Genomic DNA, 144,179 nt, shown 5'->3' with positions numbered 1-144,179 from the left:
TAGTGACCAGTCATTCCGCTGTTTGGTCGATTTGCATATTAGCCTTTTATTATATAGGATAAAGCAGATGAAAGGATGTAAAAAGATATGTCATGCTAACACTATCAAGAGAAATATAGAATGGCGAGTTTAACATAAGAAAAAGTACATGTATATGTAAATATCAGGAATAAAAGGATTATTTTATGGTAGTAGAGTTAATTCATCAAGAAGATATAAAAAATTTAATGCTTCTGCACTTAATAACAGAGCTTCAAAATACATGAAGCATTTACAAATAAACATTTACAAGTGAAAAGAGAAAGCAGCCCATAGAGACAGTTGAAAATGTCTCAATATTTTATAAAACAAGTCGACGGAAAATCAGTAAAGATACGAAGGATTTTCACTTCACCATCAATTCACGTTACCTATTTGACATTTATATAACATTCTTCCCAACAACATCAGTATACACACATTTCATAAGTAAACATAAAACATTTCTAAGACCATATTCTGGTCCATAAAGCAAGTCTGATTAATAGAAGTATATTTTCTGACTATAATGAAATTTAAATAGTAATTAATAATGGAAAAATAGAAATCCCCCAATAGTTAGAAATAGTTAAATAGCACACTTATAAATCATACATGGTTCAAAGGAAAACAGAATCACAGTGAAACATGGCATATCGAAACTTGAGGATGGAGCTAAAGCAGTAACCAGAGATAAACTGAGCATAACCCATGTTAGATAAGAAGGAAAGTATCAAATAATGACTTCAACTTTCACCTTAAGACAATTAGAAAGGCCAAGCAAATTAAATCTATAATAAGCAGGGAAAAGAAAATAATACATAGCAGAAAGCACTGGGGGTAAAAACACACAGATAAATGTTAGAGAAACTGACAAACTTTTTCTAAGTGGTGGTACCATTTTATATTCCCATCAGCAGTGTTCTAGAGTTCCAGTTGTACACCAACATGTGACATGGTTAGTCGTCTAAATAGTAGTCATTCTAGCAGCTATTTAGTGTTAACTCATTGTGGTTTTAATTTGAATTTTCTAATGACTGATATGGAGTATCTTTTCATGTACTATTTTCCATCTTTACATCATCTATGAACTGTCTGTTGAAATCTTTTGCCTGTATTTAGAATTGGCTTGTTTATTGAGTTGAAGTGTTCTTTATGTATTTCATATATAAGTTCTTTTGTCAAATGCATGTTTAGCAAATATTTTCTCCCAGTCCTTGGTTTACTTTTCTTTTTACCTTTGTTAATTGTGTCTTCTAAGAGTAAAACTTGTAAGTTTTGATGAAGTTGAATTTATCCTTTAAGATCCACTGCTTTTTTATGTCCTACTGAAATATCTTTGTTGAATCCAAGCTCTTCTATGTTTTCTTCTAGATATTTGATATTTAGTTCTTGTATTTGAAGTCTGTCATTCATTTGGAGTTAATTTTCACATAGGTATGGAGTTAATTTTCATATAGGTATAGATATGAAATATTTTCTTCCAGTTTGTCAGTGTCATTTAAGCGTGTTTATAATGTGTCTTTTTTTTGTCATAAAAGATGTTATTTTTAAAAATTGTGTGCAATCAAATTTATCAATCTCTTCTTTTATCTGGACTTTGATTCATATTTAGAATTCTTTTCTCTGCACCTAGGTTAAAGAGGAATGTAGTCCCCCCTCCCCCACATTGATTTGAGAGAGTGGAAGGGAGGAGGCAAGGAGAGAAAGGAGAGAGAGAGAGAGAGAGAGAGAGAGAGAGAGAGAGAGAGAGAGAGAGAGAGAGAGAGAGAGAAGAAAGAAAGAAAGAAAGAAAGAAAGAAAGAAAGAAAGAAAGAAAGAAAGAAAGAAAGAACCATCCATGTGTCACATCCATAGGTCACATCCACACATGCCCTGACCTGGGGTGGGGATGAGACCTGCGACCCAGCATGTGCCCTTAACTGGGAATCAAGCCCATGACCCTCTGATGTGCAGGCCAATGCTCAAGAGGAATGTACTTTAAATTTAAAAGTTTAAAAGTAAAGATGAATAAAACATTTTAAAATGATGTCTTTTTTTTTAGTACCTGTATGGTTTGATATTGCTGTTCCATTTAAACCTTATTTTTGTATGTGGGGTGAGGAATGGACCAAAGTTCTAATTTTTTCTTTCAAATGATTAACCAATTGTTCTGGCATCATTTTTAAAAATTCCATCTTTGAACTAGTGATTTGAGATGTCACATTTATCATATACTAGAGGTCCACATTACTTGGCCTCTATTTTTATTTTATTTCACTGGCCTCCCTATTATTATGCCAATACCACACATGATGTCGATTTATGTTAACATATGATTTTACACATCTCGTATATGTTCAGATTTAATCTTCTTTCCACCAACCTACAGGAGTATCTTCACAAAGTTTATATTTCCTCCTGGATTATTATTAAAAAACGTATATCCAACATTTAACATTTTACCTGCTCCCTCCCTTTCTATTCCAAGTGAGCTAACTCATTTCTTCTTGGAGATACTAAATAATAGTAATCCTATAACTTCATTACTTTATAGTAACATCACTTACCACAGAAGGAATACTTCTCCAGGTGAGGTGCCTTGTCAGGGTTTGTCTCCTGGATACTGTTCTCTTCTCAACATCATTGCAAACCTCTCAGTGGTTCAGCTTACACCCAGCAAGGGTTCTAAGCACGTGACATTCAGGACTGGTGTTTTAGAATGGTAACTTCCACCAACTGTTGTTTTTTGGGGAGTGTAGATGTAGAGTCTGAAAATCTGGAGACTTCATGACTTTTGTTCAATGACTTATTCATTGATAGGTGATGCAATTGTTTCTTCATTTGTTAACAAGCAAAAGGGAGTGGTCAATTCAGCCATATGGTAAGCAGCAGAGAAAATCTAGGATGTGGTGCTTTTTTTCTGCAATATTGGTTGGCCTCACAAGTGTCGTGGAAGAAATGGAGGCTGTTTAGATTAAGGTGTTAGGTATTTTCTAACTTGTTCAGTGTCTAAGAATCCATGTAGTACATTCTATTTGAAATTCAATGCCAGGTATCTAAATAGATTACCTCATAAGCTATATCAATTTTTTTTGGAAGCAGGGGATATAAAATAACCCAGCAAATAATTACACATGTATTTTATGGCACCTGGGAGTAGGTATATATTCCCTTATCTGACATCATCAGTGCAAGGAGTAGCATGGTAGCAGGACAAGGAAAAAAGTCTTCCAAGATAAAATTAAATGAACCAAGAAAGGTGAAATCTAGCAAATCAATTATTCTAACACTACAAAGTCAAGCACACCTAAAGGTTAATATCACTATAAAAATATCTCTTATAAAAATTGCTCTAAATTTTGAATTCACTGAAAAAGAATTAGTCAAAATGTTAAGTGATAAGTATATTATTTTCTGTGCCACCACAGTGGTAGAGAACAGATTTTCAAATGGTTGAGAATGGTATACAGATGAGTAAAAACACGTGAATTGAATGTCAGGTGTGCAGACTTGCTACTTTAGGACTAGACTTGTCATTTGATAATTAAAGTGTCAGCAAAATCAAGAAGGTTTTTAAGGCTTGGGTAATGAAATTATTACCCGAGAGTTATTGATTCTCCATGTCAATGGTGTCTTGAAATAACATGTTCCTTTGTCACATAGATTTTATATAATACCATGTTAATATTTACACTACCTGGGTCCTAAACTACTTCAGGATCAAACCTGTAGAAGAGAGAGAACAAATACTATAGGAAATGTTATATTACCTTGTCAAAAACAGGGCTGGGGAGAACTCCCAAGATTCTAGCATCATGGATCTTTTGGTATGCCCTTTTCTCATCCACTTGCTAGTACTATTACTTCTGGCTCATCTTCTATATCAATATCTTCATCCTTCAAATTTTTGTGAGCTATCAGCACCAGTTTTCAGTTGTCTGATGGATATCTGCACTTGTGTACAAAACAAACACCTCTGATTTCACTAAGGCAAGTTCCAGTGTCTGGACTGGCATGTAGAAATTGCGTCTCCCACCTAACAACATGTAAGAAGCTGAACAAACTTTAAAATCAACGACTCCTTTTAGATCCATAGGGAAAGCAAGGGAAAATGGATGTCTCCAAAACTGAACAGACAGACAAGCGAATACAGAGAATCACAACTTACCGGAGCAGAAACCTCTGAGGGAACCAGAGCTGCGGTAGGAAACCTCAGCGGTCATGGATGCATTGCTTCAGGTTCAGGGTGGACAAGTTTAAGAATTTCAGGGGCCCCACCCATGGAAGTAGGAGGTCCTCACGCCTTCATGAGTTGGGAGAAAAATCCCCTCAAGTGTCCTGCAGAAGTGGGGGGAAGTCACCATTTTGGAATATGGCCAAGCATTCTGTTCTTATCATGGTGTGACCTCAGGTGAAACTATTTAATTAGAGCCTAAGCTGCTGGGGTTTTTACTAGAGCCTACCTGACCTGGGAAGGGGACATTAACCAGTTCCAGCTGCTCTGACCTCCTGCAGAGAAATACCCACCTTCAGACCCTTCTAGCTTTCCACGTGAGAAAAAGGAAATTCTCAACTTCAACCCACTGTAGCCATCCTTCCCCACCTAAGGGCAGGGGGAACTGAGAAACATTGGTGAAGTTCATGGTCAGGAACAGACTTACTAAAATACAGAATCATCCTATCTATGGTAATAAAAGGGTAATATGCAAATTAACTGTCACCCCATCATAAAGATGGCGGTGCCCATAGCCACAAGATGGCAGTGCCCAGTCCTCTCAGCCCAGCTGGAGTCCCCCAGTCCCGGGAGGTTGGAGGGGGGTGGCCACTGAGAGCAGGCAGTGTGAGCTGCCTGGTGGAATGCTTGCTTTGTTGCCATGGCGACAAGGTAAGCGTTCCACCCCAGCTGCAGAGGGCCTCTGGGCAGCAGGCATGGAACAACAGGGACGGGGGGCGGCCGCTGAGAGCGGGCAGCGTGAGCAGCCTGGCAGAATGCTTGCAGCAAAGAGGCAAGCGTTCCACGCCCAGCCGCGGATGGGCCTCTGGCCAGGCCAGGGCGCCGATGGGTCTCTGAGCCACGGGCGTGGAGCGGCCAGGCCCCGCAGAGAGCTACTGGGCAGCGGGCGTGGAGCGGCCAGGCCCCGCAGAGAGCTACTGGCACACGGATTCACGGGCAGGGCTACTAGTGGGTTTATAAAATGCTTCCCATCCCCCTGCACCCTACCTATTTAAAGACCTATTTACAGAAGTTCCTTAACCCAGTACACCATGTCTGGGGACTAAGAAAAAATTACAAGGTGTACAAAAAGGTAAAAAACCACAATTTTAAGAGACAAGCAACACAACCAAACTCAGACATAGAAGGCATGCATGTTGGAATGATCAGACTGGGAATTTAAAACAACTGATAATTTCTTCAATTTAATATCAGGTATCAAGTCACAAATCTGGGAAGTTCAGAGAGCACCAAGCAGAATAAATGCCCAAACTTTCACTGAAGCATATATATTCTATTTAAATTTTTTAAAAATAAAAATCTTGAAAAAAGCCAGGGGGTAAAAAACTATGACATCCAACTTCTCAGAAACCATGTAAGCAAGAAGAGAGTGGAATTAAATATTTAAGTGTTGTGAGGGGGAAAAAAAGACTAGCAATGTAGAAATCTTTACCCTGTAAAATTGTCCTTCAAAAGTGAATGAAAAATAAAGACTCTTTTGTGGTTTTCAACTTGATGTGTAAGGCAGAGAATGGTGAGAGACAATGCTAGTGAGATGGTCAAAATTAAAGGGGGCTAAGTAAGTCATTCAAAAATTAACTTAACCCTATAGTCAATAGTGGTAGCCAGTACTTATTAAATGCGTATCATTTTCTGAGCATTGTGGTATTTTTTAATGTACACAATCTTAGGTAAATCCCAACAATAACCCAAGTAAGGAAATTGGGACCCAGATAAACTGAGCAATTTCTTAACTGTAATGCTATACTGCAATGGGGAGTCATTAAAATATTTTAAGCAATTAAATGATGTTGCTGTGTATATATTGTTTGCCTTCTATTACTGGCTCCTTAATGGGCTCAAGGAATATTAAAGCTAAAATGGACCTTAGAGATAATCTGGCTCAACCACTTCAATTCACAAAATTAGGAACTGAAGCTCAGGCACATTAATTAACCTGGTCAGGCCATACAGATTTGGTAGTAGAGTAAGATTAGCATCTCATTCTCCAAACTTATTCTACATCTTCCTGTAGTACTCCTTCCATTGATAGTCTCTTGATTTTTAAAAATCATCAATTCAAGCCAATAGCAATGACTGTAATCCTAACCCTAATAACATCTCCTTCTTCCCTTCCTTTTCCACATTTATCATAACTAACATGTAGTCTAAGACAGAAAAGAAGCAGACATTGGTTTTCCATTAAGTGGAATTAAAATACCTGTTATTCATTGAGGCTCCCTTAGTCATTTCAAAGAGAATTACTTTCATCCTATTAGAGCTTTTAGACCAAGCATGTAAAACTCAAAGGCTAACACAGGCCAAATAAACAAGTATTAAGTTTATGTGGGCCACAAAAAAACAAAAGCTTCAATTTTGGTTTATTTCAATAAGAGACATGCTGAATACAAAGGGCTGAAATAAATGAGTAATCATTAATAAGTATTCATTGTGGATTGCATGCAGCGCATGGACTGCAAGTTTGATATGCTTGTTTCAGACTAAACTCATAAAATTTTACTCTTCCAACAGACCCCTTGAAAACTGTTGAGAAGTTATCTCTGTTATTATTGCTATCTTCCTTCCTACTTCTCTGGTTATTCTGGTTATAGACCAAGACTCAGCTGCAAGCACTCAGGTGGACATATGTCTAAGACTGGCCAATGATATTATCCCCTGAGCCGAGACATCACAATTCATCTGACCATGAAATGTGTTCAAAGATAAATGCCTCCATTACCATCCAAGAAATCACTCCACCACCTATTTTATTAATTTCTTTAAAATTGTGTTTCTGTCACTTGCAACTGAAAGTATAATGTTTTAACCAATACATTTAAAAATTATTTTTCCTTTGGATGGATACTCCTAATGATTAAGTGTAGATTTACAGAGGTGGGCTGTCTGGCCTTAAAGAATTGGAATTTGGATGATCCCTTCATGATCACACTGTTAGGAGTGGAATTATAATTAGAGCCTAGGCCTTGTAATTGGAAAAGTAACAAATTAAATGAGCTTTTGGAGCTGAAAGAAGAAATAAAACTCACCTATTCTAATTCTCAACCTAATACTTAAATACTCCTGATAATATCTCTAACAAATATCCAATTAATGTTTCATGATTATTATAACACACTGTTTTTCATAGTGATGAGTATAACAAATGTAATTTAATTCTAAGTGTGCTAAATAGCAATAATATCTGATGCCCAACATGTGTTATGTCTATAAAGTTTTGGATCTGGTTTCTTAGGAGGCTAATAAAGTTCAGAATCTTCAAAGATGTCCCATATTTTTGGCTGGATGGCTAACTACCAAATTGCTCATGTACAAATAATTAACATCTATAATAATATTGATAATAATAATACTTATATAATATTAATTTCTTAGGATAGTTTTGAAATATTGACATATACCCCAGACTTCTTTGACATATACAAATATATAGATCTTTGGTTTAAGAAAATATAAAAATTTATTAAGAACCCTCAGACCTCCTAGATTAAATAAAACAATGTGGGTGGCATATGATAATCACTGTAGAACAATTGTTCCTTTAAATCTAAAAAATCTGTTTTCATGCATTAGAGGAAATACCATATCTAAGGCTGAAGTTTCACACCACACAAAATGCCTTTCAATATCACAAACTAGTTAGGTCTCTGGAGCTGTGTCAATGAGCAAGTCATTTAGTGCATACCTAGTACCATGGGAGAAACACTGAGGCATGCTATTCTATTAGATTAAATAATTCTTATCAATACAAATTCAAACAATGTATATATAAAACAAAGAAGACAGTGTTACATGGGGTAACTAATTTACAGATCATAATACCTTGACTCCCCTGTCACTATCGCTTTTTTCCAACCTTTATATGACAGAGTTCTTTTAAAGAATCCATCGCTAAAATAGCTAATATGTAATGTGTCCTTATAATAGTATATACCAGGTAATGTTCTAAGCACTTTAAATTGTATGTTTGTGGCAAACTACTGATTCTCCCTAACAGTTATTCTCTTATTTCTTTTAAGGTAATACACTTGATTTTTTGGCTAGACACATGAAAACACAGAATGAGAATTTCATGTCTAAGTTCTAATCAATGGGATTAATGAGGACTTCAATGAAAACATAGTACAATTTTTGGTCTTGCCTTGAAAAGGAAAGGGTCTTTATGTTGGCTGAAATGCTGATCTATTTATGAGCCATCTATAAATAATGTATAGAATGATGGAACAAAAAAGATCAATGGATCCTAGATCTATAACCATTTCAGGATGTAAAGTCATCACATCAGCCTGGAATTTTCAGTGAGGAAGAAATAAGTTTCTATCATGGTAAGATTTCAAAATTTGGGGTTTCTCTTACATATAATTTTACATATATCCTATGAACCTGTAAAATAGAGTGTGGTTCTATAAAATTATAGATCCTCTCTAAAGAAAAGTGCATATCCATCTGAATTTTGCTTAAATTTTAAGGTGGTCCTGGATGAGCTGAAGTCTATCCATCCACACTTGAATTCCTGGTATAATGATGACTTTCCCATTAATAAAATGTTTCTTAAAAAATTAATCCTGACCACTCTTAACTTTCCATCTGATAGTTGATACTGGAATAGACAGGTTATTGAAAACAGTTAGATATATATAAATGTTTATATATGCATATATATACATATATATGTATATATATATATAGATATATATATATATATATACACACACACTAATAAAAGAGAAACATGCAAATTGACCATACCTCTGCTACACTCAAAAGCCAGGCCCACCAGCCAATCAGGAGCAAGTATGCAAATTAACACAACAAATATAGCTGCAGCCATGGAGCTGGAGCGAGCAGGAGGCTTGGGTTGCCCCCAGTGATGGAGGAAGCCAAGCATACCACCCGCCTTGGCCAGCCCTGGCCTCGGCTCAAGGCTATAAAGTTTCAATTATAGAAGATAAATAAATCCCAGATACCTGCTTCCAGCCGGCCCTGGCCCCTGCTCAAGAAGGCGCTGAAAAAAAAAAAAAAAAGAAAAACAGGAGGGGCTGGGAGCTTGGGTCACCGGGGGGCGTGGCCAGCCTGCAAACAGCCATCAGCCAGGCTGGCCAGGCACCCCAGCAAGGACCCCCACCCTGAAGGGGGTGTGGCCAGCCTGAAAACAACCCTCAGTCCCTCACCTAGGCTGGCCACACTCCCATGGGGTGAGGGTCCCCGCTGGGGGGGGGGTTGGCCAGCCTTCAAACAGCCCTCAGTCCCTCACCCAGGCTGGCCATACCCCTATAGGGTGAGAGTCCCCACTGAGGGGCTTGGCCAGCCTGAAAACAGCCATCAGCCCCTCACCCCAGCAGGGACCCCCACCCTGAAGAGGGTGTGGCCAGCTTGTAAACAGTCCTCAGCTGCTCACCCAGGCTGGCCACACCCCCCCCCCCCCCCAGCGGGGACCCTCACTCCATGGGGGCATGGCTGGCCTGCAAACCACCACAGGCCCCTTGCCCAGGCTGCCCCATGCTCCAAGGGAACCCCCACCCTGATCTGGGACAACCTTCAGGGCAAACCAGCAGGCCCCCACCCATGCACCAGGCCTCTATCTATACTAATAAAAGGGTAATATGGTAATTTAGACTGGGAGACCTTTCAGGAGACCTTCTGGATGTTCTTCTGGACAAACCATGGTGGCAGGCCAAGGTAGAGGTAGTTAGAGGCCAAAAGGGGAGGGCAGTTGTGGGTGATCAGGCTGGTGGGGGGGGGGGTTCAGGGCCATTGGGGGTAAGCACACCAGCAGGGGGGCCAGTTGGAGGCAAGCAGGCCAGTGGGGAGGGAAGGTGGGGGCAAGCAGGCCAGCAGGGGGGGCAGTTGGGGGCAAGCACACTGGCATGGGGGGCAGTTGGGGGTGATCAGGCTGCCGGGGGGGCATTTGGGGGCGAGCAGGCCGTCAGGCACAGTGGTTAGGGGCAATCAGGCAGGCAGGCAGGGGAGCGGTTAGGAGCCAGTAGTCTCGGATTGGAGAGGAATGTCCGACTGCCAGTTTAGGCCTTATCCCTGTAAACCAGCAGTAGGACATCCTTTGAGAGGCCCCAGATTGGATAGGGTGCAGGCCGGGATGAGGGACACCATTAATTTCACTTATTTATTTGAAAACAGTGTAAGTTTTACACACAACAAAGTTATATATATACATATGTATATCTATCTATCTATATATATAGATAGATAGATAGATATACATATATATATATATATATATATATATATATATATATAGCTTTGTTGTGTGTAAAACTTACACTGTTTTCAAATAAATAAGTGAAATTAATGGTTAGTGATAGTGCCAAGAAATAGTTTTTAGAGTACTTTAGTACCCACCCCTAAAAAATCTCCAAGAACACCCAAGCCAACACCAAATATTAATTTATAGAGTCAATTGACATTTTACAACTTTGTGTAATACCAAAAAAAATCCCTTTTAGAAACTGATTACTATTTTTGTTTATTTATATTATATAACTAGAGGCCCGGTGCACGAAATTCATGCACTCGGGAGGGTGTCCCTCAACCCAGCCTGCGCCCTCTCCAATCTGGGACCCCTTGGGGGATGTCCGACTGCAGGTTTAGGCCCGATCCCTGTTGGACATCCCTCTCACAATCTGGCTCCTAACTGCTCGCTCCTAACTGCTCGCTCCTAACCACTGGCTCCTAACCGCTCGCCTGCCTGCCTGATTGCCCCCTAACTGCTCCCTTGCTGGCCTGATTGACAACTAACTGCTCCTCTGCCAGCCTGATTGCCCCCAACTACCCTCCCCTGCTGGCCTGATCACCCCCAAGGCTTTTATTAGTATAGATATGACCCTTCACAGAAAATTTGACTAACCCTGCTTTACAATAAGGGCTTGACAATTGAATCATTGGGACCAGACACCAAGATTTCATTTCTTTGAATAGTGGAGGGAATAATTATCTTGTCTTTAAGTTGCCCTGAAATTAAAATGAGATAATGACTTAGAAAAGTATAAAAATACCATATAAAGACAACTGTCTTTTTCATGTACTGAAAAGACAATAAAGTGGTAAAATGAAAAACACTATTTTTATTCTCCCCCTTCCTTCCCTTATAGCCTTTATTTAAACTTTGAAATTTATAAAAATTTCACTCCAATTTTCATTTGCTTACATTCAATATTATTTTGTATTGGTTTCAGTTTTTATATTAGTTACAGAATAGTGGTTAGACAATCATATACTTTACAAAGTGTTCCCCGATATTTCCAGTACCCACCTGGCATCATACTATCATTACAACACTATTGACTGTATTCCCTATTTAAGTGACAATGGGTTTACAGGTTACTTCCAGTCTTTCTTTTGTGTTGTTCGCCTTTCCTTTTCTTTCTCACTTCTTCACTCATTTTCCTTATATAGTATCTCAATTGGCCCTCAAAGCTCAGCGAAGGCACTGGGACACGCCGGTTAGCACTGGGAGCTTCTCTGAATCACGTCAGTCAGTCCGGTACCCTGCAGTGCGGCACCCCTCCACTGAGGTGGCACCGCCCCTCAACCCCCGCCTCAGGGCTGCGGGTCCTTGCCCCTCTGTCTTGGGGCCACTGCAGAACTTCTCTCTCTGCAGGCGAGGCAGATCCCTGCCCACCCTCCCCCCACCCTCCCCCCACCCTCCCCACCCCCTGCCCCAGCCTGAGCGCCCTCTGGTGCACCCCCCCTCGCCAGGTTTTTGTCTTTGATCTATGGCGTTGGTGACAGCACACTCCTAGCAAGCCTGGTACCCAGAGGGGCACAGGGTCAGTTCTTTGCCCAGAATGCTAGAGGTTGCAGTCGCATTTGCAGATGTCGCCCAGAGCCTGCTGGCGAAGGCAGCACCTGTGTGGGTGTCCTCATAGAGGGATGGCGAGGCGCTGCTCGGCACCCCTTGGAACGCCCGCCTCCTGGCCAGGCTCTTTGCCAAAGCTGTGGCACTGGCCCTGGAGCCGCCCCTCAGGCAGCCCCGCAGTCGGGCCTCATGCCTCTTCTTCCACATTCGGCCTTCATCCACCCCTATCTCCTGCAGTGCTTGGGCTCTAGGCCCGAAAGAAAAGAACCAAGACCAAGGACGAAGCCCAAAGGAAGTGATTCTTGAACCCCCACATCCCATTCTCTGGATTTCCTCCCGCACCTCCTCTCTGTGTCACATCTTGAATGGGCAGCCTGTGGCCCAGCCACATGGCCACTGGGCAGCCTGGTAATCAGTCTCTGCGAAGCTGTGAATCTGGGGCCAGAGGCCCTGTCTGGGTCTCAGCAACCCCATGCCTACGATGTTCCTGGGGCCCCACTGGAGTGGCTAGGTGGCCCAGCCATGCCTCCCCTGGGCAGCGATGTTCCCAGAACCCCAAGGGAGTGGCTAGGCGGGCCGGCCATGCCTCCCCGGGGCAGCGATGTCCCCAGAGCCCCTCCCCTGGGCTGCGATGTTCCCGGGGCCCCACGGGAGTGGCTAAGCAGGCCGAGCTGCTCCTCCCCAGGGCGGTGATGTTCCCAGGGCCCACAGGCGTGGCTAGGCAGGCCGCTGCCCCTCCCGGGGCCTGAGATGGATCTGGACCTGCGGGTGGCGTCTGGTGCTGCCAAACCTGCCTCCTAGGGCCCCGATGGACTGGTACCTTGCCAGCGGTGTCTGGCGCTGCCCAGATGGACCTGGACCCTCAGGGGTGGGCCATGGCGCTGCCTGCCTGCCTATGCAAATTTACCTGCCATCTTTGATGAGTTAATTTGCATACTCAGTCTGATTGGCTGGTGGGTGTGGCTTGGCATAGCGGAGTGATGGTTAATTTGCATGTTTCTCTTTTATTAGTGTAGATGTAAATGAAAACAGTGTGCATTCTATGGGCATGCAGATTTTAGATCACTTGGCCCATCTCTCTATCATAGTGCTGCTCCAAAGACCAAGCTTTGAAGGAATTCTGAGCTGCGGCTAGAAACGACCTGCTAAAACTCATCAAAGCAAAGGCAAGTAGGCAGGCAAAATATAAGTGCTTGGCAACACAGCTTAGACACATGGGAGTTTGCATTCCACTTTTCTTCCTTTTATTTCTGTTTCCCTACTGCAGAATATAAAGAAAGTAACAAAGCTCTGAGGGTGTAGGGGCAGAAAGTGAACTCAAACCTTCCCCATGATTAAGTCAGACAACACAGGCTGGATTAACAGAGCCTGTGGTCACATATCTGACTGCTTCAAAGATAAGTGGCTCTAGTCCTTTGATGTTCAGTAAGGCCCCCCACCTCTAAAATTCTATAATCCTTCCCTAAAACCAAAGATTAAAATCAAACCAATTGAAAGGACTCCAACCTAAGAGAGTGAGATGCTAAATTCAAAGTGAAAATTGACAAGAATAACATACTTTAAAATACTTAGCATTATTTTTTTAAAGTGTGCCCTTATAGTGAAGACTTATTTATATAAGGAATATTATAGATTATATATGTTTCATAATAAACTATTATATAATAAGAAATATACTACATCATGTATATAATACCTGAAAAAAAATTTATATATACATATACATATACAAATACACACGCATATTTAATCAATTAGGTTTGGGTTGCAAACTATGCATTAACACCTTAAATAGGGTATGAATTATATTATAAATTATTTAAAAAACAATAATCTGATAGCAATATATATGTGTGTGTCTATATATATATTTTATAGGATATGTACATATACTCTCATGTAAGTTAGAGATATTGCCATCAGTAATTACTTACAATCTATTCATATCCAAGACTTGATCTATTTAAGGCCTTTGTACATAGTTTGCAACTCAAACCTAATTGATTAAATGTGCATGTGTGTGTTTTTGTTTGTATATGTTTATCTATGCATATATGTAGAGCACGATTTCTTTTCTGGTATAATATATTGCATAATTATATATATACTAGAGGCCCGGTGCATGAAATTCATGCACAGGGGAGGGGGGTGTCCCTCAGCCCAGCCTGCACCCTCTCCAATCTGGGACCCCTCGAGGGATGTGCGACTGCCCGTTTAAGGCCGATCCCAGTGGGATCGGGCCTAAACAGAAAGTCAGACATCCCTCTCACAATGCAGGACTGGTGGCTCCCAACTGCTCGCCTGCCTGCCTTCTTGATTGCCCCTAACCACTTCTGCCTGCCAGCCTGATCACCCCTAACCACTCACCTGCCAGCCTGATTGATGCCTAACTGCCATCCCCTGCAGGCCTGGTCACCCCTAACTGCACTCCCCTGCAGGCCTGGTCCCCCACAACTACTCTCCCTTGCAGGCCTGGTCCCTCCCAACTGCCCTCCCCTGCTGGCCTGATCACCCACAACTGCCCTCCCTTGCAGGCCTGATCACCCACAACTGCCCTCTCCTGCTGGCCATCTTGTGGCGGCCATCTTGTGTCCACTTGGGGGCAGGATCTTTGACCAATGGGGGCAGCCATCGTATGTGTTGGAGTCATGGTCAATCTGCATATTACTCTTTCATTAGATAGGATAGAGGCCTGGTGTATGGGTGGGGATCAGCTGGTTTGCCCTGAAGGGTGTCCCGGATCAGGGTGGGGGTTCCCTTGGGGCGTGGGGCGGCCTGGGTGAGGGGTCTGTGGTGGTTTGCAGGCTGGCCACGCCCCCTGGCGACCCAAGCGGAGGCCCTGGTATCTGGGGTTTATTTATCTTCTATAATTGAAACTTTGTAGCTTGGAGTGGAGCCAAGCCTTCTGCTTGCTCCGTGGCGGCAGCCATTTTTGGGGGGATTTATGTATCTTCTATAATTGAAACTATGTAGCCTTAAGCAGAGGCCTGGGCCGGCCAGGGCTGTAGAAGCTTGGCTTCCTCCATCACCTCGGGCAACCCTAGCCTCCTGCTCTTTCCAGCTCTTTGGCTGCTGCCATTTCTGTTTGGATTTATGTATCTTCTATCATTGAAACTTTGTGGAGGCCTAGGCCGGCAAGGGCAGGCAGAAAGCTTGGCTTCCTCCATTGCCGGGGAAACCCAAGCCTCCCTCCTGCTCTCTGTGGCCGTAGCCATCTTGGTTGGGTTTATTTGCATATTCGCTCCTGATTGGCTGGTGGGCGTGGCTTGTGGGTGTAGCAGAGTGATGGTTAATTTGCATATTACTCTTTTATTATATAGTGTGTGTGTATATATATATGTAACATTATAGCCCTGACTGGGTGGTTCAGTTGATTGGAGAGTCATCCCATGCACCAAAAGTTTGGGGTTCAATCCCTAGTCAGGGCACATACCTGGGTTTCAGGTTTGATCCCCCATCAGGACATATATAGGAGATAACAGATAAATGTTTCTCTCACATATCTCTCTCTTTCTCTCTCCCTTCTTTTCTCTCTAAAATCAATAAAAACTATCCTCATGTGAGAATTAAAGAACAAAAAACATTATGTGTGTATAATGCTTTTATTCAGTTAAGTGTAAAACAAAAAATAAAGAAAATGCTACATATAGCATGAGTATACAAATTTGATCAACTAATCAAGAATATAAACATTCAGACATTAAAGTGAATTGTTGAATTATAATTAATGTTTCCATGAACAATTACAATAAGCAAATGAAATATATCCAACATTGATCTTTTTAAATAGCACTTAACATCAACATCCTTTCATTTGTAACAGACAGACTGCAATCAATGGTAACCATAAAGTACCTGTGTAATCCGTTTTACCACACCATGCCAGCCTGAAGTGATGCTGATGAAGCCTCTGCAGGGTCTGCCCACTGTATCTGGTATTGTAGACAATGCACAGGATAAGACTTTGACACTTGCTCATCAGGGTGAAAAGCATTATGATCTTAAGAACTCACAACATATTTCCTCTTAAGGAGTGAATTAAACTTTAGGAAAACATTTTGAAAAGTCACTTGGCCTGGTAATTGAGACACTGGAGACCTGACCTGACTAGACAGTAAATGGAAAATTGACAAAAAAGACAGTTAAATTGCCCTGTGTTAGAATTGAACAGAAATACAAGACTAGAGAATAAAAGGAGAAAAGTGAGGAGGAAAAGCCAAGGACCAAGTTGTAATGGCTAATTACTTTTGAAAACAAGCATATTTAATATTTTATTTGGTCTATTCATATTTGATTTCAAGTTATTTGTGTTACTTTAGAGTATCTGAGCAGCTTACATTCTCATACTCACAACTATTCTATCCATTGTCCATAACCTTAGCTTGTCAAATTATCTCTCTGCTTTGGTAGTGAGTTATTTTCCTTCACATTCCTCAAGGGATCCCTGGTGAGCTAGCTATACTGTCTGTCCAGAATGTCAGTTACTCTTAATTTTCCAGTATTAAGCAATATGAATTTTCAATCTGGGCTCCCAATTTATTTGTTCCCAATTTCAAAAATGGACCATGTATGATTCCTAGAGATTAATCTCAGAAAAGTTGAAAAAAAAAGTGTTTTTCTTGTTGATCATAACTCCCTTGTGGTAGTACTGGGCAGAGAAAGACTCAAGTTTAGCATTTTTATAAGTAACTAGAAGCCCAGTGCACAAAATTCATGTACAGAGGGGGGTTCCCTCAACTCAGCCTGCACCCTCTCCAATTGGGGACCCCTTGCGGGATGTCTGACTGCCAGACATCCCTCTCACAATCTGGGACCACTGGCTCCTAACTGCTCACCTGCCTGCCTGCCTGATTGCCCCTAACTACCTCTGCCTGCCAGCCTGATCACCCCTAACTGCCCTCTCCTGCAGGCCTGATGTTGCCCCCAACTGCCCTCCAATTTGGTTCTGATTGGTCGGTTCCTATGTCAGCATCAAAAGCTTTGCCTCCTAGGCAGCTATTGGCTCCCCACAGCACCCAGATTTGGTTCTCATTGGTCAGTTCCTATGCCAGTCAGTGTCAAAAGCTCTGCCTACTAGAAAGCCATTGGGTTTCCACAGCATCCACCTTTGGTTCTGATTGGTTGGTTCCTATGCCAGTCAGTGTCAAAAGCTCCGCCTCCTAGGCAGCTATTGGCTCCCCACAACACCCAGATTTGGTTCTCATTGGTCGGTTCCTATGCCAGTCAACGTCAAAAGCTCAGCCTCCTAAACAGCTATTGGCTCCCCATAGCACCCACCTTTGGTTCTGATTGGTCAGTTCCTATGCCAGTCAGCATCAAAAGCTCCGCCTCCTAGGCAGCCATTGGTTCCCCACAGCACCCACCTTTGGTTCTGATTGGTTGGTTCCTATGCCAGTCAGCATCTCCAGGCCTATCTCTAGGCCTGATCAAAGAGGCGTGGCTTAACAACAGAGAAAGAAAAGCCTGGCTGCTGGCTAAGATCAGAAAGAAAGAGGGATAGAAAGAGAGGTAAGTACACTGATCAATAGCTTCCACTGAGGCTGCAGATCAGACTCTGACTTACTTTCTGGTTCTCAGCCAGCTGGGCAGTCAGTGCTGGGTCGCCAGGCTGCAGCTGGGCAACCCAATGCTGACTTCTGGATGGTCTGCGTTTGGTCGCAGGCTCGGCCCCTTCCCAAGCCTAAAGCCTTTGCCTCCAATGGCCAGCTGGGAGTGACCTGGGTGCCAAGGCGGTTCCCGGGACCCAGGTATGTATGCAAATTCACCACCATCTTTGTTGGGTTAATTTGCATACTCACTCTGATTGGCTGTGGGCGTAGCAGAGGTACGGTCAATTTACATGTTTCTCTATTACTGGGTAAGATTACAATATGACAATGTGTCCCTAATCTGCTCCTTGAAAGAGCAGGCCAGAAGGGATGGAAAAGAGCTGGATCAGAAGACAAAATGAGGGTGATTGACTATAACTATGAGTGATAACAAAATCAAGGGAGTAAACAAAGATGAAAGTCATTTAGGGTAATGGCTCAGACAAGATTACTAAAACAGATAGAGGAACCTAAATAAACCATCAAAGAAAAAGTCAAAGCCAGAAGCAAAATTGGAAAATACGAATTAGAAAGCCTGAGAATGGACAGCAGGTAAATCCGTGATGGAACTGTTACAGGACAGAGACCAACCCAGAGTGGGTCTGCCTCAGGCTGGCCTGTAGCACGTGGGTTCTTGATTTCCTGTACGAAAGATTTTATGACATGAGTCCAGGTGATTTTGCGAGTATGTTTATTAAAGCTGGGGACAGCAAGACAAGGAAGGACTTAGGGTAGAAGAAGCAATAAGAGAGAGCCGAGGCAGTGCTCTGCTTTGGCTCTATAGAAATGTTATAGGAAAGAATGAGCCAAGGTGGGGCTGCTGTTAGCTCACTAGGAAGTCTGAGAAAATGTGGGCCTTGGAGGCAGGATCAGGAGGTAAGCCCAGGATGAGATGCTGTGCCTGCTGCTCCCTGGGTTGCAAGTCTAATGGGGACCCTTACAGTTTAGGAGGAAGTAAAAAAGTTCATGCCAGGGAAGGGACATGGGTATGCTCTAGAGCAGCCTTGGGCAAACTACGGCCCGCGGGCCGGATCCAGCTGTTCTATCCGGTTCTCTTGCCCTCCCCTCCACTCCTTTACTTTGAATTTATATTAGTTCACACAAACACTCCATCCATGCTTTTGTTCCAGCCCTCCAGTCCAGTTTAAGAACCCATTGTGGCCCTCGAGTCAAAAAGTTTGCCCACCCCTGCTCTAGAGTGAGCCTGCACTGAGTCTTTGTCCTGAGGGCCTTTTTTTTTTTTTTTTTTCTGCAGGTAAGAATCTTAGGGGAGGGTTTCAGCAGAATATTCAGCAGCTTCGCAGGTGTGTTTTTAATATGCTGATGCATTAAAATGAGGTATTGAGGAATTTGAGATTATTCTTTGGTCTGTTTTACTCTTTTACTTTTATCTTGAGTCTGTCTGGCTCTAATGGGGTTTTTGTTATTTGTTCCCCTGACTTCATCTATCCTTGGGTTTAGCTGGCACAAATGACATTAATTGGGTCTCTGTTCTCTATCTCCCCTACCAGAGTGATTTAAACTATGTATTCTCTGGTTAAGGAGCAGAGGTATAAACTACTTTCTCACCAGTGCTCTTGGTTAGGGAAGATAAAGTCTTGTGATTCACAAGCTGGCTGTAAGCTTTTCAAATTGTTTGGCCATGTTTAATTTTCTTGTCTCAGTGTCCCCATCCCACTTGCCCAGGAATTTTCCTAACTTCTTACTGCCTTGCCACAGAACAATTTATTGATCCTGGGAAAAGCTCAGAAAGACTGCTTTTTAAATGGTCCTCTAGTTGCAGAGTTCATAAAATGGAGGAAAGCATTAGAATTTTGCATTTCAATTTAACGTATTAAGTGAATATTTATAATGTATCAAACAAATATATCATCAAAAATTAATCTTTCTATCATTCAGTTGACAAAAATATATGAGGGATTTTCTATGTTTCATACTTTTATCTAGGCACTGTGGATATAGCTATGAATACTAGATCCTGAATCCCTGGAATTTATATGCTAAAAAAGAAAATGGAAACAAATGTAAAATATAACATCAAGTTGTTGATAAATGGTATGAGAAAAAATAGAGAGATAAACTTAAGAATTTAGGATTGTCAGATAGACATTCTGAAAAATGAACATTTGAGCAGAGAATAAAATAAAAAAAAAAGTAAACCAAGAAAATGTCTAGGACACAAGCATTTCAGTCAGAGGGAACAACCAGAGCCTGTCTTAAGCCCTTTTCTCATCCAGGTCCCAAATATCAGACATAATAAACCAAAAGGTAGCCTAAACAGAGATCAAAGAATAGATTTATTAACAGACAAGTTAACTCTCACATATCCCCAAAGGTAAGACTTCTGAAATAATGGATTAGAGAGTGTGCTTTTAAATTGATGTTATAGTGGGCCATCTCTCCCCTTGAATCTATAAAACTTGAGGCATATTGATGGGGGGTCAGGAATCTATGGCACAAGCTATGCCTCGTACCTGTTCATGCACCAAATTGCCTCACAATGGAAAGATCAAGAATAACAGGCCAACTTCTAATGGGGAAGTAGAGTAGTTAGGGGATGGGTCTTTGCCTGTTGGATGCTGTATTTATTGCATGAAAGCAATGCATATTAGAAAGGGCAAGAGAATGCGAGTACCCAGAGTGCTTTAGAGTGAATATAGTGCAGCTGTGATTGTGAATACAGAACAGCAACCGTAGAGGAAATATGGCCTATTGAGTGACAAATTCTCACCAGTCCAATTACTTGTTCTTACTGCTGCATGGAAAAGTGAGTAAGGGGAAAAGGTAAGGTAGTAAGTCAGAAATTCCCTTACAACATCTCCAGAGGAGCTAATGTGAGAATATAAATAAGTAAGTAGATAAACAAATAAGTAAATAAAGTTTCCTTTGATATTCTTCAGGGTTTTTCTTTTCTTTTTTCTTATACCAAAGATAACAGTAATACCTATGGTCAATGAGGGATATTTATAAGCCCATTGGGGAAAAAACTAGCAACAAACCATACTTGCTCTGCACTCACCTTCATCCCTAATCTCTACTATCCTAATTTCTCCTCCTAGGACAAGAATGAATCTAAAATGGATAAAGAAAGGGTATCAATTACATTTTATTCCAACTTAATTTCCATCTTAAATTTCCTTGTCATGTAGACCAGTGTTTCTACCCAGAGCATGTAGGATAGTGAGTGCTGTAGGTGGCATAAAAATATTCAAAATAACACAGTTTTTGCAATATAAAAAATTAATGTTTAAGTAATATTAATGCTTTCCTCTCAGTAAGGAAACTTAAGTCCAAAAAATGAAACACCCACTTATAGTTTAAAGAAATTCAAATAAGAAGTTTTTGAGTACTTATATATTAATATGCTCAATATCAACTTCAGAAGTTTCTTTCAAATAATATCTGGGTTTCTCTGAATAACTATGACTCCTTCAGCATCTTCAAAGTTATATTAATCCCATTTTAAGGCTCTCTTAAGTTCTACTTCTATAAAAAAAAGTCCAAAACATCTATCAGACTCAGAAAAATGTCACATAATCAGCTCTACATCTATACATGTTTTTTTCTCTCTAAAAGTGCAAAAGCAACATAATATTTTTTAAAATCATGCTAAGCAAATTTTGTTTTCATCAGTTAGAACTTACAGCTTAGATCGTCATACAAAAGACTATAGGATAACATCTAAATGGTATTTGGGGAGATGAGAATTAGAGGCAAAAATCATATGAAGAATCTCAAATGCTCTTGTATTCTGTCACAACTTAAAAATTTGCTGTGATGTCACATTTTGATACCAGGTCTCAATAAGGCTGCATTTTTACCACAGTATCTCTCTACATCCAGCCTAAATGTCTTCCAACAGTAATATTTTAGTTTCCTGGTCTAATCCCAAGAGGGTCTTGGGATTAATGAAACCTGGTTTCCTTTATAATACTTGCCTTCTGTAAACCCAACCTTTCTTATTTATTCTGCATTTCCAAAGAATCAGAATCAATATATAACCACTCTTGAGTTGCTGCCATCTTTTTTCCCCAGCATCCCCTGCAACCACCATCCTCCAATATACCAACATGCTGGAGAATAAAGGGAGGATCTATATAGGTTCTATCTAATGGAAAAACTAGAATTAAGAAAATATAAACAAAATGAAAACCTTTAATCTGCCAAGCAAGTGCCCATTAACCTCAAAGCACAAGTTTCTCAAGGTAAAGGCAGACTAACAAATGTGGCTTAGATATAAGTCAAATAGAGTCTTTTTATAATCCACCCATGTTTATACTAGTAGTCTTGTCGGAACACCCACCTATAGAAAGGACTTGACTTCATCAGCTGCAAATAATTCAGGCCTTTCACACGTACCAGCTATTCATTTAGAAGGATAGAAGAAGAGAGAGATAGAGAGCAATAGAGAACATACACATATGAGACAGAGGAGGCAGCCCAGCTGGTGTCGCTCAGTGGTTGAGCATCGACCTATGAACCAGGAGGTCACATTTCAATTCCCAGTCAGGGCACATGCCTGGGTTGCGGGTTAGGTCTCTTTCTATTTCTCTCTCCCTCTCCCTTACTCTCTGAAATAAAAATATCCTATATAATAAAAACCTAATATTCTAAGTGTCGGGTTGTCTGGTCAGCCATTCAACCAATCAAAGCATAATATGCTAATGATATGCTAAGGCTACTCAACTGCTCACTATGATGTGCACTGACCACCAGGGGGCAGACGCTGCAACCGATAGGACTGAGCGAGTTGGGCTGGACACACCCTGGAGCCCTCCCACAGTCCCTCCCCGGCTGGCCAACCTCCCATGTCCCTCCCCAGCCCTGATCGTGCACTAGTGGGGTCCCTTAGTCTGGCCTGTGCCCTCTCACAATCCGGGCTGAGGGACCCCTCTCCTCCCCGAGTGCATGAATTTCATGCCCTGGGCCTCTAGTATTTTTATAAAAGGGAAAAAAAAAGAGGAGGCAAAGAGAAAAGCGAAGACACACACACACATCCACACGGGATTTGGGTGAGAGACAGAAAGAGAAACAGAGAGAGATTGAGGTTACTGTTTTTAGAAGGCAGAATTAGAACCCTGACTAAGGATTCTTCCCACATGGAAGCAAGAAACAGGAAAGTCCTTCCACCAAGCTTCTTACTCATTAGGCAGAACAAGGAAAAAAAAATAGATATATTATCTAATACTTAGGCAAAATAACTAACAGCTGGTTGACCAATGTTGCTCATTACATGTCAGAGTCTCCCAAAGTAGATTAACTACTCATTCTTTCATAAGCAGGGGCAAGTGAAGATGGAAGCTGCCTTCTCAGTCTGATGCCAGGGCACAAGGTCTGCAGAAGTGCTCTCCTCTAAGAACTCACATGGGAATGTGGGAACGGGAAAAAGATACCATCTACCATACCCATCACTCATTATAATTCCAGGTGGATCACTGCCATGGATGAGAGTCTGAAGTTATGAGCAGAAAGAAGTAGAAATGTTGCAGAAATTTTTGCAGAGATGTGACATTTATAAGATGTTTTGAAAGTTAAGTAGGATTTTTATTAGGTAGTCAAGTTGAAAAGGGCATTCCAAGTAATAAGAGCAAAAATTTAGAGATATAAAATATACAGTTCATTTGGCAAACAGTGAGAATTCAGTCAGAAAAATCTCATGTTACTGGAATTGACACAGAGAGAGAAATAAAAAGATAGCAAGTGTATATGAGTGTGTGGGTGTGTGTGAAAAAGGCAATTTGTTCACATATTATGGTTCTTTGGAAATGTCACACTGTGGATCTAGATTTTAATCTTTAGCAATGAGAAACCAATAAAATATTTTTCAGTAGAAAAAATGACATAATATGATCAGCGATTCAGGAAAAGAATAATTCTAGTGGGCATTCGGAAGATGAGGATAGAAAGCGAAGACTGATCCAATCTCAATGGCCCAGGCAATTCATTCCTCGTCATTGGTGCAATGCTCCCCATTAGGTATGGGATATTGTAATCTTTGTACAGAGCAGAACCCTTATGACAACTTTGGGCCTCTGTTGCTCTTGGGAGTGCTCTGAATGAGGGCTTGACAACTCCAGATATGGCACTCGCAGGGATCAATGTTTTACATAATGATCCAAACAAAAGCAACAAGAAAGATTTAGACCAATGTTAACAAGGCTCAGAGATTTTTAGTGAAAACCATTTCCAATTAGTAAACTTGATCACCCTTATTCTTTATATCTAATGACTAACTACTAGATAGTTCTCAACCTGAAGTAGTATCACACCCTAAAAGTATTTAGTAATTTATGGTGGTGCTTTTAGTTAACAGGACTCAGGGATGCAAAACATTCCTGAAATATGTAGGACAGGCCCTTCATAATAACTACCATTATAAATATGCCACCCCAAATGCCAGTAGTTATCCTGTGAGAAACATTGTTACACCAATTATTTTCTAAAGTGTGTTCTGTCAAACTTTTCAGTCCTAGGAAATACTACTGAAACACAGAAATTAAACTGAAACGTGTGGTTTTCCTCTGAGTAGGATGCAAAGGTGGCTTCATTCCTGGGTCCTTGTCCAGGTAGATTCAAAGAATGAAGTTACGGACAAAGGGTGGTATAGGAAAGGTGGAAATTTATTGGGAAATAAGCACAGACTCCCACGTGGGGAGGGAGAGAGACCCACTAAGTCTCTCTTTCTAAGGTTCATAAAGATTGCGGTTCTTTGCGTCCTGATATTCCCTCTGATTGGTCACTATAGCAGCTTCAAGACTCAAACTCCCCTTTTTCTCCCCCTTTTGTGGTAGAATTCTCTATTCATGAAAAACTGTTCTCTTTCTCCCTTTTGTTTTTCTACTTCCTGTGGCTTTCCCCATATCTTCTGTGAATGAGTGTTTTCCTCTTCGTTTATTCCCTTTTGGCAGTTCCCAGCCTCCCAGCTTTGCAGCCCTCTCGCATGGACCCCCTTTATTTCTAGAACTCCCTAAGCCTGCCTATTTTACCCCTAAAAACTCCTTTCACTATGAAAAATAAACCAACAACTCATAAAACAATGTAACAGTGTTCTGTGATAAGCAAACTTGTTCAATTATGAATACCATACCTCTTCTTAGAGAGGAATTTAATACATTTGAAGTATTAAAAGCACTAAACAGTTCTATTTAACTTAGTGTAATCCAATGATTCTTAAATATATTTCTCTGTAACATCCCGTGGACCACTTTCAGAAACTGCCTTAGAAATACAGAATCATGTGTCAATCCCAGATTTTGCATTTCTAACTAGCTCTGAGAATAAGACTGTTGCTAGCAGTAAGAGTGAGATAGGGTATGTGGTGGTGAAACAGCTGCAGTCCATAAAAGCTACAAGAACTGTCAACAAGGAAGTAAGACCACCCCCCACTGGATTTATGACTTGAAACCTACAGAGACCAGCTATATCCAACATGGTGACTAATCTCACCTAAGAGTAACCCCCTAGCTCATTGTGATTCATTAGCATATTAATTGACACACCCTGAGCCCCTGTGGTGGGAAATGGAAATATAAGGACAAAAATGTCTGACAATGCTCCTCTGAGAAATCTTCACCCCTTTCCTGAATATTCCTCCCTCTTATTGAATCCCCTGGCCCTGATTAAATGAACCTCAATAAAGAAGCAAATTCTGCTAAAGAGGGGCTGCTCTGTCTGTGGAGTAACCCCTTCTCTGCCTCACTGCTTCACTAATAAACTCACTTTCACTTTAAATGCTATGTTGGCTCTTATTTGAATTTTTTCCTGCGTGAAGCCCAGAACCTAAAGGTCATGGACCTTTGGGTCCCCAGGCCCTTGGAACTCCTACAAAGAGGATCACACAGGAGAGGTTCAGAACAGGCCTCCCCCAACAGGCCACTTTGGTATTGTGAGAATAAACAAGTCATCTTTTCTGTCAAAGAACAGTTTAGACAGCCGCCATTTTGGACTGCATGACTTGGCAGCCGCCATGTTGGCCGCATGGCTTGCAGCTCCCCTGGGGACCACCATCTTGAAACAGCAAAGGCCAACCCCTCCCTTTGAAATAGCCAATCACGAAAGACTGTGCGCCTGAGCTTCAATCAAGAGCAAAGGACAGGTCACGTGTGTAAGGAATTATAAACCTGAGCAGCCTGCCTGCTCGGTGTGCACACACTTTGAGGCCATGTATGTGTACCCTTCTACATAGAAGTAAAGATGTTTGCCTTGCTGCCTGGCTCCGGAGTGGGTTTTGTGTTCTACAAGGACCCTGACTTGGGGGGCTCACCTTATTTCTAACAGTATGTGGACTAACTGAAGGCAATAAAGATACTACAGGCTCTTGAGAATCTTTGACTTATCTCTTGAAGCAATTAAATTAGGGGCCTTGCCTATAATAAAAGTTCTAATCAGAAATAACTTTTTTTGACCTATCTATATGTCAGAGAAAACTACGAATTACTGAACTTCTGCTCTTCTTATTGTCCTTCAATGACCTTCTTCACCTCTGAAGCCCCAAGACACTTCACCTCATCCTTGGCTCAGGATGTCACAAAATATCTCATTTTCCCCTTATCTCTGAACCTCTCATGAATGTGGGGTCTCTGACTCTCTCATATATATGGGTTTCCCATACATATGTATGTAATTAAATTTGGTTATTTTCTCTTGTTAATCTGTCTCATATAAATTTGATGATTAGGCCAGCAAAAAGAACCCTAAGGATAAAATTTCTTCTTTCTCCACAACACATTGAAAAGCAAGGAAGACTGTTGGTTCTCAATCTTGCTTGTGATTTTAATCAGTTGAAATATTTTTAAAAAATACATTATATATATCTGATACCCACCTCCAAAACTTGGTAAAGGTTATGCATTAACTTAAAAACAAAACAAACAAACAAACAAAAACCTCTCTAGGTGACATCAATATCCAGGCAAGTCAACTACCCCTACTTTAAACTCTTACTATCTTTTATTGAATGACTACCAACCTATCATGACAGACGCCAGTGACATTTGTTTATTTTAGTTTTTATTTACTTACTAGAGGCCTGGTGCATGAAATCCGTGCACAGGGGGGTCCCCTCAGCCCAGCCTGCACCCTCTCCAATCTGGGACATCCCTCTCACAATCCGGGACCACTGGCTCCTAACTGCTCACCTGCCTGCCTGCCTGATCACACCTATCTGCCCCCCCTGCCAGCCTAGTCACCCCCAACTATCCCTCCTGCCAGCCTGGTCACCCCTCACTGCCTCCCTCTGCCAGCCAGGTTGCCTCTCACTGCCACTCACCCCCCCCGCCAGTCTGGTCGCTCCCAACTGCCCCCTGTGGGCTTGGTAGCCCATGCAGCCTGCTGCTCAGTCGTTTGGTCGCCCCTCACTAACCCCCATGCCAGTCTGGTCGCCCAACGCAGCCTGCTGCTCAGTCGTTTGGTTGCCCCTCACTAACCCCCATGCCAGCCTGGTCACCCCACACAGCCTGCTGGTTGGTCGTTTGGTCGCCTCTCACTAAACCCCCTGCTGGCCATGCAGCCTTTTCGGTCGTCTGTTTGGTTGTTTCAAATGCAATGGTCGCTTAGCCTTTTATATATATATAGATTTTGAAACTGTCTGAGTTGGAATAAGTATAACTAACCAGCATGATAAGCAAAAAAAAAAAAAAAAAAAAAAAAAAAAGATTGAAATCCAGATTATAATATTTTCAGTTCCATTTTTAGATCTCAGAGCAACCTCAGGCTTATGTGTTTACAGTTTTATTTTTTCCCATTTGTGAAATGGCAACACAAGCAGAAATTGATTTATCGATTGATAATGATAATTTGAAAGAGAAACAGAGCTTATGTTCTGTGAAGAGCACTGCAAAAATCTCCAGGAAGAGATGTGTTTAGGCCTGCATTTAGAGAGAATACTGTAGTTAGAGAAACAGATGCAAGAAAGAGAAACTGAAGATGTAGAGAAGAGTTAGGAGATGTAGATAAGACATTATGAAACCATAAAGAGAAATAAAGCAGTGAACTCTCGATGAAGGAAATGAATTCAAGTAGATGTATTTCTCGGTTAGTCTTGCTTAGATGTTGTAGAGGAGAAAGAATCATTTTCCCTTTACCCTTCTAGGTTTCTGACTGGGACCACCTTGTAACAAAAAGACAGACTAACAGAAGAAAAACCAACATTTTGTAAGATGTATACCTCCTGTATATGAGAGAGAGATCCAGAAAAACTGACGAACTCTCTAAAATGGCCCAAGCTGGTAGGTAGGAAGTTAGACATGAGTGGGTGCGGTGGGGCCTGCCCTGGGGTCCTGGCAGGGGTAAGGCCAACACTGCCTTCAGGCCACCTCTCCCTGGTGGCCCGGCAGCTGGCAGACCACCAGGGAGCAGGTTCAGAATAAGCCGGTTCTTGGCCAGCTCAGAAAAAAACTGCAGGACCTCCATGTGACCTTACTAGGGCCCTGGACTAATAATAAATGTGCATTGTGGTTTTGATCCGCCCTCCCCACCATGGGTTTTTCTGTATGCATTATGGGTAAGGTCATGTACAGAAGAAATATAGTTATAGAACTCTTTCCATCACTCATCCATCCCTAAATGAAGATGAAAGTCCCTCATTTAATCCATATAACCCAGGAGTTTGGGGCCATCATCTCTCTCTACTGGCCTGCTCCTCGCTTGCAGTGTCTCTTCAAAAAATCGCACTATGCTTTACTTTCATTTTCATTGACCTTAAAACCTTTTCTGTGTTTTCGAGAAGAACCAAGGTCCCAGCCAGTAACCCCAATTGGTAACAAAGTCATCACCTTAAATACTATCTCCAACTAAAGATAAAAGAAGTTAGGAGGTGGGGAACCAGTTATGGGAAGTTACCAGAAAAGGCCAGGTAAATAAGGGTATGGTTGTTATGTTGATTTAAGGCCTATGGTCTCTACTCTTGTAGTTTCTAGAGATTGTAATCTCCCTCCTTCTGTTACAGAGTGGGATACATCCTTACAAATGAACATTTCCCTTATAAATGTAAATAATCCCTTTCAAAAAAGCGTAACTTCTACTCAAGTTTTCAAAGGTTTTCCTATGTTTGCATTTCTTAAAAAATAATCAGCTAAAGATAATTTTTATGCCAAAGAGGCATATTTTTGGGTGGCAAATTCTGCTCCCATTTAATGTTTATTAGTCTAAATGGGGAGAACGAGAGTGGGAAATTTTACAAATAGCACCCAGGTTTTTTGCTTGAGAAGCTAAAATACAGAAAGAGAAACCATTTAGGAGATACAGATTTTGAAATTTTATTTTAAGAAGAGGTACTAAAACTGTCACCAAACCCAAATAACTAAGTTTGTCTTCCTGTACACTCTGTCCAATAAATGCACAAGAAGGGATGTGCAGTAAAGAAAGGAATTCGTTTCTTAGAATTGGCCCACCGAGGTAGGTGCGCATGTGCTCTGAAAGACCTGACTCCCTGATGGCATGCAGGTTACAGGTCATGGAAGGCAAAATTACTAGACCCTGAGGGTTAGGGGTTCAGGGTCATGTTAGGGGCTGATTGGACAGAGGTAAGATAAAGGTGTTAGGTTTGATTGAACAATTGAATCAGTACCCCCTCTCCTGGGAATTGACCTTTAGACCACTTCACAATGGATATTCCACTTGCCTAGACCACATTCCACTTGCTAAGGCCATTATCTTTCCCCTCCGGACTTCCCAAAATCCAGACCTGCACAGAGAATTCTCCGCCAAAAGTCCTTTAAAAACCCTTGACTCTGGTCACTGGGGTGCTGGAGCCATCGGGGGCTCAGCCACCTGGTGTGTGGATGATCAAATAAATTCCTAATCCCTCACCATTCTGGCCCTCATGCATTCCTTCTTCAGCAACCTAACAAAAGGTAATAAATCAATTTCTCAGGTCTTGAGGACAACTCTGAGGTCAGCTCCCATATCCAGAACCAGTTTCAAGGGGGTCCACCTGCCTTGGAGCTCAGGAGTTGAAACAAAACTTAGTTTTGTTATCTTTAGCCTGCCAGGGGCTTAAATCTGGGGCCATAGTCAGAACTGGGCTATTGTCTTCTGCTGCCACAGGGGCATGATCATCAAGGGTGGGACCAAGGTCAGGTCAGTGAAGTGTGATAAGAGAGAAGGATAAAATGACTGTGTGGCAGGCAGTTAGGCAGACATGAGTAGAGTAAGGACAATGGGCAGGTACAGAAGTCACCAGAATGGAAAGTCCTAGGTGCCTAACAATGAACAATCAATTGCAAAGTAGGACCTCATCCCCAGGGTGATTATTTTTTCCCTGGCATGTCCCTGACAGTTCCTCCCTAGAGATAACATCTAAGCCTCAAATTGTATTTCAGCTCTAAGCCCAGATAAGCAACAAAACCAGTCCTGCCTGAAGTCAGGACCAGCTGCATGGAGTAATGACTCCCTGCCCTGGTGCCTGCCCATCAATCAGTGGATACCACACCCTGAAAGGACACACCTGGAAAACTGCTGAATATTCTATTGAGATCTTCCTCTGAGACCTCCACTAAAATCTCCACCCTTAAAATTCTTAGGACACAGCATGCTCTCCTGCCCCGCCCCTAGCACATCAGTGTCTTTCCTTTTCCCTACTCCCTCCCCTCCTCTACCCCAGACACATCACCATTAGCCTCCTCACTCCCAAGCTACAAGGGCCCTTCCTTTACTTCTGTGACTTGTTTCCTAAGCCCATTTTTTCTAGAAATTACTTCTTCTACCTCTGTGATTTATCAATTAACTGTTCTAATTATTTTTTCTACCTCTGTAATTTACCCAATAAATGTTCTCTTACAGTTTGAGTCTGGACTTTGAATTCTTTCCCAGCCAGAACCTAAGTACCGAGGTTGCTGATCTCAGGTTTGGTCTGACCCCACTGGTCAGACACCTGGTGCCATTCTCATTACCTAAAACAAATATTCACCTTTACTGGGCCTGTCTTGTTGTCTTTTTGCATCTACAATAACATACCTGCTAAACAAGCCTTTCTAATAACCTTTTTAATAACCTTTGTAATAAGCCTTTTTTTCTGGACCCCTCTAAGAACAACTAGGGCCCCAAAGCTGAGACTACAAATCCTGTCGTTGTTATTGTCATTGTGTTCATTGTTGACTGTTAACTATCCTGTACCCACCTATGTAAAAGAAGTATATGCCCCGGCCCGCGGGGCAGCAACGAGGGCACGCAGGAACCACCTAAGAGAATGAAACAAACAAGGAACGCGAAGAACGGAGGCAAGACAAGGTTCTGATCAAGCCTCGTTTTTTTATTCGAGTGTTGCGGTATATAAGCACTCAGGAGGGGAGGGGTAGGATAAGGAGTTGCCATGGGATGATTGGTTGGGGACTGGGTATCTGTCCTAGCTGATCGGTTATTCTGATATGGGGGGTTCTTCTGGCCCTTGGGCGCTCGGGCTTTCTTTGTCCTTGCTTTGTCCTTGCTCAATCAGGAAGTAGGGCTGACCAGGAAGTAAGACCAAATTCTTCTTTTATGGCCCCCGGCAAGTATATATCTATCATTTTACTTTTTATCCAAGCCCAAGGGTTCCTCTCCCCGCTCCCCTTTGCTGTCGCCTGGCTCCCTAATCTATCACCAGTGGATTTAATGTAACCCACTTATGCCTCCTGTTTTGATTGTAATGTATAAAATAATGTGCTAAACTGCCATTTTCCAGCTCATTTTCTCAATCCATTGAGGTTTTGCTTCCTGGCAATTGTCATCAGTTTGGCTCAAATAAACTCATAAAAATTCTTACAGGTTTGGACATTTCTTATGTTGAAAGGAGGAAAATAACAAAATCAGTCTGCAGGGAGATATCAAAGAATGAAAACTAAGAAAAACTCATTGTTTCAGTCACTAGGAATCTACTGCTAACTTGTGGGAGATGAGCTTCCTACCATAAAGGGAACTTCAGTCAGAGTAGAGAGTAGGAAAAAAGTGGGATTTTAACTATGAAATGAAGGCCAAAAAAAGCAATCCTGAAAAAACTCAAGAGAAGGTTTTTCCACGGAGGGAGGACTTGATGAGCTTCAGGGCAAAAAATGCAAAGTCTGGTGCAGGGTGTGACAGGGGGTGGGAGGTGGGGCATGGGAGGAGATACCAAAGAACAAAAGAGCAAGTTGTGAGAGAAATCAAAGAACAGGAAGAAGGGTAGAAAGTCTCCTTTCTATTGAAAGGGAGAAATTTTCCAGCTAAAGTAAAAGATCCCTTCATCTGTTAAGAGGAAGAAAGTGTGTAAAAAAACAGGTCTGGTGTATTCTTTGTAGAAAAGATGAAGGGGAATACTGAAAGTCCAGTTAAGTTCAACAAATTTAACTTTTATTTGACCAGAGGATCACAGGCCTATTTATTTTCCCCCTAGTGGTGTCACTCTGGGAATGGAATCTAGGGGAGAAATATTACTGATGAATTTCACTGGACTTCCTGCTTATTTTGAATATTAAAAAATGGGGAGAAAGTGTTATCAGTGCAAATGGAGTTCTTGGGGGTGCCATGAGGAAAATAATTCCCCAAGGCCCCAGAAGAGGATGGGGTTTCGTTGAAAGCTTTATTGATGATGCATAATTAAGGGGATTCCCCTCCAAGGTCCAGTCTCCATCCATCTTGCCATGGAAGAAGTCCTATTTTGTATTCAGTAGGGTCAAAATTAAGGCCACCACCCAGAAGTTCTGCTCCATATTAAAGTGCTGTCCAGTCCAGTATCCTGCTAGTTTAGTTTGTGTTCTGGCTACAATCCATTGCTGTGCTGCAGTATCCAGCCTCCCACCTGGAGTGTGGCTTGGCCACAGCCATCAGCCATGCAGCTTCTAGGGCCATGTTGTTATGGAGAGAGAACAGGTAAGCGCATTGGAGAGTGCAAGAGGGAACAGGCAAGAACAGAGAGGGAACTCTTTGGGGGATTTTAACTTTCCAAGATTTTGTGTTTTTTGCAATGGGGTCCATCCCCTAGCTAATCCATTGTTCCCCTGACTAGACTGTCAGGCAATCATCTTTCCTGTGTCACCCCAACTTCACTGCACATGTGCCATCTCCCCCTTTATTTATTCCCTTCCCCAGTGATCTGCAGGGAATGGACCCATAGTTCCCTGGGAAACATGAGGCTATAGCTTCCTTGTGAAGCTGCCCCGATGATCATGCTTATAATGTCTGACTTTCCCTTTGCTCTTTTTCTATTGTAGTAAAACCTCCATATTACAGACTAATTCGGGGGAAGGGTTGTCCGTTGAAGCCAAAAGTAGTTCTTCTGAAACCTTAAGTTAAAAAATTGACAAATTAGTTAGTTTACCTTTTACTTAGGTAACATGTTTGTGTAATGAAAAGTAAGTATGTATGAAAAGTTTAAGTCACAGAAAAGTTTTCTATATGTATTATAGTAATTTTAAGTTCATACTGAATATGTCCAGTCAATGCGTGCATTCACCAGGCACTGGGAAGAAGCAAATGCACACAGCAGGAGCAAGGCTTAGCACCTGTGGGAACACACGGGACACTCATTAAAACTAGTGCAGAAAGTCACACCACTAGACAACAGAACCAATAACCCGCTGAGATGCAGTGTGATCACGTACTAATCATTCACCAAACATTGTTTACCATTTGTGACTCTGGATTTCAATATGTAAACTATAGCTGTAGATATGTAATATTTATTTATGTTGGCAAAATGACTACAATGTTTTTTCCAACATATGGCCCACTCACTAAAATCTGTTAAAAATAACAATGAAGTAATAATTGTTAAAAACCCATTAATTTAATTATAAGCAAATCTTGTAAAATTAACAGATGTGTTAATTTTCACATATGGCAGACAGACCTGAAATTTTGTCCATTAAATCATTATGAGTTTATTTGAGTCTGTTAAATTGGGGTCTGCAAAAGCGAGGTTTACTGTATTAACATTAACTGATTAATTATGACAATAACAGAAGGACTTATAAAATTAATAAGAATGTTTTCTCTGTGTAGCAAGATATGAAAAAAGAATCTCAATATCAGTATCTTCAGCATCCCATCCCCTTTATGACCACAAAACAGATGACAAGCTCTATAAGCATTTGATTGGAAGCGGGCCATTAGTTCAGTAGCCACTCTAAAATTGGTATGAGTGTGAAAGCTCTTGCTATCTAAGGAGAAAAATAATCTGTCATCAGCTTGCCAGAAGAGAGATTTTTGACACCTCTTCAAATACAAAAAACACCACGACAGGTTCAGGTAATTTATTACCTGTCATAACAGATTCAGCCTCAAATTCTGGATATACCTTAGTCAGTGTCAATCTGATCTGCAGAAAGATAAGTGGTTCTCTTGAGTTTTATGGACAGGGAGGGAAAAAATTAGGAAAGGGGAAATGAACTATAAATATTGTAAGTCATTTCTCATTACTCCAGTATCTACTGTTAGAGCATGCTTGAATAGATGTTCAGAAAGTAGTGTGGCATTACAGTAAATTAACACACACACACACACACACACACACACACACACACACACACACATGCAGGGTAATTACAAAGCCCTCTATGACAGGTTTGGAGCATATCAATCTTTAAACTCTCAGAGACTATTTTGCACCACAACATGCAGGTTTTTCATCTCATGAGGGTTTACTTAAAATAAGATGAATGATTAAAGTTGATTTAATAGTAATTATCAAAAGTGTCCCTATCCTATCTAATAAAAGAGTAATATGCAAATTGACCATCACTCCAACACACAAGATGGCTGCCCCATGTGGACAAAGATGACCGCCCCCATGTGGACACAAGATGGCCACCACAAGATGGCCAGCAGGGGAGGGCAGTTGTGGGCAATCAGGCCAGCAGGGCAGGGCAGTTGAGAGGGACCAGGCCTGCAGGGGAGGGCAGTTGTGGGGGACCAGGCCTGCAGGGGAGGGCAGTTGGGGGGACCAGGCCTGCAGGGGAGAGCAATAGGGGGGGACCAGGCCTTCAGAGGAGGGCAGTTGGGGGGGACCAGGCCTTCAGAGGAGGGCAGTTGGGAGGGACCCGGCCTGCAGGGGAGAGCAGTTGGAGGAAACCAGGCCTGTAGGGGAGGGCAGTTGGAGGAAACCAGGCCTGCAGGGGAGGGCAGTTAGGGGTGACCGGCCAACAAGGGAGGGCAGTTGCAGGGGGGACCCAGCCTGCAGGGGAGAGCAGTTGGAGGAAACCAGGCCTGCAGGGGAGGGCAGTTAGGGGTGACCGGCCAACAGGGGAGGGCAGTTAGGGGTGACCAGGCTGCAGGGGAGGGCAGTTAGGGGTGACCAGGCCAGCAGGGGAGGGCAGTTAGGGGCAATCGGGCCAGCAGGTGAGCGGTTAGGCGTTGATCAGGCTGGCAGGTAAGTGGTTAGGGGCAATCAGTAGGCAGGAAGGCGAGTGGTTTGAAGCCAGCAGTCCTGAATTGTGAGAGGGATGTCTGACTGCCCGTTTAGGCCCGATCCCACCAGGATCGGATAAACGGGCAGTTGGACATCCCTTGTGGGGTCCCAGATTGAAGAGGGTGCAGGCTGGGCTGTGGGATACCCTGCCCCCCCCTCCCCCCCCGCCGTACATGAATTTCGTCACCGTGCCTCTAGTAGTGATTATAAAAATAATCATCACTTACTTTTTCCCACTTACTGAGAATCAGTTGTGTTCCTGTTACAAGTATCTAAACCTCCCCTTTTTAGTAGATGTGGCCTTTTTGAGGGAAGGGGACATCCTGAGATGAAGAAACTGTATATGGTTGACCCTTGAAAAACACGGGTTTGAACTGTACAGGTTCACTTATATGCACACTTTTTAAAATAAATACTGTAAATAGATTTTTTTCTTTGTGATTTTTCTTAATACCATTTTTTCTTCTCTAGTTTACTTTATTTTAATGTAATGAAAAAGGGGCCAAGCACTAATGACAAGCTCAACTGAGGGTGAGGGTGAAGGCACATGACAAGCCTTACAAGTTGGTGACCTGGAGACCAAAAGTAACCACACAGGTTGGTCTGAACATAAAAATTACTAAATAAGCAAGTTGTGGTGAGTAGTGACATCTTAGGCCTCCTATTCATTTCTTGATCAACGTTAGTCTTTACCTTTAGCGAGACCTGTTTTGTGCATCTAGTACAGCATACCTTTGAAATGTTAGAGTGATTTTCTTTTCCAGACCTCCCTAAGGCACAACTTCTGGCGCCAGAACACGAGACCACCAGAGCAGGAGATCACATAGCTCCTCATTGTTATCTTGTAGCCCACATACCATATCTATATACTGTAAATATTAACTATCCTGTACCCACCAGTGTGAAAGAAGTATGTGTGTCTCCATTTTACTTTTTGTCCAATCCTAGAGATTTCCCTGATTAGCTTTCTCCCCCATCCCTAATTTACCACCAATGGACTTCATGTAACCCCCTTTACATCTTCTCCTTTGACTCTAATGTATAAAATAAGCTGCAAAACTGCCATTCTCCGGAGCATTTTCTATCGAGATTCTACTTCTGGGCAAGTCCTCAAGTTTTTGGCTCAAATAAACTCTTCTAAAACTCTCCTATAGGCTGGACGTTCTTCAGTATATAATACATATAACAAAAAAATGTGTTAATCGACTGTTTACTATGTTATCAGCAAGGCTTATGCTCAACAGTAGTCAAATAATAGTTAAGTTTTGGGAAGTAAAAGTTATATGTGGATTTTTGACTGTGTAAGGGTCCATGCCCTTAACCCCTGTATTGCTTAAGGATCAACTGTAGAAAGAAGTAGAAGGCATTTGCCTGGCAGATCTTAGAAACTTTTCTTGACACATGGTCTCACCTAGATCAAGCCTAAATGAGAAATAGAAGGTTTCACAAAGATTTACTATGTTGAAATACCTAAATAATACCTCCAGAGTCCCCCGAATTCCTTCATCTTCCCATCATTATGGCAATCCATATAATACAAAGGATTAAGAGAAAAGATTTCTAATCCCAACTTTTCCAAGCCCCCCCACCCCCCTTATCTTTCCAAGTCTTATTCCATTACCAGAAATGTGGGCCCTGGGCTTTGAACAATAAAGTTACTAAATTTTATTTCTTTAAGGTGTTGATTCCTATGCAAGGGCAAGGGCTAAAAATATACCAGTGGTATTCTAAAGCAATTGTTAGAAAAATAGTTCTAAACTATTCAGATAAATTAGAGTTCTAATAGTAGTAATTACTCTCTCCCTGGAAGCACCATGGGAAATTTTGGAGGGCAGTTGGTCAATATTAATTCTGGATATGTTTCTTAAATATTCTTTAAAATGTATTTGGAAAATAAGGGGAAAACACAAATAGTGAAAATCTGTAATAAGCCCAATATTTAAATTTTAGTTCTATAAACAAGTCAAAGTCACTCTTATGTTTAGACTTCAAAACATCCTTGCTTAAAGGATGTATATGTTTTCTCAAAGATGCTTAACTTACTGATAGTATCTAATAGTCAATTTTAGTTCAAGCTGTTGCTACAATAAAAGCCTAAGGAGGCAGGTGAATGGGGCTGTTTGGTTCCTATAGCCAAGCAATCCCTTGGCCCTCTCTTACACAGAAACGTGTGTCAGAGCATCCATTTATCCGTTGCTTGGAGTCTGCTGGTCAGTCCTGGCATGAGATGTGTTATTCAGTGTGTAAGGACTTGGTAAATAGATTATTCAGACCCTACATACCCAGGGTTTTAGGACTGTATGTGGGCAAAGAAAAAGAGAGGAGTACACAGTAGGGTGGTCAGGGGTAGGAAAATAAACCATCTATACCACAATACCTGGCTAAACTTATAAGAAGTACAAAGGTGGGGGAAGTGGTAAGAACAGTGAATTAGAGTTAGAAATGTTGTATTCCAAAATAATAGCTACTTTAAAATACAGTCTCCTAAACTCTGTTAACTTGAGCAAGTCATTTTATCTTCTCAAATTTTAGTTGCTTTATATAAAAATGTTTAAAACTAGTATTTCTATCCCTACCTGGTTTGGCTCAGTTAATAGAGCCTTGGCCTGAAGACTGAAGGGTCCCAGGTTTAATTCCAGTCAAGGGCACATGCCCAGGTTGTGGGCTCAATCCCAAGAGGGGGGCGTGCAGGACATAACCAATCGATGGTTCTCTCTCATCATTGATATTTCTATCTCTCTCTCCCTCTCCCTTCCTCTCTAAAATTAATAAAAAATATATTTAAAAGAAAAAAATGGGTATTTCTTCATAGAGTTATTGTGACAATTTTATAAAATAACACTTATGAAAGCAATTTTAAAGTGTAAATTTATAATAAATACAAGGGATTTTTATTAACATTTTAAAATGAAAAGCAATGGCTTAGAATAAATTATATCCCATACGCTGGGCCACAATTTAACCCCAAACTAACTCTTTTTCTTATTCTAAAATATTTAACCTATGAACTTAACTATCATATTCAGATAATGGGAATATAAAAATTCCTAGAAAAATATAAGCATACCAAACACAGTAACTTATAAAAAGTAAAATGCATTGTGATCAAGTAAAGTTTATCTCAGGAATAAAAGGCTTAATCAAATTTTAAATATCAAATTTTATAATTTACCATACACACTGATTAAAAAAGAAAAAAACATACAATCATCTCAACAAATGTAAAATTAAATATTTAACAACATTCAACATCCATTCGTGACCACCCCCATCCCCCCAAAAAATCCCTTTCAAATAACTGGAAATAGAAGGAAACTTCTGACTTTTCAAGAATGAAGTATCCTGACTTCTCTCTGGATCTCCTGAATGAGAAACTGAAAATGGAGCCTGGGATTCTGTATTTTACTGTGGTTTGCTGGTGATTGTCTTGCTGTCATGGCTGAATTGTACAACACTGAACTAAAAAGTAGGGTTATTTATTTATTTTTTTGGTTTGAAAAGAGGCTTTTACTCCCTCTCTCTTCCCATCAAGTACCTCTTAAATATGTTTCTTATTACCCCAGGCTTTTAGCTGATGCTTTTATCCAATATATAAATGTTGACTTACATAGAATGTTTTCATATTAAGCACCAGTGAAAGTATAGGAACTAAGAAGAGGGTAATTTGTTGAGTCCTGGTATTCAATACTGCTCTATTTTTGATCACTCTAAAATTATACTCTGAACTGAAATCTAGAGGCTCACAAATTTGTTGAGAGTGGCAATGCAATAGTCACTGCAAATAGAATCAAATTGTTGCCAGACCAACATCTGGTAGTGAGCAGGGAGGTCTCTTCATGGATAGAAGTCACACTAATTTAATCATCATTAATGGTTTAGAGCAACTATTTTCAACCTTTTTCATGTCATGGCACACATAAACTAATTACTAAAATTCTGAGTCACACAGGATAATATATTTTTTGCCGGTCTGATAAAAAATAGGTACAGATTTGATTTAGTCACACCAATAGCTACTGTGTTGTTGGCTGTTGTAATTTTTAAATTTGACAATCTAAGGGAAAAGAAGGTAATGCCCCTGACTAAATAGTCAGGTATTGCATGTTTTAAAAATTCTTGTGGCACACTAGTTGAATATTGCTACTTTAAAGGAAATAATAAAAAGGGGTGGGAGAAAAATCTTACAGTAGCATGATCTCTGGAGTGATTCATAAGAAAACATACACAAAGAAGTTGCTCTCAGTTTATAAATAATAAAGACAGGCAATTTTTGAAGCCTTCATATCTTAAAGTCTTTCAAGTTTCTCCTATCAGTGGGAAATGAATTCAATTAGACAGCATTAAACAAGAATAAGGAAGACTGGATTCTGATAGTTGCTCTGCTCTTATTTGACTGAATGTAATTTTAGTTATTAAAAAATGTTTTTATTGATTTCAGAGAGAGGAAGAGGGAGGGAGAGAAATATCGATGAGAAAGTTTGATAGGCTGCCTCTTGCACGTCCCCTACTGGGGACTGAGCCACAACTGGGGCATGTGCCCTAACCAGGAATCCAACCAGTGACCTCCTGGTGCATGGGGTGATGCTCAACCAACTGAGCCACACCAGCTGGGCTAATCTTAGTTATTTTGTCCTTACTTTTCTGATCTATAAAATTAATGAATGAAATGAAATTATCTTTAAGTTTCTTTCCTGTTCCAGGAAAATGGGCAGTGAAAGAAGTATGTGAAACTGAGATTTGAGTGAATAAGAAATGTATCAGTAAGCTCTTGAAAGTTGAGAGTAAAATCTTAAGATAATATTTTAACCTCATTAGGCATAAACATTTCTCTAAGAAACAAGGGAATAGAAAGAGAAAGTGTAACCAAATTCAACTTTGGATCTTATGATAAAAACTAGAGGCCTGATGCACGAAATTCATGAAAGAGTAGACCTTCCTTCCCCCATCTGCTGGCACTGGTTTCCCTCTGGCAACCGGGACCTGGGCTTCTTTCTGGCACCCGGGACCCAGGCTTCCCTTGCAGCCCCTTCGTCCGGAAGGTTGTCCAGTCTAATTAGCATATTATGCTTTTATTATTATAGATAATACAAAGGTAATAATACCAACAATGTCACAGTAGTGATAATCTATTGTGACACTAAGAAAAATGCAATGTAATCTAAATCTGGAAAAGCTTGAAACACTTGAAGGAGGGGAAATTTTTTGTTGTCCACACTGCAGTCACTGCTTTTTTTTTCTTCTATATCTCTGTTGTTTCGCAAATTGGCCCCCATACACAAAAGGCAAGGAGAGACTGATAAAAGAGGCAGGCCACTCCAGATAGGCAGGTGGCAGGTTTAGTAAGGAAGGGGGTTTACATATGAGTCTTGTCTTGGGTGGTCAGCAGACAAGTAGAGCTGCTAACCCAGCACCAGAAACTTAAGTTTATACAGAGGTCTTAACTGTTTCAGCCATATACACAAGTCAGCCATATATACAATCCAGAGTTTAACAACACATTTCTCTCTTGAGGTTGCATCCTTGAAAATGGCTCCTACTGTGGGAACAGTGGGCAGAATGTACATTCTAAGGACAGGGGAGGTGGATCAGGATCCTCCAATTGCCCAGGTTTAGCTCCTGGGTCAACTAGGGGTCAGGTTTTTTGATGACCTCCTCCAAAATTCCCCAAGGAACCTCTCATGGTGTAGGGATGGGAAGGATTGATGCTCAGCAAGTTTAAACAAGAGACCTCCTTTCCTCTGTTGAATTGAAAGTTGTCCTCTGGAGTTATTTTTATTTTCTTTTTGTCACTTTTTTTTCCATATTTCTCTTCAACCTGGTAAACCTCTGAATGGTAAAATAATCAAAATCAAAGCCAGTTCCATAGCCTTATATTTTCTCAGATAGGTCTATAATCTAAGAAACTTGGGGGAACATTTTGGAAGGAGAATGTGGAAGAATATGTCTTGTTGACAGTGCAATTCAGGTAAGCAGAAGTTGGTAATTATTGCAATCCTAACCTGTTTTAGATTCCTCAAGCTCAAAGTCTCAGAATACAGACAGCATGAAAAGACTATCCACATATCAGCACATCATTACTTTTTATGGCTGAATAATATTCCGGTGTAGGGATATAACAGATTTTGTTTATCCATGCATTCATTGATAGTCATTTGGGTTGTTTCCACTTTGGTCTATTATGCATAATCTATATTAATAAAAGGGTAATATGCTAATTAGACCGGGAGACCTTCTGGACGTCTTTTTGGACAAAGTCATGGTGGCGGGGCCGAGGCAGAGGCGATTAGGGGTGATCAGGCCAGGAGGGGAGGGCAGTTGGGGGTGATCAGGCCAGCAAAGGGGGGGGGCAGTTGGGATCGGGCCTAAACTGGCAGTTGGACATCCCCCGAGGGGTCCCAGATTAGAGAGGATACAGGCCAAGCTGAGGGACAACCCCCCCACCCCCGTGCACGAATTTCATGCACCGGGCCACTAGTGCTATTATAAATGTTCATGTATATATTTCTGTGTAAACATATATTTTTGTTTCTCTTGGGTATATACCTAGGATTAAAATTGCTTGGTTTATGGTAACCCTATGTTTAATGAAAAACAAGCTAGTAACACAAGGCCACTTACTATATAATTTAACTCATTTAAAAGTACAAATAGAAAAATCTATAGACAGAAAGTGTATTAATGGTTGTGTGAGGCTGAGAGTAAAGGGGAGAGTATAGGGGAGTGATAGCTAAAAGGCATCTTTTTGAAGTGATGAAAATGTTCTAAAATGTTCTAAAATTGACCGTAATGCTGGTTGCACATATCTGTACATATATTAAAAACCAAAAAATTATTAAATTCACTTTAATTGCATGATATGTGAATTGAATCTCAATAAAACCATTCAAAATAATTGGGAAACACATTCTCATCAAACTAAAAAAAAAAAAGAAGAAGTATATAGGAGCCTTTTCTTCTACTCAGAACCATCAATCCATGCTTGACCCAGTTGTTTCTTCCAAGAAATCTTCCCTGATTCCCTAGGCTGGCATAAGTGAGGCTCCCTATTGCTGACCATTATTGTAGTTCCTTCCACTTGTATTGGATTTGAATGTATCTGTTACTAGGCTGTCTTCACATTAAATTATTATCTTTTTGGAAGATAAAGTAATATCATATTAGTAGTTAATTCCCTGGGGTCAAATACAGAGTCTGGAACATAATAGACAAAAAATAAATATGTTATATGGATGAATATTCCAAATTATTTTCCCCTACTGTAGAGTTATAGAGTTTTATTAAGAAAGCATATAAAAATATTTAATTTTAAAAGCCAATTCATTTAAAATGGCACTTGATTAGCAGCTCCAAACATGGCCTCTTAAACTTACCACTAAAGTACTTACTTATAAAGGACATAAGTAAAGATTGAATTCACACCATTATTTAAAAGGACACTGACAATTTAGGAGCTAAGAATTTCCACTAATTATAATACTGATGGAGCTTGTTAAAATGAACCAATACATAAACAAGCAAACATCAGTAAGTGCCCTGTTCATACATCATCTCTTGAAGTAGAAGAGTCCAATCCATGAAAGAAGTTAAAGAGATCATTTATCTCTGTCCAACTGACAGATCCAGGCTTTTGTTAAACAGGAAAATGGGCATCCGCCTTTCCAGGCAGCCATCCCTTGATGGAGGTTCTGCTTGATATGCAAGAATACCATTCCACACCCCACAGCTCCAAGTATAAAAAATATCCATAAAGATATAGCAATTCCAAAGATACATTAGGGGAATGTTGGCATTTATTTGTATCTGGTAGCCAAATATAACTGGGTCATTATGTGGAGAGTCTTATAGACATGATATTCCATCCAAATGAACTACATATTGCCCAGCCGGTGTTGTTCAGTGGTTGAGCTATGAACCAGGAGATCACAGCTCAATTATTCCTGGACAGGACACATGCTTGTGTTGCATGGCTTGATCCCCAATAGGAAGTATGCCAGAAGCAGCCAATCAACGATTCTCTCTCATCATTGATGTTTCCATCTTTCTCTCTCCCTTCCTCTCTGAAATCAATAAAAATATATTTAAGAAAAACAAAAAAAACTAAATACTGATGTCAAAATTTTGAAAAAGAATTATATGTTTTTATTTAACTAGTTTAAAGAGGAAACAATGGGGAAATTACATTGCAAAATTTCATAATAACCTTTACCAAAATTTTCTTAAAAGAACTACTAGCAAATGCTCATGATATTTCTTTTTTTCTCTATCCTACAAAGTTTTACAAAATTCTGATTTTTCCTATGAAAACAAAAATAATCTTCTAAGATTCCATATAAAATAAGTTATATGTGAAGAAAGAAATAAAAATAAGGATGGCCTCTCACTTCTCCATGAAGTCAAATGTCTGAAGTCAATGGATTTTCATCTTTATATTTTGATAGAGAAAGCTTCCTCTGCTAAGAATTTCTACAAGACAAAATATTGTTTGTATCAGTTACAATTCACAGTTATATCTTTGCATTAGTCTATTTCACATTAGAGATTTCTTCAGGTGTTGTGTGATCTTGGCTCACATTTCAATTTAAATTGCTAAAAAGCTTATTGAGTACGTTGGGGGCAGGTATAGATTGTAGGCTTAATAGAGAGGTCTCTGAAAAAGCTGTTTTGTTTGGAAACCACAGACTGTTTTCTAGCATTGGTTAGATTTCTCAGAGAAAACTGCCTATCTCTTCCCAGAAATAGGAAAGAAAAACAAACAGCTGTTAGAAATCTTGGAGTTAAACTGGAGATGAGGGTTGACTTTTGGGGACCACCTTTGAATATGTAGATGGGCTTCTTCCCAGTTCTTCTGTTTTCAGTGAAGTACTCCCACCTGCAGCTGTGCATTTCATCCTTTGGAGAAGGTGTGGGAAAGGTTCTCAGAGAGGAATGTATCTTCTGCACTTCTGCTGGCTTGGCAGTGGAGTGCTGAGGAGACAGACTGCAGTTAGAGATCTTGGAATTAAACTGCATCTTCAAAAGACTTTTCAGTAATCATACTGTTTTCAGTGTTTCCTCCACACCCACTTCCAGAGTTACATTGTGTTGTCAATTCCTGCACCTTGCAGATTTCCTTCAGTACACATTGCATAGCTTTGTTGATTTCCTTTTTTCCAGTTAAGGGCTGAGCTTGGTGAGGACTGCTACCTTTTCCATCATCCTTTGCATCGCATCTTCCCAACTCTGTTACTGTCTCTTCTTTCACTCATGTCTTGTGAATTTATTCATTTACAAATCCTCTTTATCATTTATTTGTACTTAATTTTATCAAGAAGTGAAATTTAAGTATGCTTCAGCCAAATCTATTGTTGTATTTATAATCCTATCTAATAAAGAGGGAATATGCTAAATGACCTTCATGCCATCACAAAGATGGTGGCACCCACAGCCAATAAGGAGGGAATATGCTAATTGACTGCCCCACCCTCAAAAAGGGCAGCACCCACAGCCAATAAGGAGGGGATATGCTAATTGACTGCCCCACCCTCTAAGACGGCGGTGCCCACAGCCACAATATGGCGGTGCCCAGTCCCCTCAGCCCCACTGGGGAGGCAGGCGTGTAGCAAGGCCGGACCTGTCCCCATGTGGACCCGGCCGTTCCAGCACCTGCCTCCAGAGTCCCCCAGTCCTCTCAGCCCCCCAGGTGCCCAGGGCTGGCCCAAGGTGCAGGCAAGCCTCAGATGGCAGCTGCCCAGCAGCCCAGGGCCGGCCCGAGGCACAGGTAACCAGGGCTGGCCAAGGCTTGTGCTGCTGGCAGTGGCAGCAGTGGCAGCCGCAGAGGTGTGATGGGGCGTCACCTTCCCGATTGCTGGGTCGCCTCCTGCTCCTGAGGGCTCCTGGACTGTGAGAGGGGGCAGGCTGGGCTGAGGGACACCCCCGCCCCCGCCCTGCTTCCAGTGCATGAATTTTCATGCACCGGGCCTCTAGTTATAATTAATCTTCTAGCTACTAAGATGAATTCTAGTTGGTCACAATGTGTTATTTTTAAAATTAATTTGCTAGTTTTGTTTGCTAAAATTTTATTGAGATTTTTGCACTATGTCCATAAGTGATATTTCCTTTTGGTTTTCCTTTCTCATACCATCTTGGTGTAGTTTTGAAATAAAGGGAACTGGAGTGTTTTTATTATCTACTAGAGGCCCAGTGCACAAAATTTGTGCACGGGGGTGTGTGTCCCTCAGCCCAGCCTGCACCCTCTCCAATCTAGGACCCCTCGAGGGATGTCCGACTGCCCGTTTAGGCCCGATCCTACCACAATCCAGGACTGCTGGCTCCCAACTGCTTGCCTGCCTGCCTTGCCTGCCTTCCTGATTGCTCCTAACTGCCCTCCCCTGCAGGCCTGGTCACCCCTAACTGCCCTCTCCTGCAGGCCTGGGTCCCCCGCAACTGCCCTTCCCTACAGGCCCAGTCACCCCCAACTTCCCTCCTCTGCCGGCCTGGTCACTCCTAACTGCTCTCTCCTGCAGGCTTGATCGCCCCCAACTGCCCTCCCTTGCAGGCCTGGTCCCTCCCAACTGCCCTCCCCTGCTGGCCATCTTGTGGCGGCCCTCTTGAGTCCACATGAAGGCAGCCATCCTGTGTGTTGGAGTGACAGTCAATTTGCATATTACTCTTTTATTAGATAGGATAAGGATTTAACATAGGCAATATGTGCTCCTGGGTGTTTTGACAAAACAGAACTGTGAAATCACCTGGGAATATTGCTTTTTTCAAAGACATAGATATTTTGTTACTAAATAATTACTTTAATTGTTTTAGAGTTTATTCAGATTTTTTATTTCTTACAAAGTCAGTTTTATTGTACTTACCCAAAAGGTGAAAGAATCTAAGCCTTTAAATTTTTAATCATAACTTTTTTGTAGAATTCTTATATGATTTTGTTTAATACCCTCTGCATCTACAGTTATGTTACCTTTATAAATTCATAATTTGTGCTTTCTCTTATTTTTACCAATCTCTTAAGAAATTTAACTATTTTATTAGTTCTTAAAAAAAGGTTCTCTTTATTGTTTAGTTGTCTTTAAAGTCACTACTTTATCTTATTTCTTTAGTTTTATGCTATTTGGCTTCCTGTTTTCCCTTGAACTAAACATTTAAATCACTAATTTTTAATAATATCTCTATTGAAATATACACATTCTGAACTATAAATTTCCTTCTAAGGAACACTTTTGTCTGCATATTCCAGGTTTTTTTACATAAAACTTGTACATACAACTCTAAAATATTGTAATGCCTGTTTTTATATTTTTTTATAATTTAATATTTATAAATATACTAGAGGCCTGGTGCATGAATTCATGCACAGGTGGGGTCCCTTGGCCTGGCCAGAGATCAGAGCAATCGGGTCTGGCTGGCTGGGGGAGGGACTGCAGGGGTTGGCCGGCTGCGGGAGGTTGGCTGTAGGAGTGCACTAATCACCAGTGGTAAGCTCCTGCATTAAATGTCTTCCCCCTGGTGGTCCGTGCATGTCATAGCTACTGGCCGGTCATCCGGTTGTCCAGTTGTAAAGGTCACTTAGGCTTTTATATATATAGATGGTGTGTGAATTCCCTTTTTGTTGTTGTTGTTAATCCTTACCTGAGGATATTTTTTCCATTGATTTTTAGAAAGAGTGGAAGTGTGGGGGAGAGACAACAGAGAGAAACATCAATGTGAGAGAGACACATCAAATGGTTACCTCCTACAGGAGCTCCAGCTGGGGCTGAGGATTGAGCCTGCAACTGAGGTAAGTGCCTTTGACCAGAATAAAACCCAAGACCCTTCAGTCCACAGTTTGGCTCACTCTATCCACTGAACCAAACTGATCAGAGCTATGGAGCTACATTTTTGGAAATCTAGTTTATTCATTCTTCTTGCAGCTCAATGCACTTCTTAAATTGAGGAATAATGTCGTCCTATAATTCATAAGACTTTTAGGCACTTGTAAGCGTTAGTCATCTTTGTGACTTCTCTGTGCTGATGGATATGTTAGTGCTATTCAACCTCTCCTTGATGAGTATCCTTTCCCATTGACAACTTTGTACAAAGGTTTCCATTTCAAAATCTGTCCTAGATGAGTGTTAAAACTTCATCTCCTGCATTAAGAACATCTCAGAATTATTATCCTCATATGTACTAAGTACATCAGATTGATAGATTACTCTACTGGTTTTTAATTCTCTACTGGGTTCTGGAACCAAGACTTTCTTCTCCTCCCTCCCTCCTTCCCTTCCTCCCTCCCTCCCTTCTTCCCTCCCTCCCTCCCTCCCTCCTTTTCTTCCTTCCTTCCTTCCTTCCTTCCTTCCTTCCTTCCTTCCTTCCTTCCTTCCTTCCTTCCTTCCTCCTTTTCTTTCTTTTTGTCTTCTACCAATTAATGTATTTTTAAATATACATATATATTTAAAATTTAAGTTTATTGTAAAGCATGCTGAGAATCTGCATCAGTTTTTTACTTCATGTTTCTACAACTACATATTATATTTATAATCTGGAGAGGAAAACAATCACATGAATCCCTAGGAGTCTCATAACAAAAAGCTTATACGTGACATTTTCTCATTTCTTCTTAATTTAGACACTAAAAGAAAATAATGTGGCTTTCATTACAAAAATAAGTCTGCTAACCCAGCTCTTGCTGGAAAGATTCTAAGCCACTAAAGAGCAGCAGAGACAAGGTAGACTGACTCTGCTGTAGGGCCTGGGCTGTCAAATCAAAGAAAAGCTCCCGTTTTCTGTCATCCTGATGCAGACTCGATATCCTTAGCTCACGCTTTGCACAGTATGTGCATTTAATCATTATAACGCCAGGAAGTGAAACTGAATCATACAGTTAAAAGTATATCTGAAAGCTGTCAGTGCTCTGCATATTCCTAGTTTGTAATAAACTATGTTTTCTTGACAGGGTGAAAGGGCGGAAGCATGTGGGGAAGACACGACTGAATTGATGTTGTGTATAATGTGGTACAGCTGGAAGTTTCTATGGAAAACTAGCAGATTTTCCCACAGTTTCTCTTTCCCCAGGACTGCTTCATAAACTATATTGATGTGGGGCATCTGGCTCATCCCAGCTTCTTCTATGCTAACAGAAAGCCTAAAAGTTCAGGCTGCATCAGAGTTGCCTTCCTATGGCATAAAGGATATGTTTTCTCAGTTTCAGTGCTTCTGATCATATGACATAAATATGACTTTGTGTATAGTAGCAATTTTCATCTGATGATATCAAAAGGCTTTGTAAATATCAGATCCTTTAGGAGTTCAAGTGGTCACAAAGAATGGGGAATTGTATGTGTGAGAATTCAGTTACAGCTACAGACTACTCAGAGGATCAGGGAAAAGTTTCTTACTCCCTTAGACTGTCTGATTCTCTATCATGTAAAATAGAAATAATACGATATAGAATCTAAGTAGCACAAAGATATACTTATTACTAAACTCAACTATGAATAAATTGAGATCATGTGAAATGAAAGGGAAGTTGATAATCCAAAATTTTATATAATTCTTTCATATTTATTGTCTGACATTTTTAAAGAGGTACTTCATATAAGGAACATAGATATTAAAGCTTATGTGGACAAATGAATGGAATTATTTTAGGTGAATTCAAATATATATATATATATATATATATATAAAATATATATATATATATATATATATATATATATATATATATATATGAATTCCACTTTTAAAAATTTACCTGTCCTTCTGAAGTCAAATAATGACATGAACTTCAGAAAAAAAGGTATATAAAATACAAAGTGAAATGGGTATGGGATTTTTGAGGAACTGAGGGCTAGAAGCCTCCTATTTTAAAGACATTATCTAAGTTTATTCTCATAGTAATTCTGTGAGCTGATTTTATTATCCCTATTTTTCAAAAAGAAAAACTGAGGATCAAAATTAGGTTAATGGGTGGTAGAGGGCAAAACTTTGGCCTTGAACAAAAGCCTATTGTTTTTTTCTTATGTGTTTGATTTTGCTTTGATCATGATCGACTCTAGATAAAGATTATATTATTAGTCAATCATTGGTTAAAGAGAGATGTTTGACAAAAATAACAGAGTTTATGTCTAAATGCTATGGGGACCAAGCTATATGCAATCTACTATTACAGAACTCTCAGGCTAAACCTTGCTAATCCCATTATAAATACAATATTTATAATGGGTTTAGGACTATGAGCCACTTTTATAGCACAAAGGTATTATAAAACTGTGCACAGTAATAAGAATTTTACATTTTATAATGATACAACTTCTAGAAAATGTTGGCCTAGTCCTTGAGGGTGACGAATTAAATTCCAATGGCAAAAGAGTTGGGTTTCAGTAATGAAGAAGCATTTTGTGTCTTTGTTTGTAATGGTCTTTCTATAAATCTTCTTTTATCTTATTTTCACCTAAAACAATTCTATTCATTCGTCCACATAAGCTTTAATATCAATACACCATGAGGTAATAGCATGCAGCCTTTAACTCACCTAAAAGTTCCCAAATCATATCAATTTTTTACATGCTGGTATAGAAGTCATATTTTCTCATTTCTTCTGCCCTGTCTCCTTCAATCATAATCAACTACTGGAAGTCTTAAATTCATATTGTCATCTCTGTGTTTTGCTGCTCCCTGTGCCTGAGCTATACTTTCTTCCCATTCTTTTGTTTATACCATTCTTCCGTCAAAATTTGTTTTAGGCATTATCTCTCCTCAGGCAACCTTTCCTGACAATCTAGTCTCCCCAAGTCCCTTCACAGATGATCTGGGTTATATGTCTTCACTGTGTTTCCATAATTTCTTTCACACAAATTCCAAAATATAGACCTCGTGAAAAGAACGGAGATAGTGTAACGACACTGGTGTGTTCAATCCCTGGATCCATCAGTTATCAGTTGCATATCCTTGGGTAAGTCATTTAACTTTTCTGAACCCCATTTTCTTTATCAGAATAACCATTTCATACAGGTTCATTGCAAAGATAAATGATATTATGAGAAAAACAGAGAGTAGGCATTTGTTCTAGATACCGTTCCTTTGGCCTCCTAGGCCCATTCTTTGCCTTCTTTACCCTGTTCTGGGCTCCAGGAGGCTTACTGAGAAGAACCTCAGTAAGGGGCTTCATCCACAGAAGTGCACAGACAGAAAGATCAGAGGACAGAGGAAAGTGAAGTCAGGGTCAGGGTATTTAGTCCCCAAATCCCTCTTTGCCGGTTAACCAGAGGTTGCCTGTATCCTTCTGCAAGATTCAGCTCCTGCCAGCTGGCTCAGTCAATACAGTGACCTTCTTTGTGTTCCATTAATCGTTTCCTTCCCTTGCCCTTCTTGCCTAGGATACTACATTATCCCTTGTTCATTTTCTTTAACCCTGCTCCCAAAATTGTAAATAGTTCTTTTATGAAACTCACCCTCAAAAAGTCAGCGTGAGTGTGTCAGCTGTTTCCTGCCAGGACCCTGACTGATACCACATTCAATATTATTAATGACATGCACTTCACAAGCTGTCCTGTAATTGTCTCTTGATTTCTCTGAATCCCTTGCCAGGATGTGAACTACTTTAGAGCAGAGACCACGGCTCATTTGTCACTGTTATTCTCTGTTGTCACACACATTGTTTGGAAAAATAAAAACACTCAATATTTGTTAATTGATTAAATGAAGAAACAAAGGAATATGTGTTATTCTGACTCCTTAAAAGTAGGATTGCCTTTTATTCTTCTGAATACAGTGCTTCACACTGGGTAATACAGGATGGGGCAAAAGTGAGTTTACAATTGAGTGTATACAAAACAGAGTTTATTCTTCTTTATTATTTATTTAGTATTGTATTATTTTTCATATGAACAACTGTAAACCTACATTTGCCCCACCTGTATAAATAAATGTTTGCTGTAATGAATGTGAAATTTTTCAGAAATATGATTAAAATTAATATTTTCAGTGCAAATTAATCTTGGGAACAGTCAACAGACCATCAGATTAAGTGCCATATAAAATTAACTTAAAGGGATAGGCAGGACTGTAAACTCTAAAGACGGCACAAAAGTTGGGATTAGGTAAAAATGTTTATAAGCCTATACTTAGTTCAGTAATCTATGCAACTACTTGAAAAAAAAGTGAATTGAGAAGGGAAGCATTCTATAGGTTATTTAGATAAACATGTTTTCAATCACTGTCTTATATAGAACATTCTGTATCCATTTGAAAAGATATCACTTGAAGCATAACCACTAGGTTCATTTTTTCTTTTCACCATAAGTGATAGGCTAATTATGTTAATTTAGTGGGGTGGGAATAATGTTAGGAATTACACTCTTTATTCTATTTATCACAGGGATCACGAGATATGCAGGAACAATAGGATCTGTTCAGAAAAAGACAATTGGTTTCAAATGGCCAATCTGAAATTGTGGGTTGTGATGGGAGCTCAGATTTGAAATGAAATAGTTTCAACGTTAAGACACAAGGAGATTGATTTTGTGAGTGTACTTTGTTATTTATAGTAAAACTATAAAAAAGCAACATTATTTTAACAATCTTTGGAAGTGGACCAGGCCAACATTATCACTTCCATTTTAGAACTGTGAAAGGTTAAAATCAGAGAGGTTAGGTGCTTGGCAAAATGTTACAGAACATGGCAGAACCAGAACTAATTTGAATTAATGTGTGACCCAGTGTTTTCCAGCTTACCAGGATGACTCTTCTAATCCAGAGTTGACCAGTTTTCTACCTGACTCTATCATAGACCCATTTTTTAAACCTTTTCTCTTTCTAAGAGTTCTATGTGTTTATTTCCCATTATAATAAATTTATTTATGTGGTTTTTTTACCCTTTTATGATAATAATAGATTATTTTTTATGAGACACTGGCTATGTTGTCTCTCAGCATCCCCTACAGTTCTGTCTTCCTACTTACCCATTTTTTTTAATGTGTCTAAACTTATACTCATTGTTCCTGCAATGCATATTTTGCCCTTTGTTAATGCTATTTAGATTATTAAGCGATAGTAAAACTAGCTCTGGGTGTAGTAGAATAGTGTACAATCAAGAAATGGACAGTCAAAAATGAATACCCTCTGGATAATTTATAGACAATCAACTGAAGCAAAGAAAATACAAGTCATTCAGCACTGTGGAAAGCCAATAGTCTATGAGAACCAATGTTGAAGGGCATTTAGTGTATGATTGAGGTAATCTATTGCAAAAGACCACCTTCAAACTAGAACTGGAGATGACTAAGATCATCAATCTATAGATCTAGAAGCTTATCAAAGATAAGGCAAGTACCCAAAGCTGACCTTCATAATAGTTATGAGATGAGAATATGGCAGAAGCAAAATATGATGTCAAGATCAGATAGAAATAGGATTAGTACAGCAGAGTGTAATAGCAAGTAAAATTGTATTAACATAGAAGATAACAATAAAATAGAGTATTTGTGAGATTTTGAATTATACAAACAGATACAACTTCTGCAATTTAATGGTAGTTTGACCTTAATTATTAACATCAGTCTTCTTGACTATAGGCAGTTATAATATATACCTTGTAGGCTTGTTTGATTACATTTTTAAAATTTTATGTGAAATGCCTAGATCAAAGTGGACATCCAATAAGTAATGTTGCATGAAAATGATTGTTGAATAAATCCTAGGTAGATACTGGTCCTCACCTTTTGCCTAGCTAAACCTCTATCAGAGTACTGGCAAAATGTGTCTCTTTCTTCCATCAGTCTCTTTTCATGGGGGCCTTCTCACTTTTAGCAGTCTATGCTGAGTTTACTGCTGGGTTCTGCTTTCCTGACTTAGTATCTGATACTATGTTCAAAATTAGGGCTAGTCTCATTCATACTTTTTCCTATCTTCCTCCAACTCTGCCTTTCCTGTCTCTAAAATGGTACAATCTGATCTTAAAAAATCATTATTAACCTAAGATGATATGACTTATTAAATCAGCATAGTATATATTTATGGGCACTCATTTTATTATTTATCTTTTTCTACATATTTAAAATTTTAGAACTTTAAAATACATTTCACAAAATAAGGAAAATGAATAGCAAATAGATCTATCCATTCCTCAATCCATCCATTTGCCATCTAATGAAGATATTTTTAAAGTGCCAGACACTATAACAGGTACTTGGTATTAAGTCACATTTTTGCCCTCAAAGGATTTGTCTGAAGGAAGCATCAGACAAAGTAATAGATTATTGCAATGTATTATGATTGCAATGACAAAGGTGAACTTAGGTTACAATGAGAGGATAAAAAAAAAAAAAAAAGAAGTCCCCCACCCATCCTTGGAGGAAACCTGTAAAAAGTAAAAGCTCTCTTGAGGCTATGACATCTGAGTTAATCTTTACAGTGTGACTAGATTGTGCAAGTGAATAAAAGAGGAAAACATTTTTAGAAAGACAAAGAGCATGTGCTAAACTCGGAATTGTAAGGAAGCATGACATCTTGGTGTAATGGCCGAAGTTCAGTATCTTAGAGAATCAGATTTTAATTAGAAGAAAAGGGTAAGTGAGAATGTCAGGTAGAGAAGAAGGGGCGAATTTGTAATAATGATAACTAGTTATATATAACTAATAAAATAGTTATTTCTTAGGTCTTAACACTGAGAAGGTCTAGAAGTAATGAGAACCCCGTAGCAATGAACACTATGAGCACCCAATGTCTGGTTTTTAATAATAATAGTTAACATTTATTGAGTACTTAATGTGTCAGAACTTGTATTAAGTGTTTAACATGTATTATAACATGTTAAAATGGATATTAAACACTCCAAAGAGCCTTATGTGACAAGGCTAAGAATACTCTGGCAGTAATATGTTAAATTATGGAACAAATCATAAGTATATGCTTAAAATGAAATTATTGAACAAATAATAAATATATCCTTATTATCCTTCCCCTATTTTTATTGCCATGGGGCCTAAGAACTAATAACTAGCGGACTTTGGATAAAAATTTAGGGTGTGTTTTCATACCTTCAAATCCAGGGGAAATTGAGGCTTGTGAATTACACAATTTTGTATCCCCCAGGTATCTAGCATAGGACCTTGAGCATGGTAGATGTTCAATATTTATTGAATAATGAATGAGTCTAAACTTAAACTGTAGAGAGTTGATAGCTACATATTTTTCCCTTCAACTCTACACATGCATACACATAAACACAATCATAATAATTATTACCCAACATATCATAATGTAACTTGGTTGATGTCTACTAATTAGCTGAATATTGGGCAAAGATGTATCAATTTTTACCTTCAAAAGAAACATACCAAATACAAAAAAACTATAGAAGTCATCATGATAGTTAAAATAAATATGCATATCAGTTATGATTAGAGGTTGTTAGGGCACCAAATCATTATTCTGGAAATTGATAAAGAACAAAAATTGAGCATTTACCCTTCCTTTTTTTGTATGTATGTCAGAAGAAAAGTTATTCTTTACAAAAAAATACAATTAATAAAAGCATGTAAAAGTACAAAGTTCACTATTATTGTACTTTTTTAATGAAACAATGGATGTAGGAAACAATTATCAGTAAATAATGAAACCATGAGGTAAAAATTTGTCATGGAACTATATAGTAGATAAGACAGTCTGAAATCACTTCAAACCACTGATCAACTTAAAAAACTACTAGTGCAAAACCATACAATGGGTTCCTCTGCTGTCTTTGAGAAAGTAGTGCACAGCAAGACTGTGAAGTAACTCTTATCAAAAACAATAACAAAATCGACCCTGAATTTAACCAACTCTCTAGATCTAATTCCTAATTATAGAAAATGCAAGATTGTTATTGAAAAACCTATGAGATGACAGAAAATATTGGATAAAGAAACATGTCTAGTGATACATAGGGATAAAATTAGGTAACCCTGAAAAGTGGGGAAATTCTACAGGACAAAATCCGGTTTCTTCTATATATAAATTGTATTTAAAAAGGAGAAAAAAAAAAAAACACAGATATTTTTAAACGTAAGAAATACACTAACTGAAAGCAATGTATAGACCATGTTTGGATCTTGAAAATTTTGTTTTTCTTAAGATAAAGTAAATTAATTATAGACTTAAAATTAGATGGTACTAAGGAATTATTGTTCTCTCTTTTTGTCTGAGATGCTGTACTGCTATTGTGGTTATATTTTTAAGTCCTTACTTGTTAACTATGTATACTGAGAGATTATAGAGAAAATATGAAGTTTGTTTTAAAATACTAAAGAATTTCTTTTTATTTTGGTGGGACAGAAGAAACAATGCATAGAAAAAGGTAATAGTTGATGATTTTTTTTAATTGAATTTATTGGAGGGACATGAGTTCACAAAACCATACAGATTTCAAGTATATAAATCAAGTTGTTGAATATTGATGATGGGTATAGGCTAACTCATTAAATTGTTTTTTCTAGTTTGACTATTTTAAGTATTTCCATAGTAAAAGTTATTTTTAAAATGGGAGTTATTCAAACTGAGCTGATTATATTACTTATACTCAATAAATTGTAGCTACTATTAAAATTGAACAAACCTAGAGAAGAATGTTTAAACTATCATCAAATAAATAAGCAGAGACAAATTATCAGAGTGAGGGAAAAGAGCAGGTTGACTAGGTCAAAACCAGTGAGTGTGTGAATGACCAATGCAAACCTCAGAAAATAGAGGACAATTGTTTGTGGCTAGACAATAGCTTAAACTTTCAAATTCAATATGTTTAAAATGAACCCATATTCAATGCCCATGAACATTTTACCCTTGATTATTTCTTATTTTAGTTAATGACACAAGCCAGAAACCTAGATGTTAACCCCAAATCTTGTTCCCCTTCCCCTTTCACTCCTCTTGAATTCATCACCTATAGATCTCTTAAATCCATTCACTTTCATCTATCTCAGGAATCATCACTCTGGTTTAAGCCACATGATTTCTTTCCTGGATTATTCCAATAATCTCTAACAATTATTTCTACATTTACTCTTGCTCCCATCCCCCACATCTGTTGTCATCTCAGCAGCTTGAGTAGAATTTTTTAATTTGCACATGATAATTTCAAAACTCTGCTTTAAACCCTTTAAGGACTATGCTCTCATCTATATATACTAGTATACCTCCATACTTATATTACATCTCCATAGCTTTGTAGGTTTTAGCCATCTTAAATGTCCTTGAACATGAATGCTTCTTCGACTTTGGGGTCTTTGCTTATGATATACCCCTTTTGTCTGGAATGCTCTCATATCCACTGTTCTCTTCACTAACCAGACTTCTATTCATCTTTCAGAGGTCACTTGAAATGTGACTAATCCCAGAAAACCTTCTGGGATTGACTCTAACCCATGAGATTAGATGGGTCCTGCTATCTTTCCTCATAGTTCTGTTTTTCTATAGTAACAGCTTAAAAAGTCATTTACAATCTATTTAAAAACTATTTAAAATCTATGTACATAGTTATAAATATGATTTAAAATTACTAAAATTAAAATATTACTTTCATAGACATTAACATGCTTCACAAGGTATAAACCTCTCTGTTGTGCTTACCATGGCATCCCCATCTCTCAGCATATGCCAGATAATAAATGCTCAACAAATATTTGCGAAGTATTTACTGAGCCCCTAATTCTGGTTAATAGAGTATTGCATTAACTGACGGATTGACTCATATAATAATCCCCCAGGAAAGGATAGTGAAGAGATAGAAGAGGGCTAGGTATCAGGGATGAGGCCATAGGCAGGGAAGACTACACCTAGTTAGGCAGGAGTTGCTAAGGCAATCTGGCTAGGTGGGGAAGAAGGGTGCATGCCAGAGACGTGAGCTTTAAAATGTATGGATGTTGCTAAGACAGAATTTTTTGAAAGAACCAATCACAAGCCAGCAAAACATAAATCTACCCCTAGACAAAAAATCATATCCGGCAACCTGTTTGGGCCTCCTCCCTGCTGCTCCCTGCTGCTCCCTGCTGCTCCCTGCTGCAGGGAGTCCATTTATCTTTCACTAAACTTTGCTTTTCTTACCATCTTTTCTGTGAACTCATTCTTGATTTTGCCAGACAACAAACTTGGACCCGATCACAGCACTTTGGTTTCAATAGGACACTCAATTCTATAAACCAGAGACACCTAGAGAATGTACAACTATAGTTCAGAGAGTAACCAGTCTAAATAGGGTTTGATCTTTAAGAAGTTTGTATTGACAATAAGACATGTACATATGGGCCAGAGGAGTTAGTCCTATATTTCAGAATAACAACAAGGTCTGTTAATTTAAAGAAATCAACCTTGTAAAAAAAATTAAAAGGACAAACTACATTTTAGCCATTCCTCTGAGCACACTCTGAAGATTAAGAAAACAGACTTGGGGATGTAGACACAGAAGCCCAGGGGCGTGATGGAGGCTTTCTAAGTTATTCACTGAGAAGCCTGATAGGGGACAAGTGTAAAGCAAAATTCTTCATTAAGTTGAACATGAGAAGTTGAATTCTGTCTGCAAGTAGATGGAACAGAATTACAAAAGGCCCCATGTGGTTAAAAGTAATACAGATTCAAGACTCCCCAGAGACAAGAAGCCCTGTTTTAATCTCTTTGTGGCTGTGAAAGGAGGAAGAAAAAAGATTAAGCCTCCTTGTGGAGACCATGTGATGACTTCCTGATCCCAGCCAGAGGCAGCATTTCCATGGAAACTTCTTCTCTTCCTCCTCACCCACACAAAAAGGCTGCTTTGAGTCTCATGAGAGTTGTATGGAGGAACCTTGACATTTTTTCACCAGATCCACTCCAACAGAAAAGGAAGAGAGCAGACAAGGCTGATATTCCAAAGTCACCAGGATAATGATGACCTTCCCTAGAACCCTGCAGCCAAGAGCCTAGACTGCTGCTTTCCTCAGAGTTTCCACTTCTCTCACTTGTTCTTTATATTCCTGGGACCACCCAGCTTTGAGTATGGAGTAGGATAAGGAAAGTGAGACATCTCAGAGAGGCAACTTTGATTTGACTACTCTTATCCTCTAATTCTTTAACTCACCTTACTTCAAACTAGTTAGTTTTTAAGCCCTCCATGGGGAGCCTATCTGAATCCAATGCTCTAACTCTGCCAATGAAACACAGCTCCCACCTCCATAGTTTTGCCTGCCTGAAGTAGTGTCTCAATTCTCATTAGTCTTTCTAACTTATCACCACCATGTTGGGTTTTATTCAAGGCACTCCCTAAATAAAATTTGAATATTATTTAAAAAACACACACAACAACTATGCAATTCTTTCAAGGATCCTCAGTTCACAAGATGTCCTACCATTAAAAGTCTTGTGTACTGCCTGGCTGGTGTGCCTCAGTGGTTGAACGTCGACCTGTCAACCGGAGGTCATAGTTCAATTCCGGATCAGGGTACATGCCTGGGTTCTGGCTCAATCCACAGTAGGAGGTATGCAGGAGGTAGCCGATCAATGATTCTCTCATCATTGATGTTTCTCTCTCTCTCTTCCTTCCTCTCTGAAATATATATATGTGTATATATATATTCTTTATACATATATATAAAGTCGCAGGTATTTATGATCTATACTACTCATTTGAAAACTAGTGTAAGAGGTAAAATTATATTTTTATTCATGCATTTTAATTTATCCAGCTCACTATACACCCAGAGAAAGAATTGCTGAAAGAATTTATATGATCAGTAAATATATGTAGAATAAATATAGGGTGTCCCAAAAATATATACACACACATTGAATAATTATAAAGGCTGTGTTTATTAAAATACATTTCATTTTTAAAATTGAGCTATCAGCTGTTAAAATGTATATTCATTTTTTGGGGGGACACCCTGTATAATAATACTTTTTCATTCACTCACTAAATTGAAAACTTTGCAATGGCTACAGCATTAAAAACAAAAACAGTTTCCTTTGGAATTTTAAATAGTAAAAGTCCTCAAAATAAGACAGATCATCTGCTTATCAAAGTGACTTATCCTTAGGAATTGTCAGAAAATGAGTGCTTAGAGAGCTAGCAAGCAGCCAACTGCACCAAGATAATCAGGGAGGAGTAGCAGAAAAATTTTGTCTTCTGATACTTTATAGAAAATAAAGAGCTGCAATATAGTCATATATAAGAAATAATCTTTAGGCTCTGAAAATATTTTTTTTTCAAAGCTGACCTGAAAATGCTGTGGCTTATTCTATTTATGGTCTCTGAAAAGCATCTACCTTACAACCATTACATCTAACACTTCCTGCGTTTTCTTAATAGGAGAAGCTCCGTTACTGACACTACTTCTTGTTTTCAAATTCAAAGCATCATTCACTTCATAGTCAGTGAACTGGGTTTACATAGATCAGGTATTACTATTATTAATAATATTATTATATTAGCATTCTAACCATAAGAAACTATTAATGGTGAAGAGTGTTTCTCACTTTAACATAGGGCTATCCCACTTGCGGGATACATGCCAACTCCAAAGAAAAGTTAGTCATGTGGTTTTCAGAAGATGAAAGCTTAAGATAAAGACTGAGAGTGTTTGATGCTGGAGGTGGGAGTGGCATTATATAGGACTTAGCCAAAACATGTGATAGTCACTGGAGGGTTTGCTGAAAGGAAATTGTGTTGCTCAATTGCACAACGCAAACAGGCCTTGTGAGGATTAGAGGAAGAATGCTACCTGCTGTGTTGTACTGCCTGCTGTGGAGTTTCCAGACCTCCGAAGGCCAATTCCCTAGAGCCTGTGTGTCCTCCGAGAAGATGATAGAGAAGGAATGCTGCCCACCATGGAGAGGTGATGGGAGTCCCTGTGGCCAGCTTTCTGGCAGGGGATCATGTCAGGACGTTGTTCTGTCCAATGCACCACATGGGCCTCAATTCCCCTTCACAGGGGTGGATGACCGGGAGTCTTGGCCCTCTGTCTTCTATAACAGGACCTGCCAGTGCTCCGGCAACTTCAGGGGATTCAACTGTGGAAGTTGCAAGTTTGGCTTTTGGGGACCCAATTGCACAGAGAGACGACTCTTGGTGAGAAGGAACATCTTTGATTTGAGTGTTCCAGAGAAGAACAAATTTCTTGCCTACATCAATTTAGCAAAGCGTACTACCAGCCCAGACTATGTCATCCCCATAGGCACCTATGGCCAAATGAATAATGGGTCAACACCCATGTTTAATGACATCAGCATTTATGACCTCTTTGTCTGGATGCACTATTATGTGTCAATGGACACACTGCTTGGGGGGTCTGAAATCTGGAGAGACGTTGATTTTGCTCATGAAGCACCGGGTTTCCTGCCTTGGCACAGACTCTTCTTGTTGCTGTGGGAACAGGGCATCCAGGAGCTGACAGGGGATGAGAACTTCACCATTCCATACTGGGATTGGAGAGATGCTGAAAACTGTGACATCTGCACAGATGAATTCATGGGAGGGCGCAACCCAGCAAACCCTAACCTTCTCAGCCCAGCGTCCTTCTTCTCCTCTTGGCAGGTAAGGTGTCAGAGCATAAAGGAAACTTAGTAATCACTTCTTCAGGCAGGGCTGTATAAGCCTCCCTCCTCATCTCTTCTGCCAAGAGTAGAAAAGGTCTCCTACTAAGAACTCTCAACATACCTTGTATTTTTCCTTTAGTGCACACTTCACAATTGTAGTTACATAGATATTTGTGAGCTTATTCATCTGATATCTTCTACCAGGTTCCTAAGGTCTAATAAATAGAGTATTTGATTCATTCCCCAGCACCTAGGATGGTGACTGGCAAATGGTAAGGGCTTATTAAATATTTGTTGAAAGAATGGATGAATATTTAGATGATTAAATAAATTATCTACATCAGTGTTTCTGAAATTTTCTTCACAACAAAATTCATACAGAGCACATACTAAAAGTACAAATCCCTGGCCTTATCCCAGACTTTTTGATTAGAATGTTTAGTGGAGGGTCCTGGGGAAGTATCATCATTTGCTAAATGTCTGGCGATTAATAGTCAGGAAAATTGGGGGAATATTCTTTAGATTAAATCTTCTTTTTAAAAAACATATAAGAACCCTAAGGCTCGCCCTGACCGGTTTGGCTCAGTGGATAGAGTATTGGCCTGCAGACTCAAGGGTCTCAGGTTCGATTCCGGTCAAGGGCATGTACCTTGGTTGAGGGCACATCCCCAGTGGGGGGTGTGCAGGAGGCAGCTGATTGATGTTTCTCTCTCATTGATGTTTCTAACTCTCTCTCCCTCTCCCTTCCTCTCTGTAAAAAATCAATAAAATATATTTAAAAAAAAAAGAACCCTAAGGCTCAAGTAGGTAAATAATAAAAACAGCTATTTTGGCTGGTGTTACTCAGTGGTTAGAGCGTCAGCCCACACACCAAAGGGTCTTGAGTTCGATTTCCAGTTAACGGCACTTTCCTGGGTTGCAGGTTCAACCTCTAGCTCCAGTCGGGGTGAGTGTGGGAGGCAACCAATGGATTTGTCTCTCTCACATTGATGGGTGCTCTTTCTCTTCCCCTGCCTTCTTCCCTCCCACTCTCTCTAAAAAATCAATGGAAAAAATATCATTGGGTAAGAATTAACAAAAAAACACACAAAAATATCTAATATTTATTGAGCATTTAGCATGTGTGAAACCCTGTTGCGTTTTTGTACATTAACTGATTTAATAGTTTCACTAGATTTTCCCATTTTAAAGATTAAAAACCTAAGGTATAAAGATATTAGGTAACTTGTGCAAGATCACAGAGCTAGTTAGTAGCAGAGACAATATTTATTCTCTGGTAGCTTGGCATCATGGCTACTCTATACTATTTTCAAGGACATCACTGCTATGGTGACTTCAGCTGAAGGATCAGGCCCATTCTGTCTGACGTTTTTCAACTGGCTGCAGAAGAAATTAGCTCCCTCCTCCCTAAAGTGTGCACACTTAAAGGTACAAGATAAGGGACTGCTATTTTGAAATTTAATATCTATTTCTTCTCTTCTGAATTTTTCACTCTGAATTAGGGACAAAAGGTAACCAAATAAATATGCTTTTAATTATTTATAATTTTAAACCACAAGGTAGAAGGAATGCTTTTCTGCTTGTATTCCAAACATTTCTATTATAGCTGTTTTGTCTAGCAGTGCTTTATGGAACTAAGTCCAATATTTAAACAAGATGTGAAGAATCTTACATTTGCACTTTGCACTCTGCAGTTTCCAAATGTGGACGGCTTCCCACCTGTCCCCACACCCCCAACCCCTGCAACACAAACTAAGTTCATACACTTTCCAAATGGAGCCTATTGAAACTCATTGAAAAATGATCACTGTATAATACCTGTGGTCATTAATGTCAGCTATTTATCAAGATTAATGAGTGTATTTGTATAAGAAAGTCTGGAAAAAGAGGTGCTTGGAAAAAGAAATATATTTCAATAAGCCTTCAGACCTCCTGCCTTAATCTAGAAAGTGCAAAACTCTCATCTAGCTCTCACAACCTCTCTTACTGCTTAAAATATTGCTAAGGTTGGAGGTGAAGTTTTCAGTGAGTTATAATGCTCTCCTTAACTATACAGCTTCACTTGACCCAGAAAGTCTGGAGGGTTATCTAAATTACCAAAAAAAAAAAAAGTTATAACATCTAATAGATGGATATTAACTGATATTTAATTACATGAGATGCACGCTACTTAGTAATACCCAGAATTATATTTGTAATTATTTTCAAATCATTTATTAATTATTGAGTGGAAAATTGTTCCTTTTTTTTTTGCTTTTATGATTGCAGCCAATGTTATCCTATCTAACAAAAGAGTGATATGCAAATTAACCATCACTCCACTAAACCCACAAGCCATGCCCACCAGCCGATCAGGAGTGAGTATGCAAATTAACCCCAACCAAGATGGCTGTGGCCACAGAGCGATCAGGAGGCTTGGGTTTCCCCGGCAATGGAGGAAGCCAAGCTTTTTGCACACCCTGGTGGGCCCAGGCCTCCACTAAAGTTTCAATTATAGAAGATAAAGAAATCCCAACAAAAATGGCTGCAGCCATGGAGCAAGCAGGAGGCTTGGCTCCACTCCAGGCTACAAAGTTTCAATTATAGAAGATAAATAAATCCCAGATACCAGGGCCTCTGCTTGGGTGGCTGGGGGGCGTGGTCAGCCTGCAAACCACCACAGGCCCCTCGCCCAGGCCGCCCCACACCCCAAGGGAATCCCCACCCTGATCCGGGACACCCTTCAGGGCAAACCAGCTGGCCCCCACCCATGCACCAGGCCTCTATCCTATCTAATAAAAGAGTAATATGCAAATTGACTGTCACTCCAACACACAAGATGGCTGCCCCTATGTGGTCAAAGATCCTGCCCCCATGTGGACACAAGATGGCCACCCCAAGATGGTCAGCTGGGGAGGGCAGTTGGGAGGGACCAGGCCTGCAAGGGAGGGCAGTTGTGGGTGATCAGGCTGTGGGTGATCAGGCCAGCAGGAGAGGGCAGTTGGAAGGGGACCAGGCCTGCAAGGGAGGGAAGTTGGGGGCAATCAAGTCTGCAGGGGAGGATAGTTGGGGGGGACCAGGCCGGCAGAGGAGGTAAGTTGGGGGTGACTGGGCCTGCAGGGAAGGGCAGTTGGGGGGGACCCAGGCCTGCAGGGGAGAGCAGTTGGGGAAGACTAGGCCTGCAGGGAAGGGCAGTTAGGGACAAACAGGCTGGCAGGGGAGCAGTTAGGGGGTGATCAGGCTGGCAGGCAGAAGTGGTTAGGGGCAATCAGGAAGGCAGGCAGGCGAGCAGTTGGGAGCTAGCAGTCCTGGATTGTGAGAGGGATGTCCAACTGCCCGGTAGGATCAGGCCTTAACGGGCAGTCGGACATCCCTTGTGGGGTCCCAGATTGGAGAGGGTGCAGGCTGGGCTGAGGGACACACATCCCCCTGCACGAATTTCGTGCACCAGGCCTCTAGTTTCTACATAAAAATTATTGGGTCAAATAAGTAAGTGTTGAACTAGATTGCTATAACATTAGGTTCAATGTAGTTCTATGTTTAAATTGCTATAATTGTAGTAACTGGTATTAAAAATGAAATAGGGTGTAGGGTGGACAAAGGCCATTGGAGAAAACCAAGCAAATGGTTTAAATAAGGAAGGTGAAGTGAATGAACATTTGCATTCACCTACTGTGAGTGGTGTCACTGTGTGACGTGACAATGAAAACCAATTCTAGTTGTTTGTTTCCATTTATTCACACAACCTCTCCTGTTATAGTCCTTTTAAAATTAAGATCACTTTTTAAAAATATTTTAAATTGATTTTAGAGAGAGAAAGGGAGAGAGATAGAGAGATAGAAACATCAATGAGAGAGAGACATAGGTTGTCAATCAGCTGCCTCCTGCACACCCCCTACTGGGGATTGAGCCCAAAGCTTCAGCATTTGCCCTAACTGGGAATGGAACTGTAACCTCCAGGTTCATGGGCTGGTGCTCAACCACTGAGCTAAACTGGCGGCAAGATCAGTTATTTATATTGATTAATTCAGTAGTTCTCAGTATCAAAATCATTTAGGGAGCTTCAAAAACCAAAACAAAACTAAAAAATAATTGCACGGGCTCCACACATCTAATTTCTAACAGTAAATCATATTCAGTTGGTCCACTGCAAAGTTTAGGCACCTGCATTTTAAAGCCTTCTCAAGTGGTTCTAATGTGCAGCCAGCACTGAGAATCACCGATTTAATTAACATGAGATTGTTCTGGTATCTCTTCCCCTTCACAAACTCAGGTTCTGTAATAAACACACCACAGGGGCCAATGCTTTTGCCTGAACTGAACACACAAATCAAGAACTGGACTACTTTATGTGAGATAAAATCACAAAGCCTTCATACAAATTAATACCTTCCAAATTAGCTAGGCTGATAGTTCCTTTGATACAGAGCCTCCATTTCCCCTCCCCACCCTTGCTTTCAGTACTTATTACTGAAAGCAAGGGGGAAATATAGAGGTTTTAGAGATTCATAACAATTGTGAACACTGAGACTAAGAGACCCTTCAATAGTATCTAGTATAGGGCCCACGTTTTATATGGGAAGGTAGGCCCCAAGGGCAGGATGATTTGCCCAAGGTCACACAGGTGAGGACTAAAACCCAGTGCCTCTGACTCTAATGTCAGGTCAACCATGTTGTTCCCAGTTAGACTCAAATTATATTCCAAATAAGCCACTAATTAATGGATGTAGAATTTGAGTTGTAGTCACTCTGACTCCCTTAAAAATCAATTCTACAGGAAATTGGGGCAGATATACTAATGTAGTCCTTTCTTTCATAATATAATAAAAATATTCTACATCATTATTCAAGTAGAATTAACTCTAACCCCTTTGTGCTAGCATCGTTACATTTTGTACATTTAGTCCATTACTTATTTATTCCAGATCTATAGCACAGCATGCCATTATTTTTAAACCTATATTTGTCTACCAGATTGTCAGCTGCTCCAAGGTAGAAGCCATTTCTCATCTATTTTTATATCCACAAAGCCTGGGACAATACTCTCTATACATGGAATGGGCTTTATAAATGTATTTGAGTGGAACAAAATTAAAACTCACAGAAATGTTAACTCCAATGCTAACAAACATTAAAAATGAAACTCTGCATGACTGGATTTCATTAGAACCTTACACTTTTCTTTATAGCATTAGATACTCATGGCTAAGGATACAACAGGCCATTATAAGCAGCAATTTACTCAAAATCTAGAAGAAGACATTTTGTATAGTTCTTTCTTGCTGGGTTTCTATATGTGTGTGTTTGTGTGTGTGCATGAGAAAACTAAAGAAAGAGATCACACAATAAAGAAGACTAAGTGAGTTACAACATATCTGAGTGTTATTTAAAGTGATTAATAATATTTAATGGTAGGGATTTCTATGAAAGAAAATATTATATTAAAAATCAGGTACTTAATGTTAGTTTCCTTAGAAAGCTTTTATTCAGAATTTACATATATTTTGCATGTTTGTTCATTTATCTGTTTGTTTAGTGCCCAAATCTTTTCAAGTAAAAGCATGTTTGTCATCAATTAAAACAGTCTATTATTTCCAGAGATGGAGGGGTCCTTAATAGTATTAAAGTACAAATACCTATGCTCAACCCAATTAGACCCAGTGTTATGCAAGCAGCAGAAAAGCTAGCCATAAAAAGAAAAGGTAGATCAGGGGTAGCCATCTTGATTGATTAAAATAAAGAGGAAAAAACATTTCCTCAATGATAGACATGAGTGAAATGTGGCCAGGAAATTCACTCATCAGGTGAAAAGTACATCACATGGAAGCAAACAGAGGGAAGAAAAAAAAAGTCACATTTTAGCAGACAGTCATGAGTTTTATGTAACCATGGCAACAGCTCAATGAAATAACAGCTCTTTTTTTCTTTATGAAAAAGATTCTGTGGAATGTCATATGTCTTACTTTTTTTTTCCCAGTTAAAACCTCTAATGCCATAAGAAGAATCTTTGCTCCTAAAAACTTTTAATAAATGATAGTTTATTGCTGTTTCTTTAAATTTAAGAGAGCACTGTCTAGGTTCATCTTCTCCATTAATATAACTGTTTGTTCTATTTCCCTTCTTCATTTGACTTGAGACACTTATTTTCCCCCATCATATATTATAAATCACCTATGTTAAAATAGAAAAAGAGCCCTGAGCCTATTGCTCAGTGGATAGGGCTTCGGCCTACGGACTGAAGGGTCTCGGGTTCAATTTCAGTCAAGGGCACATGCCTGGGTTGCAAGCTTAGTCCCCCGTAGGGGGCATGCAGGAGGCAGCCAATCAATAATTCTCTCTCATCATTGATATTTCTATCTCTTTCTCTCCCTCTCCTTTCCTCTCTGAAGTCAATAAAAATATATTTAAAATATAGAAAAAGAAAATTTTTTTGTCCAAAGTCCGCTGTCATTACCAGATGATATTAAACAAGTTATTTAGAATCTTTGACCTTTGATTTTTTAAACAACAACAACAACAAAAAACACCTGGGGTACAATTATCACATATGCTTGTTTTCTGTGTTAATGGAAATACTGAATGCAATAGAAAACAGAATAAGATAGTGGAAAGGGTATATAATCTTTTGGTCATATAAACATGAGTTTCAGTAGATTATTTTAACTTACTTAGTTACAAGATCCTGGATAAGTTATTTATTCCCTTTTCCTTTAAAATTAAAATAATATATCATAAAGCATTATTATGATATTTGATGAAATCTGTTACTGCAAAATGACTAGTTTAGTATATGACATATTCTTTGAGTTCCATGTGTAGAAATTACTATTACAATATGTTTTTATATATCAACTAGAGGCCTGGTGCATGAAATTCGTGCACGGGGGGTGGGTGGTGTCCCTCAGCCCAGCCTGCACCCTCTCCAATCTGGGACCCCACAAGGGATGTCCGACTGCCCATTTAGGCCTGATCCCTGTGGCAGTCGGACATCCCTCTCACAATCTGGAACTGCTGACTCCCAACTGCTCGCCTGCCTGCCTTCCTGATTGCCCCTAACCACTTCTGCCTGCCAGCCTGATCACCCCCTAACCACTCCCCTGCCAGCCTGATTGATGCCTAACTGCTCCCCTGCCAGCCTGTTTGCCCCTAACTGCCCTCCCCTGCAGGCCTGGTCACCCCTAACTGCCCTCCCCTGCAGGCCTGGTACCCCACAACTGCTCTCCCCTGCAGGCCTGGATCCCCCCCAACTGCACTTCCCTCCAGGCCTGGTCACCCCCAACTTCCCTCTTCTGCCGGCCTGGTCACCCCTAACTGCCCTTCCCTTTAGGCTTGATCACCCCCAACTGCCCTCCCTTACAGGTCTGGTCCCTTCCAACTGCCCTCCCCTGCTAGCCATCTTGTGGTGGCCATCTTGTGTCCACATGGTGGCAGCCATCTTTGACCACATGGGGGCAGCCATCTTGTGTGTTGGAGTGATGGTCAATCTGCATATTACTCTTTTATTAGATAGGATAGAGGCCTGGTGCACTGGTGGGGGCCAGCTGGTTTGCCCTGAAGGGTGTCCCGGATCAGGGTGGGGGTTCTCTTGGGGTGTGGGGTGGCCTGGGCGAGGGGCCTGTGGTGGTTTGCCAGCCAGCCATGCCCTCCAGTGATCCAAGTGGAGGCCCTGGTATCTGGGATTTATTTATCTTCCACAATTGAAACTTTGTAACCTGGAGTGGAGCCAAGCCTTCTGCTCGCTCTGTAGCGGCAGCCATTTCTGTTGGGATTTATTTATCTTCTATAAGTGAAACTTTGTAGCCTTAAGCAGAGGCCTGGGCTGGCCAGGGTGTGCGGAAAGCTTGGCTTCCTCCATTGCCGGGGGCAACCCTAGCCTCCTGCTCTCTCCAGCTCCGTGGCTGCCGCCATTTCTGTTGGGCTTTATTTATCTTCTATAATTGAAACTTTGTAGCCTGGAGTGGAGGCCTGGGCCGGCAAGGGCAGGCGGAAAGCTTGGCTTCCTCCATTGCCAGGGAAACCCAGGCCTCCCTCCTGCTTTCTGTGGCCACAGCCATCTTGGTTGGGTTTCTTGGCATATTCGCTCCTGATTGGCTGGTGGGCATGGCTGGTGGGCATGGCTGGTGGGCATGGCTTGTGGGTGTAGTGGAGGTATGGTCAATTTGCATATTACTCTTTTATTAGATAGGATTTTAGTTACTATCATAATGAATATTAAACCAGTATTATAGAGCCAGAGTTAAAAACAATTTGGTGGCTTCCCAAATGATCTTATATTCAATAATAATTATAAGAGCTGTTACTATTAAATACTATATACCTAGTACTATATACTAAGTGCTTTACACATGTTAAATTAGTTGGTCCTTCATAAAAAATTGTTACAATCCCCATTTACAAATGAAAAAAAATGATACTCAGAGAGCTTAAATATTTTGCCCAAGGTCATGTTGCTAATAAAGAGTCAATATTGGTCTTTCTAACTGTGATCTATGTGATCCTAACATTAGTGCTAATACTTTCTCCTCCCTGCCTGCCCTATGTATCAAATATAAAGATAATGATTTGGATTAAGTTTTTAAATTATTTCTGGAACCAAGGTAGATTTCCTCTTTGTTACTAATATATCCAGTCATCTGAACACTTAGTCACTTAATAGTTGGCATTTCAGCGAAAAATAGTTCCATTTAAACCTCTCTAATTTAGCCAAGTCTGCTCTAGGAGTCTTTTAGGCAGTAGGATCTTTTGAAAATATCCTGAGATATTTTATTATTTAAACAAGAATGAAAATGATCTCCTCTGTGTACATGCCATGATGTTTAGTTAATCGACACTAAAGGAATCTTGATTTATCACATTCAATACAAAAGTTACATTAACTTTATTTAAATATTCCTGAGTCATTTACAGGCAGTAATAAGTGTAGTCAATACAGTGTTGGAATTAAGAGGAATGTGTATTCATTTTCTAGCTCTGGCTCTAAACATCCTATGACCTTAGGAAAGTTCCCTCCTTATTCAAGCTCTCATTATGCATGGGATAAAAGGATTGAGGAATGTGCTTAAGTATGAAGAAACCCAGAAACTGATACCTGTTGAGCCAAATTATGTTATTTCATATTATTATTTATTATACTATCAATATATTAATCACATCCTATTTAATAAAGAGGGAATATGCTAATTGACCCTCACACAGTTGCAAAGATGGCAGTGCCCATAGCCACAAGATGGTGGTACCCAGTCCCCTCAGCCCTGCTGGGGCAACAGACATGCGGCAAGACCAGGCTTGCCCCAGGCAGGCCTGGCCGCTCGACGCGCCTGCCTCCAGAGTCCCTCAGTCCCCTCAGCCCCCCAGCTGCCCAGGGCTGCCCGAGGCTCAGGTAACCAGGGCCAGCCAAGGCTTGCGCTACCGGCAGTGGCAGCAACAGAGGTGTGACGGGGGTGTTGCCTTTCCCTGATCGCTGGGTCGCCTCCTGCCTCCTAAGGGCTCCCGGACTGTGAGAGGGGGCAGGCCGGGCTGAGGGACCCCCCCTCCAGTGCATGAATTTTCATGCACTGGGCCTCTAGTATTTATATATTATATATGTTAGATTTCATTTATTATTTTACATTACAGCTGAGAAAAACTGACAACATGCTCATTGAAACAATGCTAGTAAGTAGCTGAGCAAGTATTGAAGCCCACATCCACTTCAGTTTTAGAAACCAGTTATTTTCCACCACACAATGCTTTAACTCGTAACTGATATCTTACTGACCGAAAATTAAAAGCTTTTCTAAGTGTTTCTCATTTAACATAGTAGCAGCCATTCCTAGGGCACACGGCTCACTCAGGTCTATTTGATGGTGATTTAATTTGTTTTTACATTCCTATAGATTGCAAACTCACTGGAGCAGGAAACTGATATGATTGTTTTAATTATTTTTAACTGTAGTGCATACACACAGCTAAACAGGAAGTCTTTCACTCATAAAATATTATTCTTGGGCCTTACCTGTTATCTATAAATTTTTTGTGTGTGCAAAAAAACCCTACCAATATTAATACATGCTGTTAGATATCAGGATGCTGATTATATTTGTGGGAAGGGTGGTAATAATTCAAGAAAGACATGAGGGAGACTTCTGGGGTCACAGCCTTTTTTGTTTGTTTGTTTCTTGATCTGGATCCTGAATATGTGGATAAATTTAAGTTTGTAAAAATTCATCTAATTGTACATTCAGGATCTGTGCCTTTTGGAGCATATATATTATTATATTTCCATAAAATTTTAAATAAAAATAGTTCACTCATTTGTTGTTATAAGACTATTAACCATACAGAGGGCTTTAGATCCTTCAGCCTTTTATACTCTTCTATACTAAGAATAAGCTTTCTCATCATTAAAATAGGTATAAAATCATATAAACCAACAAGGTGTGAATTTTTAAAAAGTACACAGTGATGTCTTCCTCGGGGTCTGTGACACAGTTGGGCCTCAATATATATTTATTAAAAATGATCTATTTCTGTAAATATCTTCTAGGGCAGAGGTTGGTACCAATATCAGGACTAGGAACAGAATGTGCTCAACACATGCTTGTAGTTGAAGACATAATGGTTTATCCCTTGATTTGTTTATTCGTTCATCAAATATTTAGTAAGCTTCTATTCTAGATTCTGAGGATCAACAATAATAATCATTAAAGAAGAAAATTATCCTTATGGAGATTATTTTTTAAAGGGGGGGTGATACTGAATTTTTATCAAGGAAGACTACAGTGAATAAAGTTTATGTTTGACAAAGAAGATTAGATACTCAATGGGTACAGGTCTCCTATGGAAGTCTGTGTCTGTTGTGAATAGCCAAGCATGGCAGAGTGGGTTCTCCTGCACTTATGCTTTGGTTTAGGATTTGCATCTTGCTACCTAGTTACTCGCTTTCATTGAATCTTATTCATCAATGAATTTAAGATGAAGAATTAATTTATATACCACTAAAAGTAAATCTGCCCATTAAATTATAATGTGATGTTCTTAACCCTTAGAATTTTTATTTTGTACTTATTGAAAGGGTTACTTTGGTCTTATTTAGTCAAATATTTTCATCATAATTTACTGTTCCACCTACATATAAAGGAAACTAAAAACAAAACAATTCGGTGGAGGATTCTTACAGTGTCTTCATATTTAGAGTTAGACCCTTTTGAATTATTTTTTAAGTCAGAATCTATAGGGTTTATTTTTCCCCCCAAAATATTGCCTTGGCCTTGAAGATTTGGTAGAATATCAGATACATGACAAGGAATGGGAATAGGCATGAATAAGTGCATGGGATGGAGAGGCAGAGGCTAGGCCCAGAGAAGAGTAGCCCACCAGAATTTAGCAGTAGGGTCATATAATTTGTAAACAAATGGACATTAGTTGTCAAATTCAAGATATTCTCTGGAGGCAGAATTGACAATATCGGTTGATGGTTTCAACGTGAAAGACAAAAGAGAATAAAAATCAAACAGCAAACCACCAGTTTTGGGCTTAAACATGATAATTCATGGGCTTCTGGTTTGAGCTGCAGGATGGTTGGTGAGATAGGCAATGTAGGGAGAGGAACAGACTTGGGGTTTTCAATGTTCATTTGAGATATATGTGAGATAACATTGAAAAATAAAGTCAGAGATGAAAATATGGGTTTAGAGTTCAGAGGAGTGGTTTTGGGCTAGAGGTAGAAATTAGGGAGTTATTTTCACATAGTGGGCATGTAAGCCAAGAAACTGGTTGTTATAGCAAGAGAAGATCAGAAAGAGAAAAAAGAAGAGGGTACACCCCTAAACTCTAGGCCAAGCCTGATTTTGTGGGCATAAAACCAGTGAAGTCACCTGACAGTTAATTAGCAAATATTTCTCAAGTTAATTTTCTCATCAAATAAATATCTTACAACAATTATATGAAGTAGTTAATATCATCCCCATTTGACAGGGAATTTAACATGTTTTCTTAAGTAGATGAAATATTACAATTCTTTCCTAGATTTTAACTATCATGGTTTACTCCGCAACCCTCTGAAAGCTGCTTTCTTCAACAATTTACTTTAAACTATTAATCTCCTGGTGAAAAGAAATCAAAATATGGTAACCAGGAACTTCAACGTTCCTACTTTCTCCTTTGACATAGAGGTGGTGACAACTCCTTTAACATCACGTGTTTTGTGCAGGTCATCTGCAGCCGACTGGAGGAGTACAACAGCCGTCAGGCCTTGTGCAATGGGACTGCTGAGGGACCATTACTGCGCAACCCTGGAAACCACGACAAAGGCAGGACCCAGAGGCTCCCCTCCTCTGCCGATGTGGAATTTTGCCTGAGTCTGACCCAGTATGAAGCGGGGCCCATGGATAAAACTGCCAACTTCAGCTTTAGAAATACACTGGAAGGTAACCCCCTTCTTTTTCACTCATCTAAAATTTATTTTTTTCTGAATTTATGTTTACAATCTTATTCAACACCCTAAGTGCGGAAGGGCTTGAGAATTTAGTATTTTCTGAGTTGAGTAAGGGCATGTGGCATGTGTACGTCAGTGGCCAATAACCCTGGCAGAGTCTGGGCAGCACATCATAATCCAACACACCAATAGCTCTTCAGCAATATGTATGACTATACCCACTATGACAATAAGCAGAGACAACGGCAGCCTAATAGCAAAGAGAGTCAGGTCCTTCCACTAAAAGAGTATTGGTGCCAAACAGAATAATACATATACAGAACTTTTGTATTTGGGGATTATAAATATAGGACTGTAGATCTATTATACTTTTTTTAAAATTTTTTTTATTAAGGTATCATATGTGTACATATCTTACCATTGCCCCCCCCCCCAATATACTTTTCTTAGTTTAAGTATTTTATCTAGTGTAAATTATATTGGGCACTAGGATCTTTGAGGCAAGTCCATTCCTTTAATCATTACAAGGATAAAACCCACACATGGGGATTAAGCTCCTATCCCATTATCCCTGAAGATTATTTGTTTCATCAGAGATTCCTTTTCATGGTCTCTTTTGGGTCCTACTTACTTCTCCTACAGAGCTCTCCATCTTGCTTGCATCTTCCCTCCAGCACCTGTTCATTCTTCTTTGCTCAAGGCTGCCTAGGCATGAGATCCATCTCCTTCACCTCGATTTTCATTATGGAAACAAACCTATAAACAAAACAAACAAACAAAAAAACCAAGAATATTAATCCAAGGCACTGATTTAACTGGAGGGTTGGAAAGACATCAGGTACTGACTTATGGCAAGTAAAACAACTCAGGATGTGCACTAGATGGTCCACCTCCTAAAACTCTGGAACCAGCCATGTAGACAAACCTTGCTCTCTTGCCTTACCTCGCTATCCTGAACTTTTTGTCTTGCTTTGTTTTTGTCCTTTTGGTTGCTGTGTTACCCTTTAACTTCTGTTGCTGGACAATGTAGTGTAGTTTCCCTGTCTCTTTCATTTCCCTGGATCCTTCCAATCTATAACTCCAGGCCTTACACTCCCGCAGAAGAATTTCAACAAGGAGAATATCACCCTAAAGAGAAATCCTGGTGCCAGCTGTTAAAATAAAAAGTACGATTATTTTCCTAAAGTAATGTGCATGACTAACGTTTTCCAAGTAATCACTATGTACAAGGCACTGTGCTAAACATTTGCATAGCACTATCTCACTTAAACCCTCCAATCACCCTCTGACGAGGATGGCATCATTATTTCCAGTTTAAGAGAGATATTAAGTAATTTGGCTACTATCGCCCATGTGTTAGGTGGCAGAGCTAAATTTATTCTTAGATTTGTCAAGTGCCAAAATCCAAGAGTCCTTTCCATTGTACTCTGATGACCCAGAGTCCATGAGTTTCTTGAAGATGGACAATATAAAGTTGGACCTTCAATAACACATGCGAAGGCAATGCATGGTACCCAGAAGTCTCAGTCACTACAAGCTGAGACAAAGGCACACACAAAAATTGACAGTCACCATCTGGGAGGATTGGGTATCCCCATGGACAGTGCAGGGTTTAACAGGACCACAAATGCTGACTTAATGACATTGCAAAGAGGGCCTCCATACTTAAAGAGATTGGAGAAAGCATGAACTTTATTTCTAAGGAACATAGGCTGGTCACAAAAATACAGTAGGGGAGCCTCACTTCTCTGGGCCTCAAATCAAAACAGAAAAATGGCTTGAGCTGTGTCAACTTAGCCAGCGGCTTTCAAATGAGTTTCTAATGCATAGAGATGAAGTTTATTGCAAATAATTTGCTGTTGCTAATAAACTGTGAATTCTTTTCTTCTTTTCCAATAATTTATTCTCACTCACACCTATCAAGTATGCTTTCTTGAGGAGAGAAAAGGCGTATTATAGCACATTATCTGGCACATGATGCATGTTCAATAAATATTGATAACTGAATACATACATAATATCTAAGGTACTTCAAATTGCTCCTCACCTACTGCTTAGCTTAACTATATCTGTTATATGAAACCAATGTACTGGTAGGAAAAAGTTAGAAAATATTGATTTGATCTAACAAGGGCTTTTCCTCACCAGGAAAACATTTTTTACTCTTTTCTTTAAACATTGATTCAGAAATAATGTTAAACTTACAGAAAAATTGCAACAGTAAAAATAGTACCAAAAAAACCCACACATATACTCTTTACCCAGATTTCTGACTGTTCATATTTTATCTTGTTTGCTTTTCCTCCTGTCTCACAATCTGAACCTTTGGAAGTAAGTTACATGGAGCAGAATCCTTTACCCCTGGACATTCCAGTGTGTTTTTCCTTACAACAGGAATATTCCCTTACATAACCACAGAACAGTTATCAATTTCAGCAAATTCTCTATTGATAGAATGTTTTACTCCAATATGATATATTCCAGTTTTTTTTTCAATATACTATCCTTTATAACATTTTTTTCTTTCTCTGTAACAGAATCCTGTCTAGGGTCAAGTAGCATTTAGTTGTCCTGCTCATTAGCCTTCTTTAATCTGAACTATTTCTACCCCTTTTATTTTTTATGAGATTGACATTTTGGGGAGAACAGTCCCTCCCCACATTTTAAAATAGAATCTTCCTCAGTTTGAGTTTGTCTGATATGTCCTTATGATTGGATCCACGTAATGTGTGCTTAGCCATAATTCTACACAGCTGAGCTGTGTCTTTCTCAGAGGGCGTCATATCTGAAGGCACATGCTGATTATCTATCTCACATTGGTGCTCATCTGGTCCCAGATTTCACCTGTGAGTGCACCTTCAAGATGGTTCTTATGTCTCTGGTTTATATCTCCATCATTATGTCTAGCACCTTCTCTCTAGTATAACAAAATATTGTAGTCATCTTGTACCCATAATGCCCCAGGCCTGGAATCAGCCACATCTCCAAGAAACATTGGGGAAGGAAGGATATTAGAAGCAAAGATCTGGAAGTAAGCTTTGGTTGTTAGAGATGCGCATTTGATCTCAAACCCCAGACAGAGTGGGGGTTGGGATGACTTGGCCTACAAGGAGAGCCCAAGTAGATGTAGCTGTGAGGAGACTAGGACTGGAGAAGCAGGAGCAAAGGCAACACTTGCACTCTGCTGTCTCCAGAAAGGCAGGTGGAATTGAATGATGGGTTTTGATTGAACCTCACAGTTATTGCCCTTTTTTATAGTGGGCCTTGTGAGCGGTGTGAAATGTCCCATAGAAAAATTCTCACAGTCAGTCCTGGGTGGAGAAGCTGTTGTGTTTTTGTCTACTGAAGTTATTTATATATCCTCTTGGATTTATTGCTGGAGGGAAAAAATATATATAAGCCCCTAAGTATACATTCACAGATCCCTACAGAATTAAGAAACTAAAGTTTGTGCTATGCAAATGTCTTTCATATCTTTCCTGTAAAAGAGATATATTTGAAAACCCAATGTTTAAACATCATGATATAATGTTCATATCTTCAAGAATATGTCTAAATACCTTGTTTTGTGAAATACTGCTACAGACAATTGAAGTCGTGAGAGGTTTTAAGGAGTAAATTGATATGATTCTACCTCTGTTTCAGAAATATATAAAGCTAGTGGCCTTAGCAGAATGAAGAAAGATGAAATGGGGGACAATAGGTGGTGAGGGCTTATTATAAGACAAGGATGAAGATGAGTTGGTTAGGATATAGAAACTCTTGTATACTCTATAGTATAGAGTACTAGAAGCTTTTGGTGACTGATTATGAGGTAGAAAGGTGAGCAACACATTGGGAATGATTCTGAAATATTTGCCATTGATTTCTAATAATCTGTCCTTGTTTTCTCCTCTTAAGCTATACGCCATTAAAAACAAAAACAAAAATGAGTTAGTCTTCATATAACTTCTAAAAACCTGCTATTATGATTTTATAGAAATTTTTTTCTTCCTGCAGCCTTTTCTTACTTACTTATTGTGACTGTCAAGTATGTCACTTGGAAATGTCTTAACTCTTCATTTGCTAGGATTTCTTGAGGAATCGTCTAGAAAGTGGTAAATCAGCTCTGAACTTTAATGAAAGATTATGGAAGATGTGAAATTTTGAATGAAGTTTTAAGGTAACAGTGTGTATATCTGAGGAGAAAGACTAGTGGCAAGTCACAATGAAGTCTCAAAGGATGGCCTATTTTTCAGACTCCCTGCCTGAGAAATGGACTTTCTTTGGACATCCAGAAGTGATCACAATGACTCAAAAAATAAATTCAGTTGACACTGATTATGTAAAGCAGAATGCCAAGGAGATTATTTAAGTAAGGTGAGACATTCTAGTGATGGGAATACTCAAGTCCTTCCCTACATATCTGTACCAATTCTGAGCAAATGAAAAAGCTGAGTAGCTTGGTATAGATTGGTATACACTGACTCAGAAGAGAGGTGGGGGTTTTGATAGAGAATTCGTCCAGACCAGAAAAACCTTTCCAAGCCTGGATTACTTAACTCCCCAGAATTACCACCTTGCCAATCTTGTTGATATTCTAATCAGACAATAATTTTGATCATATTAGCAATAATAATAATCTTTATGTACTATACATTCTAATTTCTCATGTTATATTATTTAATCCTTACAACAGTATCACAATGTTTGATATTAACTGATTAAACTAAAACACCATCTTCAGTGAAGTAGTTATTCCAATGAATTTAGTGACAATCTGTCTCTTTACCCTTGAATGAGATGACTCAACTCATTTGACTCAAAGGATAATCTCTTTTCTCTTTACTCTCTTTACTCAGGGCAAATAGGACCTTCCCTATAATATGTAGGAAATTCAAACAATTGTCCTGTGTATCACTTTCCAAGTGGGTTTATTTTGAATGTGATTCTTTAATCAGGAGATTACATTAACTTTTTCTAAAGTCTCGCATAAAATAGGGATGCTATATGATGGAGAAAACTTTTTTGATGTGTATGAAGGGCTTGATATATGGAGGGCAGAAGTTACTCTCAGGAAAGAGTTGATACGTTTGTACTAGATTCACAAAAAGTAAGTGAATAATAATTTCTATAGACACAAATGCCTGTTAAATTTTCAATCAATGCCTTATTTCCCGAAGCAAAAGGGTGGCAAGACCAGAATATATTTATTTTATCTGGTGGTTAGAAACTCTCTAGTCAGCATGCAGTGATGGCCTGCTAGAGACTGTGACTGTGTGAACATTAGGGGACATTTTAATTTTTGCAGAGACAGATTTCTTTAGACTCAAAGACACTGTTTTGATATCTAGGTGTTTTTCTTCAGAAAGAAAAACAACAACAACTTAAAAAACAGAATAGTTTAAAGTTTGGGGATATTATTGCTTGATACTCAGTAAACTTTTAGCAGCAAGTATGATAATGACATAACCTGAGCAATCTCTGTAAAAAATTTAGTTTCAATTTCCATATATTTATGTATTTCTTCCACATTCTATTAGTAGTATGGGCATGCAAATTGTTCTTACCAAATGTGAATATTGAGAAAGAAAGTAAAGTAATTTATTTAAGGCATGGGTCACTTTTGCTATGAATTAAAAGGTGCTAGCAGTTGGAATATAATGCAATATACAGATGATGTATCACAGAATTACATACTTGACACCTATATTATTTTATTAACTAATGTTACTCCAATAAATTAATTTTAAAAAAGAAAGTCATCTAGAACTTTGGAGAACTAAAATCTGCAGTAGAAAACCACAGTTTTCAAAGAACCATACAACTTTATAATGGACACGTAGTATTTGAATAAAAATTCAAAAAGGTAAAAAGGATAAAACTTAAAAAGTAAAAATAAAAGGTCTTGGTATTAGGTACTGGCAAACACCATTTTGGGAAGCTACCTGGGAGAGAGAAACACAGAGAACTTCCACATTGGAGAAGGGCCTTTTAAAGTGCATTGAAACGCCTGGCCGGCTTGGCTCAGTGGTTGAGCATCAACCTATGAACCAGGAGGTCACGGTTCAATTCCTGGTCAGGGTACATGCCGGGGTTGTAGGCTCAATCCCCAGTAGGGAGCATGCAGGAGGTAGTCAATCAATGGTTCTCTCTTATCATTGATGTTTCTCTCTCTTTCTCTCTCTCTCTCTCTTTCTCTCTCTCTCTCTCTTCCTCTCCTTTCCTCTCTGAAGTCAATAAAAATATATATTTAAAAAAATAAAGTGCATTGAAAAGACTGATTTTGAAAGCATACAGAATTATATTTAAGTCTCAATTCTAACATTATGAGCACCTCCTCCCTCATTTTATTATTTTTTTCTCCTCTTTCATTTAAAAAATGTATTTAATAATTACATGTTGAGGCTACTGTGAAGATATATAATACCTAGCTCCTACTATCTACACAAGAAATCTCTCCTTTTTCCCTACTCTTGTCTTTTCTGTAATCTACAATTGTCTTCTCAACTTTCCTTATAATTTAGCATAGGTTATTAGTCTTTGTGACATGTATTTATTCATAATAGATAACTTTCATTTACTTTTTCATCATTTGAATTCACTGTTGTGGAAAATGGCTGTTTGTTAAAGCATAATCTCATTTTCCCAATAATTCAACTTAAAACCTTAGAACATTTTTAAGGAGCAAAATAATAATGCACCTCTTCTATGTATAGAATTTGGCATTGTACATACAGAGATCTTATTTCTTTGGGACAAATCTTGGAAAAAGATGGCACCACTCATTAGCAGTAAACACTAAGAGAAAAACCAAAATTCTATTTTTATGCATTTATTCACTTAGCACATATGAGAGATTCAGGATACCAAAGATAAATTAACTATATCCTGTGTATTTGTAGAACTGCTTTGTAATTTTCTACAGTGAATAATCTAAAATATTTTCTAAAATATTTTGGTTTCAATATCTATTTACAACTCGTACAATATGTGGAGAACTCAAACAAAGTTTTGCTTATGTGGGCTATATTTATAGCTACTCACCATTCTTAAAAACTTAAATTGAGAAAATTTGAAAATACTATTTATTGATTAAAATGAAAAAAATTAATCACTACATGCTAGTAAAAATAACATGAAATATATTTCAAAAAATAGTAATTGATATGGCACTGCCTTATTTTTTAAAAAAAGAAGGCATCTGGATTCTATGAATGCTTCTATACTCAATATTTTATAATATGGTGTTTGGTTCAAGAACTTGAAGAAAATCCAGCCTCACACAGATATAAAATTGGAATAAGGAGCAAGAAAATCTCATACTTCAGTGAAAAAAGACAATCAATAGATGACATTACTGAGATGACAGGGCAGGACATTACATAATGATGAATGAAGCATTCCACCAAGAAGACATTGCAATCCTAAATATGTATGTACATATTGTTTTGGAGCTCCAAATATATGAAGCAAAAGCTAATGGGACTGAAAGAAAAAATAGACAAATCCACAATTATAGTTGGAGACTTTAATATCCCTTTCTCAACAATTAATAGGACTTGATAGAAAATCTACAAGGATATAGAAGAACTCAACAACACCATATACCAAAAGTATTTAATTGATATTTATAGAACACTTCACCCAACAACAAAAGAATAAACATTTTTGAGCATCCTAAAAAACAACAAACAAAAAACACCCACATATTAGGGTAGATCATATTCTACACCATAAAACAAACCTCAACAAAATAAAATAATTGAAACCATAGCTTGTGTTTTCCTACCATAACAGTATCAAGCTAGAAATCAATAATTTAAAGATAACAAGAAATATCATTCAAAAAATAGAAAAGAAAGAAACCACACACTAACTACCCTCATGCAAGTTTATGTAAAAATCCTTAACAAAATATTAACAAATAGAATTTAGCAGCATATAGAAAGAATTTTTCATCATGAACGCAGTGGAGTATATTCAGAAAATGCAAGGCTAGCTTGATATGTAAGTGTTTTACACCTTGACTTTTTCAATCCTGGCTGTCATACTGTATTATAGTTTTTCAATGTATTACTATTGGGGGAAATGAAATTAAGGCAATGAGATCTCTATTATTTCTTATGCTTGCCTGTGAATCTAGAGTTATCTCAAAGTTAAAAGCTTAATGAAAAAAATTACTCAACAAGAATACAGACAAAACTTTTTAGGTGAGTATTTGAAATTTACTTTTAAATGGATTTGAAATAAGAGGCCACCATACTAAGAAACTTCCTTTGGTCAAGAAATTGGCAATACTTTTTTGTACATTGGCATTTATTGATTCAGAAACACTAAGAGATGCAATTTGTAGACTTATTGCAGATAATATCACAGTTATTGATATGTGGGAAATCAGGCTTAGGGAAAACATAATATAGGTTTTATTTTCAACATGGAATTCTACAAATAACTATTATCCCTTTCTTTTCTGCCAATTTCAAGTTAATGAAAGAATCAGTGCCCCAGAGAATAAAATAATTGCCCAATAATTTATGTACAATTCACTTAAACCTACAGATTGTTTACAGAGAATTTCCACATGTGTCTCTGATTTCCCCAAACACTTTAAAAATATTTGGTTTTATAAATTTCCAGAAACTTACTTGAGAAAATCTGGTCTAAAATAAAAATGTTGTATCTACAAATACAAAGGATTAGCTCTAGTGTCCATCTTTTTTGGTCCAATCAATTACATTCCAGAAACTATGAATAATTATCCTTTTTGTCTTTACTGTTTTGTTTAGGCAGATCAAAGTGATTATTCATTTATTTAAATATAGACTTCCGTAGGAATTTATAGTAGAGCTTTAGTTAGACACAAGGGAAACCATGTGAGATAGAAGCTTATCTCCAATGCTAAGTATATGGTGAGATGCCACTTTTCTGAAGATAAAACCCATCCAGTTCTTAAAATTCATTAAGGTTACTGCATTTTACAACTTTAGGGACACCATCCAAATTTTATTGTATGGTGATCTAGAGAATAAAATTATCATAAAACATGTGACTAGTACTCCCTAGGGTTTTGCATTTTTACTGCAGTATAAATCTATCCCCATAAAAACTGAAACCTAAGAAAATAGCTAACATTTATTATGAGGTTACTAAATGTTAGGCACTTAAGTATACAGTTTACATACCTTTTATAAACCACCATACCATTTATTATCCCCATTATATAGATTAAAAATATGTCAAAAAGGCAAAATCATCTTTTCATAGCAACATAGATCATAAGTGCCAGAGCTGGAATCTAAAATTTAGAAATGTGATCAATATGCTACCATCCTTGAAAGAGATCATTTGAATTCAAGACATGAGACCCTCCTTGAGTAAGTCATTCACCTTCACATAACACATCTTTTTTCATCTCTAAAAATGGAGATAATTCTCTATCTGTGTCTGAGTGCTTATGTGAGTATCAAATATGATGTTTGTTAAATGTGGAGAGCCTCTGTTATATTCAATGAAGAATATCTTTGTTAGAATTTATTCAAGGTATTAGAATTTTGTTCTTTTATCAATAATTTTCACTTAAACTATCTTGATTTTTCTTTGTCCTCCTGTAGTAAATTCAGAACCTTGTGACAGCGACTTCACAGTAGGTGGCTTCCCAATAGAATCTTTGAAAGCTTGTGAATTTGGGATTATAACTTCAGTGCTTAAATGAGTTGAAGAGAAAGTATTAATAAAAAGGATAAGTTTCATTAGGCAAAAATGCTTGCAATATGGTAACTGATCAAGATAAGCAGCAGCATTTATATAATCACCAAACACAACTGCAGTTCTATGTATTCCTTCTGAGATTCCACGGGCTATTAGTTTCATAGGTTATTGCTGAATTAGTCTAGTTCTTCTATTAATTAAGACCCACTTGAAAATAGTTTAAGAAAGAAAACCCAAATAATTTAAAAAATAAAAGATGTTCATTTTGCTCTCATGAAACAACACAGAGGTAAATAATCCAGGATTGGTAGTGCAATTCTACCAGGCTCAACTCCCAGCTGGCTCTAGACCTTCATTCTAATATCTTCATCTTAGTTAGTAGGAAGAGCAGAACGTGGGAAGAAGTGTGCATGCTCATTCCTATTTAAAGGCATAAGTGAGAAGTGTCTGTTATCAATTCTGTTTTATCTCTATAGCCAAACAGGCATGGCCATTCTTAGCTATAAAGGCAAACTGGAAAATGTAATCTCCAGCTAGCCATGTACCCTACTATATTTAGGATATTCCTTATTGGGGGAAAAAAGAAGAATTAGTAATATATTGTGAAAAAATGGCAGTTTCTTACACAATCCCCTGTCCTAGTGTTTAAAATAGGTAAAATTAAAATCAAGAACTCTTACCCAATGGTCTGTTTACTAAGTGTCAAATTCAAAAACTTTAAATATATCGTGGAAAATGAAGTGTCAAAATATTATTTTACTCCAGACATTCCAAGTTATTAAACTTGTGAGCATTTGTTATATAACTTAGGGAATTGCAATATATTAGAGGAACATGCCAGAATGTTAGGAACTTAACATTTGTGTCTCCTTCAAATTCCTATGTTGAAATCATATGAAATTGGAAAGATTTGATAGTATTGGAAGGTGGACCTTTGGGATTTTATTAGGATTATATGAGGTCATGAGGGTGCCACTATCATGAAAAGAATGAGTGCCATTATAGTAGTACCACAGAGGTCAGCTGTCCACCATGTAAGAAGTCACTATGAACCAAAAGTTACAATTTGAAAGAGGACCCTCACGAGAACTTGACCATCCTGGCTCCTAGTCTCAGACTGCCAGCCTACAGAATTGTGAGAAATAAATGTCTGCTGTTTATAAGTCACCCTATCTATGGTACTTTGCTTTAGTAGCCCAAACTAAGACATAGGAGCTGTAACAAACCACCACATCTTATTGGCCTAAAATAATAATAAATCATTCAACTTCTTGTTCACACATATTCAGTTTAGATATTAATATTTGGTGAGTGGCCTTTCACATGGACACTTTACTGACTCTACTATCCCCCAGGTCTCTGATAGATCTTCTACATCTTCTTGGGAGATAAGGGAACAGGTTGTTTATAGGATCCTACAAAAGAAATATATGGGTCAAGCCTGCAAGTGGCCTACCTCCCTTCTCCCCACATTCCACCAGCCACTATACATTCATAGGACCACACCTAAACATGAAGTTGGTTGTGCATCCAGGAGTTTGAGGAAATGGGTTTCATGAACATATTGAATAAATATGTTGGACCTTTTTGTTTGAACCTTCTCAGTATTTTCCCCTCTAGGATCCAGTAATTGACAGGGGTTTTAGTTTGGGGCTGGGATACCTCATTTACATTCTAGCCTCAATTCTTGGCTGAAAAGATAACTTATTTTTCTCTCACTTGACATTGCTTTGTTTTCCCTTCTTTCTACTTATTTATTCAATATTTTTTCACTTATCCAAGTGAAAAAGGCCACAGAATTCTGTTTTTATTAGCCAGTATGTATTCTTCTTTCCCACTGGCATCTCTCAAAGTGTATTTCATAAATTGTGGTGAATAATTGTTTTTTATTAACATACTTTGTTTTATTGAAAAATCACTTATCTCTTTTCTTCTATCATCTCCTCCATGCTGAGCAACATCACAGATATCTTTCATACAAGCTGCTTAGGCCTTTCTCTATATACAGTCAAGTATCCCATCAGGAGGATATTGAGAGAATGGCCTACTGAATAAAAACATGAGCCAGCTTCAGAGCCATTGTCCATCTTAGTCACAAACCTTGGAATGTTATGGACACGTTTCAAAACATTTTAGCTTAACTGATTTTAAAATTATGTTAGCCACTGGAGTTACATGTTTTAGAAAGAGAAATAAATATCCCATGTTTGTTTATTCAGCAAACATTTATAAAGCATCTACAGTGTGCAGGCACTTTGCAAAACACTAGGAATACCTGTGAATATGATGCAGATCCCTCTCTTTTGGAACTTACAGTCTAATTAAGAACTGAACCATGAATAATTGTAATCTAAAGGAAATAAATAATTAAAAAGAGGGAAGTATGAATGTTATTAAATAGAGGAACCTAACCAAGTGTTTACTGTCAGAAAAACTCTGCTTGAAGATGTGATAATCCTCAAGGATGAGTTGAAGCAGATCAGGGAAAGTGCTAAAAAGAAAAGGGGGAACGTTACAAATTCTTTCTAACAAAATAATCTTAATAACTTGACAATGTCATACAGCTAATAGGCTGCAACATTGGATCATCAACAGGGGAGGTCATGTCCCCAAGTCTTCCAAATACAGTGTCCTAATTTTACTTATTTTTTATTTTTTTTAAATATATTTTATTGATTTTTTTACAGAGAGGAAGGGAGAGGGATAGAGTTAGAAACATCGATGAGAGAGAAACATCGATCAGCTGCCTCCTGCACACCCCCTACTGGGGATGTGCCTGCAACCATGGTACATGCTCTTGACCGGAATCGAACCTGGGACCCTTCAGTCTGCAGGCCGACACTCTAACCACTGAGCCAAACCGGTTAGGGCCAGTGTCCTAATTTTAAAGGAAGCAGAGAGTAAAGGTTAAGAGTCAGACTACCTCTTACTAGCCAGATGACTTTTGGTAAGTTCAACTTGTCTTTACTTAGAGTCTTTCACTAACAAAGTAAAGACAAAAACAGTACCTACCTCATGTGTTGTTAAAAAGATTGCATGAGTTAACATTGTAAATTAAGTAGAGCAGTCTCTGTAATAGGAAAATTTCATTAAATAATAAAGTCACTCTTGCATGCTGCTGCACTAATTTTCTAGCTCCATATAGAAAACAAATTTTAAATGGAGTAGACTAGTATTTGAGACCTCCAGTGGGAGAAAAATTGTTTCTAAAAAGCATTATTCCTAAATTGGACTGATATACAAAGTGTAACAAAATGATAGTACTTTCTACTTAGAATTGCTTTTCTAAAGCTACCTCTGAGATGAAATTAAATCCTTCTACAAATTTTTGAAATTCAGTGAGGAAATGAAATTTGACAGAAAAATTGGTTTTGTGGAGATAAACATCTGGCCTTGTACACTGGTGGCACTACCAAAGGATTCTAGACTTCTCTATGTTTTGTGACAGGAATATGATTGATCCAGTTAACTGTATGCCATCTGAAGTCCTGTAATAGGAAGCTTCTAAAGTTCTCATCCAGCCCTGGACTCTGTGGCTCAGTTGGTTGCACATCATCCCATGCAGTGAAAGGTCACTGATCCGATTCCCAGTCAGGGCACATGCCTGGTTTGCTGGCTCAATCCCCAGTAGTGGGTGTGCAGAAAGCAGCCCATCAATCTCTCTCTCCCTCTCCTTTCCTCTCTCTTTCTAAAATAGTAATAAAAAACAATAACAAATTTTAAAGTACTCATCCAAAGGAAGAGGGAGAGTAGGAACCACCAGGATAGGGCTATCTCTACCCTGATCAAGTATATTATAGAAAACTGGTCTGGATCAGATGCCTCAGTTTTTTCAGAAAAAAAAACACACACAAAAAAAAACTTAAGGAAAACATGGGTACTGTTGAAACTAGAAAAAAATAGAAAAGAATATTGTCATCTTTATAGAGTTACTATGAGGATTAAGTTTCATAAGAACATAAGGGAACATTTAGCCTAATGCCTACCACCCAGGAGTTGAAAGTACAGTAATAGCAGTAATTTGTTGCCAAATGGTAATTAAGCATTAACAAAGAGAAATAGAAAATGTATGAGTCATACTTCATTTATAATTAAATTGTGAAGATGAGGCTTTGTCATAAGGAAGACACTATTTGAAATAGAAGATTGATAAATGAAAACCCATCTGTGAAAAATTCAGATATTTTCAAGTGATTATAATCAAAACATCTTAAAAGTAATTATCCTTAATTTAATACAGATAAAATTTTATTATGTTTTCCTGCAACAAACTTTACTTAACGCTAATTTTTATCCATGGAATACGTATTCTCTTATTATACATTCATAGCAATAATCCCTATATGCAAATTTATAGAAATGAAAGATAAAAACAAAATAGTCTAATGAGAAAAACATGGGATTTGAAATGAGAAGACTGAGGATATAGCTTTGGCATTAGCCATTCAGAAGACATGTGATCTTTTGTATGTCATCTAGATTACCCAAGTCAGTATCTTCATCTGCAGTATAAGCATGATACTTACTCTATCTCCCTTATGTGAGGAACATACAATGGTGTGCTGGAGCTGATACATCTGCTGTGAGAACTGAGAGCATTTTTTTCCCCAACTCTTTACTCAATGACATTAAGTTGGTACTTTGAAATTAACAATCATGGAATATTTACACCATGAAAATTGACAGGTGCTACCAATCAAAATATTCTGCATATCCCCCCCCCCCCGCCCCGTTTCTCCTCTGAGATTTAGTTATTAATCTTTTGCTAGTATACTACTGGGGATGTCTAATGAGAAAATGTGCCTGAAAGTGTTTTGTGAACTATAACATGTAATGCAAATGTGCTATAATATTCATTATGAAAAATTATAGATATGGAATAAATGATCTTGCCTAATTAAAAAGCAAAGATATAAATGAGATAGGATACATTTAAATTATTTAATTGACTTGTATATTATAGAAATGACCTATCAAATCAAACCAATGACGGGTTGTTACATAGAACCTTATTAAAGGTATTTAACCATCTGTTTGCCTGGGACTCATATGGGCTTTCTGAGGACCAGGACAAACTATATAATTTGTAGGGCCCAGTGTGAAATGAAAACACTGTGCACCTTGTTAGGAAATTATTAAGAATTTCAAGATAGCAATAGCAGATCATTAAACCAAGTATGGGCAGTCTGGGTAGGGGTCACTCAGTTGCATGCTTATGAAACTGGCCTACCTAGGACACAGGACTTTCAGTGCTAAAACCACTGAAAGACTAGAATGGTAAGTTATCCTACCTTTGCTTCAAAACATAGTTAGCATTAATATATTATTAATGTTTTAGCACACTTAATGAAATACACCAAAGGTATACCAAGTACTATCAACTCAGTCATAAGTAAAGAGCAGGAAGAGAATATGACTTAAATAATACATTCTATATAATAAAAGCCTAATATGCAAATCAACCAAACATCAGAACGACCGGTGGAATGACTGGTCGCTATGACATGCACTGACCACCAGGGGGCAGATGCTCAATGCAGGAGCTGCTCCCAGCCCGCAGGAAACAGGCTAGCCAAGGCAGGTGCCAGTGACTGCTCCCCTCCCCTCATTGCCCTGCCGGTTGCGGTCGCCTCGCAGAGGGAGGTAACCAGCGGCGGCAGCAGCGGGGGGGTGGGGGGGGTGGCACCAGGCTAGCCAAGGCAGGTGCCAGTTGGGGGGGCCCCCAATTGCCCTGCCGATTGCCCCACAGATGGGCCCTGATTGCTGGCCAGGCCTAGGGACCCTACCCATGCATGAATTTCATGTATGGGGCCTCTAGTACAGCTATAAAGATCTTTGCTTGTTTCAGTCTGTACAAAGTATACTAAATGACTGCTGTGTGTTTCAATGTTCCCAAGTCTTTCCAAACACACAAATCTAATCTTAGAATACAGAAAGTCATTATAAAATTTTACCTTAAAACAAATTTCAGATACATTTTAAATGAAGAAAATGGACCATTATTCTTGATGTGTAAGATCATTCTATATGTATGTTTATAAACTAGAAATAAGACCTATGAAATGTTAAAAAAATCACTGGAGATGTAATTTTACATATATATTGTGCATTTATAATATGTATGTAAAGAAAAAGCTTGACATGTGCACACACACAAAAACATGGAGGCTACCTAGAGGAGAAATTAATCTGGTGTTTAAAATAATAAACAATTTAAGGAGATAACACATGAAGTAGTTCTGTTGCTCTCCTTTATTGCATTTATGGAGAAGACTATGACTAATTCTGATGAACTCAACCATTGTCTTTGTGCAAACAATGAAGACAATTAGAGCAGTAGTACTCAAACTTAGTGCATATTAGAATGTCCTGGAAGACTTCCCACTGATTTTTGATCCATAATTTTCTAGTAGGGTCAGAGTATTTGCATTTCTAACAAATTTACAGGTGATATTGCTGGCTTTAGGACCATACTTTTGATGACTCCAGAATTTGTGGAGCATTTGCGATCTTAACTATCATCTAACACATAATTATATGGTAGGAAACAATCACCCACCACTACATTTACTTCACTGCTCTGTTTCCACAGTTGAAAGAATTTCCTGAGTCAAATTAAAAGTATTTTCTAACAAACATAAATGCTAATTAATTACATTTACAGCTGTAGAGCTGGCACTTTATTTCATAAAACTTGAATTGGATTGAAAATTAATGCTTTCATTATACCTAAGGACTAGCTTAGATACAAAATCTTTTTTTAATCTACAATATTATATTTCTGCTGCAAGGAATTTAAATTACAAGCCTTTTAAAAGTACTCAGCCATCAAATTCAACCTCTTAAAATGATTGTGTGTAACCTTGTGAGGCAATGCACTTAGATTCTGAATTAAGTTGCACATTAGGAGAGTAAATTAGGGGGAATATAGCCAGTGGGTCTAACAGTCACTTCTCTTCAATCTTCAGACACATTAATGTACATTTTTGTATCTTATTTTTGGTTTCTGTTATGCAATTAAGTCCCTGGAACTCCATGAAATGTTATAATTGGTTAGAGATGAACTTAAAATAAAATTAACTCAAATAAATTAAATGTACTGTGTTCTGAAGATTTAACTATGTACTTTTTTACATTTCAAAATCCAACAGGCAAGATAAAGTACAACATCTAAAATCCAGCTTCCTAGAAAGGAGCATACTGAATAACATAAGATGATGTGTGAAAATATCCATCCAGCATTTGGCACTTAGTAGTTCCTCAATTTTTTAAACATCATTTTCAAGAGTCTTCTTTGGAACAGATATCAGTATGAACATATTTCAAGGCAGAATTGTGTGATGTGGAATTTTAAAGGCAGAAGCATTTTTGGACTGTCAGAACATAAAAGGAAAAAATTCAAGTGAAGAAAATCATATATTCAGATAAATAATCTATATATATAAAAGGCTAAGTGACCCACTGTATGTCTGTCCAACTGGCCGGTACATATGATACGCACTGGCAATTTAAAAATAAACATTGACTCTCGCATGCATGATGGATATAAAGCTCTTGCTGGTGCCAATCGCGTGCATGCGTTTTGATCTGTCATTGTTATTCATGAATTTGGTTGACACTTCTATTATAGAGAAAGGGTGAATAGCGATATTAAAATATTTCTTTATTAAAAAATATATTTTATTGATTTTTTACAGAGAGGAAGGGAGGGGGATAGAGAGTTAGAAACATCAATGAGAGAGAACCATTGATCAGCTGCCACCTGCACACTCCCCACCGGATATGTGCCTGCAATCAAGGTACATGCCCTTGACCGGAATCGAACCTGGGACCCTTGAGTCTGCAGATCGATGCTCCATCCACTGAGCCAAACTGGTCAGGGCTAAAATATTTCTTCTAATTAATTTCCTTTCAATGTGCACGAATCCATGCACCAGGCCACTAGTATACTAGTCTTCAATAAAGTTTTTAAAGTGTGAGTTCAAGCCAAAACCGGTTTGGCTCAGTGGATAGAGCGTCGGCCTGCGGACTGAAGGGTCCCGGGTTCGATTCCGGTCAAGGGCATGTACCTTGGTTGCGGGCATATCCCCGGTGGGGGGTGTGCAGGAGGCAGCTGATCAATGGTTCTCTCTCATCGATGTTTCTAACTCTCTATCCCTCTCCCTTCCTCTCTTAAAAAATCAATAAGATATATATTTAAAAAAAAAAGTGTGAGTTCAAGTTTACAGGAGGGAGAGAAATTTAGCCTAAATTGGTGCATTTAAACGCTAGTTGCACATTAAAATCACATGGGGTGTCTTGAAAACTCCAGGTGACTGAGCCCCACTCTATACCAATTAAATTTGAATCTCCAAGGGTCAGAGATAGGCATCTATATTAAAAGACAAAGGAATGAACTCGAGCACTCTCAGAGCGCTATTGGGAAAGAAATGAAAGAGAAAGAGATGGATTGACAAGTTGAAGTTTTCTATTGTTATCATCAGCCTGAAACTGTGTTTATGAATTTCCCATAGGAATGTAGCATGCGGATTTGGAGGCATAACACATGTCACCGTCCTTCACAAAGAGGTTTGAGCCATTTTGGTATCTGTGACTGCTAACAAGGTCCCTGCTGGCTTATTAGATTTTCTATCCACGGGGAATCCTTGGACAAGAGTGAGGCAGTAACACATTCTGCATCTCACTGTTAATGGGTGAAAATAGCAAGTCAATAAATTAATTTCATAGTCCTTAGGAAAGGAGATTCCTAAGATATGTCAGCAAGTCGGTACAGACACAACCCAACTCCAGTGTACAGAAAAAAACAGGTTTTGAAATCCACAATATTTCAAATCCAATTCCTTGATTTCCTCAATTACCAGTTTGAATTTAGATGTATTATTTAACTTTGATAAACTTAAGTTTTCTCATCTGCAAAATTGGGAAAGTAATAATATTTATATCACAAGTAGTCCTGGGATTCAAATGAGATCACATACAGTAAAGATATTTGAAAAGCTTGCTGTGTGAATTATTACTACACATGTGATGCCAAGAATTTCTTCTTTAATTTGCTCTTCTAAAAGAGAATAAAATCTCAGCAAGAGAAGCTGCTGATTTGGTGTAGTTATTTCTTATTTTCCCAAGATCATTTATCATCCAAAAAATAAGTTGTGTAAAGAAGTAAAATAGAAAATAGCTTATTCACATTTTTATATTATTCCCATCCATGACATTTTCTCTATTTTGTCACTTAAATATCAGAGTAGAGTGAAGGACGCTTACAGGTTTTATGGGGAGAAATGTATCTTTCCTTCACAATCTCTATAGAATTGTGTAAGGACTAATAAGTATTTAATATTTGGTTTTCTTCTAAATACAAAGATGTACAGGCTCTTTTAAAAAATATATATTTTTATTGATTTCAGAGAGGAAGGGAGAGAGAGAGAGAGAGAAATATCAATGATGAGATAGAACCATTGATTAGCTGCCTTCTGCATGCCCCACACTGGGGATCAAGCCCACAGCCCAGATATATGCCCTGATCAGGAATCAAACTATGACCTGGTTCATAGGTCAATGCTCAACCACTGAGCCACACCAGCGGGCATGATGTAATAGTTTTTTTTTAATCTTTCAAGAATAAAACATGAAATTATGTGAAAAAAGGAATCCCCATAAAATTTCAGAGTACAATGAAGTTATTTTAATATGAATGATGGATAATAAGATATATTTTCTAAAAGTGATATGAAGTTCTTAGTTTTAGATTTATACGTTTTATAATACCCCTGAAATTATATTCTCCAAAACTATTTATAATTATGACTAAAACAATTTGGAATCCACTTCAAATTACATGAGAGCATATATAAAATGTAGTTTTAAATCTTCATTTGCTGCTACTCAAGAATAAAAGCTTGAAGACCATTGCTCTTTGAAACTTTGCCCTCCATGACATGTGAATTATTGCTACACAGTAAAGGCAGTAACCATGCATTTAAGAGCTTAAGCTCTAAAATAAAACAGGCTTGTGTTCCAACCTTAACGCTTTTTATTTGTTTTGTAATCTTAGACAAGTTACATGACCTCCCTAAGTCCCTTTTTAAAGTCTATATAATGGAGATGATGAAGGATCATTCTGAAGGTCATATAAATTAATCATGTCAAACTCTTAGAAAAATTTCTGCACCTACTGAGTGTCATGCATAAAAGTTGTCATAGACAAGCAAATTCAGATGGAAGTGATTGTCCTTAGGTGAAGCTTCCTGAGGAGCCAGGGCTTACTATGATCTTTCAGAACGAATTCAAAAAGCTCAAAAGGAGGGGATAATTCACCAACTGAAGGGGCAGAAGTACTGTGAGCCACAAAGCATTTAATGCAACAGTCAAGAACTGTACCTTTAAAAATGAAGAGGTGGATTACAAAATAATTCTAATTGCATGAAATGTAGCTAGAGTTCCCCTGTCCAAATTGTAGTGCCTTTACCGTGTCTATCCTCCATCATCATCATCATCATCATCATCATCATCATCATCATCTAGTTTCTGCTTGCTTGATTTTTCTAAATTCTGAAATTCAATAATATGCATTTGGCCATATTCCCTCAACTGGGTTCCAGCGTAGAATTTAACTTCCTTCTAACTTTTGTGAGTTCTGAGTCTTGAGATCTGCTTATGTTTTATGCTTTGTCTGAATGGGCTCAAATAATATCTTACTAGACCTCTTCCCTGGGAGTGGGTGAGAAAGAATATAAAATACCAAGACCTCTAATGTTGAAGCTTAACTGAAATAATTTAAAATCCCAATTCTACCACTCCCTCTGTAGCCTTGGGAAACTCAGCTTTTCTCTGAGCTTCAGTTTTCTCTTATTTACAGTGGGGATAATAATTTATAATTGATAGAGTTGCTGTAGATTGACGGACATATATCACAAAAACGCATTTAGCCCAATTAACATTCAGAAAATAATAGCTCTTATTAAAATTATTATTCCCGCTATTAGTATTCCTGATGCAATGAATGGAACAATTTAATAGCATTCTGATGAACTTTGAAATGAGTATTTTGCAAAACAAAGACAATCTGACCTGATGCCCCCAGACTGTTGACAATGCAGTGATGTGGAAGGTCACAAATATTATATTTTCTCTGAAACCAGAAAACAATTTTTTTTTTTGTATAGCAAAGGTGGAGATTTATTGAAGAACAAGTACAGACTCCCACGTGGGGAGGGGGAAAAGGTCCCCCAGAAAACAAAATTTAAAGTAACCAGAACTGGTATGCAAAGGGCAAATAACAGGCTAAAAAATGTGCTCTAAGTATTGTTCCAGACTGAAGTGAAAATCACTATGCTGATTATTATTTAAAAGGTCTTGCTACTTTTCAGTATCTAAAGGAGGAATAATAAGCAGAAGCAATAGGAAGGACCACAATTTGGCTCTACATATTTCATCTAACAATTGTACCCAAATTAATACCAATCAATTCCAGGAAGATTTATTAAATAAATACTCACTGGGTATTCAGAATGTAAAGAATCCCAATACAGAATGAATTTTATAATTATTTTATGACTTTGAATTAAGCTTCCACTTCTAATTATAAAACAAATGAAATAATCACTTAGGTTTTCAATCATTAAGTCAAACTAACTTTTTCTCCCCAATTTTCTTTTTACCAACAGGATTTGCTAGTCCACTTACTGGGATAGCAAATGCCTCTCAAAGCAGTATGCACAATGCCTTGCACATCTTTATGAATGGAACGATGTCTCAGGTGCCAGGATCTGCCAACGATCCCATTTTCCTTCTTCACCATACATTTGTTGACAGGTTGGTGGACACTTCTTTATAAATTATGTGCATATTAGTGTAAAATGTAGTGTGACGTTAGCTGTTACTGAAAAGCTAAGGAGCTATGGTGGGGTCTATTTTCTCAGGTCAGGTTCTTCCAGAAACAGAACTTAAACTAAGGATTTGAATGTTTTATGAAAATGTTTTATTACAGACAATCCAATATGAGAAAGAGTAAAGCAGGTAAGAAGGAGGAAGAGTACAATTTCAGTTGAAGTCCCAGACTCAACCAGATCATGGTAGAGTATAAAGTATCTTTGCAGATTGTCTTGCTTTAAGACAAAGGAACTGAGTTTTTGTATTCCCATATTAAAGAACCATTGGCTACAGGTTGCCATGAGGTAGGAGCAGTAAAGCTCCCAGGTACTAGCCAATTCCAGGCAGGCTATAGGCTCCAGTGTCCAGTGGTCGTCTTCTAAAGGTTTCGGTGGCAATGGTTAGGGTTAAAGCATGTGGAGTCAGGAAGGTGGGCATATAGAACTGGTGCAGACCTATCTAACACCAACTGGAGAGGGCACTAATCTGCTATATGTCATATATACACAAGCTTTTTTTCTCTCTCTCTCTTCCTGGCAATGTATTGTTATTTCTTCATTTCCAACCTCAGACCTTCTAAATAGATACAGTCTTTGATTTTAACCATTGGCCTGAGCATTATATGAGCAGTTCTCCAGACAGGATGCACTATGGCCCAACCATCCTGTTTAATGTGATTTAATTCTCCCAGAGTTTTTTTTGTTTTTTTCCCTCCCCTATTAAACCTTCTCCCATGATCGCAGAAAAAAAAGTATTTAGAGAATGGTCAGCTCTCTTTTTCTAGAATTCAAGAAGAGAAAAGACAATAAAGCATCAAATTATGACAGACAGATGTAGGTCTCTTTTTTTGTCCCTTCTAAGGTACTTTTCTCACAACAGCTAATGAATTAAAGGCACAGATTTATAGCTATCATGAAACTAATGCTGCCATTTTCTTCATAAATATAACAGTCTCTATTTTTTCCTGTTGTAAAAATAAGAAAACCAAAACTGAAAACTAAATTTTTACTCATCACCATTTCCACCTCACTCTTGTCCCCAGAAATGTGGACATAATATCAAATAAAAAAGTGACCATTAGTCTGGAAGATTATGAGAAAAAATTTTATTGCCTCTATGGCCACTCTAACATTATAGAAATTCATTAATATCCCAAGTCCAGTTTTATTCAGAAAACATTTTAAGAAAGTGTATAAACACCGAAATTATGATAGTAATATAATACTATAACCACCCATACCCATATATATAGGAGGGAGGGAGAGGGTTAAATAAACATCTTACCAGAAAAGACAGATTGAACTCTTTTTACTGCCTTTTTTACATTGTATTGTCCTTGAGAGTTTTGGGTATTTTTTAATCTTTAGTGTTATCTCATGAACTTTAAAGAATTCTAGATTTCTGAGACACATTGATGGCCTAAGCAAGGAATCACAAACTATGGATTATGGGTCAAATCTATGTTTTACCTTCTTTATAAATAAAGTTTTATTGGAGGACAGCAGCAGCATTTATTTACATACTAGAGGCCCGGTGCACGAATTCGTGCACAGGTGGGGTCCCTTGGCCTGGCCGGTGATGGAGGCCTATCACAGGGCCGGCCCAAGGGGAGGGACTCTGGGAGGTTGGCTGGCTGGGGGGAGGGACCGCAAGTGATTGGCTGGCAGGCCCTACCCCACCAATCAGGGGACGGGGCCAGCTAGGGGAAGGGGTCACAGGAGGTTGGGGCAGGCCGATCACTCCTAGATCTGGCTGGTTGGCAGCCGCAGTGCATGTCATAGCAACTGGTGGAGCTCCGGTTGTTTGAACTCCCACCCAAGGGGACAATTTGCATTAGCCTTTTATTATATAAGAGAAGAGAAAAAAGTTGACCTTTAGCTAGCCCACCAAATGTATAAAAAAATGCTATAACTGAATTCAATATCTGGAATCATGTTTGTATAACAGAGATAAAGCCATTATGCAGATGTAAGGCTTTTAGATACTATTCTACTACCTTTGAAAATTAAAAATTTCTGTCCTCCAGAATTCTTGGTTAAACCTATCTTAATATTAGATATCTGTGTGATTATTAAAATAACTCAAAAATCAGCCCGTAGCAAAGCAGTGTCTCATTGAGACCACACAGCCAAGCTAATGAAGATTCTGGGCATGGAGAGGGGAAAAGGAGCAGTATTATAAAGAAGGATAAAGACCTGTGGATACCACAGAATACTGTGGCATCTGAACTTGCCTCCCACGTCTCTTCTTACAGAGACTCATTTCTTCAATCAGAGGTCTATTCACTGCCATTCAATTAGTCACAAATATATTTATTGAGCACCTACTATGTGCTAAATGTATTTGCCTGAATATTTTACATTCTTCCCTGCCTCCATGCAATGCTTATACTATATTCCAAACCTGAAACATATTTTTCTTGAGTTATATAATTTCTACATAATCTTCAGGACTAGTTTTAATTTCACCTCCTCCATTAAGTATACCCAGACCATGTCTGTCTATAACCATATCTCCCATTAAGAGTGTGCTGGGAGGAGAGAAACCAAGATGGCAGCATAGGTAAACACCTAAACTGCTGCCTTGCACAACAATTTCAAAACTACAACTAAAAGACAAAATGGACATCATCCAGAACCACAGGAAGGCTGGCTGAGTGGAAATTCTACAACTAGAAGGAAAGAGAAAAGCACACTAAGACTCAGAGAAACTGCGGAAGGCAGAGGTACCGAGGTGTGCGCACGCGGAGAGGGCGGGCAACTGAGTACTCTGCTGGCTTTCTCAACCGGGAGGGAGACAAAAGCTTCCGACTGAACTGAACTCCAGTTCCGGGCAAGATTCTGGGGACCCAGACTCATTTGGGGGGAAACTGGACTGTCTGGCAGTGGGCAGAGCTCGAGGGTGGCTTTCTCTCAGAGGTGCTTGCAGGGATTACCATGGGACACTGAGACACAGGGACCTATTAGGGCAGGGCTGATGGGAAACCAATGCTGTCTGCTCTGCCCTGAGACCCCGCCCCATCCAAGCTGAGCACAGAGGCTTTTGCAAGTCTTGTCTCATAAGGGTGTCTCCAGCACAGAAGTTCTCCCAGTGTAGACACAGCTGACCCTCACAGCCAATTGGCCTGGAGGTCAATTCCTCCCAGTGATACCAACAACAATCAAGACTTAACTACAACAAGACTGTGCACACAGTACACAAAGGGGTGCACCAAGAGTGTCCACCTCAGGTATCTGGGAGGCTGAACCACTGGGCCCTATAGGACACCTAGCACACAAAGCTACTCTATCAACTCAGGGAAGCAGCCAAAATGTGGAGACAAAGAAACAGATCACAAATGAAAGAAATGGAGGAAAGCAAACGACTGGATATAGAGTTCAAAACCACGGTTATAAGGTTTTTCAAGAATTTTCTAGAAAAGGCTGATAAATTTAGTGAGACCCTCAAGGATATGAAAAAGGACCAACTAGAAATTAAGCATACACTGACTGAAATAAAAAATATTATACAGAGATCTAACAGCAGACTAGAGGATAGCAAGAATCAAGTCAAAGATTTGAAATACAAAGAAGCAAAAAACACTCAACTGAGAAAGCAAAAAGAAAAAAAAAGAAAAAAAATCTGAAGATAGTGTAAGGAGCCTCTGGGACAACTTCAAGTGTACCAACATCAGAATTATGGGGGTGCCAGAAGAAGAGAGAGAGCAAGATACTGAAAACATATTTGAAGAAATAATGACTGAAAACTTTCCCCACCTGGTGAAAGAAATAGACTTACAAGTCCAGGAAGCGCACAGAACCCCAAGCAAAAGGAATCCAAAGAGGACCACACCAAGACACATCATAACTAAAATGCCAAGAGCAAAAGACAAAGAGAGAATATTAAAAGCAGCAAGAGAAAAACAGTTAGTTACCTACAAGGGAGCACCCATACGACTGTCAGCGGATTTCTCAACAGAAACTATGCAGGCCAGACAGGAGTGGCAAGAAATATTCAAAGTGATGAATAGCAAGAACCTACAACCAAGATTACTCTACCCAGCAAAGCTATCATTCAGAATTGAAGGGCAGATAAAGAGCTTCACAGATAAGAAAAAGCTAAAGGAGTTCATCACCACCAGACCAGTATTATATGAAATGCTGAAAGGTATTCTTTAAGAAGAGGAAGAAGAAGAAAAAGGTAAAGATAAAAATTATGAACAACAAATATATATCTATCAACAAGTGAATCTAAAAATCAAGTGAATAAAAAAATCTGATGAACAGAATAAACTGGTAAATATAATAGAATCAGGGGCATAGAAAGGGAGTGGACTGACAATTCTCAGGGAGAAAGGGGTATGGGGGGTGCAGGAAGAGACTGGACAAAAATCGTACACCTATGGATGAGGACAGTGGGAAGGGGGGGCAAGGGTAGAGGGTGGGGTCGGAACCGGGTGGAGGGAAGCTATGGGGGAAAAAAGAGGAACAATTGTAATAATCTGAACAATAAAAATTTATTAAATTAAAAAAAAAGAGTGTTAGAACCAGCTTACATGGGCTAGCAAGATCTAATATGTACATCTTTTCCCAACTTTGCTTTAGTGACTTCAAGCTGTAGCTTGAAATCAGTTAAGGTAGGAGTATTTATACAATGAAATTGGCAAATGCTACAAATCAAGGCTTTTATTCTGAGAGCTGGTTATTAAAATAATAGCCAACACACCACTGTTCCCATCTATTAACTCACATCACTTCCTCTCTCTACCCTTCATTTTGGACACATAATTCACATTGTTCTTGTTGATTATGCTACTCATTTGTGTTTTGTCTCTCCCACTAATCTGTGGACTACTTAATAGCAGGGCCCATGCCTTTTATTATATTCATTTTTCTCAGTATTTTGTCTAGTATATAATTAGTAGACATATAATTAATTCTTATCAGTAAATGATTTTTAAAAACCTTAGCAAATTACATTTATTATAGCTGCAAAAGGAACTACGGAGAAGCCATTGTGATTGAAGAAATTTTTTTCACAACCCTTGAATAGCAAAATGTAATAATCATTCAATGCTATGAACATGTTTTAAGATTTCAGCATGTCTCTAAACTTTTAGATGTGGCTCTACGCACTGAGGAAACCGAATCATGAGATAGGATCACTGGTCTGAGAAAGCAGTCTAATGGGAATATCATCAAGTAAACAACTGTAGTACATTATGATTCCTGCACAGTCGTGGGAGATATTCTTAAAATGTTATATAAAAAGGATGATATGTGAACTGAGCCCTTAAGAAAAGAAGGCTGATAAGACAAGGATGGATATTCAAGGTTGGGAAGCACAACTCATACCTCATTAAAACCATTAAGAAAGTGGAAGTATGAGCTGAAGAAGAAAATGGGAGCATGGCATTTAAAACAAGAAAACAAGCCTCAAAGCTCATATGCAGAGAAAGTGATAAAAATTCCAGTGGACAAATAATCTGCCATCAAAAGATACCCATGTTGGGCAAATAAAGAAAGAAACTAAAAGTGTCTGATAACAGCAACAACAACAAAAAAAGACCAAAACTACATAAACTAAATCAAATTCTCTTTGCCACTTAAAAAAAAAATGAGAGCATGGATCTAACATAATAATTTAAAATATATTTCATTTTTCCTGTGTTCTAGGCCCTATTCTAAACTCTTTATGAGTTTTGTTTCATGTAATCCATAACTAGTCTATAATGTAGGTTCTAGTATCATTCCTACCTGATAGATTAAAAAGATTACAAGTCATTGAACATGGAGTTTCCCAAACCCTTGCATCTCTCAGTGAGCTCTGGTTTATAAACTGCTCTGAAAACCCCATGTTCTTGTCAGCCAAGTATCTAACACACATTTCTTTATCTACCACCCAGTTTTGTTTAAAATACAGACAAAAAAATAATCCTTTATATTGTAGGCAAAGGTAATAAGCAATAAACCAAGGAAATAAGGCCATCAAAATTGAGAACACTTTGCTACTGTTTTAAAAACATTTTATAAATTTTTTAACTTAAGTATTATAAATCAGGTCAAATAAAATTCACTTTCCAAATTATGTCCCTTATTAGCTCTTTCATATTTTTTAACAAACTGACATTTTAAAACAGATTTCAGATGCTCCACAAGCTCAACACACATTTTATTATAATATTATGATGCTCTTAACATGAAACATGTTTATGATTGCTATCTTTAGTTTAAACAATACAGGTTTTTAAATAAGAATTTCATTGTATAGATACATCATAATTTAGTAATCACTTATTAAGGGGCATTTTAGTTGTTTCTCTTTTCCTAAAATATATATACAATTTTGATTTCTGAGTGCAGCTAAAGAACAAATTTTCAACACTGGAACCGAAAGGTGTTTATTACACCTTACCACATTTAAAATTGTTAGATATTTCCAAATTGCCTTCCAAAAATGATTGTTCCAGCTATCTTCCCACAAATAACAGAGAATGAAAGTGTGTCAGTGACCCTGTACCAGGTGCTATAACCTTGTTAATCTTTGCTACTCTGGGAAGTAGAAAAATATTCATTTGAATTTCTCTACTTCCTATGTATGTTATTGAATATATTTTTTCTGAAATGTCTGTTTACATTTTCCGCTATTTTGGATTAGGTTTGTGTGTCTTTTTATTCCTGAGCTGTATAGGCTCCTCACAATTTTCCTAATTGGCCATTTTGTCATAAATATTACCAATACTTTCTGAAGTTCTTAATTATCTTTTCAGGTTTTAGGGGTATGCTTTTAGCTATTCAGAAGTTGTTTTCGTATGGTTCTTTTCATTCAATCTTTTGTCGTGGCTTCAGAGTTCTTAACTTTTTGTATTTTTATCTATAAAAAGATTGAATTGATCTAAAGCTCCAAGGTCCTTTCTGGACTTTACAATACTCTGGGTAATGTTTTTTGAAAAAAATGACAGTAGAATGCATTAGTACAATTACAGGGCTTGAGCAGATTTTTCAGTGACAGCTTAATCATGCATTTAGTTATGATTAATAGGTAACTGACAAATAGATAAGACCAATTCATAGTTAAAATTATTTTTCTCTACTATTCAGATTAAGGTCTGACAAGGGACTCTGTGCTCTTCTCAAGGTTGTAAAATAATACCAAAACTTTTTGGCAAGGAGAGAGTGTTGAGGAGCAATCAATGCAACAAAAAGAATAGGTTGGAGTTTGTTTATTCTTTTTCTCTAAGAAGATCAGATCTGGGGCATGATAAAGACAGAAACATCTGAAACTTTAAACCAACCTAACAGCACAACACCTCTCAAGCAAAGCTTGATGTTTTCACAAGGGAATGAGGAGCTTTTATGGCTATAGCTCAGGAAAGAAGGTGAACATTAGTGTTGAATGGTGCCCTGTAAATAAATGTCAAAGCAATAGAAAGGGGGCTTTGGAAAGATTTCCACTTCCTTGACGGGCCTAGCTGGACAAAAGCAGGCAGGCCCCTGCATGCTGTGGTCATTCATCGGTTTCAGGGGTGGGGAATGTCTAGCCTGTGCACCATATGAGACCAGCAAAATCATTTGGTCTGGCCCTGCCAAAGCATTAGGAGTGAGTTAATTAAATATTTGACCAAATATAGCAGTGTAATTTTTAAATTAACAATTTTCTATGGCCCAGGAATCCTATATAATAAAAGCCTAATATGCTAAGTGTCTGGTTGTCTGGTCGGCCATTCAACCAATCAAAGCATAATATGCTAATGATATGCTAAGGCCACTCAACCGCTCGCTACGACGTGCACTGACCACCAGCCAGGGTGCAGACACTCCGACTGGTGGGTTAGCTTGCTGCTGGGGTCTGGCCAATTGGGACTGAGTGAGATGGACCAGACATGCCATGGAGCCCTCCTACAGTCCCTCCCCAGCTGGCCAATCTCCCGCGTCCCTTCCTGGCCCCAAGCGTGCACCAGTGGGGTCCTTCAGCCTGGCCTGTGCCCTCTCGCAATCTGGGCTGAGGGACACCCCCACCCACAAATGCATGAATTTCGTGCACCGGGCCTCTAGTGACATTTATAAATATCCAAATAGCCCTTGGCAGGAAAAAGGTTCCCCACCCATTTAATTCAACAAACATTAATTGTCCTCTATGTGCTGTGTGCTGTATTGGGCATGGGGCTGCAGCAGTCACTAATACTGTTCCTCCCTACCTAATACCTCCCAGTCTTGGTGTGTAAATAACAAAATGTAACTTCTGCAGTAATAGTGGTTTAATGGGCTAGAGTATGTGGGAGCAAAGAATAGAGCACCAAGAGCAGTCTTTTTCAAGCCTGTGACTACAGCACCTATCACCACACCTGGCACTGAAGAGATATTCAATGGGTAATCAGTTGTTAGATTCTGTTGTTTGGGACACTCTTACGACTGGTGGCTTTATGAAGAACGAGTAGGATTTTTGACCTGTGAAGTTTGATAATAAAAACAAGTCAATTTATTGAAAAGAGAGGCACAGAAGTGTGAGGTTAAAAGAAACTTCAGGAAATAGGCAATAATTAACACACTACTAAAACACTAAAAACGCAGCTGATATTTGAATGTTTACTATGCACCAAATGCTAAGTGCATTGTAAGCATTTAATACTTAGGGCATCCTACCATTCAAGTGTTGTTATCAACCCCATCTCATGAATGAGTGGACTGAAACACAGAGAGGTTAAGTAACATGTCGGGATATGAACCCATGTTCTTCTTCATAAAGGATTTAGAGAGAGAAATGTTTGTATATATAAACTAGTTCTTATAAAGAGAGTAGAGTATAAGGAACCTTTTTAAGGTACTTTTTTTTTATTCACTATTGTCTCAGTGCTCTACAATATTGACAGCACCTCACTGGCCTTCCTGTAGCTTGTCTTTCAAGTGCATGGGAATCCCAGTGAGGTACGAATCTAAAGCAAAAGATTCCTGGGATGGAAAGCCCGCTACAGATTAATTACATTTTTTGGAATGACTTCTTGGCTGTATTTGCCACTGAGGCTTCCCCTCCACTCTGCTCCACAAGCATCCCCTGGGCCATCCTGCTAAGAAGGCTGCCCTAACCCCATGGCCACAAGCCAAGTGCCTACCAACTTGGCAGCCCAGAAATAGTCCAGGCAGAAGGCAGGTGCCTGCAGCTTCAGGAACGAATAGCAGATTGCTTGCCTGCTGGGGATTGCAAGGCTGAGCTTGCTCAGAAAGGGAAAAATCCCAGGGTTATGGAAGGGGGTGAGCTCAGAAACCAGATAAATGTCTTCAAGTCTGCTCTAGGAATCAGACAGATGGCCAAAGAGAATCTGTCTGTTTCTTGGTTTCTTTTCATACTGTTGGGTTGTGGCCAACTTTAAAAAGGCTCCCTGTTTATTTTCTAAAGCAGGTGAATTAATTCCCTAGAACAAGTAGCATTTATGCCATTATAGTCATCTTTATCCGCAGTCTCACAATTGTTTCTGTTCTTGCTGCTATTGTTGAATTGAGTTCTTCCACCAATCTGCTTTGTTTGGACTTATTTGTAGGTTTATCTATTTCTCCCACTAAATCTCGAGCTCCATGAAGACTGGCTCTTGCATTTAGCACAGACCCAAGCACCTAACACAGACCTTAGCACATAGGAGACATTCATTAAACACTTACCAAAATGCTGTATAACTGATAACTTATTTTCTTGTGGAACAAAATATTAATCTAAGGGAATTGAATTATTCTCTATTTGTTGATAAAGAAGCCATATGCTAATTTAAAGAATGTTCCTTGTACAATTTGAAAAATCTCCCAACTCTTTGCCAGATTAATATGTTTTAGTATTAGGAAAATTAAATTGCTTAAATTAAAGTATATTGACAACTTAAAAATCCCAGTGAAAGAGGATAAAGAAACATGAGTTGTCATTGATGTTTGTGGAACTTTTAAATCTAAAAAAGAATATTAAGACCAATCAAAACCCCTTATTATACAAATAAGGAAATCAGGACCCAGAGAGGGTAGCTCCCAAGAACACAGTATTTTGCCAAGTTGAGGGAATAATGTGTCAAGGTCTTGTGGTATAAGTTAGGAGGTCCCAGAGACCAGAACGGAATTTTTAATGTGACAGGGAATATGTAACCAAGGGAAGCAGAAGCAACATGACTATAGAAAGGTCCTCACCATAATTATTAGAGAGCCAAAGGTCAGAACTGTTGAAATGGCAGCAAATATAAGGTCTAAGGGATGAGCAGGCTCTAAAATAAATTAAAAATCAGGACACTGGGAATCAATAAATCATGTAATCAAGATCATAGATTTTAACATCAGACATGCTTATTTTGAATCCCAGGGCTGCTATATCTAGTTGCATGATCTCCAGCAAGCTGCTTACTGTCCCCTAAGCTTTCCTTTTCTCAGCCATAAAATTCTGCTAATATTAGCAGCTATCTGAACTTGTAGGTTTGAATGATTATATAAACACATGTGAAAGTTCTTAGCACACAATTATGAGACAGCTGAGGTCCTTGACATTAAGATTCTTATATTCTAGTAAGGAAAAACACAAAGTAAGAAAATAAGCACAAAATTCAGTTAAGTACTATAGCTTGATATAAAATATGTATTTTATAAAGAATTACTTGGAAAGTTTCCAATTTAGATAGGCCAGTCATAACAGTTTTTTCCAATTCAGCCCATAATAGGTGGTGAAAATAATTCAAACTGTAGTAGAACAAATATAGAATAAGAATTGAAAAATGTCAAATTAGACTAAGCTTTTAAAATTGGATGACAAAATACAACTGAGAGACAGGACAGCAACTTGTTTGAAAGGAAGAATAATTAAGAAAAAGAGTTTTAGAATGGCCTCTTGTCTTTAACAATAAGAGATACCTGACTGAATTTAAACTTAAGAGAAATTTAAGAAATGAGAGAAAAAAAAACATTAAAAGTGAAGTACATTGAAATGCTTTAGAAAGCCTTGAAAAATCTATATGGCTTCAATTCTAAAAGATTATTCTGTAAATTTTTCCATATTTTCCTTAACAGAAAACTAATCAAATAATGATGATATATAAAATATCCATAAGAAATGGTATATTGAGAACCTCATTGGTCAAATTATTTATACAATGTCTTTTTATTATATGACCTTTTTTTTTAAATTAAGATACTTTAGGTTATATAAGGATTTCTGAAAATATAAAAAAAAAATTCTGCTTATAGGATTGGCAAAGCAGAGAACAGAGAAAACCAAGGATGTATGATACAAATGTTATTTCCACCCTGGAGTTAAGAAGGCCCGAGATAACTGTTGTCAAGTATGAAATGTCACAATAATCTAGAAATAACAACGTGGATGAGGATCTGTTGGAAACTCTGGAAAGACAGATTATTAAACTCAAAAATGTCAAAATGGTGGCAATGAAAGGGGTTTTCTGTAGCCATGTCCTTATAAAAAGCAATCCATCAAGAGAAAGATACCTATATATTGATCAAAGGTGGGGGGTGTATTTTTTTAAAGTACTTTTCCCTCAAGAAAAGCACCAGCAAAACCCCATTAATCTTAGAGAGAAAAAGACAAGCAGAACAAGTTTCAAGATTCATATTATGGGTTTTGCCTAGTATCAGTTAGCACAGCTTGGAGTTCGGTGGCAGAATTCTTAGCTCCCTCCCAGAGGCAGCTAATCTTTGCCTGGAAACAGGGCAGGAACTGGGGTGTAGGTGCAAATGTTTCATCCCATTTCCTAGCAGCTGATATTTTTTCTTTATATACAAACAAAACAAAAGCCCTAGCCGGCTTGGCTCAGTGGATAGAGTGTCAACCTGTGGACTGAAGGGTCGCGGGTTCGATTCTGGTCAAGGGCATATGCCTGTGTTGTGGGCTCAATCCCCAGTAAGGGTGTGCAGGAGGCAGCTGATCAATGATTCTCATCATTGATGTTTCTATCTCTCTCTCCCTTCCCTTCCTCTCTGAAATCAATAAAATATATATTAAAAAAAAAAAGGCTGTTGTCTGAGAAGTTTTTCTGCCTCTCCCTCACTAGCAGCCAATGAACAGCCTGCACTCACGGAGCCCAGAGCACAAATGCACATGCCCTTCACCTCCAGACCTGGGCAGGCCCACATGTCTTCTCTTTTGCCTGCCATTCTTCCCCATGGGCTTTCAGTAAAGGCCAATGGAAAAGGGTGGGTAAAGGGTTGTGTATTCTCACTGTGCCTTAGATTCCTAGGAATTCTAAACAGTTCCATAGCCTATAGGTAGCTTAATTAATTTGCTAAAACTAGTTTCCCTCTAATCCAGTTTTATGGCTTTTACTCTTTCCTTTCATATTCTGCCAAAGTTGAAACAGGTCACCTATCCTGGCTTTCCTCAACATGTCTTGCCACCCATTAGAATCTGTTTGCCTCATTTCCCTGTGACTCTAGCTCTCTGATGAGGCAAAAATGTGATTTTCAAACTGCTATTTTTTTCTTACTGTTAAATTGGAATGACAATCTCTAGTAACATTTTTACCTCTTAAGCAGAAGCAGACTGATTGCTGACAAGCATTAATTTTCTCCTCTCTTCTCAGTCACAAAGTGAAGGCAATACCAGTGTCCGTGATAAGTGTCAAGATGGAAGTAATCAAGCAAAATCCTTGGGGCAAAGAATAGAGAGTGAGGAATGGATCCTAAGAGCAACTGATGAAGCTAAGACGGGGCAGTGTGATCAGATGGTGATTCAGGGCTGCTATCAGAGGAACTGCTCAGTAGGAGTGGTGTTAATGTAGGAATCAAAGTTCACGAGTTAGTATTAACACTCAGAATAATTCTCATGGCACATTATTATTATTATTATTATTATTATTATTATTATTGGATTCACATGGAAGAGCTGTGTTTCCCTTCTTAGGCAGTCTATGAGCCCATGTTGAGGCAGAACAAAGAAGAAAAATGAAAATACTACTTAATAGTAGCATTTTACTTGTATTCTGATCTTTGGCATCTGCAACTGACACATATGGTTCAAAACTAATATCCATAGGTTGTTATGTCATCAAGATGCAATATGAGTAAGAAAGCCAGTGATCAAAATCTGCACTTATGGGTATTGAACACTCAAAATTTTCTAGTGCATTTCAGGTATGTAGGTATGTTGTTGTTTTTTAATTTATTTATTTTTTTATTTTTCTTTCAGGTAATTTCAATCAATCCATTTAAAAATATGCCTTTTTGGCATTTATTGCCCATTTGTAAAGATTCACTTTAATAATTTAAATTTCACTTCCAAATTTCTTAGTAACAATTAGGAACTTTCTATACAACAATTTATTTATACACTCCCCTCATGCTGAATATTTATATACTTTTTCAAATTTGAATATTTTGTAGGATATGTGTAATTTTTCATTTAAATTTAAAAGCAGATGTATGCTTCTGTTATTGGGAAACTTATAGGTATGTTTGGTACAATTTGAGTATGTGAATATATGTTTCATGTGTAAAATGTGTGAAATCTAAATATAATTACTGGCAGGGTTTTCTTAATTTCATATGTAAAATTTTTCTTATCTTTGTAAAATATTAACCTATCACCAATTAGCCAAGAAAAGCTTAATTTTTTATAGTTTATTATAAAAAAAACAGTAAGTGTGTGTGTGTGTGTGTGTGTGTGTGTGTGTGTGTGTGTTCTCTGTTAGTCAGGATTCTATGAGAGAAAATAGAAATAATGTCATTCATTTTAATGGAGAGAATTTAATACAGTAATAGGTTAAATAGAGAAATAAAAAGTGAAAAAGGAAACTGAGCGATGGATGAATGGATTACTCTGACACAATGTTTGCTGTGAAAGAGAGGGCTAAGGGACTGCCTGGCTAAAGGAACCAGACAGCCTTGATTGCCTATCTCGTTAGGTTTTTAGTGTAGCAGCAGTTTGAGATAAAGTTTATCTTTTACATACAATCAGTAGGATAAGTAATATTGGGAGGACACGTGTTTGTAGTGTCCTTAAGCAAGGACACCCAAAGATTAAGCATAGGATTCCAGTAAACACCTGGGGGTCTGCATGTGCACAGACTTGTTTGGAAAGGTCAAGGAATAATTAGGGGCTCTGCCTTTGGCACTCCCCTAAGTTGGAATTCCGATAAACAAGGTGGGTAGCCTTCTGCACACTTCCCTTTTCTCAGAATGTCCTCCTTACAAACTTTCCAACCAAGTTTCATGCTTACCCACAAAAGAACAAAGGGACATGAGCTGGGGGAAGCAGTGCCATCGTTAGGGCTGGAGAAAGATAAGGCAATGATTATAGTACTGGAATCCAGTGGCTTTTGGAGGGCCTTTCCAGAAATGGACTCAGACTTCTGATGAGAAAACATTGTTCAGTTACTGTTGGTATCGCATGGCACTACTCGGTATTAAAAGAGGGGGCTCATGAAGCAGAAATTCAAACCTTTGAGTAGGGCTCTAGTGAGCTGATATTGATACTGCAGGAATTTAGCAATTTCTTACAGAACTAGATCTCAGACTTCTGAGGGGGGATTATAGCCCAACTCATGTTGAAACTTCTTAAAGGAAGGGATGCTGATTCTGGGAACGCTGATAAAAAAGCTGGAGGTTGGACTCTACGAGTCTTCTTAGGATAAAGAGCGGTTGCTGAAATAAACAAGAAGAAACACGTCCTTCATTCTTCTCATCTATTGCCAGCATCTGTCAGGGATCCAGCTAGCAAAGGAGTCTCAGCCCCAGTATCACAATGTGAGGCAGAATGCAATATCTTTGGGGCTGAAAAAACACTGGCTCACAACTAGCAGAGTCTACCCTCTGGCCATTTAGAATCAATACACACACAACCTCCTACCTTCACATGGTTAAATTTCCTATTAAACCAATGCCATGCTTACCTTTTCTTCCCTTTACAAAGATTCTCACATTCTATCACCAAAAAGCAATAACTAAAGCCCCCAAAGCCATTATATTAATTTCTAATTAATCCTCACAGCATCCCTGTCTGAGAGATGTTACATCATTTTCCAATGCTGTCACAGTCCATATTGGATATTCTGTACTAAAAACAAAATTGTAAAATTAAGTATTATTGATTATTCTTATATGAAAGAACAAGAAGAAAGGAGACATGAAAAAAGTTAACATACCAAAATATGTCTATATACATACCCAGGCACAAATTAGGTTGTGTTAAAATTACACTTAGAATAGACAGGGAAGAACATAAGCATGGCTGCTGCAGACCTCATTTCCATAACAGATTATAATGCCCGGTTGTTATTTATCATGTTTTTTTCCTAGCCACACCATGTTCTGTTTGCCCTCAGCCAGTATCTCTGCTAGCCAAGCCCATTTACCAAGTGAATGATCCTAGCTTCGATGCCTAGAGGATCCGATTTCTAAGCTATTTTCCTTTTCTTTAGTTACTATAGTCTTCCATTAAATTTTACTGTTTAACACAGAAGTGCTAAAACTCCCCAGAGGACGCTCTGAATTTCATACTTAGACTTCCCTACACTACTGTGTAGCAACACTCCAAATATCTATTATATACAAAAGCCTAATATGCAGTGTCCCCTCAGGAGTTTGACCAACAGGGAGCTCAATCGCTTGCTATGATGTGAGCTGACCACCAGGGGGCAGCACATAATGAAGGGAGGACCCAGCCTGTAGCCAGCAGCCGCTAGGGACCCTACCTGTGCGTGATTTTCATGCATTAGGCCTCTAGTATCTTGATATCAGAATCAATCACTTCACCCAGTGTAGTATCCCTCTTTCTTATACACATGTTCAGTGGCATGCAGTACCTAAAATGTCCTTCAGTTGAACTTCAAATTCAATGTAATATTACTATGTATCCTTGTAGAAGTAGTTCTACTTGAAAAAAAAAACACAAACACATAAAAAGCAAACAATTTCAAAGTTTTAATGACTGGGGAAAATTTGTATGTGGGTTATAAGATGTAGTTGTGAAAGGAACCATTCCCACTTCCACTCTTATTTCTAGCACCTTCAGGGAATGCACATGGGAGGATACTTGTCAGTAATTCAAAGCATATACTGCCTTTGTTGCATATACTGCCTTTGTCAGACATGACTCAACTCTTCAGGATGTTTTCAACCAACCGGTACCCCAGCTGAATCTTGAATGGCCAATCCATTCTTTTATTAGGCCAGTTGCTTTTAGGTAATGGATTGCATGGTAAAGCTAAATTCCATATGAAATAGCACAGTGTTGCAATGCTTTTGCTGTAGAATGCGTTCTGCAGTTAGAAGCAAAGTTGAGTAGAATTTGTGATAATAAAGAAACATTCCATGGGTCCATGGTGATGCTGGTAGAAGCCTTATCTACAGAGGAAGCAAATCCATATGCAGATATTCATCTATTCTGGTGAAAGCAATTACTGTGTGCTTTCTGATGATAGGAGTCCAATACAATCAATGCATCAGTTGAGTGAATTATTCCATGCTCCCAAGGAATGGTGTGTCATCAGAACCTCACAGTTGGTCTCCAGTATTAGCATATTTGGCACTGTAGAATGGTTGTAGCTAGGTCAGCCTTTGTGAGAAGGAGAGCTATATTGTTGAGCCTATGCCTAGCCTCCTCTGTCACCATGGCTACTTTTTACCTGGGTTTATCGAGAAAACACTGTTGCAACTTGAGAAACTGAATGAAATCAACAGAACTTATCAACTTGTCCACCTTATTATTTATAACTAGAGACCTTGTGCACAAAATTTGTGCACAGGGGAGGGGGAGTCCCTCAGCCCAGCCTGCACCCTCTCACAATCTGGGACCCCTCAGGGGATTTCCTGCAGGATTGGGCCTAGACCAGCAGTCGGACATCCCTCTCACAATCTGGGACTGTTGGCTCCTAACCACTCGCCTGCCTGCCTGATTGCCCCTAACCACTCTGCATGCCTGCCTGATTGCCCCTAACCCAGTGGTTGGCAAACTGCGGCTCTTTGGCCCCTTGAGTGTAGCTCTTCCACAAAATACCACGGTGGGCGAGTCTGTTTTGAAGAAGTGGTGTTAGAAGAAGTTTAAGTTTAAAAAATTTGGCTCTCAAAAGAAATTTCAATCGTTGTACTGTTGATATTTGGCTCTGTTGACTAATGAGTTTGCCGACCACTGCCCTAACCACTCACCTGCCTGACTCATCACCCCTAACAGCTCGCCTGCCTGCCTGATTGCCCCTAACCGCCTCTACCTGCCTGCCTGATCGCCCCTAACCACTCGCCTGCCTGCCTCATCGCCCTTGACCACTTGCCTGCCTGCCTAATCACCCCTAACCACTCACCTACCTGCCTCATCACCCCTAACTTCTCACCTGCCTGCCTCATCACCCCTAACCACTCTGCCTGCCTACCTCATCGCCCCTAACCACTCGCTTGTCTACCTGATCACCTCTAACCGCCTTTGCTTGCCTGCCTGATAACCCCTAACTGCTCGCCTGCCTGACTGATCGCCCCTAACCACCTCTGCCTTGGCCCCTGCCACTGTGCCTTTGTTTGGAAGGACATCCAAAAGGTCATTTGGCTGTCTGGTCTAGTTAGCATATTATGCTTTTATTATTACAGATGGGCGGGTGCATTTGGATCTGTAAGATAATAGCTTCATAACTATAATATGTTCTAAATATAAACTTTTATTATTCTATAACATCTATTTTCTCCTCAAATATAAATTCCCTCAGATATCCCTCCCTTGAGAATTCTTTCTATGGAGAAAGGTAAGTAAAATATTTTTCAAAGTTTCTTTCACTCTCTCAAGACTGACAGAAGCCCGGTATTTTGGCATATCATGATTAATTATGAAGTTCCTTCCTATTTGCATACAGGTCTCTAAATGCAGAGAAAGGTGGTGAAGATCCTTTGAGGAGAGAATGAAAAGTAGATACCATCGATTCCAATAATTACAGGCTGTTGTTGTTCCTTGTGATTAAGGCCCTAGTCACTGAAAGTTGAAGGCAAAGTACACTTACTATCCCCCAGCTGGGGGGAATCAAGAATTTCTAAATGGAATCATGGGGGATATGCCACTATTCCAGGGGACCACTGTGCAAACCGTTATCTCTTCCTTGAAATTCTCTACGAGATTGTCCCTCCCTCTCCATCCACCAACTGAGCCTCTAGCAACTCTTCAAGCTCCAGCCCAAATATTCCATCTTTTTCCTTCCCATCAGTCAGAGCTGATCACATCCTTCTTTTTATTGTTTTTTACTTATCTTCACTGTAGTGTCTATTAAAACTGCTTGTTCATGTATCTGTATTCCCTTCCAGACTGCGGGTACTTTTAAGTGCAAGAACACTATTTCTAAGGTCTTTAGGTGCAAGACTCATGGCAGACACTCAGAGATATTTGCTGGATTTTATGTGGGGACTTTGGGTTTGGGGATTAACAAACACTGACCCCGATTTCAGATAGAAAATGTGCCAAATTCAAGGCTTCTGTTCTAGGCAAAGGATGTCCAGGTACCACACACTATTAGCTGCTGGGCTCAAGGGAAAAAAAATGCAAGTATGGTTGCCATGTCCATTCCAGCCCGTCAGCATTCATTCCCCGTTTTCTGCCACTTGGTTATGAAGTGGAATGTGTCTCTGTGGTCCCTGTTTCCCTTGATGTGTTCCTCATTTCATGAATTTTACTACAATCACTTGGGAAAATAGGAAATAAGTGATGACAACGTGGGACATTTATAGAAATCCCAAAGTCCTCACTGTCACAGACCCTTAAAGTTTAGTTTATATGGACTCTTCCTGAGATGGTCTGTGCTTGCTCCTTGCACTGTCTAGACTCTTGTTATTCATTGTTTGCTTCATGGACTTCACTCGTTTCTCGCCTTTCTAGACATTTCTTAGCACAGAAGATAGGGATGCTTTCCTTTGCAGCAGTTCCCTCCCCATAGTGGAGGGAGATACAGTCAAACAGAATAACAAGTTCTTTTCCTGAAGTGGCAGTTTATATTTTTGACTACAGAATGGGTGACACTCAGATCACTGACCTTTGTAAGAAATGCACTTGTCAAATGTTCACAACTGGCATAGAGGGTTAGAGGAACAGAAAAGGAAAAAGACTTGGAAATATTGATAGATGAAGATTTGGCTACAAAAAAAAAAATAAAATAAAAGGTAGGTAGGTGGGTATATAGCTACTATTTTAGAGAAAAACACACAGAAGAACATTTTTTTTCAGGCCTTGATCTATCTTTTCATGGGCTCCTTCCTTCCAGTAGTCAGAATCATTTGCTGTGATTACTAGTAAGATGTCAGGTTGTCAATCCAGATGAGTCTGCTTTCTGAAAGCTGTTTTGTATGATCTTCTTTGATTTTAGGCAAGATTTGAACACATTATATTTTTCTCATCTAAATTTCCAGTGATACTAGTATTATTTCTCCATAACTTGTTTGTGTATTTGTGTTCCTTAAGTTTCTACAATTGTACATCATAAATATCCCTAGGTATCATGGATGTTTGCTGTTCATTAAAAAGAAGCATTTGAGCTCATGCTGAATTTTCCTTCTGCCAGATGGCATCCCTAGTTTTCAAACATTTGTGACCTTCTTTGCTTTCTTGTTTTATTTACAGATATTATCTTTGATTTTTCTTACACTTTTAGTATAGGCCCTAGGTACTTAGCTACCAATGTGTTAGTCCCTTTTTTCCAATATCTCCAATACAAACTCCATCCTGAACAACACTTCCCTATAAATATTTCTATGCACAACTTTTTTTTCATGTCATTAACTTTCTCAAATGGCAACAGTGACTCTCATTACATATGGAGTAATTCCAAATGCCTTGGGCTGACACCCATGTATTTTTGCTATTTTGTTCCTGTCTGCTCACATTTCTCCATATAATTAAATGAACTGAGCAAAGTTATTTAATTTGTATGTTTTTATTTGTATGTACGCTTTTTATTTGTATGTTTGTTTTTCATGTGTCTTAATGTGAATACTATTGCCAGGCGATATTTCACTAAAGCTAAGAACATGTACTGCAATTAAACGGCCTAGTTTTGAATATTGATTCTGCTACTTGCCACTTCCTAGCTGTGTAACCATGGGCAAGTTTCTTATCCTCTTTTTCTTTGGTTTTCCCATCTGTAAAATAGGGATAACAAGAATAAAACGTATCTCATAGGATTGTTTGATGAGATGAGAAATTCTTAAAATAGTACCTGACATATAGTTGGTATGCTAACTCTCACTACTGCTACTAATAACTCTGGCAATATTGTTGGAAAAAGAGTATGAAGAGTACCTACTAAATGGGAATTACTACTAAATTCACTAGTCCTTTTTATATTATTTTATCAGAGCCTCAGAAGCATTTTTCTATTTTTTTTCCAAATATATTTTTATTCATTTCAGAGAGGAAGGTGGAGAGGGAGAAGGAGAGGGAGAGGGAGAGGAAGAGGGAGACAGGGAGAGGGAGACATCAATGATGAGAGAGAATCACTGATCGGCTGCCTCCTGCATGCCGCACACTGGAGATCAAGCCCACAACCCATGCATGTGCCCTGACTGGGAATTGAACTGTGACCTCCTGGTTCATAGGTTGACATTCAACCACTGAGCCACAGCAGCCAGGCACTCAGAAGTATTTTCTAATGAAAAACAGAAACTAATGAAAAAATTTATGTTAAATGAAGAGAAATTTTGGAAGAAAGGGGGCAGCCTAACCTTCTTAAGAAAATAATAGTTGTCTGCTTATACAGAAGTTGCCTTATTACTTTTAGTCTAATGATACACTGTGATCTCCAATAGATGGAACTAATACATTTTGATCAATTATTATTTAATGTAGATCTTCAATAAATGGAATATATTTTAATTTATTAATATATAATACTAGAGGCACGTTGCAGGAAGATTCCTGCAAGAATAGGGCTTTTTGTGGCCTTCTCCGCTGCCCCGCCTGCTTCCCTCCCTTCTCCGCCGCCCCACCTGCTTCCCTCCCTTCTCCGCCGCCCCGCCTGCTTCCCTCCCTTCTGCAGTGCTTGGCTTCCTTCTACACTGTCTTCAGTCTTCGCTCTGTGCCTGGACATGCAAATTAACCGCCATCTTGGTTGGGTTAATTTGCATACGCACTCCTGATTGGCTGATGGGCATAGCAGAGTTACAGTCAATTTGCATGTTTCTCTTTTATTATATAGGATAGTATAATCCTATATAATAAAAGACTAATATGCAAATTGACCAAACAGCAGAACGACCGGTCACTATGACACGTACTGACCACCAGGGGGCAGATGCTCAATGCAGGAGCTGTCCCCTGGTGATCAGTGTGCTCCCATAGGGGGAGCACCGCTCAGCCAGAAGCCAGGCTCATGGCTGGCTAGCACAGCAGTGGTGGTGGAAGCCTCTCCTGCCTCCGCAGCAGCACTACGGATGTCCAACTGATGGCTCCTGGACTGTGAGAGGGTGCAGTCCGGGCTGAGGGAGCACCCCTCTGAGTGCATGAATTTTGTGCACTGGGCCTCTAGTATAATATAATATATATACCCACTATAATTATATTTCTAAAATTCAAATCCAATTATGGTCACTCTTTATCTAAAGTAATTACTTAGGTGGCAAATTAACTCTTAGGATGAAGTCCAAACTACCTACCCCAGTTGGTATACAGAAGGTCTTCCACAATATGACCCTTCTCACCTATTCAGTCTCACTTCCTATTGATCCTGCACTTCTTATATTTCATTCTGACCCACCAAAACCACCTTCATTTTTCAATTACATCAGTGTCTAGGCTCCCTGTGTGTCTGTGTTTTAAATGGAATGCTTCCCCATAATCTATCTACTCTCCACGTTTAAATACATCCCTGCTGTGACACTTTCTTTCACTTTGACCATCAGCTGTTCCTGCTGTAATTCCATAGGTTTTATACACATGCCTCTAGGAGTGTCGTTTACATACATCACTTTGAAATGTATGTATTTCTTTATCACATCATGGGGTGAGATCCATGAGGACAGGGATCCATGCTTCTCCATCTTTGGAGCTTGATATGTAGTGAATACAAGACAGAATATATAATGGATAAATAAATGGGCAATTTAGTGGTGGGGACAGGTAAGCTGCATTACTGCCATGTCATAGGTAAGAGCACTGAGGACTTGAAGGTCAATCAGTAAGATCTATTGAGAGCTCAATGAATAGTCTGTTCCCTACATACATTCAACTTCCTCTGGGAGGGATGGCCCTCTGTGATACCTTTTCACCGATGCATTCTTACTCGCTATGTTCTTGTGAGTGCAGCTTGGCTTATTTGATTTGAGTGCAACTTCTGCTTAATGCAGTGGTTCTCAATCAAGGTTGCCCATTATAATCACATGGGGAGCACCGTGGCTTGCTTTTAATGTGCTCATAAAACAGTTCATAGCAGGGTGCCTTGCTACTTAATGACACCCATAAGCGTTGATGGGAAAAGGAAAAGGGACCCTCTAAAATGGCCTTTTCTCCTTAGACTTGTTCTTTGGATTTTTTTGGTTCATTGTCACTGACATTTTGGTTGTTACACTAAATTCCTTCAAGTTTCATCATTAGCTTAAGTGATTTTAATCTAGTTTTCACTCCTTTACCTATACCCTAAAGACTACTTTGCCCTTTCTACAACTAAGCTAATAAGTTTTAGAGTATATATTTGAAATTATACTCAATTGTGGTTGGGCCCGGATGAATTTCTTTGCTGTATAATAGGCTTTTCATTTGCAACTAGTCAGCCCTGACAATCTATGCTCTTAAAGTGTCCATTTCTTTTAAAGGTGTTGTTTTCCATTAAAAACTTCCAACTACTTCTCAAATGAATTCTAGCGTTAGCCAGGAGCATGAACAAAAGGACCCACTGAAACATTGTTATTTCAAACTCAGAGGGAGGCTCTAAATATTTCCAGTATTCACAGCACAGCAGTTCATGAATCTATTCAATGGTTGCTCTTTCGGCCTCCAAATCCAGCTGTTGGCTCATTTAATTATATGTTCATTTAAAATGATTACTTCACTCCTTGCTTAAAATCCTCCACTGGCTCTTCATAGATTTCCAACTAATATTCAGACTTCTTGCCTTTCCTAATGTGTAGAAAGGACCTACACTGTCTTGGTTTGGCCACATGTACCCATGTACATCCTTACTTGTAGCCCTTCTGAACTACTTACAAGGCCCTGATGAAAACCTCTTTACGCTTGTGCTTTAGTCTCTCTACACTGCCTTTTCCCTTCTATTACTGTACCCAGACTTCTGCTATTCAGTTTTCAAAACTAAGGTTCCAGTGTCTTCTAAGATGGGGCATCTTCCTTGACAGTCCCTGTATTGGTTAATATTATGTGTCAATGTGTCTAGGCATGGCATCCAGCCATTTGGTCAAACATTATTGTGCTTCTTTCTTTGTGTGACTTTCTCTCTCCCTCTCTCTCTCCCTCTCCCTCTTCCTCTCCTCTCCCTCTCCCTCTCCCTCTCCCTCTCCCTCTCCCCCCTCCCTCTCTCCCTCCTTCCCTCCCTCTTGGCTGTTTTTCTGAAAAATTCTGATTAATACACCACCCATTCCCCACTCAGATGCTATCTTCTCTTTCTCTGTTCCTCTTTTTCTGCCTACTGGTTTCTTTTGTTTCCACTCTCTCTTTAGTTGTGTTTGCTAGGCTAGTGCACACCCTTTCCTGATCTTTTTGTATTATATTCATCTCTGTTCTCTGAGTATAAACTGTGAGCCCTGTGAGTCCTTAGAGCAAAGGAACATTTTTGGTAATTACTGTGTAATTAACGTAGAAAGAGCTTGCATTTCAAGATGAAGGTCAAGCACAGCCCCTTCCAAGTTGCCTTTGAGAGATATAATCTGCACATCAGTCCTTGATAGAAACACATGCATTCTCACAACTGCAGAGCAAACACTTTCATCACCCTATGTAAACACACAGAAGGCAAGGGCATTTCCTATAATAAGCAACAGACCACTCAATTCCAGTCTTGGTCCTGTTACTAACTAACTACCTGTGATGTTTAGATTAGAATTATTTACTCTGTAAAATGAGGGGTTTGGAAGGAAAGAAAACATAAATTACTACCTTTCAGGAACTAGGCCAAGCACTTTATGAATATTCTTTCATTTTATCCTTAAGTGTTATTATTCTACTTTTTACTTTATTTCATTTTGGTTCTCATAACTATGTTAAAATAAATAGTTCCATCCCCATTCTACATGAGTAGATTTCTTTAAATTGAGAGGCTTTGAAGGAGTTCTCTAAGTTTAAATGAAGATACTTATTGTCATTTATTAATTAAGGTTTGGTCCAATGGATAAATGTTTCAAAACTAGCGCTATAGGGATGAAACAAATAATGGAAAAGAAGTGAAAAGATAGGAATCCACTCAGTATGTTTTGAGTAACTAGAATTTTGCCAGGATTTCTGGGGGCATCCCTAGGTGTAGTTTTCAAAGACAATGTGATTATCACTTCACCTACCTTGGCTTTTCAGAAAGATGACATCTGAGAAAAATAACCCCATATTTTCTTACATTTTTATTGTCTTTCTGCGCTCATAGCTTCACTTATTTACCACAGGCTGATGGGGTCTCAATTTATATTTCCAGAGTAAATCTTGCTTTGAAATCCAGACCCAAATATCCAGCTGCCCACCTGACATCATCACTGGAATTTTTCAAGCACAGCACATCAACACTCAGGATGTTAACATCCCTTCCTCACCACTTCTCCAGTGAGCTACATCTTTGGAAATAAAAATATTTTTTCTCACAACATAAGCCAGAAAACATGGAGTCTTCTGGAACAGCTCCTCCTTCAGCTGTACTGCTTGGATAGCCACACATCATCTCTTTGCCTAAACACAGTATTCTCACTGGTTTCCTCATTCCATGCACATCAACTATTAGTGCCCATCAGCCCCTTCTCCACAATGCAATCTGTGTAATCTTTTAAAAATTATGATCTGTGCCCTAGATGGTTTGGCTCAGTGGATAGAGCGATGGCCTGAGGACTGAAGGGTCCCGGGTTTGATTCTGGTCAAGGGCACGTGCCTGAGGTGCAGGTTCAATCCCCAGTGGGGGGTGTGCAGAAGGCAGCCGATCAATGATTCTCTCTCATCATTGATGTTTCTACCTCCCTCTCCCTCTCCCTTTCTCTCTGAAATCAATAAAAATATATATTTTTAAAAATTATGATCTGTATATGTTAATACCCACCACCCCAGATACAAACAGTGGCTTCCTACTACTCTTAGGAAAAACTACAAATATTTCTCATGTAGCATCCGCTACCCTTCATGATTCGGGTCCTATTATTCTCTGTAGCCTCATTTTGACTGATTCTCTCCTTACTCTCCAACGACATAATGGTCATTTTTTAGTTTCTTGAACTTATTATGTGCCTCTCATCAAAAGCCCTTTGCAAAATATATTCTAGTCTTCTGGAACACCTCTACCATTTCTCTAAATACTTATTCTTCAAATCTTGATTTAACATACCATCAAAGACTTTCCCAGAGTCTGGAGACTAAATGAGGTCTCCCTAGTTTAAATGAATCTTTGGTAAGAGGATATTTCCCCCCCAAAATGGCAGTGTGATTATCCAAGTTAAACATTAGTATTCCAAAGTGAGCCACTTTAGACATGGTTCGATGAAATTAACCGATGATGAGAACCACCAATGAAGAATTTAATCAAGATTAATATCTTCATTTTAAAAGGTTGATAAGGTGGGTGAGCACATTAATGATTTCATCCATTAAACCTTTTGGTGCTAAGAATTGATGTCCTTGTCTTATCTAGGTAAAGAATTTTTTATTTCTTGGCAGAAGCGAGATTTATAAATTGAACTATAGTAGTCATTTTTCTCAATTGACAAAAGGCACAATTTTTGCCTTGAGCCCTTGTCTATTAGCTCATTGTATATTGGGCTGTTCCTAAATCAGTCAGTTTAATAGGGGTGGGGGAAAGATTAATTATCAGAGAACCTCCTTCCTAGATTTATTACCACTTGAATACCGGTAAACATTTATTAAACACTGTTTAGTACAAATAAAATGCCTTGTACAACATTATCTATAGTATAATTATTTTTGTTAAAATATATATAATGTTATATATACATAGTTTTAAAACTAGATATAACAAAATACGGAGCAATTAAATGTAATTTTTTTTAAATTTCTTTATTGATTAAGGTATTACATATGTGTCCTCATCCCTCCATTACCCCCAACACCCACGCCACTCATGCCCTCACCCCCCTGGTGTTCGTGTCCATTGGTTAGGCTTATATTCACGCATACAAGTCCTTTGGTTGATCTCTCCTCCTTTCCCCCACCCTCCCCTATCTTCCCTCTGAGGTTTGACAGTCTGATCGATGCTTCTCTGTCTCTGGATCTATCCCTGTTCATTAGTTTATGTTGTTCATTATATTCCACAAATGATTGAGATCATGTGGTATTTATCTTTCTCTGACTGGCTTATTTCACTTAGCATAATGCTCTCCAGTTCCATCCATGCTGTTGCAAATGGTAAGAACTCCTTTTTCACTGCAGCGTAGTATTCCATTGTGTAGATGTACCACAGTTTTTTAATCCACTCATCTGCTGATGGGCACTTAGGCTGTTTCCACATCTTAGATATGGTAAATCGTGCTGCTATGAACATAGGGGTGCATATATCCTTTCTGATTGGTGTTTCTAGTTTCTTGGGATATATACCTAGAAGTGGGATCACTGGGTCAAATGGGAGTTCAATTTTTAATTTTTTGAGGAAACTCCATACTGTTCTCCACAGTGGCTACAACATTCTGCATTCCCACCAGCAGTGCACAAGGGTTCCTTTTTCTCTGCATCCTCGCCAACATTTGTCATTTGTTGATTTGTTGATGATAGCCATTCTGACAGGTGTGAGATGATACCGCATTGTTGTTTTGATTTGCATCTCTTGGATAATTAGTGACTTTGAGCATGTTTTCATATCTCTCTTGGCTTCCTTCTGTCCTCCTTCAAAAAGTGTCTATTTAGGTCCTTTGCCCATTTTTTGATTGGATTGTTTATCTTCCTTTTGTTAAGTTGTATGAGTTCCCTGTAAATGCTGGAAATTAAACCCTTATCAGTGATGACATTGGCAAATATGTTCTCCCATGCAGTGGGGTTTCTTGTTGTTTTGTTGATGGCTTCTTTTGCTGTGCAAAAGCTTTTTATTTTGATGTAGTCCCATTTGTTTATTTTCTCTTTAGTTTCCATTGCCCTAGGGGCAGTGTCAGTGAAGAAGTTCCTTCAGCATATGTCTGAGATTTCGCTGCCTGCGGATTCCTCTAGTATTTTTATGGTTTCCCGTCTTATGTTTAAGTCCTATATCCATTTTGAGTTTATTTTTGTGTATGGTGTAAGGTGGTGGTCTAGTTTCATTTTTTTGCATGTATCTGTCCAATTTTCCCAACACCACTTGTTGAAGAGATTGTCTTGACTCCATTGTATGTTCATGCCTCCTTTGTCAAATATTAATTGAGCATAGTGGTTTGGGTCGATTTCTGGGTTCTCTATTCTATTCCATTGATCTATATATGTCTGTTCTTGTGCCAGTACCAGGCTGTTTTAAGAACAGTGGCTTTGTAGTACAGCTTGATATCTGGTATTGCGATCCCACCTACTTTGTTCTTCTTTCTCAGGATTGCTGTGGCTATTAGGGGTCTTTTTTTGTTCCAGATGAATTTTTGGAAAGTTCATTCTAGGTCTGTGAAATATGCCGTTGGTATTTTAATGGGGATTGCATTGAATCTGTAGATTGCTTTGGGTAGTATGGACATTTTGATGATGTTGATTCTACCAATCCATGAACACGGTATGTTCTTCCATCTGTTTATGTCTTCCTCTATCTCTTTTTTCAGTGTTGTGTAGTTTTCCGCGTATAGTTCTTTTATCTCCTTAGTTAAGTTTATTCCTAGGTATCTTAATTTTTTTGGTGCGGTGGTAAATGGGATTGCTTTTTTAGTCTCTCTTTCTATAAGTTAATTAATGGTGTATAGAAATGCCATAGATTTCTTGGCATTAATTTTGTATCCTGCTACATTGCCGAATTCATTTATTAAGTCTAATAATTTTTTGATGGAGTCTTTAGGGTTTTCTATGCACAATATCATGTCATCTGCAAATAAGGACAGTTTTACTTCTTCTTTCCCAGTTTGGATGCCTTTTATTTCTTCTTCTTGTCTGATCGCAATGGCTAGTACTTCCAGTACTATGTTGAACAGGAGTGGTGAGAGTGGGTATCCCTGTCTTATTCCTGTTCTTAGGGGAAATGGTTTTAGTTTTTGTCCATTGAGTATGATGTTAGCTGTGGGTTTGTCATATATGGCTTTTATTATGTTGAGGTATGATCCTTCTATTCCCACCTTGCTGAGAGTTTTTATCAAGAAGGGGTGTTGGATTTTGTCAAATGCTTTTTCTGTGTCAATTGAAATGATTATGTGATTTTTATCTCTCAATTTGTTTATGTGATGTATCACATTTATTGATTTGTGGATATTGTACCATCCTTGCATCCCCAGGATAAATCCTACTTGGTCATGGTGTATGATCTTTCTGATGTATTGTTGGATCCGATTTGCTAGGATTTTGTTGAGGATTTTGGCATCTATGTTCCTGAGGGATATTGGCCTATAATTCTCTTTCATTGTGTTGTCTTTATCTGGTTTTGGTATTAGGGTGATTCTGGCTTCATAGAATGAGCTTGGAAGTGTTCCTTCCTCTTGAATTTTTGGAATAGTCTGAGGAGGATAGGTTTTAGTTCTTCCTTGAATATTTGGTATAACTCCCCTGTGAAGCCCTGTGAAGCCATCTGGCCCCGGGCTTTTGTTTGAGTTTTTTGATGACTGCTTCAATTTCATCCATAGTTATCGGCCTATTGAGATTTTTTAGAATCTTCCTTATTGAGTTTTGGAAGGTTGTATTTTTCTAGGAATATGTCCGTTTCCTCCAGGTTGTCCAGTTTGTTGACACAGAGTTGTTCATAGTATTTTTTAATGATTCTTTGTATTTCTGTGGGGTCTGTTGTTATTTTGCCTCTCTCATTTCTGATTTTGTTTATTTGAGTCCTCTCTCTTTGCTTCTTGGTGAGCCTGGCTAGAGGTTCATCAATCTTGTTTATCCTTTCAAATAACCAGCTCTTGGTTTCATTGGTCTTTTGTATTGTTGTTGTTTTTTTGGTCTCTATGTCATTTATTTCTGCTCTGATCTTTATTATCTCTTTCCTTCTGCTCACTCTGGGCTTTTCTTGTTGCTCTCTTTCTAATTCTTTGAGTTGTAGAGTTATATGATTTACTACCATTTTTTCTTGCTTTTTGAGGTAGGCCTGTAGAGCTATGAACTTCCCTCTCAGAACTGCTTTCATTGTGTCCCATAGATTTTGGATTGTTGTGTTTTTGTTGTCATTATTTTCCAGGATGCTTTTAATTTCTTCTTTGATCTCATTGGTAACCCAGTCATTATTTAATAGCATGCTACTCAGCTTCCAAGTGTTTGAGATTTTTGGATTGTTTTTATTGAGGTTTATTTCTAATTTTATGTCATTGTGGTCTGAGAAGATGCTGGTATGATTTCAATCTTCTTGAATTTGGGGAGACTTTGCTTGTGACCCAATATGTGCTCTATTTTTGAAAATGTCCCATGTGCACTTCAGAAGAACGTATATTCCATGGCTTTGGGATGCAATGTTCTGAAGATGTCAGTTAAGTCCATCTTATGTAGTGAGTCATTGAGGATTGCTGTGTCTTTGCTAATTTTTTGTCTAGAGGATTTATCCAGTGATGTCAGTGGTGTATTAAAGTCCCCTACTATGATTGTATTGTTGTCGATCTCTCCCTTGATATCTTCCAGGAGTTTTGTTATGTATTTGGGTGCTCCTGCGTTGGGTGCATATATGTTTATCAGGGTTATATCCTCTTGTTGTATCAACCCCTTTAGTATTATGATGTGGCCTTCCTTATGGCCTTCACTTTGAGGTCTATTTTGTCAGATATAAGTATTGCTACCCCAGCTTTTTTTTTTTCATTTCCATTTGCCTGAAAGATTTTCCATCCCTTCACTTTCAATCTGTGTGAGTCCCTTGTTCTGAGGTGGGTCTCTTGTAGACAGCATATATATGGGTCGTTTTTTTTTTTAACCATTCAACCACTTGATGTCTTTTGATTGGAGCATTTAGCCCATTTACATTTAAAGTTATTACTGAAAGGTATTTATTTGCAGTCATATCTATTTTTGTGTCTGTGTTCCTTCTTACCTTTTTATTTCTTTTTACAGTATTCCCTCTAGCATTTTTTGCAGTGCTGGTTTGGTGGTGATAAACTCCCTTAGCCTTTTTTTTGTCTGCGAAGCTCCTGATTTTCCCTTCAATTTTGATTGATTGTCTTGCTGGATAGAGTATTCTTGGATTCAGTCCTTTGCTTTGCAACACTTTGTATACCTCCTTCCATTCCCTTCTAGCTTGATGTGTTTCTATTGAGAAATCATTTGATAATCTGATGGGGGATCCTTTGTAGGTAACCCTATGTCTCTCTCTTGACGCCTTTAAGATTCTCTCTTTGTCGTTAATATTTGCCATTGAAGTTATGACGTGTCTTGGTGTGGGTCTTTTGGGATTGGTCCTGCTTGGGACTCTCTGTACTTGTGTAACTTTTTTCTTCCCCATATCCGGGAAGTTTTCTGTCATTATTTCTTCAAATAGATTTTCTAATCCTTACTGCTCTTCTTGTCCTTCTGGCAGCCCTATTATATGTATGTTACTTTGTTTCATGTTGTCTCAAAGCTCCCTTAGGCTTTCCTCCTGCTTTTTAATTTTTTTCTCCAGTTGCTGTTCAGATTGGGCTTGTTTCTGTACCTGATCGTCTAACTCACTAATTTGGTCCTCTGCTTCTTCTAGTCTACTGTTGAAACTTTCCATGGTGTTTTTGATTGTAGCTATATCACTTTTCATTTCTTCCTGATTCTTGCATAGGTTGTTGATTTTCTCATCCATCTGATGTATGAATTCCACGAACATTACTCTGAACTCTTTTTCGGTCATGTTGCATGCTTCAATTTCACTAATTTCCTTTCTTGGCGACTCCTCATTTTCTTTCCTCTGGGGATTGTGTCATCTCCCCATTCTGACTATCACCAGAAGGTTCAAACTTTGAGTTGCATGGACCTGGGTTGTGTGCTGTGGGAGCTTCGCACTACCCGAGTGTCACTGAAGTGCTCCAACACTAGGACGTGTGGCTGCCATGGGTTGGTGGGAACCAGGCTCGCACAGGGTCAGTGTTACCAGTGTTCAGTGTGGTCTCGTTTGTGCACCTAGAATCATGGACCTGCCTGCACTGCGCTATTGTGTGTGCCGAAAATGAGCCCCCTAGCGCATGCCAGGAATCAGAATTTCCCTGTGTCTGCACCAAGAATCGAGTATCAGAGTCTCTGTTGCCTCATGTGGCTTCTCGCTGAGAATCAGGGTCCCTGTGTGTGCATGCACCAAGAATTGGAGTCACTGGCTCTTAGTGCGAATGCACTGTGAGTCAGGGATCCCAGGTGCACATGTTAAGAAACAGAGTCAAGTCAGTGGTGCTCAGTGCTGCTTCTTGCTGTGAGAATCTGGGTCCCGGTCACCATAGGGGACTGGGTTGCACAGTAGCATTGTGGCATGCCTGTGCTGCGGAAAACAGACTTCCATGTGTGCTTGCCCAGAATCAAAGTCAGGTGGCACTGCTGCCCTTCATGGGCTTCGGGTTTGGTCACCCGATGGCATTGTGTGGAGCAGATTCCAGTCTGTGTGTGTGCGCAGGCTCAAATTCCCATAGCAGCGCTGCGGTCTGTGAGCGCACTCCCAAACTCAAATTCCCATAGGGGTGCTGCGGCCTGAGCGAGGGGCGGGTCTATTAGTTGTATGGCACTATCTGCATCCTGTGAGGAGGGGGATAGGCTCTTTGACTCACAAAAATCTGCGGCCGGGAAGTCTGGATTCTTGTTGTCTGTTGGTCTGAAGCTGTGGTCGCAGTTCTCTGTCCCCAGTGGCTGCAGGGTCCTGGTTTGCGTCTGAGACATGACTAGGTGGTGCTGAGGCCAGGATCCTAGCCTCAAGCAGCTCTGTTTCTCAAGATGGCGTGGTCTCTGTGTCCGCACTGGCCGCCCAGAAGTGTCCACTTTGTGCGAGGGGCTCCGCCGTCTAAGATTGCCCGGTTTGGCAGCCCCTTGGAGGACCTGCAGAATCTAACTGTCTCTAGCTCACACACACACACATACCACACACGTCTACACTCTCCTCTATGGTTCTCTCACTCTCTCACACTCTCTCCCTCCCTACCTTCCTGCCGGTCACCATCTTCCAATCCCAAATGTAATTTTTTGTTGTTCTCTTTTTTGCTTGTTTCTATTTCTTTGAACTGTATATAGGATGGGGCAAAAGTAGGTTTATAGCTGTTCATATGAAAAATAATACAATAGTGAATAAATAATAATACAAGACTAACTTCTGTGTTTCGTATACTCACAACTATAAACCTACTTTTGCCCAACCCTGTATAATAGATAAATAATGCTTGTGAATAGAACAATGTAGAAGTTAAAAAAGACTAATTCATAACATTTTAGGACTTGAACAGAATTGGGGGTTTATTTGTTAAGCCAGTTTCTAATTACTGGAGGTAATGGAGGCACACATAGAACAACTAATCTTCTTGAATCCTCTCCTTTCACATTTCTGTCTAGCAAAATAATAACCATTGTTAAACATCCAGCTCATATATACATGGCTTTAGCATCTCTTTTATAGCATGTCTCATGTCTCTCACCAATTGGAAAGATCTCCAGTATAACATTAGTAATGAGGAGGAGAAAGAAGGGGGTTGGGATGATGCGTTTTGCTCACCATTTGTCAAGCACTCAGTCATGTATCCTAGGTTATTTTAATTAATCCTCAGAATACCTTCATGTCATAAATATTATTCTCATTTTGAATATGCAGAAAAGGAAAGTAAAACAGGTTAAGTAATTTTACAAGTTTCCCTTGTCACAACCAATAAAACTCAGGTTTTTACAGTTTCATGTTTCTCCAAAACTTGATATATGGTAGGTACTCAGTCAACGTATTTAATAATTGAGCAATTTAGGGAGCAATTGATATTTTCAGTGTCTATCTGTGGCCTGCGGATACCTCAGTTAATTCACAATTAAAAATCAACTTTACCAGAGCTAGCATTTGAAGTCCAGATTCCCTATGCAAATGTAAGTGTTTCCATCACAGAAAAATGATCACCACTCTTGCTGTCTGGCCTCCTTCTTCCCTTCTTTATTGTCTTTCAAACTGTTCAAAATGTATGTGTGGGTGTTTTTGAAAATTTTTTAAATTCCTGTTTCAAAGCATCACCTTCTTAAAAGACTCCACCCTGTGATCATGTACTAGCCTTTTACTTCCTACTTTAGACTAAGTAAAAACAGCTTACTTATTTTTCACTTTCATAAAAACCATCACTTCGAATAATCCCTTTGGAAATGGATAGGACAAATATTATTACTTTGATTTTAAGGATGAGAAGGTTAAGTCTCCATGAGTTTCAGTGATTTGCTTAAAGTCATACAGTTCTTAAACCACAGAGCTATGACTCTTGGGAGTTCTCTGACTCTATATCTAGTGTTCTTCCTTCCGTGTTACATAGCCTGATAATCCAAAGGCATTCTCCTTGTCACACTACTAATGACCCACTGTAAATTCTGCTAGAGCTTCAGCTTCTACTTCATTCTTACTGGACCTTTGTGGTCTCTTAATATTTTAGCTATTGCTCCAGAGTTTTTAATTGAATGCAAGAATAACTAACTTCTCTGATTTAAACAGGAAAAGACTTTGCTGAGAGGATATTGGATAGGTCAAGAAATCATGGAGAAGCAGGTTTAAAAACAGGTGGGAATAAGGGAGGAGGGCAGCAGCCAAGTCATCTGCCAAAATGATACTAGAGAACAAAGGGTACCCCTGGACAGTAAGTAACTTTCCTGGTACCTCTGGCCTTGCTGACCCTAAAAACTGGATGTTGTTATTGCAATGGCCACTGACCACTACTCAACTGTTTTTCAATAGTCCTTGCTTCTTTGTGTCAGTATGTGTTGTTTTAAAGTCTTGGATGGGTATGTCTTATTGGCTGATTATTGATCATGTGGTCAAACTCTAGCTTAGGAGGAGTTGGGAAACCAAGTAAGTATTTTTAGCCTCTCATGGGAGATGAGCTTTTTCTCCTCCAAGATTCATTAAGCATATACATCACCAAGCATAACAAGAAGGTTGAAATAATGAAAGGTCCCCACCGTGACCAAAAAAATGACCAATAATTAATAATTCCATTATGAATTTCAATTTAGTTTTGTACATACTTTCTTTGGGCTAATTTTCTTTGACACGGGAACATATTTAATTTATAACTATGACTCAATTGTCACTCAACCAATAATTACCCTTGTTCTGCAGCATTCTGAAGGATCTAAACTTGTCATGTAAGTTTCATTTATCTTCTAAAAAAATTCCTGTTTCAAAGTTTTCTCTAATATTTCTTTCAAATGAATGAGTTTCATCAGGGCCTGACAGCATGAACTGGTACTTTACAGAATACTTCCAAAAAATGAAAAATATCTTTGGCATCTTTCCATGTCTTGGGATTTTAAGATATGTCTTGTTATTTTACTTTAAGAAATCCAAATATTTCCTTTATAAATGATATGTTTATGAGTCTGAATAATCCTTTCCTCTGCAGTATCTTTGAGCAGTGGCTCCGAAGGTACCATCCTCTTCAAGAAGTTTATCCAGCAACCAACGCACCCATTGGACATAACCGGGAGTCCTACATGGTTCCTTTTATACCCCTCTACAGAAATGGTGATTTCTTTATTCCATCCAGAGACCTGGGCTATGACTATAGCTACCTACAAGATTCTGGTAAAGTTTAATTTCTTTCACATAAATTGCTGAATAAAGTGTGACTGATTTCTTTTGCAAGAATACAAAACCTTATGTTCGTACAATGTTATCACCAAATACTTTAAATTGGGAAAGTGCATTACAGCCCCAAACTTATTACCAATGTATTATTACATAAACCAAGTTCTAAGGGTTTTTCAACTCATATTCATTCTGCTTAATATACATTTCATACATGAAAGCCATGGAAAGAGACTAGAATAAAATCACTGGGGAAAATGGGTTGAAATATGACTAGCTGCTGAGTGTTGTGTGACTTCAAGTCCATGAATCTAAGTTTTTAACCTGAAATACTGGGAGCAGAATATCTCATACAGATGTTTTGATTAAGGAGCCTACTGCATGTAGCAGTTTTGAAATCATCTTTGGGAACTTCCTGCTGGGTTACCAAGAAAAAATCTGGACATTTTATTGTTTAAACCCAAATCCTATATAATAAAGATGTAATATGCAAATTGACCATCACTACAACACACAAGATGGCCACCCCCATGTGGTGAAAGATGGTCACCCTCTTGTGGACACAAGATGGCCACCATAAGATGGCCAGCAGAGGAATGCAGTTGGGGGCGATCAGGCCAGCAGGGGAGGGCAGTTAGGGGTGACCAGGCCAGCAGAGGAGGGCAGTTGGGGGCAACCACGCCTGCAGGGGAGGACAGTTGAGGGGGACTCAGGCCTGCAGTGAAGGGCAGTTTGGGAGGTACCCAGGCCTGTAGGGGAGGGGAGTTGGGAGGGACCAGGCCTGCAGGGGAGGGCAGTTGGGGGGGACCAGGCCAGCAGGGGAGGACAGTTAGGGGTGACCAGGTTGGCAGAGGCATGGTTCGGGGGTGATGAGGCTGGCAGGCAGACGCAGTTAGGGGCAATTAGGCAGGCAGGCAAGCGGTTGGGATCCAGCAGTCCTCAGTGGGATAGGGCTAAATGGGCAGTTGGACATCCCTCAAGGGGTCCCAGATTGGAGAGGGTGCAGACTGGGCTGAGGGACACACACACACATCCCCACGCACGAATTCCGTGCACCAGGCCTCTAGTAATAATAAAATATGCTATGATTAAGATAGAGATATAAAACTCTAGAATTATAATTAGATCTGGGTTTTAAATACTCTTTTTTAGTAGATCTATATCAGTAACTCCTTGATAATGAACAGATAGTAATATCTCCCCTCACTCAAGAGCTTGCTGCATGCAGATTCCATACATGCATTAACCAACCTTATATTAGGTAAGTATCATTATCACTAGAAAGAGGTGAGGATACTAATATGAAGAGAATTTAAATGACTTTTCCAATATTAAACACCAACATGTGGAGGAGTCTGATATCAACACTGTACTACACAATGCTTCCACTCTAAGAAGGTCAACATCCAAAAGCTGTAAAACAGCATGTGGTTTGTGGGTAAGAGGTATATAGCAATCATTGACATTTTATTATATTCATTGATAATTTGTGAAAACATAAATGGATAAATAAAATGAACAAATGAGTGACTTTTATCAACTTCTTACCTCTTGCGCTAGACTTTAGGGACATAATGACTGACCTAGTTCCAGACCTCAAAGAACTCTAAATTCAATGTGAAAGTCAGACAATTGTGCAAGAAAGCATGAAACACAGGCTGTGTTAAGTGTAGTAAAAGAGTCATAACCTTCACAGAGAAGAAAACAATGACTTCTGAGTAGTTCCATCTAGTAAGACAAGACAAGGCCTTGAAGGAATAGCAGGAAAGTTGCAGATAAAAAGGGGCAGGGAATACCTTAAACTAAAAGGAAGCAAGAAAAATAAAGGTGGAAAGTGACATCATATGTATTGAGTGCTAAATTCCTTATTTGAGGAGTATGAATTATGGGAAATTACACTGAGGAGCTAAATGTAGTTATTCCACAGTACCTAACACATAGTGTTTTTTATGTTCCAAAAACTCCTCTAGGTGGCTGTGTACATTATTTCCTTTAATATTCATAACTACACTATGAAGTAGGTACTGTTATTTCTTTTTCCTTTTCAAGGTGAGAAAATAGAGGCTTAAAGAATATAAACAACTTGTCCTAGGGCCATCCAGTATGTGGCATAGCAGAACCACAATTTAGAGCCAACAAAAGAATGTGCATGTTATCCTTTTCCTCTCCTTCGGGGAACTACTAGTTGAACAGATATGAGTTCAACTGACCTATTTTGATTTATCTGAATATCATAGCCAATGGAAGGCACACTGAAATGGCTGGCAGAGAAGATCAGATCTTTGAAAACCTTAAGAGAACAGGGGATTTTGCAAACAGTGGAGGTGTGGTAAGGGGAGTGGGTCAAAAAGAGGGGCAGTCTCATGTAATGTGTTCCCTTTCTTGTGTAAATACCCATAGTACATAATGAGGACAGCATATTGATAATGGCTTTCCAAAGAGTCACCACTTAGGATTTCATGATTTCCATTTTAGAACATGCCAGACTCTTTTATTGACTCATGTTTTTGAATATGCTCTTCTAACTAAATTCTGATGCTATTTATTCATCTGCAAAACTCTTGGATATCAAATCATTTATACATATATGTAGCCATGTTTATTCATTCCTTTATTAGAGTTACATGGCTATTTTCCTAAGGATAAATCTTTCCCTTCTCCACCTTGGCTGGGAGCCCTACAAGATCAGAATTGATATCTTGAAAGCTTTTCCTAAGTACCAACTGGTATCTGCTATGGAGTGAAATCAATGAATTAGTTTGAGTGTAAGTGATATTTATCATGAAGGGTGGTATCTCTTAACCAATATAAGTAAAGCTTGTTAGAAAAATGTTATCCCTCTTAACACCCAGTTCATTTTTAGATATGTATTTTTACATGTGTCAAGTCTTCTATTACACTAGGTTTTTTTCTAAGTGGTTTTATTGATTTATTTATTCTTTCTGCATACATATGTTTAATAACTACCTTGAACAAGATGTAGTCCTAGATACTATAGATACAGTGTCAAATAACACAGCCTCTATCTTTACAGAACTTACATCCTAATGGAATAGAAAGGCCTTAAACTACTTACCTAATGACTCATTTAGAAATGTCCCATTTCAAGAGATCAACGAAGCGACATTTCAGAGGATATCAGTATGAGAGGAAGAACTAATTATTTGATAAAGGGCTCCTCTTGATTATGGATTTTGGCCATAATGTTAGAATACTGGAAGCCTTAATAAATTTTAAACAGATCATGGTCTGTTTACAAAAGATCACTGTTCCTGCAGCATATAGAAAGTTTGTAGTAGCAAAGCATATTTAGGGAGGCCAGTGAAAACACGATTGTAAGTGTCCACGGGAGAGATGAAGGCAGTTTGGCTTGCAGTGGTGGTGGTAGGAAAGGAGGCAGAAAGCACTAAAGAATTTGATATTATTTTGAAAAGAAAATGTACATAACTTGAAAGGAGGATTTTTATATGAGGTGAGAAGGAGCGAGATACTAGGGTTGCCTTTAAGCTTTCTGGGCTGTGAAAATAATGAATGGTGATGTAATTCACTGAGACAGTAACAGTAGGAGCAGGGCCAGACACAGAAGGAACCTCATGGCTGCTTTCCTTACATAGTGAAATGGAGTGATATGAGACAGCAGGGAAAATAAATTGCTATGTCGTTTCTATTCTGTTTGGTAGGTGAGTAAATTGAGACCAGAAAGATAAAGTGACTTATTTTAATCACAAAGCTAGTAAGTGGCAAATATTATATTCCAAACCAATTATCTCTCCATTACCCCATGGAAGAGAAGGTTCTCCTTAATCCACATATGTCTTTCACACACATGTTCCACCTCATTGCTCCTTCCCTCATGTCCAAATGGGTACTTTTCACTGAAAGGCAACCAAACCCATTGGAGGAGTAAAGGAAGAGGAGACTCAGGTCACAGTGAGGGCTCAACAGCATTTATCATTTATTTCCAGTTAAATTTTTTAAAATAAAAGGAAATCATATTTACTATGTAACCTCTATTTACTCTGCATTTTGTCAGATATCTTCAATGCACTATATATTAAAGTGACTAATAGCAACATATGTTAAGCATTTGCAGTCCCATTTTCAAAATAATTTTAAAATATATTAAAAATTGATGAATGAAGTTTTCACATTTAAAAAATTTTTTCTTTACCTCTGTTTGCTTTCATTGTTTAAATTAATGTAATTCCAACTTATAAATCTTTTTTAATAATTTACCTCATGTGTCCCAGTTGCAAGTGATTGTCCCTTCCTGATGAGAAGAAACACTAAATTGCAATATTGTTCAAATCATGCTTAATAAGTTCTAAGGTATTTTGGAGGTATCTTAGTGACAGCGGGCAAAAGGACAGTGCCCGGGAAGAAGAAAGCTAGCCGAAGTGGACAGGGTTTTAGCCCTTTAGCCCCACTTACACCACAGAAGCTGCACTTTTATCTTCTGTGAATGAATACTGGGCTTTAATATACAATTAGTTTTTAATAAATTCCCCTGATTAAAAAACAATATCCCTGTTTTAATTTTTCTGAGCCTTACTATGTTTATGGTTAACAGTGAGACTCTCATTTTAAATTTTACTTCATGTTGCTACACATTCTTTCTAAGATTAGTTTATTAAACAAAAATTCCTTTTCTCCTTGGTTTGTGGATCTCATTTCTACTTTATATAAGTCTTACATATAATTGAAACTCCAGAATATGTGAAGATACTTCTCTGTCTTTACTGTAGTAGGCATATAATTAACTTTTAAAAATAATTAGAACTTTTTGAAATTCAAAAAGGCAGAAACTCCATAGGAATGAGCTTAGATGAAAAGGGAATTTACTGGTTTATAACATTCAAGGAAAGGCAGAAATTAGGCCGATACTGAGGGACAGGGAGAAGCAGGGAACTAAGCACCCTAAAGACTGCCTCTCTCATTCTCTGACTCTAGTTATTCTCTGACTCTGGTCTCTGCTTTTGGGAGTGTGTTGACTTCATCCTGTCTTCCACATGTTGAGAAGTCTGTCATCAGCTCCTGAGCCACCGGACTCGCAATTACAGCACAGTAAATTCTGAGTAATGATTCTGATTGGCCCATCTTAAGCTAATGGTCCACCGCATATGAACTGCCTATAGCCAAGGAAATGGGTCATAAAGGAAGGTTATAGTTCCTGCATTAGCAAGGGTGGGAAGGTGGGGAGAGGGAGCAGATCTAGTTTCAAATATCCAAGGCTTAAGTAAGTTAATGTATTGCTCAAATAACAGTCCTGGTATGGTCTTCAGTATCCGCTTTATAATCAGGAACCAGAGCCACTTCTTTCTTCTAGTTCCACAAGACCTAGGGTTTAACCTGGACCACATGGTCCATGTTGGCTCACCAACACACTAACCACATTCCAGCTAAGCAAAAATAAAGAGGCTTATCATTTCTTTTTAAGGAAACTACCCAAAAGTTGCATATATTACTTTTGCTCAACGCTTGAGTCACATAGCCATAATTTGCTGCAAGGTGAAGCCCAATATGCACTCTTCTTTCTTTTGTATTACAAAATGGATGTAGAATATGTTAGAGTATCTTATAAATAGTGATGGGTACTTTAAAATCAAAAGGATACCATAAATTATTAACTCCCAGGAAAAATAATGTAAGAAAGGAAATGTAATCATAGCATAATACTTGGTTCAACTGTGAATAATATCTAAATACTAAAAATAATAAAAATCATGATTTTTTTTATATTGAAAAGATCAAAAAAAGAAAAAAGAAGTGAGAGAAGCATCGAATAGACCGACAAACCTCAGAGGGAAGGCAGGGGAGGGTGGGAAGAGGGAGTAAGAGATCAATCAAAGGACTTATATGCATGCATATAAGCATAATCAATGGACACAGACAGTAGGGGGGGTGAAGGCAAGTGCTGGGGGGTGGGAGCAGGTGGGGAGAGGTCAATGGGGAAAAAGAAGACATATGTAACACTTTCACAATAAAGAATTTAAATTTTTAAAAAAGTTGTAAGAGAACCAAACTCATTATTTATATTTGAGGAATTCCAGAGATAAACTTGATAATTAAGAGATAGTAATATTTGCTTGTTACTTAGAAATATGGAGACAAATACCAGAATAAATAGCTCAAAGAGTTTTAGTAAACTGTCTTGGGGACAAGCACTGCATAATTTACAGATTATATATTATCTATATACTCTAAAACATTCCAACAAGGTGATTTTATTGTTTTCCTATTTTCCTGATAAAGGCACTAAGGCATAGGAATATTAGGTATAACCTCCCTAAGCTCTTACAGCTGGTAAGTAGCAGGGCTGACTTTCAAACTCAAACATCTGGCTCCAAAGTATTATGCAAGGATGATAAGGATGATGAAGATAACGATGATGATGATGATGATGATGACCACAACAGTTGTAAAACCTTGAATGTCTTTCTATTTCAGATCCAGACTTTTTTCAAGATTACATTAAGCCCTACTTAGAACAAGCAAGGCGGATCTGGCCATGGCTCATTGGGGCAGCTGTAGTGGGGTCTGTCCTCACTGCTATGCTGGGAGGGCTCATTAGCCTGCTGTGTCATCGTCGAAAGAGAAAGCAGCTCTCTGAAGAACAGCAGCCACTCCTCCTGGAAAAGGAGGATTACCACAGCTTGTTGTATCAGAGCCATTTATAAAAGGCTTAGACACTAGAGCAGGGCCAAAAACCCAGACCTCACACTGACTCAAACGCTGTTCAAGTCCCCAGGGCATATCCCAACAGAAATCCCTGGTATTTGTCTGTGAAGACCATTATCCAAACTGTAATCTAATACAAAGTGTACCCCTCTTCTATCTCAGATAGAACACGCCTGTGATGGCCTTGATGGTTTTTGTTCATCCTTTTGACAATTTCCCTCAAGCCCCATATTTTCAAGGAAAGAATGCTATTTGGTCATTAATAACTGTTACTTGTATCTGAATAAACTTATAAAATGTGGGAATCCTTTTAATTCTTTCCTTCTCATTGTTTAATGGTGTTTCTTTTTTATTGACTTTGACTTTAATAAAATAGTAACAAATTTATACTGAGTTCTTTGAGCTTGAGAAAGGCATTTTTATTTTTCTCAGAAAGCATAATGTTTCCCTTACATTTTATAGTCCTGCTCCAAAATGTTTATAAACATCAAATATAAAATTACCTTCTGCTCTTTCCTGCCATAGTCCTGACTATACTTTTGAAGGTCACTGAAAACAAGGGCCTTGCCCTTCAACAGATCTGGATACATGCCTGTCTCAAGATGTGATTGTTAAATATGTTGACAGTATAGGAGGCACTAGATAGGCATGAGCAGAGTAGGAACAATAGGCCAGGTACACAAGGTCACCAGGGCAGAAAGCCCTAGGTATCTAGCAACTAGCAAAATTGGAAAGATAAGACCTCTCCCCACAGGTGACCTTCCTCCTCTGGCATACTGCTCATCATGCAGTTCAGACCCCTGACCTTTCATCTCACTGGTCATGTGATTCAGACCCTCCCCTGACCTTTCCTCCCCACCATGTGGTAATCATGTGATAGACCCATTAGAGGAGGAACAAGGGGCCCAAAGAATAGCCTCATAGGATTCCCATAAAAGCCCTTGCACGATTACTCCCTCAAGCACTAAATCCTCAAAACAATGAGGTTCTGACCTGCATCAAATAATCTTAACAACAAAGCCTTGGGTCTGTTGACCACAGAGACAGAGTTTTAGACAAACTAGAGATAACATTTAGGCCTCAGTTGTGTTTTAGCTTCAGTTCCAAAAAAAGCAGCAAAACCAGAGGAAGTGACACCATGGCTGACATCAGGGCCACATGAAATGACTAATAACCCTTTACCCTAGTGCCAACCAATCAGTAGAGACCATGACCCTGAGAAATTACACCTGAAAAACTGATGCATATTTCATTGAGATGCTCTTCTGGGACCTCCCCTCAGAACCCCACCTTTAGAGAAAGTATAAAAACCCTCAGAGGAGGACCAGTGCTGAGTTTTGCTCTCTCTGGAGAACACCTGCGCCTTTCCCCCTTCTTCCTCCTAAGCTCCAAGGGCCCTTCTTTTTCCTCTGTAACTTGTTTCATGAGTCCACACAGCCCAGCTGGCTCACTTCTTCCATGGCTCACTTCTTCTACCTCTGTGACTTTAAAAATAAACTTTTGCTGGCATTTGAGTCTTGACTCTGAATTCTTAGCCAAAACTCAAGGACTAAGGTTATTGAACCAAGGTCTGGTGCCATTTCCTTGCTAACAACAATGACAATAATAATCCTATTAAGAGCCTTTTTGTCTCTTAAGAAGAATTTTATTTAATTAGATAATGTATAAAATGCTACAAAACATTTCAAGGTTGAGAACAATTACATGAATATCAGTCTGTCTGCAATTGTAGTTAAATAACATTCCTATTTTTCTTAGCTATTAAGACCCTACATTAGGATGTCTAGATAATCCCGCTATTTGAATTCAAATGGGTCCCGTTGAATTTCTAAAAATACTCCAATTTATGTGAGGGCCTAGGGGAGGAGGGGATGAGAGTGGGCTGGAAGAGTTTTATGGGGTAAAAAGGAGGACCTATGTAATACTTTCAACAATAAAGATATTTTTTAAAGACAAGAACCAATAGATAGAAGTTATAAGTGTGCAATAAAAGGAAAAACTATCCAATACTCAGAGCTTTCCAAAACCAAAATCAACATTCTTGGAAAATAGTAAGTGGTTGCCACTATAATTTTTTCACATATACTTTGGATGGCTAATTCAACATGAATTCTATAAAGAGACTTAAGAGTATTGAGTCTATAGTAATCCTTACTTATTTATTTTTAAATTAATAAATAATTTATTATCTTCAATTCCCTTCTACCTAGTTTGTATTTGTCTGCTCAGAATTTTATTTTTTTCTTTCAGTTTGACTACTTAATTTTCAGTGTCATCTCTGAACAATGTCTTTCCACTCTGAATTCCATGCTTTAAAGACAGAATGATCCAATCCAGGCTCCCAGAAACCTGTGAGGGTCTGGCACCTGAACCTCTGCATCTCTGAGAGTATATTTAAGAGAACACACCTGTATGGTACCTTTCAACTAAAATTTTCTATAATCCCTGTAAAGTCTGAAGTTTAGTGTTCAGATTATTTATAAATGCATTTAAAAAGGAATTGACTGGGGGAAAAAAATGAGCTCTTGAAAATGCTTTTATCTAGAAAAGACTGATCTAAATCAAGATCACATAATTTTAAGTGGTTACAGTTCACTTAGTCCCAGTTTGAATTTCAAAGAAAAGCAGACATCATCCTATCATACACATAGGATTTTGGCTAATTTTCATCTAGAATACACAGAAATGTACACATATTGCTGGCGTGATGTCACTGGCTCTTAGAAATTACTAATAGCTAATAAATTCAGTCACAGAGCAGTATTCCTCTCCTAACTCTTATTAGTTGTCAGACTTACCATTGGCAATCTTGTTTAATTTCTGATGCCTATTGGAGAAAAGTGAGACATGGGATGAGGAGCAGCATCCTTAACTCAGTGGGATCTGTGGGGCCAGGGCAAATACTGGGAAGTCTATTCTCAACTTGGTGCATAACCAGAAAAAAAAAAACAACACACATTTAAAATAAATTAGCCAGGGCATCTGAGGAGTGGATTCAATTTAGAGAGAAACTGGAAAAAAATAAAACAAGTAACAATGAGTGGGAAAGGAAATCTAGGGAACGGTCTGCAGAAGACACTGGAGAAGAAGTAACCGTGAATGTGGTTGCCTTCAGCCTAATCTCAGAACACAAGTACTTAGGTAGGTTTGATTTGAAGGCGAAATTTTAGTCCAGGGGGTGTTTTTACAAAGTATCTTGAATATAATCCACTCAAGGAATTTTCATGATCACTGGCAGGAATCTGTATAAAGTCATTCTTTTCTCTATCACAAGGCAATTCCCTCCTTTATCACTGCACTTCAATAGAAAATACTGTTTTGTTTCTACAGAGGAGGGGTGGGGAACATTTTTTCTGCCAAGGGCCATTTGGATATTTATAACATCATTCTCGGGCCATATAAAAGTATCAACTTCAAAATTAGCCTGCTATATTTGGTCAAATATTTAATTAACTCACCCTTAATGCCTTGGCAGGACTAGACCAAATGATTTCAGGGGCTGGACCTTCCCACCCCTGCTATAGATGCTCAAGGTAATAGGTGTAGCAGCAATCTATAATAATAAAAGCGTGATATGCTAATTAGACCGGACAGTCAGACGACCTTCCGGACGAAGCCAGGGCTGTGAGGGCCGAAACCCTTGCGTGAATTTCATGCATCGCGCCTCTAGTATTTGTTATAAAAGCACCACTGCATTTGATACCTTAGTTTCCTCAATAAGGTATCAAAATTACATGACTGATATTTCAAGACACCTGGCAGTTTTACTTAATTCTAATTAATATTATATCCTGTGGCATTGTTTTATAATATGGCTTTTATACACTGATCCATTTTCGGCTCTGCCCTTTTTCACATTATAAGTCACATTTTGTCACAGAGAAAGAAATAAGCAGCTGCCACTTTTTTGTCCCTCGTTCTGTTTTACATAAAAAAAGGATTTTTAGTACCCAACCTTTCCAACACGTCAAATGTATAATTTTCCATCTGTAAAAATAAATATGTGATGGGTACAAGTCATTTCAGCCACTGTCTCTAGCAGGCTGACAGGTGGCATTGATGTGAATGCTTTAAAATAGCCTTTTCCTTGTTTATATGGGCTTTGATTTGTAGGAACACTTTTCTTTGTCACCATAAAAGGGCCTCATTGGGGCCACCTATTGTGAGCCTGTGCTATTTTGGAGGATGTATCAGGAGAACAAAATTCCGCTCCCCTTCTGATTAAACTCTTCTGAAAGCTGCTGAAATGAAAGTAAAAATCGGTTTTTGCTTGTTTGTTTGTTTTAACTTTATGTTGCTTATTTTCAAAAGCATTTGCTAGTTTGTACAAAATAAAGAAGATAAAATTGCCTATGGCATCCACTGGAGGCCTTAAGGACTTCCAAATCATTAAACTATTTAACTTTTAAATAGAAATAGTTTAGTATTTTCTTTTAAATAAAAGTATTGTTAAAACTCTATATAGTCCATGTTTACCTAATTGTTTTGTGCCTTGATTTCTCAATGGTAATGTAAGAAATTATTCATATAACTTCATGTTTACCTACCAATTGTTGCAGGTTTCACAATCATAATCATACTGTTTTCTAATTTTGTATTTAAAAATAAATAAGATGTTACAAGATAGTGACTGGTTATGATGCTCCAAGAACTGTACTAAGTGCTTCATGTACATGTAAACTTATTTAATATTCATATTATTGATATTGTTATATTGCAAATCAGTGAGCTGGACAAGACACCTAATGAGCCAATTAGTTAGGAGTCTTCTTTATTGTGAGCAGGTTCAGAGCAGATTACCTCTGTCAAATTCTGAACAAACACAGGAGGGAGTATTTCCTTTTTATATCCTTCTAGTTCTTTGTGTAAGACAGCTTGTAACACTGAATACATATTATATCTAATCAAACACCTGTAATATCTATACAGACAACTTGTAACTTTGAGTACATATTATATCTAATCAAACACTTGTAACCTTGGATGAACAAACACTTGGTAGATTATGTGAATTAATATAGTGATCAGACCCTTTAGATGGCTAGCTTGCAAGGTCAGACAGTTAAGTTTATCTTTTCTATTCAAGCAAAAAACAAAGTTATTTTACAGTCTAAAAATAACAGAGCTGACATACGGAATAAGAGACTGTCTAAGAATAACAGAGTAGTTCAAACAGCAGTTTTCCAAAGGGGGACCACTATGCTTCAATATGAAAATAAGTATTATTTTTGTGTATTCAAATGAGGAGCTTGTGGCTTCCATAGGAGATGTTCTTTACCCAGGCTTATATGTCTGTTCAGTAGTTCAGGTAATTTAGGTGGGATTTGAATCCAGTTTCTCCTAGATGATTCATAATTATAAATTTCATTGTTGTTTGTATTCAATTATGTTGATGTGTCATAACTTACCTGGTTCTTGCTACTAGATAGTTAGGCTTTACCTAGCTTTTAAATTATGTTTAGTGTTAGAAGGAATATCTTATTTGGCATCTGATTTCTCTTAAATTATTTTCCAGTGGTATGATCTCTGAGTCAAAGCATATAAATAATTTTATGGTTTTTCTAATGAATTGCCACAGTACTTTTGAAAAGGGTTGGGTAGATTTAAAAATGCAAAGAAAATTCTAAAAATAAGAGATCAAAAGGAATAAAGAAGAAAAGATGAAGGAAGACTTGCAATTCTCTTTGAGAAGAGCTGAAGACCCTAATTGGAGCTTCTTCTCATAAATATATAGTTTTCAAATTAAAACATTTATTTGCTGGATACTTTTCCCCTCACTAAAATTAGAAGGAAATTCAGACCAGGCCATCTTAGAGAGATAGGGAATAACATGAATATAAATTGGTCCCAAAAGAAGATATTTTCAGAAATGTGTACATCTTGGCTAGGTAAAGAGGTATGTGCGCCTCGAGAATAATGCAGAAATAAAAACAGCAAAACCAGAAATCTACCCTTGGAAGAATAAGCTCAGGGCATCAAAATAGTGTGAATCAAAGCAGAGTCGGGTTCAGCTGTGGGGATACAGAGACCACGTGACAGGGGTCTGCAAGGCGGGGAGGGCCCTGAAAACAAAGCCCGAGACAAGTTTGAACACCTTGTTTGAATTGCTTTGTGAACAAAAACTGCACTCTGCTTGGGATTTGGCCAGTCTTCCTTATCAGATCATGTCATTTTTGAACACTCTTGCCACAGTAATTGTAAAGAATGGATGTGTTTGTGTCCGTGTGCATGTGTTTGGAAATAAAGTACAGAAAGACTAAAAATTTTCCACCTTTCTCCAATATCAAAAGGAACTTTGTTGCTGATTGTATCATTGCTACTGAAGTAAATTACCACAAATACAGTGGCATAAACGACACGGATTTATCGTGTAATTCAGTAACCCAGAAGCCCCATATGGGTCCCACTGGGCTAAAATCCCGGCCGCATTAAGTGTGGTTTTTGGGGAGACGCTAGGGAAGAATTAATTTCCTTACCTTTCCTAGCTTCTAGAGACAGTCAATAGGTCCTCCAACAACATTGTTTCATTCCATCTTGTTTCATGATGATGATGATGAGGAAAAAGATCAATTCCCAGCCAGGTCACTGCCTCTAGGGAGTTTGCACGTTCTCCCCATGTCTGCGTGGGTTTTCTCTGCATCCAACCGGTTCCTCCCACATCCTCACGATGCGCCCACGAGGTGAACCTGCGTGTCTACATTGCGCGGGTCTGAGCGAGTGTGGTCCACGGGAGTGCGCCCTGAGAAGGAAGGGCGTCTGTCCAGGGTGGGCTCCCGCCTTGCACCCTGAGCTGCTGGGCGACCCACGTGACCTGGAACTGGGCTAAGCTGATTGGAAAAGAATTATCTTGTTTTTATAAATCTTTCTTAAATGTATGTGCAGCTCACATTTATTTAATGTCTAATGTTAGAAGTGTTTTAGATCTTTATTGAAAAATTTGGTGACTTTTTTTTAACCAGAAATATGCCATAGAAACTTCACCCTTGTTTGTATTAATTAGCTCAGGGTTCAATTGGTTTCATGCAGGAAGTTTCTGTTAAAGTCGCAGTTTACAAGAGTCTATGGAAGATGTTAAGTGCATTCCTTGTCTTGTGGCCTCTCTCCATCTTCAAAGACTGGAATGTTGTATTGCTCTCATCATTCTTTTGTAGTCATATCTCTCTGTGACTGACTACAGCTAGGAAAATGATCTGCCTTCACACATTCATGTTTCAATTTACCTGGTGCTCCTGCAGACTCCATCTCAAAGTCCTTACCTTTAACCATATCTGAAAAGCTCCTTTGCCAATGTAAGGACATATATTCATAGGTTCTGGGAATTAGGACAGGAACATTTTTGGGAGGGGTGTACAGAGGGCTTATTCTGCCTATAATACTGACTTAAAAACTAACAAGGAAAATTGGCCAGGTGATAAAGTACTCTTAATGGGAGGTTAGCATGGCACAGGCTGTGATATTGAGTACATTAAAGATATGCAAAAACCTTCAACATATGGGGGGATCTGAAGTCAGACTTGATGAATCTGATTTCTGGCTCAATCTCTCATTAACTGTATGACATTGTCTGAATTATTTTACCTCTCTGTTCCTCAGTTTTCTCATTTTTAAAATGTAAATAAAATAGCACTTTGCTCAACATATTCTAAAGAATAAATGCAGCCCTAGCTGGTGTTGCTCAGTGGTTAGAGCGTCGGCCTGCGGACTGAAGGGACCCGGGTTCGATTCCCAGTCAAGGGCACATGCCCAGGTTGCAGGCTCCATCCCCTCCAGTAGGGGGCGTGCAGGAGGCAGCCGATCCATGATTCTCTCTCATCATGGATGTTTCTCTCTTTCTCCCTCTCCCTTCCTCTCTAAAATCAATAAAAATATATATTAAAAAAAAAAAAGAATAAATGCAAAGCATTTACAATAGTGCATAATAAGTCCTCAGGAACTGTGTTAATAAATTTTCATAGAGTAGATTGTTACCATAAGATAACTGTGTTAAAAAAGAGAGATGAAAATATAACCTTATATTTTGTGTATGCTAAATCATTTTGCATTATCTTAAATATTAATATAATACTAGAGGCCTGGCATGCACTAGTGGGGTCCCTCAGCCTGGCCTGCAGGGATCGGGCTGAAACCGGCTCTCCGACATCCCCCAAGTGGTCCTGGATTGCGAGAG

At 38.8% G+C, this 144,179-nt stretch overlaps 1 protein-coding gene across 1 annotated transcript; it reads left to right on the top strand.

Moving 5' to 3' along the window:
- Positions 1-59,464: 59,464 nt before the first annotated feature.
- On the top strand, positions 59,465-136,011 carry TYR (tyrosinase; the record flags this gene model as incomplete). Its single annotated transcript, XM_080640834.1, has 5 exons — positions 59,465-60,489; positions 72,661-72,877; positions 94,242-94,389; positions 129,150-129,331; positions 135,782-136,011. The coding sequence occupies exons 1-5, from the start codon at positions 59,671-59,673 to the stop codon at positions 136,009-136,011; spliced, it is 1,596 nt and encodes a 531-aa protein (XP_080496960.1). The 5' UTR covers positions 59,465-59,670.
- Between the last annotated feature and the right edge of the window lie 8,168 nt (positions 136,012-144,179).

Source organism: Plecotus auritus, assembly GCF_963455305.1.
Source record: "Plecotus auritus genome assembly, chromosome: 9".
Lineage (NCBI taxonomy): Eukaryota > Metazoa > Chordata > Mammalia > Chiroptera > Vespertilionidae > Plecotus > Plecotus auritus.
This window is presented reverse-complemented; position numbering and strand designations above follow the sequence as displayed.